This window comes from Streptopelia decaocto (assembly GCF_964273445.1).
Source record: "Streptopelia decaocto genome assembly, chromosome: 1".
Lineage (NCBI taxonomy): Eukaryota > Metazoa > Chordata > Aves > Columbiformes > Columbidae > Streptopelia > Streptopelia decaocto.
In genome coordinates this window covers 140,258,715-140,367,010 of record NC_138663.1, presented here as the reverse complement: position 1 = coordinate 140,367,010, position 108,296 = coordinate 140,258,715, and the positions used below count along the sequence as shown (strand labels likewise).

General features: G+C 42.4%; 2 protein-coding genes across 12 annotated transcripts; one reads left to right on the top strand and one right to left on the bottom strand.

The window, feature by feature from the left end:
* Window positions 1–1,046: 1,046 nt before the first annotated feature.
* On the bottom strand, window positions 1,047–48,650 carry ST3GAL6 (ST3 beta-galactoside alpha-2,3-sialyltransferase 6). Of its 11 annotated transcripts, none has more exons than XM_082049989.1 (11): window positions 48,420–48,650; window positions 28,391–28,490; window positions 27,492–27,560; window positions 26,177–26,254; window positions 23,253–23,356; window positions 22,478–22,541; window positions 15,066–15,161; window positions 12,545–12,731; window positions 10,988–11,125; window positions 7,307–7,459; window positions 1,047–5,820 (listed from the first exon to the last, which is right to left on the bottom strand). In XM_082049989.1, exons 2-11 carry the CDS (start codon window positions 28,477–28,479, stop codon window positions 5,740–5,742), a joined length of 1,059 nt encoding a protein of 352 aa, XP_081906115.1. In that variant the 5' UTR covers window positions 28,480–28,490; window positions 48,420–48,650; the 3' UTR covers window positions 1,047–5,739. The 11 variants fall into 11 exon arrangements, with proteins under 11 accessions (XP_081906115.1, XP_081906110.1, XP_081906111.1 ...); XM_082049984.1 differs by having other exon boundaries at window positions 1,047–1,800; XM_082049985.1 differs by lacking the exon at window positions 48,420–48,650 and adding an exon at window positions 47,584–47,732 and having other exon boundaries at window positions 1,047–1,800.
* Window positions 48,651–86,226: 37,576 nt separating this feature from the next.
* CPOX (coproporphyrinogen oxidase) lies at window positions 86,227–105,666 on the top strand. Its single transcript, XM_082049710.1, has 8 exons — window positions 86,227–86,690; window positions 86,777–86,920; window positions 87,881–87,991; window positions 88,535–88,676; window positions 91,567–91,785; window positions 93,479–93,583; window positions 95,598–99,966; window positions 102,566–105,666. The coding sequence occupies exons 1-7, from the start codon at window positions 86,249–86,251 to the stop codon at window positions 95,683–95,685; spliced, it is 1,251 nt and encodes a 416-aa protein (XP_081905836.1). The 5' UTR covers window positions 86,227–86,248; the 3' UTR covers window positions 95,686–99,966; window positions 102,566–105,666.
* The last annotated feature ends 2,630 nt before the right edge of the window (window positions 105,667–108,296 follow it).

The following is a 108,296-nucleotide window of genomic DNA, read 5'->3' as shown; positions in this document are numbered from 1 at the left end:
GAACTGTGGGGTTGTCACATGCAGGGACAGGAGTTGGACTCAATGATCCTTGTGGGTCCCTTCCAACTCAGGACTTTCAATGATTCTACAAAGGCAGAGAGGCAGAGAGGCAGAGTGTGGGAAGCCAAGAAACGGAGGTCATAGAGGTGCGTGGTTAAGGGTTTGTGCTTGCCTGAAAAGCCAGAGCTGGCTGCCCGGGCTGGGAGATGCACACCACAGCCCTGGCTCTCCATGGGATTTGAAAACAGCTTTTCACATTTCTCCCCTCCTCATTTTTCCACCTGCAGCAAAAACCTGGTGTGAAAGCAGCAACATACTTGTCACTGATCTACATCACTGTTCAACTGTAGTTCCAGTGCGGGGAGTGAATCATAACCTGTGATTTGGCTCCCTGCATCTCATCTCAGGGACAGGCATTTCCTCCAAGCTGGAGAACTCCTAAACTGTCACTACTAAAATGAATACATTGAAGGCCTACTTGTGTCAGGTAATTGTTTTCTAAACCTCCCTCAGACTACCTTACACTGCTGGCTAAGCAGCTCCCTGCTGCCCGGCATCTCATTTCTACTGCACCAGGGAAAACAAAACATGAGCAAAGTATCGCAATCAGTGTCTTTCACTTTCTATCTAAAGTCTTGTGTCACGTACCATCTTCTTAGATGAATGTTTATTACAGCATTCCTCCAAAAGGCCCCAATAAGACAGGCAAAATTAAAAAAAAAAAAAAAACAACAAAATGAAACACACAAAAAATTAAAATCAGGAGGATGCTGCTCTTGGATCTTACCCACAAAAACTATGTTGCAGCATTGCTGTTAACTCAGCCTGGAGTGAGATATCCACCCACAGTCCAGCTCAGCCTAATGAGCTTCAAAAATTTTCAGTTCTGTTTGCTCTCCTAAGCACCAAAGTTTGTTCTGAAACTCAATATTGTATCTGACACCACTGCGTGTACTTTATGCACCATTAATAATGTTGCTGGGTGTGTGTGCACATACACAGACACACACACACACACTCTGACTTTGCAAAAATAAGCCTGAGGGCACCATCTTTAACACAGTTTATTCACAGGAAAATAGTATCTTTCCATTTGTAGCATTCAAAATTTCACTTGAAACAACCTTAAGAATGTCTTCAAAATACAGCTGGCACTTTAAAGGCATATAAAACTTAAGACAAATAGCAAATAAAATAAGTATTTACCGATACCAAAAATGATGTTGAGGTTCTTAAAAATCAGACTCCACTTAAAAGTTTACACTACCTCCCAGGGCATTGTTATAAAGGGAAGTGTGACACAGAAACAAGAGGTACCACAGACTAATTATTAAACACTGAAGTTGTGATTCTGTTTTATTATCACCAACACAGTTACTGGAAATGTCATTTAGTAATATCTTTTAGGCACTCTCAGATTTGTATTTAGTGCAATAGCTGGTGACCTTTCTTGTTAAGTAGTATCTCAGTGCTTCCCTTAATTATTACAGCAGAGGGAAAAGTGGAAAAAAAAAAAACCAACCACAAACAAAACCAAAACCACCCACAAACAAAAAAACACCACCACAACAACAAAAAAAAACAACCCCACAACACTTTTCTGGCAGAAAACAAACAAAAAAAACCCATTTAAAAGTCTGAGCCAAGGAGAGCTTTCAGCTGACACATCATCCTGCCTGTTTCTGTGTGTGCTTTGGTACCTCAGAGCTGGGTCTTTCTGATGGTGCAGCATTTTGAGGGAGGTGGCAGCCAGCCGGAACACCTTTGCTCTAAGATGCTACTGCTTGGAAATTCAGCAAGCTGCAGGAGAACAGGCCAGAAGGGATAAGACTGACTTTGCAATCGATACAGGAAGAAAATTGATGGGAGACACTGGGTACCTACATAGTTACACCATTACCAGACATGGAAATAAAGCTGGCAGCATGCCCAGATTAAAAATTTGACAGCTTTGCTGCTGATGATATGAGGAAAAAATTGGTATCTTTTAAAGGGAGGTTTCAATGCAGAGACTTCACTTTCAGGAATGGCAAAAACGGAAAAATAAAATCTTAGTAGCAGGTTACTCTCAGAAAAGTTTTGAGTATTCAGAGTTTGCATTATTGCTTTTTTCAAAAAGTCCTAAGGGAAGTCTTTAGTAATGCAAAACACCTGTGAAAACATGCACCCAGGTAGAAAACACACTGTTATCTGTTGGCATTGCTGGGAAACACACTACATATAGGTATTCTTGCCTACAAAAAGTTAAGTATGAAATTGACACTTGTTCTCTAGGCAGAGGAACAGAAATGACCACATGAAGCAGGTGATGGTGATGAAGGAGGGCAGGTATACACAGAATTCTACCAAAACATCTTGCATCAGGGGAAATGATGCAGTTGCCTCTGTTTATAATTGAAGCTAAAAGTCACTGGCCTCTAAGCTGTGCTTTCAAAAAAGAAAAAAGGCCTGGGCTCTAAATGTTCCTCAGCCACCTTGTGAGGGCAACCTTGGCACATAGGGACTCAACACCAATGCAGCAGCACAGAAGTGGGAGAAAAAGTATCCCTGGGAGTACTGCTTAAAATTTCAAAAACAAGTAATACAAATAGGCAGGCTTATTAGAAGAAATAAAAAGGGGCAGCTGATATGCATAAATGCTTGTAGACAGCATATTAAATGCACCAAGAATAGCAGATACATTATTAAAAAAAAAATCTTAGGCCAAAAAAACCCTGATGTGGTAAAAAAAAAAAAATACTAAATAAATAAAGGAGTCTTTTAAATAAAACGAGTTTGGGAGACATCATTTGTTTGCCATGAAGCCTTTTTTCCAATTATTTTATTTGGATTCTAATCACAGCAGAACCAACCCCACCGCCCAAAAACCAACTCCCAGAAAAGCTGGGAGAAGGCATCAGTTCGTATTAGTGGAAAGAGTATCTCTGGAGAGGAAATAAAGCAGAGACAATAACCACCTCCTCAAAAGTAGAGCTCCCTACCCACCTCCTGCCACCAGAGACAGGTGGCAGCCTGCACCATCACAAGTACCAGGCACTGTGAGGAGAGGACAAACTCAACAGCTCTCCTGGAAAAAAATCTACATGGTCAGCATACTGAGATGTTACATGGATGTGACTGGATCTGTGGCAGCATCCCATGGGAGAGGTGGGGGCCTCTGAGAGCAACTGTGGGTTTTGATGGGGAACAGGCCTCCTCCACTTCTGCCTGGCTCCGCTCTCAACAAAGTCCAAGATCTACCAAGGACTTCTGTGCAAGAGGGAGCTCAGACAACACTGTGGCCTTCGTTAAAAGCCTTACTTCAGCATTTTTTTCATGTGGAATTGCTATTGTCAGGAGCCTAAATCACTGCAGGTCTGGGGCTGCAGAGTCACATACAACCTTTATAGTTAACTGAAATAATCATAAGAAACAAATGTTGCTAGAGACAAAGACAGTACTGTCACTGTTTTCTGATGCATCCAGAATTTTAAGCAAAGATCTCCTCAAAGTCTGAGAAATGTACATGTTTTAGGCAAAGAAAAAACAAGGAAACACAAATAACTAAGTGCCCTTCTGGCACCTGGTGAAGAAGTTCAGACGTCCTCCATTTCCACCACCACAGTCACCTCCTCCAGTGCCCCAGGAGCTCCCATGCTCCCCTTTCCCCACACTCTCACCTGCCACCCTGCACACAGATGGACAAGGGGCCACCCCCCACAGCATCCCCTGGGCCCAAGGGACACATATCGAGACAGCAGGACACAACGGCACAGCCTGTCCCTTGCTGGGACACGCCTGGGCCCTTCCCTGCCCCCGCCACACATTTTCATGACATTCAGAGTTATTTCAAATACGTCCAATTAGGTGAAAGACCCTTTGGCCATGGGTCCCCTCCGAATCACACTGCCCTCAGCAATTCCCAAGCAGCAGAGCCAAGGAGCTAAAGATAGAGATGACAACCACAGGGAAGTATTGTGTTTGTTGGGTTTGTTTGGGGTTTTTTTAATACCTATTGCACTCTGTAAGAGGAAAAAAGAAAAATGACTCTTTGGTCACTTGAACACTTATTTCTCTACACTGCTGCAGCAAAGTAGCTACAGTCAGTACTTTTGTCATCCTTGGCTTCTGAGAATACAAATACCGTGCTCTTGACCTGCTAGAGTTTTGTATTCATATTGCAATTGTTTACACTGCTCCTAGACATACTAAAGCTCTCAGTATCATTTTATTTAAAAAGCACCAAGGGTTTTTCTGCCCGCTTTAAAGACACTTTTTTTGTGGTGGATTTCTTTGTGCTTTCTTTAGGCATGACTGATCAATAAAACCACAAGATCCTCAAGCAAATCTGCCACAATTAAATACATACACATATACACACACACACACACACACACACACACACACACACACACACACACACACACACACACACACACCTCCCCCCTATGAGAGAACTGGAACAGTATATTACTTGTTGTTCTTTAACAGTTGTCAAGGGCATCCCCAGGCAGATTTATTCATTCTGCAGGCTTGTCCAAGGCAAACCAATACAGGAACCAAACATCCCACTAAATGTTTCAATTAAAATCCTGAGTAAGTTCCCACCACTAAATGATTCAGTTCAGCCACATCTTTTAAACCTAAATGTCAAGACAGGAGAGATAAACAGAAGCCAAATGATAATTCAGTTGAAGTACATCTTGGATGTTCCCTAGCACACACTACTGCCAAAAACTGAAACATTCATTGCTTATATTGATGCATTTCAAAGGTGGAAATGCATTACAGCATCTGAGAAAGGAGATTGTGCTGGCTTGGAAAATATATCTTGATTCTTGGGGAATGAACAGAAAGATACATAAGATTCTGTCCTGGAGGTCTAGGAGTTCAGCACATGTTGCCTGTAAAATTAAACTCTGGCATGAACATCTCTGTCCCAGCTCTTCTTGTGGTCTTGAGGAAGCAGCTGACACACAGGTAGGCAGGACAACTCTTCAGCCTTTGTACTCCCTCTTTTCTCAGTGCGGTCATCAATAGTACAATTTACTGGACACACAGCCCGGGGAAGATGATTTCCCATAAACCAGGTACAAGACGAGCACTGTTGATACCAACATCTCCACAAATCAGACCAAAGAGCCTTCACCTTTGGCAAAAGCAGGCAGCAATCCAGGGTCGATGGCCAGTGCCAAAGCTGTGGCTTCTTTGCTGAAGATGGATGTTCCCTCCTCAGGAGCAGGGCAGAGCAAAACCTGTACTCTGTATGTTCCCCCTTCTTCCCAACTTACAGTAATGACTCCCAGGCATCGTTTTAAAGCCATTTGCATACTTCAAGATAGACATTCAAGATTTTACATCCATCTACTAATTAAACGCTGGTCACCTTAGACTCTTGACAGCGTAACTTTTTTGGAGGACAACACCAGAAACAAAAGTATTCCAGAGAAGTAATCATTTGGAAAGAGTTCTTGCTGATAAATAAGTAACTTGCATCACATTTTTATATATCCCTGATACTTTCAGCTGAAAGCTTCATGGTTTTTCCATTATTAAATAGTTTCACAGAAATTCAGTTTATTCTGTTTGCAACAGCCCATTACCCCCAAGCTTAGAAGCTTCTGCCTTGGTGAGGTTTCTGGGTTCCTTTTAAACAGTAAACAGTTATGCCGCACTTAAAATATAAAAATGTCATACAAAAAATAAAAACTTTTGAAATAATGAAAATAGTGATTGTTCTTCATATTTTCCATTCAGCTGTCACGTCAAATTGACTACAAAGTTCTTGTCTATAAGTTTCTTCAAAAATTTCTGCTCAGCATTGATGTTGTGGTATTCATTCTAAAGAGATGTGAGGGAATAATAAAAAAAAAGACAAAAACCAAATTATTACCAGAAGCAACACTTCAGATTTTTTTTCCTTTCAATTACCTGTGATACTTGGAAGATGCTAATAGCAGGAAAGCTCTGGGGACAAGACTTCTTAGAGAAGGCTGTAAGCACAGTCTCCCAAGAAGACAGGTGAGTGACTCTATTGCTCAAAACTAGGATAGATTTTCCATTAGGACACAAAGCAAAAGGGATGAGCCTTAAGAGGCCAGAATGGGTGAGACACGATCTCACAGAAGTCCTCCCTGTGCTTAGTGGCAACAGCTGCATAACCACATTTACAGCACAAGCCGTCAGAAAATGACTAATTCTCAAAGGTCAACACAGGTTCCTGAAAAGCACACATCAAGCATTTGTAAATAGGATGAGTCCTGCCAATCAGTTTTGAGAAGTAAAAACTATGTTCTGTGCTGTATCCATATCCCAGATACATGGAAGATCACTGAGGTTAGTGGGACAGCAGAAGGGAACTCAGTCTACTGACAATCCTGGACACTGAATCCAGTAAATTGAAATTAATACTGCATAAGAGATTGTACATATATAGCAAAATGTTTACAACAGTACTAAAGAATTAATGATAAGCTTTTTGTTTAATTGTTTGGGTTTTAAAGTTTCAAGATTTTATAATATTTATGTCTACTCAACTAGTCATCAACCTTACCCTAGCTTCATACACATTGCAAAAAAGCACCTGCAGAAAGGAACCTCAAAATAAAGGTAAGTTCAGTGTCAGAGGAAAATTATGTCAGAGCAGCAGGCACCTAGGAGTCCTCAGAGAGACATGATAGACTCTTATGGACATCACCCTCCTCCTTCAGGAAAGGGAGGAGGAGTAAAAATAGTCCCCACATGGACTGGGCATGCACATGGAAAACTGTTCACATTGAGGTAAAGGGGTGAGATGGAGTTGCTCAGACTACAGAGCTGAAGACAAGAGCAGAGACAAAAGAAAGCAAAGCCATGACTGCAGCAAAGCAAGAGGCCCTTCTCTGCAGGACAGTAGAAGGTATCCCTGATGCCTGCCAGCCTCCAGCTGCTTGCCTACCCCTAGCAAGTTGTGGCTTCCTACTCCTGTAAGCAGTTCCTTCTCTTCCTAACTGTCTCTAAGACCTACTTTTCTGCTTTCCATTTCTGAAATTCAGCTATAGGTCTTTAACTCCTTCCTTTCCACTTCACTTTTTTTTTTGTAAGAAATCTGGCAACTATGACAAATTGTGCAAGTAGCTGCCAACGAAAAAAAAATGCAAACACAAGCACAGAAGCAACACTACTCACGTTCTGACAGTGCTAGCAAATACGTCTCTATGAACAAGAGCTGCATACCCTAAGGATAGTGGCAGTAAAACAGAACATACAAATGGATGTATCTCATGCAGACATTGCAGAAAATGGTGTAGCACAAGGGACACAAATATCACTATCTGCATCATTGTACCTGCATCATCTGAGACATCGTGTCATTGCCGTAGTAGTGCAAAGAACTGTTTCTGTCAGTGAAGTCGTACTTGAAGCCTGCCAGGTGAACTTCATGGCATATGTGAAATGCTAGCGTAATGGCAATGAGCCCCGTTGTTGGATGCTTGGGTTTCTAAAACAGAACAGAAAGAGCACAACATCCATAAATACCTGGCAGCTTGATGGGAATAGCAAGCCTAAGAGCCAAGGAAATCAAACTGGCTTTTTTACAGACACTGGGTTTTGTGGTTCGATCCCCTCATGTCTCATAATGGTGCTGCCTGCAGGTTTTCCATGACTGGGATATCTGCTGTGTTGGCTTTCCCTGGGATTCTCTGGTTTCCAGTGAGGACCACACTGTAGTCCTCCACCCAGCAGATGCATCCAGGAAAGTCTCCCCATACCTCTCTTCAGCAACCTAATTTCATGAAACTGGTCAGGCTTCAATATGTTGGAAGCCATTTCGCCCCATCGAATTTGACTGAATCAGCAGACGTGTTCAGAAGTTTCTAGATCATGGAGATCCAGACAAAAAGAAAATCTGATGCCTCAAACATTCATAACACTAAGCTAAAAACACACAAGTGCTACTACTGCATTAATTTGGCTGCATTTGAACTTTTTCAGAGCAGGGAAATTCCATAAAAACACTGCTTTAGACCTTCCCCCACTATTTCCATTAGAAGACAAACTGCAAAATTGCTTATTTCTCCCTACAGTGAGATAGCTAAGAAGTAAATGCAATGTAAAATATCAAGAGCAGGTCATAAATAGGTTTTAACTGTGCAAAATTAAAAGCACCTAACCAAAAATCAGCGTTTCTTACAAGAGCAGAGAACACCTCATTGCAACTACCTGTCCTATCTATGATCAAGTACATGACTCTTTAACAGCAACAGTGGTGGCTAAAATTATCTAAGGAAGTAAAAGAGACAAGGTTTGTACAAAGAGGTGAACGCTGTCATTAGTCTAAGTGACAAAGCTGAGGGGAAAAAGTGGCCTCAGAAATAGACAAAACTTGCAAGCAGTAATGTCCTTCATAGCTAAAATAACAATTTTAGCAGAGACCAAATGAGCTCAAAACTTTCAGTAGCTACAATCAAACCTCACCTGAGCACAAAATCGTATGCTTTTTTTGATCTCTTACCCAAGGCTCAGTTCATTTGCCCCTGAAAACAAAGTTGGCAAAACAGTGCTGGACAACTCTACACATAAGGCAGCAGATGCACTCAATGATACAGGAAAATATTTCTTTGTATTGTATGATATAAGAAAAAATTCCCAGGAAAAATTACTAACATCAGCACTTTAAGCATAATTGAAGTCACAGAATTAACTATCACCTTTTATGTAGATTTTTTTTTTTTTTGAACCTTTATACAGTGTTTGGAATATTCCAAAAATGACATCAACTTAAAACATGCTGTTGCTCAGGGCTCTTGCCAGTTAGCAAAATAACCTTCCACTTGGGGGCCCAATAGCATAAACTTAATAGTGACTCTGTCACAATATCCATACCAAGCATGACTCAAAAATTACAGCAGGAATGCTACATGTCAGGATTAGTGCTATTTGGAATATCAGAGGTTGCAACTAGCTATGTTTACCTTTGGTGATCATAAAGTTCACCTATAAAGAATATACTAAAAAAAAAAAAGCAACGCTAGTTATTTTAAAACGTATTGTCACACTAGTGCCCTAGCAATATTCAGATATCCTCTGCTTGTAATGACATTTGTTCAGCCAGTCTTGTTTAATGCGAAGAGGCGCAGCCCTGGAATGACTCTGCAACACTTTCTGACTTCAGTGCTGTTGGGGTAGCAGATCCTATTTTACAGTTATTTTTTCCCGCTCTGCTAACACTTAGTGACTAACAAAGAAACAGAAATGCTTGTGGGACTACGCAGAAACGTGCACACAGGGAACACAAGCCTGGTGTAATGGAAAATGCAGAGACAGCCAGGAAAGCAACACTGGTCTTCTGCATCTCCTGCAGGCAGAGGGAGCTGAAGTGCAAGAGAGCAAAGGCAGCACTAGCCCTCCCCAGGGATGCACTACAGGGACAGAGGGCTCCAAAGCTGGTCCTGCAAAAGGCTACCCTGCCAACAGGAACCCCTGAGGCACAAGCTAGAGCTTCACCAGACCCCTACGCATCAGTTTTGCCAGAGCAACTGCAGACATGCGGGCTCCCAGCCAGGGAACACCTCTGAGATGGGGGAAAGGCAAAGACAAGGGCACCTGAGCTTGACCATCGCTGCCACCTGGGACGAGGGGCTGCAAAACCCCTGGGATGGAGCAAGTGGGAGGTGGAGGTGGCAGAAAGGGGCTCCAAGCATGGATGGACTCTGCTCCAGCTCTGGGCAGGGGCGCCCAGGGAGCAGGAGGGGAGCAGAAGGCACCTTACCCAAAGTGACAGAGGGGCCTGTGGTACCACCTCCAGGACACCACTGGTCTTACTTTTACCTCCACTGAGAGGGGAGCAGAAGAAGAGACAGAAGGGATTTCTGGAGCCATGGATGTTCCATGGCCCTTTAGGAGACCATGAGGTGCCCAACTACTATACTGCTTTCTCCTCCTCATGCTCAGCTCAAGAGCTGAAATGCCACAGAGCCCTGGCAAGCACACAGCCAAACTGGGTATTCTAGTTTGAGAGTTAATGGGAGGGAAAATCTACTAGCAGTCTCAAAAAAAAGTGCACAAAACCCCCCAAAAGCTAAAAAAAAAAAAAAAAAAAAAAAATCTCAAACCCCTCCAATATTAGAAAGATTAAACCAGAAAAAAGTTGTGGCAGATACTGCACAGTGACAGCCTGTCAAACGTTTCCACACATGCTGGTTGGCTGATCCAAATGAAGCAGCTCCATGCAATGAGGTGACCCCAGGGAATCATATTTGTGCTGAATAGCACGTGGTCAGCCTTGACTGCACAAGGGAGGTCTCCAGCTTGAAGCCTTACCTTTCATCAGAAATATTCTTCAGTCATAAACCAACAGTTAAAATGTATTTTTACATCCAAATTGATGGTTAACTCATTACAATGCTTGGCATTGAATCAGTAAGCACAAGAATGCTGCTAGACATATGTCATTAGTGCTGGGCTGGAATATCCTGTATGCTCCCAAGCCCCCACCCACCCTCAGCAGAGTGCAATTGCAGCAGTGTTGGGTTTTTAGGGGGTTTTGTTTGTTTGGTGTGGAGTTTTTTTTTTAGTGTTTTCTTTCTGTTGGGGATTTTTGCTGGTTTTTTTTTTTTTTTTTTGGTTTATTAATTCATGGTTTGGTTTTTTTTTTTTTTTTAAGTAAAAACTATAAAACAGTACTTTTAATAATTCAAGACTCCTTAGCATTTCTAAAGGCTCTTCAGATCTGCATCTTCTAATGCCTGTCTACTTTTCCCAATTTTGTAAAAGGAATTGTCTGCCCACAAAAGGCGTTCTCATTTCATACTAATTACGGAATCCATAAAAAGAGATTTTTGGCATACAAGGCTATCCACTCTCTGGATTTCATTTTCCCATCATTTTTTAGGATCACCTGAATGCAAACTAACACAATGTGAATGTAAAAGTTGTTCCAACATAGTCCACTATAATGAAGAGATAATTACCTCTAAGTACACATTTGGTTGCATGAAACTGAAAGGTACAGAAGAAAAAAGCCTACCTCCTTTTTGGGAAACCTTGTTGGGAAACGAAGCCATTCATATGCTGTTTTTCTGGTGATACTGGGATCAAGAATTCTGATTTGACTGGATTTGTATATCATGTTCAGGGCTGGTTTCTTCCAAAAGCCTTTAGCACTCTGTAACCAGCAAGAAAATAGACATTTTTTTTAACAATTATAAACAGTTGGGTTTGTAGCAACTCTAACCAGAGTAAAATCCAAGAGCAGGAGGGTTGAGGAAGGAACGTTAAACCTCCCAAAGTTCAAATGAACATGTGCCAAATTGTGCTCCTGCAAGAGGATAACCCACTGCAGCAGCAGAGGTTGGGGCTGGCTGGCTGGCAAGCAGCTTTGCAGAAATATTCCTGATGGACAACACAGACCAGCAGTGGGCCCTGAAGGCAGTAAACACTCACTGTGTGCTTGGCCACAACAATAACAGCATAGAGAACAGGTAGGCAGAAGTTACTCTGTCAAGTCACAAAATCACAGACTGGTTGGGTTTGGAAGGGACCTCTGGAGATCACCTAGTCCAACACACCTGCTAAAGCAGGTTCACCCACAGCAGATCGCCCAGGAATGTGTCCAGGCAGGTTCTGAATGTCTGCAGAGAAGGAGACTCCACAGCCTCTCTGGGCAGCCTGTTCCAGTGCTCTGGCACCCTCAAAGTAAAGAGGTTTCTCGTATTCTGATGGATCCTCCTCATATTTAGATGGATCCTCCTGTGCTTCAGTCTGTGCTCATTGCCCCTCATCCTATCATCGTTGGGCACCAGTGAAAAGAGTCTGGTCCCATCCCCTTGATGGGACATTCTTAAGTACTTTGTACCTTTCTGCGACCTCACAAATGCTGTTTTGGGCTACCATCTGTGCAAGAGAGAGCGATGAACTGGGGCAAGCTCAGCAGGCAGCCACTAAAACATCTGAGGGACCACAGCACAGAGCAAACAAGAAGGGTCTGAAGAGGCTGGATTTGTTCAGCCCATCTACAAGTATCTAGTAGGGGGTTACAAAAAGTGACAGGATGACACCTTTCTCAGAAATACACAGTGAAAGGATAAGGAGAAATTTTTCGTGTGAGGGTGCTGCAGCACTGAAACAGAGCTTGTAGAAATATCCTGGGAAATACTCAGAACTTACCTGGATGATGCCCTAAGAACCTGGCATGGCTTTGAACTTGGTCATACTTTCCTTCAACAAGGTATTGGACTAAAGACCTCCAGAGAGAGGCCCCTTCCAACATTATTCTGCAATTCCACCAAGTGGTCAGGATAAAATAATGTGGGAAATGGCTGGAGCATGCATGTCAGAATATGAAACAGCACTAGGAAGAGGATAAAATGGTATTTCCAAGAGGAAAACTGCTTTGGGGCAAGGAACTGATCAATTGTGTGAGAAAGAGGACAAAAGCACTTATGGGAAATGGATATTGAGCAGACTGACTAGGAGATACAGTGCTCCCCCCAGCTAGGACGACTAAGGTTAAAAGCAAACCAGGAATTTTCACTTAAGTGGTGTGTGGTGAGCTGAGCCAAAGTGCATGAATAATTAAACTCACTATTTTCTGACCACTTAGTATCTCCCAAAGCCACTTCAAGTCACGTGGTTTGAAGACGATGAGAACAACAGTCGTATTAGGGTCATAGTGGATCGGATCCGAAAAGATGGATTCCGGGTAAGAAAGGCGGAAAGTCGTCCTCCTTCCAACATCATCTTCGTACCCTATAACAGGGCCATTATTCATTCTACAGAGGACAGAGACACAGAGACAGCCATGACCACTCCACCCATGTCCTTCCTGTGCGGCAGCTGGCACACACACCAACCTGTCTGTGGGACAGAGAGTGCATCCAGGAACAGGAGTGTTTAGTGGCCCAGCATTTACTTATCACATTACATGGTAGACGAGCAATTATCATGTGCACTCACCCTCTAACTCCGAGGGATCAAGCGCATATGGGACACTGGCCAAGGTGGTTTAGAATACAATCACACGATTGCTAATCGCGAGTCACTTGAGCAGAAGGCCTTTTGATTTGGCTCAAACACAGAAACTGGAGAAGACCGAAGAGAATAACCATCTTGGAGAATTACCCATTGCTCCATTCATGCTACTAGATGATCCAAGTCACACAAGAGCCAATTCAAGAATGTTACAATATTCTTTACTGTCTAGAGCATACAGGAACAGGCATTATGACTGTGTACCTGATACTGATACATCTTCGCTTTTATTTGTTTGTAGTTTTTTGGATGTTGAGTTTTTTGTGGGTTTGTTTGGTTTTGTTTGGTTGGTTTCCTTTTTAAAAAAATTACTTCCACAGCTGGTGGGTCAGGTCTCTCTGCTCTAAGGTGCTACGGGGGCTGTGTTTAAGTCTCCATCTTGCAGTTTTTGCTTGGTGAACGTGTTGCATATTCTTTGGAGAATTCAGGCAGTCTCTGTATGCTCCATTCCTGCCAGTGAGACTGACCAGAATAGGAGGCACACTACTAAGCAGCAAGTGTTTGCAAAACAAGGTAGGCAGAGATAGAAATATTTCGAAGTTTTGCCAGAAGTCATCATTAAATACAAATGCAACCACCAACTCTTCGTTCATTCACAGTAAACAACTGTGCACTATATTTCTGAAACAGTTCTGAATTTAGAGCTGTTTTTAAATGTGGGACACCAGTCAACATAAAAAGTTCATTTTAAGAGGAGTAAATAGATCTACATGGAGCCCAAATACTTGAAATAGCTTAAAAATAAACCATGGAACTTCCTTGAGTCATTATCCTACAATGAAAATAAGTGCAAGGTGGGTTTTTTTGTAAAGCACAAGTTGACAGGCAAGTAAAGTTTCCTAAGAACATAAATATTATCTGGATCACTCTCTATAGTTTTAAGCTTATAAGAGGAGCTACAACTGAAGAATTGCATGTATTCATTTCCACCTTATCAGTATTTTTGCAAATGCATATCAAACTCCAGGTTTTGCATACACCTTCTTATGGTAGTGCTTGAAGACTTAAAAACTATTACTAAAACGAGCATTAGGACTGATAGCAAAGTAACAAAAATTAGACTTTGTTCAATGTTCAACACAATGTTCAGCAAAGGGCACACTCATGGCTCCAAGATGTCACAGGCTTTGACCCATCCCCAACGGCAGCATCTTGCACACGTGTTACCTGTACACAAGGCAGGTGGACCACCCAGATCCTTCCTCTCCCAGATCAGTCTGATCCATTTTTTCCTAAATTTTTTAAATGAAGACTATGACAGAGTAACTAAGTTTGGAAGAGGCTGCCCAGGGAAGTGGTGGAGTCACCATCCCTGGAGGTGTTTAAAAGACACGTTGAATCATAGAATCGCTTCTGTTGGAAGAGACCCTCAGGATCATTGAGTACAACCATAACCTAACCTAACTCTGCCACTAAACCATATCCCTAAGAACCTCATCTAAACGCCTTTTAAGCACGTCCAGGGATGGTGACTCCAACACTTTGCTGGGCAGCCTGTTCCAATGCCTGACAACATCTCCTGTGAAGAATTTGTTCCTAATTTTTTCCTAATATCCAATCTGAACCTCCCCTGGCACCACTTGAGGCCATTTCCTCTTGTCCTGTCACTTGCTACTTGGGAGAAGAGACCAACACCCTCCATGCTACAACCTCCTGTCAGGTAGTTGTAGGCAGCAATAAGGTCTCCCCTCAGCCTCCTTTTCTCCAGGCTAAACAGCCCCAGTTCCCTCAGCCGCGCCTCATCAGACTTGTGCTCCAGACCCCTCACCAGCTTCGTCACCCTCCTCTGAACTCTCTCCAGCACCTCAATGTCCTTCTTATGATGTGGGGCCCAAAACTGAACACAGTGTAGATGAGGTACTTAGGGACATGGCTTAGTGCTAGATTTAGGTTGTGGTTCGACTCGATCTTAAGGGTCTCTTCCAAGCAAAACAATTCTATGATTCTATAGGTAAAACAGGGAGATTTATACATTTTCATTTGCAGAATAACTGCACTCTAAAGCTACTGGCTGACAGCAAAAATTTGTTAATTCTTTGCACGTACACAAAATAAAAAAAGGAGATACCATTTACCTTATTATCACATCATATGAGTCAATTTTCTCCCCTAATGTCTTATTTCGAAGTACTCCTCCATTACCGACCACAACACACCGTCGACAGGCAACTCTGTGGAAAAAACAGAACTTTTAATATGCATGACTTTTCTTGTTTCCTGTTGTTATTAATGATATATTTGCATTTGGCTGGCTTATTTACTGGGGTCCTGTATCTTTTGCAATCCTTGGCCTCTACAGAGACATCCCAATCCTGTATCACACAGTAAGGCTGCTTTCAAAAAATGCATCTGTGTTATTTCAGGGACTGTCCAAATCAGGAAATGGCTTCTCTCATGTAAAATTGTTTCTATACATTTTCTTTTTCTAGTGTTTATCTGTTTAAGATCATCTAACCAGTTAATGATATGGGTGCCATTGGACAAATTATCTTCCACAATTCTTCAAAGTTGTCCCAGGCTAGGCATACACCAACCAGCATAGAATATGTCTGGAAAAACTAGCTCTAATGAAGGTGTTTCTGCAGTATTGTACAACTTCACAACTCTACAGATCTCCAACATAAGCTAAAGCAGCAAGATTTATGTTCACAATTTACTTTACAGACCTCTGAATTGTACATGTGAAAAACCTCAACCAAATGACACATGTGATGGCTCTTCAAGTTATTATAATCATGATTTTGCTCCCTCTACTTTGAAAGTGCTGTCTAAACACGTTTAAACATGTGCTGAAGTGCATACTGTCATGACATAAGAGAGGTACACTTGATTAAAAGTTGCGTTCTCATATGACTAGATTCAAATTAGACAGGATTACTAAGCACATAAAACACTGTGAGCTATAAATTAGATTTTCTACTATAGTCAATCAAAATAGTAATTCCTTTTGAATTTAGGATATATTCAGAGTTAAAAAGCAACCAAAAAAGCCATTACGCAAATGTTGGGCTTACAAAAGTAAATTCTAACGTTAAGATTTTCCATGTTATCCCAGGTTTTCTAAGTGTATCTTTTGCCCTCCACTGTCTTGTTTCAATGCTAATAAGATGTGTGCTTTGCTAAAGAAAAAGACACACAGACAGACTTGCTGGCTTTTACTCAAGAAATTTTGCCTCAATTAGGGAATGTTTACATCCAATGCATAAGACTGCAAACTTCTCCTTACGGAACAACCACATGCTTTTTTTTTTGTGTTATAAAAGTGCTTCTTTATTCCCAGCAAAAGCTGTATAACTCAGCCATGGCAGGAGCAGTGGCAAAATAAAAACACTGGTATTTTCTTCAGATACAAACAGGCTGTCAGCTTCCTGAGGATGAGCCACCTCCCACGGTTCTTCAAACAAGAAAAAGGCTCCACGCCATTTCTTACTGGAGTGGACCCCAGGACTGTGGCCCAAGGAATACTTTTATCTGTCTTAAATGCCCAGTGTGACACTCTTTGCAGACTAATTAACACCTTTCGCCTTAGACAGTCCAACCTGCTTTTTCAGCTGAAGGGAGTATTATTCAACATCAATGAAAACAACCTGTTTGAGACAAGACTGTCCGACATCTCAGTGTACAAAGCAGTTCCCTATATTTCCTACAGATTTGTTAGTTAATGCAGTTATGTTGTACCATACGTGGGCTAGGGAAACAGTAACTGGGCTTCAAAGCAATGCTGAAAACCCAAAGCTTACAGAAAAGGTGAAATGAGAAAAAATGCCAACTGCAATAAGCACTTAATGTCAAAAGAAATGCTGGGATGGCACCTCCTCACCTGCTGCTCTACCACATCTGCAGAGGGAGTTGCCTTTAAAATTGGTGTGTGTGTGTATATAGATATATATATATACACACACGCGCACACATACACACATATATATACACGCACACACACACACACATATATATATATATATAAAATATATACACACACACACATATATATATAGTGCTACTAAATGCAGCTCTCAGGGCAAGGTGACACGAAAAAAGCTGGCACACCTTTCTCTAGTGTTTCCTGAACAGCTTCATAGAAGCCAAACATTCATAAAAAGATTTCCAGCTAATGCAAAAGTCCGTGTGACTCAGTACCTTGGAAATCAGAGGTGTTAAAATCTGTGACACCATCTGTTCACAGTACAGCCACTCCCTCTACACCCACAAAACCCCTTCCTCGCCAGGACTGCTTGAGCTCATTCATTTTTCCAATAAGATATTCAGCTTGATTTAAGATATCCTGAGAAAGCAGGCTGACGAACATATGCCTCTTGCAAAGTTTACAGTGGGAGGAAAGTAGCAGAAGTTACCTTTTTCCTGAATGACACCCTGTTATTTGCAGCTGTATCACAGAGCTCAAAGAAAGATCATGCGCTACAGAGAAGCAACAGCGAGGAGACACAGGAACGAAAAAGGACAACTGGACAAAACCCCACAATCAGTAAGTGATGAAGGCAGAATGAGAGAAGCGGGGGGAAAAAGCACAGAATCATTGTATCACCTTTTCCCATCATCTACAGCATGCCTCTGTAAATCACTGGAAGTTTCAATCATCTGGTGACACTGAATTCAGAGATTTGAGAAGTTACATGGCTGCAGCTGAGAAACTCAAGTATGAACCTCATCACCACAATGCAAAATCCTGAACAGCTACTCCCGTCTCCTGGTGGTACCTCCTGGCTAGACAACCACCCCATGCATGAACTCATCTTCAAGTCTCAACAAAAAACTAAAAAAATTGCTCCTAATCTTGTTGAATATTTTTTTATACTCTCTGACTATTTGGTGTGAATTTACAGGAACTATGTCAACTCCATCACAAATTATAAGGAGCCAAAAGTTACTTTGAAGAAGCCCTGCTTATTCTCTCCCTTGTAGATAAACTTTATGTGATTCCTTGCTACAGACCTTCCAGTTTTTGGCACGGGCTATGATTTAAGCAGCTTCCTAACTATGCCAATCCCTAGCTATTGAAATAACACCTTCCACTCTGGCCCCTCAGTTCCAGAAGGACAGGGAACTGCTGGAGAGAGTCCAGCACAGGGCAACAAAGATGATTAAGGGAGTGGAGCATCTCCCTTATGAGGAAAGGCTGAGGGAGCTGGGTCTCTTTAGCTTGGAGAAGAGGAGACTGAGGGGTGACCTTATAAAGGAAAGGGTGAGTCTCAGAAGGATGGAGCCAGGCTCTTCTCAGTGACAACCAACAGTAGGACAATGAGGTAATGGGTTCAAACTGGAACACAAGAGGTTCCACTTAAATTTGAGAAGAAACTTCTTCACGGTGAGGGCGAGAGTGCCAGAACACTGGAACAGGCTGCCCAGGGGGCTTGTGGAGTCTCCTTCTCTGGAGACATTCAAAACCCGCCTGGACACCTTTCTGTGTAACCTCATCTAGGTGTTCCTGCTACGGCAGGGGCATTGGACTAGATGATCTTTTGAGGTCCCTTCCAATCTCTAACATTCTGTGATTCTGTGATAAAACTGAAGACCTCTTTGGTTTCTCCTCTCTGCACTGTGTAGTTGTGATATAGCAAGAAACCCTCAGGGCAGGGAGGTTAAAACAGAACGTGATTTCAGAGCTGGGCAACTGAGGTTCACGCAGCTACAGAAGCTGGGTAGCTGCTCTCGAGTCAAATCTGAACTCTCTTCCCTCTTACTGACAGATGCAAACCAGATCTTGTTCATGGCTAAGAGCTGACTAATACTACTTAGATGGAAAACAGAGTGAAATTTGAAGTTTGATTAAGCTTTCAAACTCCAGTGCCCTTAACTTTATTTTTGAGTCTGCATGTTATCAGCTGTCTTCAGAAAGCCAACAATGGCATTTAACACTGATATGTGAATTTTGAAAATGGATAAAGCCAACAAGCAGATCAAATACTCCTGACAAACTGTAGATGAATACAGCAATAAATCCAGTCAAAACAATTAGGAAGACCAACTTTTAATCTCTGCCAAGCTCAGGAAGTCAAAGCGGGCCAACTCAAACAGGAAGTCTGGCACAAACGTGCTATTTTCAAATTGTCTCCTCCCCTTAGCCTCCCCCCAGTATTCAAGTGTCTCCAGTTATGATCATAGGTATGTTATGATCATAGTTCTATGTCCATAGTAGCATATATTCCACTGACAATGATAAGCATGGAGAGAAATGGTTTATGCTAGAGAGGACAAAAAAAACAAAACAAAAGTCATGGGAAGCTTATACATGAAATGAAGATAAAGATTATTTAAGCAAGGCTGGACTGTATTCAAAGATATTAAAGTTAAATAAATTGACCTGTACTTAGTGCAGACCACAGAAATCAACACAGATTTTCAGCAGACTGTTACTCCCTGATATTTTACCAACCCCACTTCTTAAAGTTGCCTATGTCACAATGTTTTCATACTAAAAAAAAAAACAAACCAAAAACAAAAACAAACAACCAAACACTCATCCCAAAGGGGGACTTTCTCAAAGTCAATAAATTGGTGAGGAGACAAATAAATTCAGATGTCATTAAAAACAAATATAACAGACTGAAGTGTCTGGAGGTCCAGCTTACAACCACCAGCACAATATTGATTAAAGTGAAAAATGTTAAGACATCAACTGTAACAATTGCTATAGCGATGGTTTGAGTGACTAAAGGATTGCACTTAGGTGTTAGTGGTCTGCTTAGGAGTATCAGTGGTTCCTGATGCATATCGCATGGCAACTGATCTCCAACATCTAAACGCAATTCCTTCAGTCACTCAAACTACTGCTCTATTCACAGTGTGTACAAGAGCCTCTTAATCTCAAGGCCAAGCATTGGCTTACATATTTTGTTTATATGGTGAAATACTAAAACAAACATTTTCCTAGTTTATAACAGAAAAATATTGTTAAGTGCAAATGCAGCCTTTAAAGGTCAAAAGGCTTTACATCCTCCACATTCCACTGAAATACTGTTTCTCTGAAAAAGGAAAAAGATCTCAATCTCAACTCCTTCAACACTCACCCCCATAAGTCAGTTGAGGAATGCAAATTATTTCCTTTGAGGTTATTTCGTAAAAGGAGGATGCACGGGTCACATTTTGTCGACTCCGGATTGCGAAAACGCATTTGTAAGAATTTATTGCTGTTGAGCTTAGAGTCCTGCGAGTGTCCAGTGAGTAACTATGAGGACAGCATAGGAACATTGCCGTGACAAAGAATGCCACGTGGGCAGAGCAGTTCAGTGGAAGCTGAGTGTCAGCATCAGCAAAGCTGCTGTTGTAGATACACACCCTCTTGCAGTAAGTTTGTTTCCCAGGTGAGTCTGAAACAAGCAGTCTTCAGAGAGCCCGTGAGGCCACCTTAGTACACTAGTTACTGGGGGGTCTCTGAAAGGCCAGTGAAACTCCAGAACACGGCTGTTCAGAGGTTACTCTGGATATACCCCTAGCCTGGAAAACCCTTTCTCCTACAGACTATTCTACTGAAGTCAGTGACACTATTCAACTCCAGTTTTGGAGAACTAGACCTTTATACAGTGAGAATTCCACCTACGTTTGGAAAAGAAATCCCTTGCAGCTGACTATGTGCAGTTTTACTTAAGTCACACACAAACACAGCTATATGAGCACCGTAGATTTGGTGCTCAGGTAGCCTAATGTTTGTTAAAATACTTCATAGCAGGTTCCCCCACTCCACTCCAATAGTATTTTATATGGAAATTCCCTTTGCATTCTGCCAAGAAGGCTGAACTGGGCAATAGCAATACAGAGCTGTCTAATAATTCTATATTACAAGATAATGTCATTAGGACTGATTTCCAAAGCATTTCACATTTAAAAGCCTCTGTATCTTGGTTAAATGTATATAAAAAAGGCCCTTCCTTACTACAGTGTTATACACTAAACCTGATGGATCTAAAAAGAATACATTGTATGAAGTCATTGTACACTTGATTGTTTATATCACTGCCTACTAAATGGTAATAGTTCTCATTTTGCTTCAGTACTACTGAAGTATATTGCTTTTATTAAAATGAAGCATACTTCCCAGAACCACTAAACATATCTGTATCTCAGAGAACCTACATTCAAAGGATAAGTACCAACTACCTTACTTTAGATGTGTATGACAGACACTCCCATTTAGAAAGTGCTATGCTGTACTGCAAATGCCTCTGCTTTACAGCCAAAACTATTACAGTGCTGAACTTGTGGAAACTTCCAATGCAACATTTGGCATTTTCCTCCAAACTCCAGACAAAAAACTAGCCTCTGGCAGCCAATTCTGTCAAAAATTCCCCAGTTATCACACTCCTGATAGAAAAGTGTTTTTTCCTTTTTTTATTTCCTGAACATCCTAGAAATAGATAATAAACAGAAGGAAAGGAAGGAGTACAGTAGGTGAAAAAAAGAACTGGGTATTAAAACCAAGATAATTCTTAGGCTCAAACTCCAATTATTTTGTTCATATTCCACTCAAGTTTAATTAAAATGTGATCCTGGCATTTGCCTTGAAGCAACAGTCTTCTGTTTGATCTCCTCAATTAAAAACCAAAACCAAGTACAGCCAACCTTAGCATTATCTGCATTCAACTCTATTAAGAAGTCTGCATATTAACACGACATATTGCAGGTTGTCAGCCCATTTTCTAGGCTGTAAACCTAAGCAGTTATTTGCACTACTTGGTAAACACTGGAATTTAATATACTAGCCAAACCTACTACACCACCTCAAGAAAATAAAAAAAAACACATGCAAAAAAAAAAAACACCCAAAACACACCCCAACAAGTCACGCACACAGCAAGACCCTCCAAAACCAAATAAAAACTCCTGGCAGAAGTGGCTTCTAACCAAGAGATTGAAACAGGGCAATCTAATGCACGGGAAGCGAGTTATCTAAGGCATGCTCCGCTCCGTGCCGCACCCCAGTTCCCCCGAAATGCCAGGAACAGCCTTTCCTGGCTGCCAACGTCTCCCTCATTCATGGGAAAAGGAAGCTGAGTGTACATGTGAACAAGGGGGCACGGGCATATGCGTAAGATTTTATTTGCATAGAAACAGTCATTGGTTTGCATCTCTTTACCTCAAACATTTTCCAGCTTACACTAATAATGGCTTTAAAAGAGGGGATGACGTTCAATTTTTAAGGGGTGGTTTCACTTTCCTTGAGTATAAAAAAAGATACTACAGGAAGGTGGGACTGCATTCAGCTAACAAATTCATAACGCACTTATAAAAGGAAATCTAAGTTTAAGCTCCCTAACAGAAAAATTATTCTGAAATGCTGGTGCTATTTACGTTTAAAACCAAACTGATTTATGTCTTGGTATGAGTTACATATTGCTTGAATACTGTCACAGTCAGATCTGCATCTTGGCTAACTTGAGCAATTTCAGGATAACGCCACTGACATTCTTTTTCAGATAAATATTAAATATTGAAAATGCAATGAACAGGGACAGTAGCAAATAAACCATCTCACCTGTCATCTTCATTGGAAAGTCCGCAGTTCTGCAGTCTTGAAAGAGCTAAATGAAAAAATTGTTCTAGAAAGCAAATATAAAGGCAGTTAATCAAAGTGTTCAGTGCTTTCCAATATAAAAATAATCATGCCACCCTGACCACAGCATTTTCAAACACAGTAGTTCTTACACACTGGGTATAAGAAACTCAAAATAAGAATGGTTGTAATTTAGTGCCACAGATCAACCAATGATGTCAAATTTGGATTTATCAGAGCTACTCTCTGGGAAGATTTTCTCACCCAAACACTCTCTTGTTGGAAAATGGTATGGGATTTGTATTAAAAAAAAAAATAAATAAAAATTCTAGATACATTAAATAAGTATTGGAAGAGTTTCCAAGACATGTATCCTAATTCCCTTTGTTTTTTTCCTCTAGACACCTTCAAACTAAACAGAAGCAGCCTTGACCCAGAAGGTGGGGCTGCACAGCCAGGGACAGTATCATATCTTAGATATCTTTAGCACTCCAGCCTGCTGAATAAGCTCCACTTTTTCTCACTCTCATCTTTTTGGAGCTCCTCCGCTAAGAGAGGCAACCCCAATACGGTGTTCTATTTGTTAAAATAGGAGAGGGAGGTCAGAGGGACTAAAGGAAGCCATTAAGTCACTGCTAGATACCCCCAAAAGGATTGGCATCGATGAACAGGAAAGACCAGGACCAGAGATTCAGGTGGCTTTACATGACATTTATGTATTTCTGTTAAAAAAATAAGGTACATGGGGAACACAAACCTGCTCTCTTTATTCCATAAGGCAGTTCAAACTTATCGCTCCCGTGGAACTCCGCCACTCTGATAAAATCATTAGCACACAGGAACGGGTATATTTTGTCAACACTAATGAAGGAAAAAAGAAAGAAGTTTCAAAAATCCACGTGACATATTTGAATAAGCTAATAGTTCATACAACTGCTTTTAAAAAAAGCTTTCTTTATCCTACTTCAAGTATTATCAGTTTTTAAAAGGAAAAAACTCATGGACACAGGGAAAGAATGCAGGTGACAGAAAAGGAGAAGACTTTATCATGGAAAATATAAGTAGAGAGTGAGATAAATGATTTCTCTGCTTCTGTAACTTATATAGAGACACTAAAATTATACGACTGAAAGCTTACACCATGAAACAGCATATTTAAGAGAATCCATAACCCAAGAAGACAATAACTTCAGGTTTGAAAAGTACATAACAGAGGCAGCAAGGAAAATTAAGAGTTATTATTATATATGGCAATTTAATAAATAAGAATGGGATTTGAAACAAGGTGTTTTGACCTGGAAATACCATCCCCTGAAAACATTAGCTTGAGATGTGCTCCTACTCCAAACAAGTGGCACTTCATGGCTGTGTTGACATCAAGTAGTTCGGGGCAATAGGAGTACAGCTATACAGCAAAAAGGTATCGAGTTCTCACATCCCCATTACACACATCTCATTGGTTTTTAACTCTACACTAACTCCAGTAGGGTCCCACAGACTGAACACTGCAGCATATCAGGTATGCTCCGGCACAGCATCTTCAGGTGTCTGAAAGGGCCCAGGTCAATGTGCCAGGGCTGCCCTGCAATGAGAAGGATGGCACATGGGGATCACAAGGAGGTCTGCCTCCAAAGCCCATTCCTCCTGCAAACTAGGGCATGACAGTATCATATCTTATAAACATCAAGATAGAAATGGGTCACTCCTTTCTTCAAAAGACAGTAACCGTAGACAAGGGTTATTTCAGAGGAGAGAAGGGACTCTAATTACCTTTATCTGCTAAGTCAAGCCAAAAGAATGAACAGGAGACCAAATCCTGTCACATGCTACTGTGCCCCTGGCTTCACCTTGGAGTTAAGCGGACATGCACTCACTGAACTGGCTGACTTTGTAGCAGTCCTAAATACTAGGTTTTGTATTAAAATGTTAATGCAGAAGCATACAGTCACAATGAGAAAAAAATAGTGTTGATCACAAATACCCACAGCCAGCACGTAACTTGTTTTTCCTGTAAGAATATTAACAGCTGTTAAAAAAATCCCCTCCCTCTCAGCTTCATAAATATCTCTCTCTTTAAACTCTACATATTCAGAAGATATTAACAGTAAAAAAAAAAAAAAAAAAAAAAAAGACACACCCCCATACAGTAAGAACTGGGACATTGGTTAAGCAAGACCAGCCAACTTTGAGATATCATGCACTAAGCACCTATATTAAGTTTAATAACTTGCCTTGCTGTTCAGAAACAGCTGGTAAGCTTTGACATAAATAATTCACCTAGTGCAAAGAGATCCTTAATTCTAACTCCTCCAGCTCTGGTTGCTTTCCAATAAATAATTCTGCCAGGTTAGAAATCCTTTCAACCTCCCCAGGCAATTGCCAAAGTGCACAGACCAGATCTTCAGCTCACGCAAACTATCCCTGTGAAGGAGCAATGGAAATACGCCAGAGGCTCTTGTTCTAGCTCTGCACCTGCCGCCTTCTTGCTGTGCATCCCCAAGTCCATCCTTGCACCCTCACACAGCACCAGGGCTGCTCTGACACAGTGACAGCCTGGGGGACATTGGGTGGGTGAGGGACCCGGGACCACTGCTCTAGGCCAGGCAGCTAACCAACACACAAAGACTACAGGACTGCTTCAGGGGAGAAGAACCCGAGATCCTTCGGTGTTCTTTAGAACTATAACAGCATTGAAATAAAGCCATGCTTTCTCATACACTAAAAGGACAAAAAAAAGAAAGCAGCAATGGTGTGTTTGCTTAGAGCTTTAAGACTTCTTCAGACAGGACTTGGTCTAAACATCTTCCCAGGCTTTCTCAAGGACATTGTTTGCTCAGGTAAAAGACAAAGCCAATAATACAGCTTCTGGTCCTGTAGCACTTCATTGATCTCATTTAAGACTTGTGCTTCCTCACAAACATCTTGGATGCACTGTTGTGACTGGACACCTCCTTTGTTTTGGGTTGAAGCTCTTGCTTTTTCCATCTGACTGCTGCTTTACAAAGGAATCTTCCTATAAATACTTCAAAGTGGAGGACACCTACACACAATTCAACAATACTATCAAAAGAGTAAAACCATGAATAATCCCAAATTTCTCTAAAATTAAATTCCATTAAAATTAAAACTCCATTGAAGGGGAAGAATCTTATATCATTAAGGATGGGGTGAATTTTTGCACATTTCATACTCTTCTTTCGAAATAAAATCAAGATATTTTCAAAACTTCTCTGATCCCCGGCTGCTACAGAAATACTTCACTACCAAAAAAAGTCTTAAAGTCCAGGTTCTTAATAGCAGCATGCCTGAGTTTCAGTCTTGGACATGACAGCTTCTTTTACAGGGAATGTAAAAATGGGTAAAAAAAAAAAAAAAGGCTTGTATTTCAATCATTAAAATTGTTTCACTGTTATTAGCTACAATATCTGAAGAGGAAGTCTTTATTTATTTATTCAGTACATCATCGCATTGAACTGGTTGTGTGGCATTGTTCAGATGCTGAACAATGGCAAATTAAACAACTTGTGTTGCCACAACCAGAAAAATCAACAATAAACCCCAGCCCAAAAGTTATACCTTCCAGAGGTGAATCAAAATGTAAAATAGTCCAGAATATGTAAACAGTCCATTTTTACCTCAATGAGCACAGCCTTTCCCCTCCACCTCCCACAGAAGACTCACCCCAATAAAGATTCAAATGCTGGTTTCAGGAGACAAGTGTCCAGTGCATTCCTTCTCTCCACATCTGCAGGTGGCAGCCTGCAAAACAATTTAAAATAAATAGCAAGAACAGGAACGGGCAGCAGCAATAAGGAAGGGAAGCTTGGACAAGCCAAATTAGTAAGCTGATTACCAGGTTAACACCACACCAGATTTTCATTATTGCCTTTATCTGTATTCTAAAAGATCGATTTTACTAGTATTACTGGTAAAGGCTTTTATCTCACACCTCCCTTGCTCACCAGCTATCAAAGCAGCCATAACCAGAGGTGGGATCTCATGCCCACCTGCAGAGAAGCAGGACACCTGGGCTGAACCACCCCCTGCAGCCATACCAGATAGCATCACCAGCACTCCTCAGGGGAGTCTTGTTTGGAGAAGGGAATAGACAGCACCACATAGGGTACTTCAAGGAAAATGAGATTCTTTAGGGATAGGTCATTCCTCTCATAATAAGGCTAAGACTTACACTTCTAAGCAGATTCCTGCCTTGGCAATTTAGCCCAATTAATAACAAATATGAAGCCCAGAAAGGAGGGTAAAGTTCATTTTGAGCAACGCATGCATCTGGGCTGTATTAAGAACAGAAGGATGAAACCACCACATCAGAGTCACAAGCCAAACAGACCATTAAGGTTAATTGCTTTCAGTCACTTCAAGTTGTCATGTGAATACTGACACTGAGGAAGCATTCTGTGAAATCTATCAGCTGGCCAGCTGGTTGCTTTCCACCATCAGCCTCACAGACGGCATTTTGCAATACGGTCTTCAGAGAGAACAGAGCCTGCTTTTAAGTTTCAGCATAGGCACTCATTAGTCCCACCACCCTAGTTGCAGGAACATACTAGCACGAGGTCTGCTTCTACACATACTTGCACATCACAAGCGAACAACATCTCTGACTTACTAAATTTTACGCACAAAAGTTGCCCTCGTAGCTCTGTTAATTTTATTCAGGTATAACTCAAAATTGCAGAAATTATGATGTTGTAAACAAATGTCTTTCAAACAATTGCTTTTTACAGACAGTCACTGTAAGTGGCCATAAATATTAAACAAACACTGGAAACATGACGTGGATAAATTCCTTTCTGCCAGACATGTTATAATTGTGTTCATAACAGAAACAGCCAATGGACACAGCTGTACAATAACAAGTTGAACAGGGAGCCTACAAACAAAGGCTATGGATTTTAGTCTCAATACCTCCCACCTGCCCAAAACCCAACCAACCAAACAAAATCCCATCACAAAAATGCTCAACTGCTGAACTTACTGGGTAACTCCACTAGTCTCATAGGAAGGAGGGGCCCTCACAGAGGAAGACTGTCCATAAAAGCTAATCCTGCAAAAAGGGAAATGTCACAACACTGTGGTTTGCTAGAAACAAACCACAACAAAAAGCCACTCTTATCGATTGTATGCTATAAACAAGACAAACAGAGGCACATCAATCACTACTTTTGAAAGCCATCACTATTATCTTCATAACACAAACAATCTGGTCAGTCCTGGTCACAGTTGTGCAAAGGCCAATGGAAACTCAAGTTCTTTGACAAGCACCCTGAATTTTAGGTCTCAAGCCACTTGTCCCGTGCAGCCTGGAGACAATGAAGGCTCGCTTCCCACACATTTGCCACTGAGACTTGGCAAATCACAGCATCTCAAAAGGTGCCCACTATACCTGCAGTTATTCCTATGTTTGGAGCAGGTCTTCCCCACATCATTTATCAGACATCTAAAGGAACAAGCTAAAACTAAACACACATCGGGTTGGGGGAGACATGGACACACAACATACACAAGTAAGATTCCTCTCCTCACCTGAGCACCTATTTTCACAAAACTCAGAGGGGCTCACCGTCTCTGAGGTCCTGACCTTTCCAACCAACCAGGCGCAAATTGACTACTAGGTTTAACAGTGACACAAGAGAAGTTGGGGACAGGACAGAACAATCACATTCACTCCCTCAGCACAACGGAACAAAAAAAACCACAAAAACCCAACAAACAAACAAACTCACAACAACCCCACAACCTCAAAACAAACACAGAGAGTAGTAATGCCTTCTGTTGATGACTAGCAAACAGCTGTTCAGTGACACAGCAGCTCACAGCCACATTTCTCACATAGCCATGAGGGTGTCTGCACAAGTGAACAAAGCATCACCATACCAGTAGAGGTTATTTCTCCACAGATTTCCATGCAGTATGCCATACATAACAGCAGCAGCCAGGATAAAAAAGAGAAGAATTCGTTTCATGACTGGTAGACCTGAAATGTAAGAAAAACAACAAAAACAAAAAATATCAAGTTATGGTATTAAAATGAACTTTTATAAAGCATCTTGAAACCCACAAATGGAAATCATCGTCATTACAGCCATCCTCTATCACCACAAATTTGACAGGGGATCACTCCAGCTTGATTTCTCACACCAAGTGCCAATGACAGGAGCTCAATGCTGCTCTACACTTATCACACATGCATACTCCTCCACAGAAACATTAAGAGTGGCTCACTCTAGGCTCTCTCTGAAGACACAGGAGGAATACAGGCTCTTCCAGAAGCATGTCAGAGTAGCAACTCCTTTCTGTACACTGGCAGCCCCCTTGGTTCAGAAGTTGGCCTTTACAGGTACCTGCACTTCCCCTCTTTATTGCATCACCCACTATCGGTTTCCATAACTACACACTTAAACAAGCACTGGCACTTTACAGGAGGCAGACAAGCTGATGCTGATGAAGCAGAATAGCGTATGAACTGCCACAAATTGCTACCGGCTTTGTTAGGATCACTGAATATCCTTAAAACTCTGGTTTTGGACATTTAAAACTGCACTGAAGCTTATGCCCTCATACCCTGTACAGTCTCCAGCTCTTGACTCAGACCAGACTTCATTGCTTAAGTGACAGAAAAATGCTGTTTTCACGCATCACAAAGCAGGGAAACAACGTTAGGACCCAATTTGTCGAACTTGATAAGTTATGGAGAAACAGCAGGGAAAGTATTCATTTTTCAAACAGAGTTTTCACCTCATTGCACAGGCTGGTAAAAGAAAACCAGAGAAATATCAGAAACTCATCTATCTGGCAAGATACACAGGGCAAAAAAGCAAGTTCTGCATTGCTCACGTCTAACACTGAGCTGCCCTTTCAGTAGATATGGATTAACTATTGTTGCTTAATATTCTGAAAGTCCAAAATAGCCAGAAATTACTTCGAAAATTTACTCGAGAGCTATATCCCTCTATTATTTTCACTTCTCCCCCTATCATGGTAAGCAGGTTCAGTGCACTCCAATGCATAAACACCTCCTTGCACATCTATATTTTCAAGTGAAGGTAATAAACAACCGTCTAGCGAAAACAAGCCATACCCAAACACACTGCTGCATTTTCCAAGAGCAGAGCCTTTAGCATTGTGGTTTGTTGTGTTTGTTGTTGTTTTGGTTTTTTGTTTGTGGGTCTTTTTTTTGTTAATAATTCTAAAAAGCAAAATGGAATTAAAGTTGCTGTTATTTTAAACCTGCGTTAAACAACTCTAAGGCAATAAAACTCGAGGCAGATATGGTCCAACTAATTCACAGCAATATGTTTTATGCTAATAACATCTTAACATCACACCTTATTTTAAAGGTCAAGAAACTACTAGGAAAAGCTGTATTTTCCTAATAGAAATTGAGAAGCAAACTACCGCCACTCAGCTTCGCTCCTGAAGAAACACTTAACAGTGAACTATTTGTTACCATTACTTGAGTGCAACAAGCCACCACTTGCTTATTTATCTTCCACCCCCATCCCAGTATCTTTCACAGGAGTTTAAGTGTAGGGTGAGAGATGGGGTTTTATAACAGCATGTACCAGTAACAAAGCCATACAATGAACAAGCTATAATCTATCAACCTTAAGTATATCCTCCAGGCTGTGCTGGATGAAATACTCATAGGCTGCAGCTGTTGCTATTTCAACCTTTCATTCCCCATTAGGAAGGCAGGCTGCCTCCCCAACAACTCCAACTCCATTGACTCTTCATGAAGAGTCCCTGCAATTTTTCTTCTTTTTTTTGCAGTCATTGTCAACTTCTAGACCAAACCCTGAGCTTTTGCAATAATTTTGTGTTTCCCCAAAACTGCAAGAATATTACAAGAAAACTCACCTATTGGGTTTAGTCAAGTGTCATTAACAACAATTGGTTCATTTACTTGAAAAAAAATCATACTGCAGTCTTTGTGTTGGGTTTTTTTTTGTTTTCCTTTCATTGTCAGTATTTTTACCCCCTCCCACTTTGCAAAAGTTTGCTAAAACTAAAGGGGAAAGCAACTGTTCACTTTTTACTCACTAATTAAATCAACCCACACTTCAGTTAAACAAAGAACATAATGAACAAGCTCTTCAGATAAACTTGCTAAGTTAACAACTGATCAAACTGCTGATTTTGCTGACTGAAATGTAAAAGAGAACCTTGCTGAAGAGTCGACCAAGCTACAAAACAGAGAAAAGACATGGAAAGCTGCCTATAAAAGGTCCTTTAAAATCAAAATATTATGCATAACAGTAATGTTCGCAGAAAAAAATGTTCTGTTTGTAAAGTATTTACAAAGATATTTGTACAGCCTGCAAAAAAATCATTAGAACAAGAAAACAGACGTCAACATTGTTCTTCAAACGGGATCATAAGGAATCTGTAACAACTTCCAGCACCTTACACAGGACATTCAGCCTATTACACACATGAGAATGCAACATCATTAAGCATGTACCTAACTCAGCTTTTAGGAATGTAAAATGGTCTTTAATTTTACAAGTGTCTTCTCACCATCCCATACCCCAGTGCCTGACTTCATTCCCCGTTTTGAAGAGAAAGTTCTGTAGTCAAAAAAAGCTGTATTTTTAGTGAAGACTTTCTTAACCTGATTTAGTAAACAGAACCATTGCCTTGTTTACAGAAGAAATTATTTTGTGTGTATTTTTAATGAGGACAGCATTTTCCAGCTCTCCCTTCCTATTTGAAATAGCTGAGTGTTATAGAAAGTTAATGAAAGGAAAACAAACTCCTGTGATGAAAATATTGCACTAGAAAATCCTCATAGTCAGAGATGCAAGAAAAGAGGCAATTGAGAAGACACACTTCAGATGTAAAATGGCAGTGACGATCCTGTTTATTTATCACCACACAGACATGGCATCTTGATTTAAGCTCATCAACCTGACTGACAGAGGTCATAGTACCCTTAGGTCAAGGTCGGCCAGGGCTAAGCAAAACAAGGAGTACAAAGCTGCAAACTCCACCATTCAATTCCCTCCTCTTTCTGAAAAGCCTACAGTGAGGGGCAATGAAAGCGGAGAGAAACCCAAGGGGCCAATGCCCAACATTCACGGTGTTAGCTGGTCCATTTTCTGAAAGCAAGCAACAGGATACATAAGTGTTGTAAAAAGATTCGCAAGCACTTTTTAATAGTAACGTAAGCTAACTTCCGCTGTTCAACTTCCCAGCCCTGCCAAGGCAGAGCTGCAATTACAGCATTAGCCAAGACAGCCTGTAATGGTATTAAGAGAGCTCAGAGATCAGCCTGCATCTCGTATGGGCAGAGGGGTCCACCCCAGCTCTGACCAGCCCACCACAGAAACACATTTGGTGTGTGACAAGTCAGCTACATAAAGCCCAGAGGCTAATTTTTTCTTCCTTTGGTGGAAGTGGAGAACCAACATCCTTCTCAGAGATGCATCTTTACTTACTATTCATCTTTATTCTGCTACTTTAGTAAGTGTGGTATCTGATATGGGCCATGATCTTGTAGCCTCTGTTTATCTTCCCACTTACATATGAGTTGATGCAGCCACAGAATTAAAAAAAAAAAGAAGTATATCACACAGGAAACTACAGCTGTTGGACTGGGAAATTATATAATCATACTATGATCACCTTTATTCTTAACGTTTGCAAGCCTTCCTTTTGCTTTCTTGCTTAAAATTAGGTTGTTAATAATACAATGCAGGAGGCTTTTCCATCTGTCCCACTTATTTGTAAATCACCACTATTACTAAAATAAAGTTAATAAACATTTAACTAAAAAGTGGTTACTGCTAAATCAAGTACTACTCATCTCAAAGCATTCTTAGCTCCATACCCAGTCCTGTGACAGTTCAGCTTCTTCCTGCTGCAGTTAACTGACAGCATGAAAATTTCAGCTCGCTCAGACCTCACATTCCTGGCCCTTGTAGCTATGGGGGAGGAAGGGAAGTGAGCTTGAAAAATGTGCTTTGAGTTAACCCTGAAATTCAAAGGGACAGGGGAAAAAGCACATAAAAACCCTACTAAAAGTTTTAAAAAGGAACATCAGGGGTTTTTTATGATGTAGGCAGTATTTTGTGGGCTTGCTTGTGATCACCAGTCCTGCAGCACTACTGCCTTTTGGCCAGGATGTATCCCATGCCTGGCGGAAGGACGACCAAGGAGTTCTCTCATGCTATCATTTGTCTCAAGCTGTCAAAACTTAAGCACATTATGGCATGCACCTCCATATTTCTTCTGCCAAATGTATACACGACTCAGCATTAACTCTTCCACTTCTTGCTCTAAGTATGAGCATAGTTCATTAACTCTCCCCCTCTTGAGGAAGGAAACACTGCAGCAGACAATACAATAGTCTTAAAGCTACTGATGTGGCTGAGTTAGTCTAGTGCCTTAATAAACTAAAATCAAAAGGACCATTGAAAAAATTTAAGAAACAGAAGACCTCTGAAATATTGTTTAAATGAGGAAGGCAGACATATTGGGTTATCCTAGCAAAGTGGCCCTGAATTAAGACTACATTTCTAACCCTCCCACAACAGTGATTTGAAGTTAGAAGTTTAACAGCATCTTAATTGGAAAAGATTCTTATTAAACTGCCCCACCCCACACAAAAATAAAGCAGTTATTCCTGCTCCTGGAGGCCTGTGCAAAACTTGACACCAAAAAAATAAGGTTTTACTGTGTCAAAATGTCATTTGGGACTTACACCATCACAACACATGTACCATCTTTATCAGCAGCTAAAGATTTCTCCTGCACTGGAAGATAAGACTTTTCAGGCTCTTTCTGCCCTATTTTTTTCAACAAGGGGATAAGCAGCAGTATTTACTGACTATGAAAACTGGAGCCTTCTTCCCTTCCAACAACATACCGAACTAGGCATTTACTTCCATGAAATCCTAATAACTGTGAAAACAGAGATGTCCTTCCTTCAGAGACAGCTTCTCTTTGTTAAGGCAGGTTTCCAATGCTTCTCCTAAGATTTACCCTTTCTCCAACTACTGCAGAAGACCTAAAAAGAAATAGCAAGATAGTCTTTTCTCCAAGTACTCAACAGCAAGCAGTGATGTTCAAGAAGACTTACTATTAGAGTAGTAGTGATGTTTAGTATATTTAGTTAGCTCTTGTTCTTTATCAGCTACTACAGCTAGAAACGTAGCCTCTGCTGACATTAATCTTATGGAGCAGATCATCCTGAATGGAATCACCCAGCACCTTCAGGATGGACAAGGGATCAGACCCAGCCAGCATGGGTTTAGGAGAGGCAGGTCCTGTCTGACCAACCTGATCTCCTTTTATGATCAGGTAACTCACCTGGTGGATGAGGGGAAAGCTGTGGATGTGGTCTATCTGGACTTCAGCAAGGCCTTTGACACTGTCTCCCATAATATACTCCTGCAAAAGCTGGTAGCCCATGGCTTGGACAAGTGTACTCTACACTGGGTTAAGAACTGGCTGGAGGGCCGGGCCCAGAGAGTGCTGGTGAATGGGGCTGCGTCTAGCTGGCGGCCAGTCACTAGTGGTGTTCCCCAGGGGTCGGTGTTGGGTCCAGTCCTATTTAACATCTTTATTGACGATTTAGATGAAGGGATTGAGACCATCATCAGCAAATTTGCTGATGACACCAAGTTGGGAGGGAGTGTCGACCTGCTGGAAGGCAGGAGGGCTCTGCAGAGGGATCTGGACAGACTGGAAGAATGGGCTGATTCCAATGGGATGAAGTTCAATAAGGCCAAGTGCCGGGTGCTGCACTTTGGTCACAACAACCCCCTGCAGCGCTACAGGCTGGGCGCAGAGTGGCTGGAGAGCAGTCAGACAGAAAGGGACCTGGGGGTACTAATTGACAGGAAGCTCAACATGAGCCATCAGTGTGCCCGGGTGGCCAAGAAGGCCAATGGTATCCTGTCCTGTATCAAAAATAGCGTGGTCAGCAGGACAAGGGAAGTGATCCTTCCCCTGTACTCTGCATTGGTGAGGCCACACCTGGAGTATTGTGTTCAGTTCTGGGCCCCTCAGTTCAGGAAAGACATTGAAGTGCTGGAGCGGGTCCAGAGAAGAGCAACAAGACTGGTGAAGGGACTTGAGCATAAGACCTATGGGGAGAGGCTGAGGGAGCTGGGGTTGTTTAGTCTGGAGAAGAGGAGGCTTAGAGGTGACCTCATCACTCTCTGTAACTACCTGAAGGGAAGTTATAGCCAGGTGGGGATTGGTCTCTTCTCCCAGGCAGTCAGCAATAGGACAAGGGGGCATGGGCTTAAACTCTGCCAGGGGAAATTTAGGCTGGATATTAGAAAGAAATTCTTTACAGAGAGAGTGGTCAGGCATTGGAATGGCCTGCCCAGGGAGGTGGTGGACTCGCCGTGCCTGGAGGTTTTTAAACTGAGATTGGACATGGCACTTAGTGCCATGATCTAATAAACGGACTAGAGTTGGACCAAGGGTTGGACTCGATGATCTCTGAGGTCTTTTCCAACCCAGTCGATTCTGTGATTCTGTGATTCCTGGGGAGAGATGCAGACTAGAGCTGTGTCCACTTTTGACCTTTTGTGTGGCTATTCACTAAGACTGCAAGATTTAATAGATTTGGTTTAGGGCCTAAGTGCTTGCCTCCCTCCCTTTCATCATCCTGCTAATGGTGAAACCTATTCTGTACCACAAGAGACAACAACACATTTATCATTTTGTGGACAATTCATTATGATTTTATCCCATTTTTGTGCTTCAACTAGAGACAATAGTATCTTGCTCCTCATCAGAACATGCCCGCCAGCTGGGTAAAACAAAGCTAAACAACAACTTAATCAGTATTTTTCATTTATAATCACCATTTCAGTTTGCTCCTGTCCAAAATCTTCTAAGATCTCTGCCATCACATTCCCTCCTGCCATCACATTCCCTCCTGTGTGACTTATAAGCTCAGGAACTCTTCTCACGCAGGCACATCCTTCAGCAAAAAGATATTGATAAAGAATCTGAGTGAAGTTAAATCTATTTTATTTTCACGCCCTGCAATCCTAATTTACCTAGACAGGATGACTGGTAGAAGAGGGATATTAACGCCCTTCCAGAAGGCTGCAGGCAGGCCTGAAAGCGAGCGCAGTTTCTCTCGTCTTGGGCATAACAGGCAATGCAGCACCCACACCCCTCCAAACCTTCACGTCCAGCCCCAGGCTCTCAGCTCTTTCCCATTATCACTTTTAAATGCAAGAAATCACATAGGGTGGCTTGTTCTAGTCAAATAGCCCTTCAATATTTCAGGCAAGATCTATGAAACAATGGTTTGCAGCCTGCTACTCACAGGAAACACCAGGAAGACACACTAGCAATTGGGAGTTTGGCAAAAGCTGCAAAGGGCCTGCAAGTCTTGACTTAAACTCTTATCACCACACTCTCTTGTTCTTCCCTCCTTTTTATCTAGTGCAATATCATCTGTTCAGTTGTGTAACTCCTTTTCCACTCCTCTTCCCTCCCTTTGTCTGAACACCCAGCAGCTTTTCATGTGCGCCACAGTGGGGGCAGGAACAAAAAAAAAAAGCAAAGACCAAAGAGAAGTTGCACGCACTCAGACTGTTTCTTGGACAGCAAGAAGACATGTACAAGCCTAGGTCAAGTTACTAAAAACTTCTCAAAGCTTAATGAAACAGTCCCCCTTTTGGCTGCTAAAGACTGCTGTGATCCTGTTCTCAGAGGTAACACAATCGATGATGTGTGTTGATTCACAGGGATATCACTTTTAGCAAAATTTAATGTCACTTATACTGACACCAATTACTAGCTCCAGGGATGAAAAACAGGAATACAAAGCATCAGCCAGTGCATCCTGCCAGAAAACCCTGATGAGCACAATACAATGGAGTATAGATATTAAGTATCACTGAAATGGTCCTCAAACACAGGCAGTATTTGGTGCAACTGTGTGGTGTGGAGTTAACTGGCCCAACTGAGAACATGTTACCTCCAGGCTGGGGCTACGACAGTGTTGCTATGCCACCCTTGAGAGCCGAGCTAATATTTTGGCTCAGATTATCTCAGTGCGATGTGGATCACTGGCACCAGCTCAAGGTAACACCATGTTCCATTGCATGGTGTAGACACACAACCAAAACTGCAAGTGCAAAAAAAGAGCTGGTTTTATATTTCCCAGCTGGTCAATGTCGGTTTTAAATTCTTTTTGCCCTCCAAGTTAGAAAACAATATTCCCTAATGTTCTAAAATGGCTTAGGGCTCATTCCAGCAATGGACACACTTTTTGTAGTACAGTTAAACACTGCTAACCTGAGTTTAAAAGTCAGCCTTGAGTAGATCTAAATCCCACTTGTAGCTTTGAGGGGAAGCAGAAAAATAACAATTACTACATTCTCATCTAACTGGTGCTTTCTAATCATCACAGATTTCCAGAAACCTTGCCTGTAATTACAAAAAAGAATACTATCAAGTCCACAGCCTCAGCTTCTTGCCCACTTTCATGCCTTGAGATGAGGACTAGAAGGAAGTGGCCAATTTATGCAAAGGTGCACCGATGTAAAGAAACATTTCCATATGCTTTCCCTGTCCTGTCTCTCCACAGGCCTCCCCTCAACATCATTTGCCATTTTTCTCCCCCCTTCTTTCTTCTTCCAGTGCATTTGAACACAGACCAGCAGCTATTGCCATGCCCAGCCGCCACAGAGCTGCAGTGCAGTACAAAAAACAAGTATTTTGGATTCAGTCAAAAGCTAGTCTATGCATGCAAATCCAAAAGAATGTATGAGCTGAGCACAGATAGCTCTCCTTCCCCAAATCCCAAAGCTTTAATCCAGCTCTAACTACACCTGTGAAAAGAAATAATTTAAAAAAAACAAACCACACACCAAAACACAAATTCAGTAACACAGCCTTAGCTGAAAGATTTCTTCCAGTCCTGTTGTACTCTCCCAGATTAACCTTTAAAGCTTTAGCCAGTATAAGCTAGGCTGCTATTTATATATTACAGATCATAGGTTTCAGTATAATACATGATAGGACAAAATACAGAGAACAGGTGCTAAAATATCCATGCAGCTACTCCTGCATACTGTGGTGACTATACTGTGCCTTCTCAGCCTTCATTTCCTGACTCCCTTCAGCTCTTCTTCCAGAAAGACTGGAAGCCATGCAACATGTTCTAGGGGGCGGAGTTCAAGTCCTTTTCTCCTCATACCTTGATTTGCACAGCTAAGTTTTCTGTCAACTTGAGAGCTGCTCATCTGAAGGAACAGAGCATGTGGTTTTGAGTTGTTTTGCATCTTCACCCCCTTTTAAACAACAAAGACTACAGATGTACTACACAATGCTTGAGGAAAAAAAAAATTATTAATATAAAGATATACATGCCACTACAACATCAGTTACTCATTCACACCCACTGTCCTTTGCCCTGCAGACTCAGATGCTCTAAGTCAAATGAACAATCCTTCTTGGGTTTCCTAGAGAAAAGAGATGGGAAAAAGTGGAAGGAGAAAAGGCTGGAAATAGCCAAAGTAGTCAGGTTTCAAAACGGTTCAGTTACAAACCACAGCAGCTCACTAGTCCACCTGCCCCTCCCCTCCCCCCCAAAACTATGATCAATCTAAATAAAGGTCTATCATATCATTTCCTCTGTATTATACATGCACATTCACTACAGCATTAAGTTCACCGTAAAACAAGGCACACTTTGTCTTCTAATAATGCCTAGGATATCTGAAACACCTAGCTCTGTCTGATTTGGAGCTAGTGATTTAACCTCAGCTCTCACAAAAAAAAAAAAAAAAAAAAAAAGCTGAGAACTGCCAAACTACATCTACCAGTCAAGCTTGGAGAAAATAAATAATGTCAACCCTAGGCTAAAATAAATTAAAAAAACCAACCAATCAAACAAAAAACCACACTTTCTTCACTACCAGCACCTGGAGAATGAAATACTCTCCATCAACGGTAAATCCCACATAAATCTGACTAACTTTTTCTTGCTTAGTCATAACAGTATAAATATTGATCTGTACCGGTGTCAGAATCTGTCCCTGAAGAGACACTGGTGCTTTTTGTATGACTAGTTTTCACAGTAGCATTTGCAAGCTCCCATCATGGTTTTAGTCCAAATATGCACAGACTGCCATCACCTCACCACGGCACAGCTCTTTTTACCGGAACTTCTAGTTTCCATATTTTTAAAAGTAACAAGTTATGTTTCACAAGTAAGAGGCCCAGCAAATAGGTATAAACATGCTCCTACCAGCACACAAAACTGAACAGTTTGCTTTTCAAGTAAATAACATGCAAAGCATGTCTGTAGTCAGAGCACCAAACATGTTTGCTGATCTTTGCTGTGTTGCTCCCTGTCCTCCCTTTGCTGCTAAAAAGAAAACAAACAAACAACAATACACACCCAAAAAACCCACCTACACCACACACCAAAAAAAACTAAACCCACCAATTGTTTGAGACAGAATTTACCCCAAGAGCAGATTCTGCAAGTCAATCTGCTGCAATGCACGTGTGCCAGTGGAGAGCTCTGGGATTCTCAGGAATGCAGCAAGACAAGTCAGTGAAAAGCGTAAAGCTAAATAAATTCAGTGAGGGAGGAAAACAGAGATAAGTGGTAGCACTTACCCCACACACTACTATCAAGTCTCAGAAGTTTCCCAGGGCAGCAATCCTGCCAGCTCAGAAGAAAGCTTCAGGACAACAACAGTCTGAGGAGCTTCTCTTGACATTAATGCCTTGCACCTCCAGTGCTCTCAATGCAGAGTGGCAATGAACACATTCACATTGCCTTTGGATTTTGAAAATTAATCAGAATACACACCTTAACTGCTAAGTACTATAAGAAAGCTAAACCCAAACTGACAGCGCCAGACTGGAAAAGCTCAAGTATTATAAATATTAATGCTGTTTTCAAAAGCCTTCTTTATATGCAGCTTTGTTTTCTTAGTATTAATGCTCAAAAAGTTTTATTTACGACAACAACAACACCACACAAAATAAAACGCTCTAATAAACAACTTTGTAACTAGAAGAATGTTTTGTGTACGTAATGAGTTTTTGAGCCAGCAAAGAACTGTTGTACAGGTTGCAGCAGAGCCTGTATCTGACCCCCTAAAGGCTTTTAGTGCTTTGTTTCATTTCTTAAATGTGAATAAAAGAAAACCTAACGCATACAGTATCCAAACAGTACTTATACTGAGGATTTTGAGAGTTACAAGATACATAGCATAATTGAAAAACATAATCCTAAAGAACACTTAATGCAGAACATGAAGTCATAACAAACATCTTTTCTGAATGGGAAAGGTTGCCAGTAAGTCAACATGTGTGGTTTGGGTTTTGATTTTTTGTTGTTTTGTTTGTTTGTTGTTGTTTGTTTTGTTTAGGTAAAACCAAAACAAAACAATGAAAACAACAACAGAAAACCCACCACACACATAAGAATTTATTTCTAAGGCAATGCTTTCCAAGGGGAACAAAGACCTAGGTGTACCCAACTTCAGCATTCAAAGCATCATTAATAGTGTGTTTCCTCAGACAAAGCTGAAACCAGATTTACAATAAAAACCCAAGACAAAGGAGCAGGCTAGAAGAAAAAACCAGAACTGGAATTCTTCACAGCAACTGTTAGTTGTTGTAAGTGAACTCAGGTCCTTATGAAAAAGTCTGCACAAGTTCATTTACATATTTCTGTGTTTACAGAGCTATAAAATGGTACTACAACAGCCCATACTGCAGTGCTATTCATCCTATAGCAGAGTTCCTAGCCCTGAATTATGCACCTTAGTTTCTTTACCTATACATGAGGAAAGCTAATTATCTCTGATGGTAATCTTCAATTGCCATCTGTCTGGAAGGAAAGCTGCCTAAATTAGTCAGTAGGGAATGCCGGGAAAGCTTATATGCTTTTCTCAGTGCTACACAGAGCTGTCCATTTACAACTTTCAGACCTCAGTTCCTGCTCAAGGTTAAACACAGCCCACTTCCTCCCCAAAACTGACGTATCACTCTTTTGGGGGGGTTTCTAGTTGAGGGTTTTTTGAGTGTGTTGTTTTGGGCTTTGTTTGGGTTTGGTTTTTTGGTTTTTTTTTGAAAAAAAAGGGACAGTGACCCCTAAAACTGGAGGGAGTGGCACATCATCAGCTCCCTCCATCAGTTCAACTTGTTACTTTCTCAGTCCAGTCTGGTTTGCTGTAGGTGAAACAGTGTCTGTTTGTGCTATTCAAACCTCAGACCTTAAATGCTGCAGCAGAACGAACAGGAGTTTCTTCAGGACTGTAGTATCTTTAGATAGCTCAGCTGTCCTCCCCTTCCTGATCTTTGCTGAGCGCTGGATTTGCCCAGGGTTGTATGTGTGAGCAGCTCCTCTGAGTAATGGGTGAGCCCTGAGACAACATGAGGCTCATCTCCCCATCAATCACAGCAGGGCGACTTCTTTTGTGGTTCAGATCTGCTTTTCCATTATCAAATTGCCCCACGCTGCAGCAGGATAAAACAAAGTCTGATATTTGCTTCAGTGTTAAGAGTGGAAGTCCTTTAGAGCAAGACACGCAGTAAGCAGGACTGGCTGGGTTGACTATTGACATCTTTTCCTTGCTACCCTGACCACAACAAATCCAGCTCAGCCTCCAGCAGCACTGTGTCCTTCCTATCAGACTGGTATTCCTGCCGCAGATGACGCTCATGTCCATGAGAGCGTGAAATGCAGTACGGTAAAAGGCTTTTTTGTTCTCTTATATCACGTGTTCTTAGCGTGAAATGAGATTTATGCACTCATACCCTGTATACATGCATGCATGTCCTTTCTTTCCTTCTCCATAGAACTTTTGAACCCCTTTGGCTAATTTCAGTCAAATTTGATACGAGATTAGGAACTTAATGCATTTGAGATCTCTACAAGTTCTGTGAAAATAAACAGACAGCTGTGTAGAACAAAGAAACTGTATAGGCTCATTTCATTAAAGATAAGGAAGTCTACCTGCAGTAATACATCAGAAACCTGGTTTCATTATATCTGCTTCTCACACAATTGTGTGGCAGAGATATTAGAAGAGCCTCTGGCCATTAAAAAAGCACTAAAATGTTGAAAAGCCTTGCCAAAACGTAAGTATCCAGATTTTCCAAAACAGTTGTCTGTAGTTAGACATTTTAAATATCCTTTATAGCCACTTAATAGATAAACTGTTAGCTGACTTCAGTCACTCAGCTTCAAAAAAAGTCACTCTGACACCAACCACTGAAATCTGAAGGAGATGCATATTGTATTTCACTTCATGGTTCTTTCCAAAAAGCTCTAAACAACATGCTCAATTTAGATTAGAAATCTTTAAAGTAACACAAAACCTAAGATTTGAGTCTAAGCCATCCAAGAACAGATGTTCCAAGTTCAAAACAAATTATGGCATGCACATAAGGAATTAAAATAGCTATTCCGTCGAAATTGCTCCAGTGAAAATTAAGTAACAGTATTTCCTTAACATGTTTTGCAAGAAAAGGCGGTCAACCTTGAGAAACTGTACAAACAGTATTTACACTGACCAGTATTTTAACCATCTGGCTACTCAAAACCCAGTTCACATGCCTGACCTGTGCTCCAGTGCACAAGGTGGGCAACACAGGCACAAGAAGAGCTATGCTATGTCAGATGTATGGCCATCTAGCCCACTAGTCCATCTCCAGCAGGGACAGAGCAAGATGCCATTGAGGGACAGCACATTACAGACACTTGTCCACACATTCCCCTTTAGCAGCACCTACAATTGTTTAGTACGGGAGCTGGAAGATGACATCCCTGCGTACTCCTTTTAGCATCCTTTTGTGGACCTGCCAACATCTACACTTGGGAATCAGGGCAGAAAAAAGGCCAGGAAACCCACCAGAGGAGACTGAAGTGGTCCTGCTACATCGGAGCTGCTGAACCACAGGGCACTTCAGTACACAGTCCTGAGGCCCTTGACTTTTTGAGAATGGTGAACTAAAACTGCCATGGGTGGTTATAAAACTGGGGGAGGGGAGCAGGGAGGGAAGGATACGCAGCCTTCCAAATTCTCAGTTGAGGCAAGTAACAGTCACCTTGTCTCATTAAATACTGCAAAACACTGCAAGCAGACCTAGCTGTAGCTTACCCTTAACTGTTTCCAGCAAAAAAAACACAGCCTTTTCCCAGCTAACCAAATTAGAAGGCAGTAACTTGTCTACACGAGGGGCATGAGCAAGACTAGCTACCACATGCCAGCAAGCCTTGTGCGCGTTCACCAACATGGACAAATCCTAACTTGCTTCAGTACTCCATTAAGTGGATTTAATCCTACGGCTCCACTTAATCTTGTGCAAATGTTATGTTCAAACAAACCCTACAGGGTATTTCCCATTTATACCACTAACCCTACACCTGGTCTCAGTCCCACACACTGCCTACCTCAAGCACTGTGGAGATCAAGGTAATAACGTTTCCAGGGTAGTCAGATGGGACACTGGTGGAGGACATCTACAAGTTGATTCAAGAACATTAGAGAAACAGGAGATATGTATTTTAACTGCCAAAAGATGAACAAGGTTGTGATTTCATTTAGCAACAGCTCTTAAGCAGCAAGCACTTTCTTTTCTCTTCCTTACAGGGAGGAAAATCCACAAGTTCCTTCCCCCGCACTGTCCCCTGTGTCACACTGGGAGGCTTGTATGCTTCCTTGCCTAAACAGATCATTTCGCCCACACAGGTCAACACGTAGCCAAAAAAACTCTGTCAGTGCAACACCTGCAAAAATTAGCTGCCCAGGAGGAAACTACGTAAACGAATAATCACATTGGAAGAAACATAATGACAAAACCACAACTTTAATTCCTTTCTTACCCTGGGAAAGTAGCAACTCCTCCCCCCATCCCACATGTGCTATCATTTGTATTTCATATGCCCACACACGTTTTCTACCGACTATTAAATGGCCATTACATATGCACATTTCCACTGCCTGTCTCTGCTAAGGCTCCAGGTGAGCCAGTGATGTGTCCCTCGCACTCTTGTCATTTCCCTGCTGGCCACTGGGCTCTGAAAAGCAGCAGGGAAAGAAACCAGCGGTTGGTTGCTGCTGTGCTGCACAAGCGTCCATCTGCAGATCCCATCTAACAAAGAGCTTTTCTGAGCTCTGCAGCAGCTGATGCTTACTTGAGCGTTTCCAACCTGTATCCACAAGGGCAAGAAACTGTTCTTTTATGAGCGAGTTGAAGAGTCTATGGAAATCTAAGACTGCTAGCCACCCACCTCACAAATAAAGTTTCCTACTGGCTAGAGGCCCAAAACCCAAGCAATATTCCTGCTAAGGGAATAGAAACTTGCACTGTAAATCAACAAACATTAAGAAGAGCTTCAATGATCAAGTCTGAGCTTCATTTCATTCCTGTCTGCTCTTAAAACCAGTTCCTTGATTACTCCATCCCTGCCCTTCTAACAGGAGGGAGGATCAGCTTTGTGGCTCCTCAAGTTTTCCAGCCTTCCCTTCCTAGCCAGGGCAAGTGGGGGGCTATTCAAGTTTTTGCCTTGCTCCTCCCAGCTCCCCATAGATGCTGGCATGTACAGAACAGCCCTAGCACAATGTACTCCAGCTTTACTGCTGCTGCCGGGGCTGGGAGAGAAGGCAACACAAAACAGTTACAGGCGAACTTTTAAGCGTCCACCAGATAATACCCAAATTTGCACACTCTGTGGGCAGCGCTGTAAAAAGTCTCCCTCTTAAGATAAAGGCTTTGCTTTTGCCTTCAAGACCAAAGAATGTCCAGTTTTGAATGCTGAAGAGCCACTCTGCCCAAACAAAATGAACTTTAAAAGGATGTGATGTTTGAAGATGACAGGCACAGAACGCAGCAAGAAGCACCTCCATGAAGTATTTTACCACATTCTGTACCTGCACTTGTTCGATGCATTTTTAACAAGGTAGTGATACTGCGGTCAAAGCACATGCTCCCTATTTTTGCTTCATAGCACATGCTAGCTAGCGCTGCTCATCACTTTCCAGCTTCCCAAGCTTTCTGCACAAATAGCAGCTACTGATATCAGTGGTTAATACACTGAAATGCAAAGAGAGAGCAGATTAATTTCCACACATTACTGAAAGGTGACTTGAAAATGAAACAACAGCTTGCATGTCACATTTTCTTCCCAATCTCAATACACATCAAGAAAACCTGAGGTTTAGGTTCTTCTGTAGCAGGACGATGAAAGAAAGATTTAACACTTCAAGAAGTTTGAACATCAAATAATAAAATAAGTAAATGAAGTTTTATTTTAATTTCCCTTGAAGACTATGAATACATACAGAATTAATCATACATAGCATAGCAAAAATGGAAGCAAAAGAAACTGGATTAATGGGGAAGCTCAGTGGCTTTTTATTCTGCTAGGAAGCTTTTAGTCTTTTGAGTAAACAGATGGTAGAAAATAGAGGCTCTGAAAAACAAAAAATCCTGTACAGTTACCCCATAAATTAATTTCCCAATATTATTTACTAGCTTCTCTATAAGGCCAGAGAAATTGATGAACAAGTTATTCAAATGAACGACAAATGAGTTGTCCTAAATTTGCTAAATTAAACTCCTCTTAAATGCACAGTGCACATTTAAACCAATTTAGCTAAAACAGTGCAAAGATCTGTAAGGAAAGATGTCTGTAAAAAGAGATATTTCAAGTAATCTTGAGTCCACGCCTAATATGCACTTAACTAGGGTGCCACAGCAGACTATCTCCCATCGTACACACAGTAAAAACAACCTTTCATGCTTAGAAGTAAAAAAGAGCCTTTCCGCACAAGCCCCTTTGAGTCCATGGTGTGGTCTTGCAAGTTGTATCTTCAAATGCCCATGAGATTGCAGCCTGTTCCAGATCAAAATACTTGAAGCAACCCTCAGCAGCATATGAGGCAACACGCAAGAAGCAGAAAACCACAAATCAGTGAAAGCAGGTTTATGAGAACTTTCCCAAGCCTGTCTTGGGTGGACAGATCAAACCTTTACTGAAAGGCATTAATCACAGTGTGCCCAGAAACTAACAATGAAAACAAGCCCAAGATAGCTTCTTCGTGCCATTAAAGCTATCATAAGAAAGACTATGCCTACTCCCTGCTGCTTTCTATCCAAAAACAACCACATAATGATTCAAAATCCTCTAAAACTGTCTCTGCTTGTAAGCTTTCAAAGGTCTGAGGCAGTGGTGAAGGAGAAGCACCCTCAAGCACTTGCCACTGTGAACGAGACCCATCACCACTCTGGCTGCTGTACTTCCTCCTCAGTGGGGCAACTCCCCTGGGTAATTGCTAAAGCAGCACACTGTACATATCAAAATAACATCTCGCCAATCACCTTGTCTAGCCAAAACACCATAACTCGCCTGTTTCCCCACTTCTTTACCACTTAGGACCGGGGCACTTGTGATCTTCCTGCCAGCTTTCAGGTTTTGCTCTCCTGCCTACACACTCCGCAGCTGCTCCCATGGGCATTCCCCCAACGAGTCGTTGCTTCCACAGAGAAACTTTCCTCCTGGTTTTGAACAGCGGGGTATTTGGTCACTGGGAGTCTCACTGGATGATTCATACATCCCACACGCAGGAGAGGTCTCCTACGGCCAAGATGACCCTCGGGGACACCATGGGACCCATCCACCTTTAACACTGCTGCTTTAATAAACAGCTCTTAGCTTAAAGAGTAACTTAATTGTCTCTTCTTCAGTTCAGCAGAGAGACAGACATATGCTAAACAAGCAGGTACTGCATCAAGCTGTAAGGAAGGATCTGTAGATTTCTTTCATGTAGGTGGGAAGAAAAACAAGGATATAGCTGGTGCAATCTTAGATATGGAAGGAAAGTTAATTTAGTTTCAGAAATATCACCTCTGTGAACTAACCAGAGAGGAGTATTTCCTATTCAGAACAGATGAGTAGGAAGCCTCACTCCATACGCTCCTTTTTCCTTTAAGCCCTCCCTGAATGTATTTTTTTAAGAGGGACCATGACATTATCCACAATAGAAGCTATATATTTTTATATACAAGAGTTTTACACAGTTCAGCCACAATAGAATTGCCAGGTTAAAACAAGTAATCTCATCCCATCACAAAATTTGTCTTTTCCAGTTTTGCATCAATATTGTACATAATAGCTCAGCATAAAGCAGGTGAAGAAGAGACAGACAAAAAGACAAAGAAATGTGGACACAAAGTTCCAGTTGGGTAAATGAGGCACAACAGCCACAAATCCCAATCGATCAGCTGTTCATCTCGTCAGAAATTTTAATTTGAGAAAGGACAGCAAGACTGATCTCACACCTTGCAATAACTAAAATAGAAACACCACTCCCACTGCCGAGTAGGACTTAAAAAAAAAAAAAAAAAAAAAAAAAAGCAAAAAAGCAGAGAACATAAAACTTCCAGGGTTTGTTTCTTCCCTAAACTACAAGTTATGGCTTTGCATAGCTTAAAGCAGAGACTACCCACAGAGCCATTGTTCCTTCCTCTAGGCCCTCGGCATTTCCAAGGGACAGCTTCTCTCTTTCGGTACCCCCGCTAAAAGCAATCTTTTATCGGAAACTGCCTGACCAGCAGCCATGGCAACACGGTGGGATTACCCAGCCCAAGCAGCTTAGCAGAAGCCACGCATCTCCCCTCCAATTTTATTTACGGACCGCTGCGGTCTCCGCTAGCTCTGCCGAGAAGCTCCCCGTGCGCGGGGCTGCCCTGCCCTCATGAGCCCGCTTTCCCCCCGCCTTGCCCGGCCCCGGAGCCTCCAGCCGGCGTCCCACTGCCGCCCACCCCTTATTTCCAACGCCAGCACCCTAGCAGGGCTCGCTGCCCGCAGCTGCGCCCGCCCGCCGCGACTCACCGCCCGCGGGGAGCCCCGAGGTGGCGGCAGCATGCGGCCCGGGGCAGCCCGGCGCGCCGGCTGGCTGCGGGAGGGCGCCGGCTCTCCCTGCAGCCCCAGCCCAAGAGCTGGGCTCCTCCGAAATGCCGGGGCGCAGCGAGCAGCTCCAGCGCCCGGCAGGCGCCGCCGGGAGAACGGGACGGCCCCTTCGCTTACCCCCACCCCCCGAAGCGCCTGGGCCGCCTACCTGGCTGGGCGGAGGTGCCTGGCAGGCCGCCGGACCCCCCCACAGCGCGGCGGGGGCGCTTCCTCCCGCTCCCCACGGTGGCGGCCGGAGAGAGGCCCCGCTCCCCACCGCTGCCCCCGCCGCCCGCTGGGGAGCGCCGCCCCGGGAGGCCCTTCTCCGGCCGGGGGCGAGATCCGGCCCCGGGCGGCGCCTCGGCCCGGCCCCTCCGGCGGCGCAGGCGGCCCCAAGCATCAGCCGCCCGTGTGCGGCATTCAAGCGCATCGAAATGCTTCTGTCAGGCTCATCCCCACCAGTAACGTGGTCCCTGCTACCCCGCGATGTTAATTTTTACCAGGAAATTCCCAGGAACCTCTGGGAAAGGTCCGGGACATTTCATCTCACCAGTTTTCAAGCCGATTAAAATTACATTCTCTTCAATGGAGTCTTGTAGAGACAGGTTCCATCCCTCTTGGGAGTTCAACTAATTCCCTGAACATTTTAAACGAGGAACACGCTGATGTATCGGAATAGCCAGCTCTGCCTTTGAACATGTGGTAATTTGCACTGAACAGCAATGTTGTCGACAGCTGCTGCCATCAGTACTTACCTGAAAGAGGTTTTAAAATTGGAAGCATGTATAAAGTTTACATAAGGTTAGCTAGAAGCTTTCTCACCTGAAATAACACAAGAGCGTGGTGAGAAAATGTCTCACAGAAGAAATGCTGTCAAATTCGGTAACAAGCACTTTCAGCATACCTAGTCATACGGGTTCAGACAGCATCCACCAGATCCTCCCAACCTATGCACACAGATTCACAGAGCTAGCTACACTTTGTAAAGCAGCGATATTCACTTACCAGCTGTCAGCCGTGCAGATATTTTATCTTCAAACCATCCGAGACCGGAGGACAGAACTTGTCGCTTTTCAGAGCCGTCCAGCCTGTTGTTGGCAGCCTCTCGGTAACTTCAGCTTTATTCCTGCCTGGTGGTGTTTATGATAACGATGAAGAGGAGGGCTTGTTTCAGCTTAGCCCCCTCTGCAAGATAAAACATAAAAAGGAAGAGCGTTGTATGTTTAGACACAGATGTTACTTGGCTCGAGTCTGCTGAAATTCCTCCTCAATTTATACCAGCGCCTTCCAGGGGGAGGAGAGAGTCCCGTGAAGAAAGCTAAAGCGTCTCCTTCCCCAGTAATGAGCGTATCTCCTCTGACTGACGTCCAGCTGGAGCCGCAGGCACTCACCCTCCTTTCCCGGGCCAGTGGCTCGCCAAGGGCCACAGCCTTCCCGCTGCGCGCCCGCCCCGACAGCCCGGAGGGTGGGAGACCCACAGAGCGGAGGACAGCAAGCCCCCCCCACCCCTCTAGCCACCTCCTCAGCCTCCACGAATTAACAGCTAGTTAGCAAACTGATTGTCACCTCGGGGGTGCAGGGAGGAAACCAAGTAAACAGCAGTTATTTCTGAGTATCCTGCCCCCTTCGAGCCAGCTCCGGCCATCAGAGGAGGAACTGCACCTCTTAAAAGCTGCTGCCAGGGGCAAACTGAAGCCTCACCCTGTATGACCAACCCAGGAGTCATGGGGCTCCTGGAAGATCTTCTCTCCACACTACAGCAACCAGCCACGCGGGACTGGGCTTTACTATTCGAAAATAAAGTTAATAAATAAATTTGCCGGTTATAAAGGGGATGAAAAAACCCAAGAGTTTATCTGGAATCGTGTGCTGTATCGAGTGTATCATGCTAGAAAAAATCTGAGGGGTTCTTACTAATTGAATTGTCCTCTCCTGTTTCAGACATTACAATTCTCATCACTTCTCATCCAAAACTTTTCTGTATGATACTTCTGGGAGCTTGAAGTACGTTTTTAGCATTGTGTCAGAACAAGATGCTTCCTTTATTAGAAGAATAGCTCCTGAGTTTTTTGGTGGCTGTCACGGGGAGAATGACCAGAGGTCAGTCCATTCTCAGAGGCAGTTTTATACAGTCTATTTCTACACGTAATAAAAATAACATTAAAAGCAGGGAAGTTTTGTCTATTCTTAAGGGACTATCCCCACTTTGTAGCCCACTGAGATGGCTTTCAATGTCTTCTGGGCTGGGAACCAAAGTTAAGTCTTCTATAATATGAGCTGAAAATACCTTTGTACTTTTGCTCGTTTTCTCCCACAGTGTTCCAAAGGTCTTCAACCTTCACATCCTGGCCTTTACAAAACCAAGGTACTTCAAAGTGTATTAGCTAAATTATCTGCCTTCTAAAATTAGTTTATTTAACTCTGCTATATCTTTTTCCTATTAGCTCTCATTTCTGCTGTCCTTACCCTTCAATTAACCTAAGTACTATAGGCACAAAACCAATTAAAAAAAAATCATTAAGGTTGCACGATGAAGGAGTCCAAAGTTAGGAGATACGAGAAGATGGGTTATGTGACTTCACTTTGGTCCCCTTGCTTGTACATTTCATGATAGTCTTAAATTACATAGTCCAGTATTATTTTGTTCTGGCCTTGCTTTATTTGGCAAGGCCTCGCCTTTGTTTAGGATACAGGATGAACGTGCTTTAGGGATGTGTCAGATTTTTACAGAACAAGATACTGGGACTTTTCACCACAGAGGAGTGTAGGAAACCTTAAGGAAATGGATGCTATTCCTGCCTCTGTTCCAGACAGGATGTGTGTGCTGCAGCTGTGTCTTTTGTGCATGAGTTCATGTGCATGAGCTTATTTCACACCAGCGAACCTGGGTGCTGCTAACAGTCTAGCATGGCTCTTTGGGCAGGCTGAAAAACACAGGACTGAATAAAATGACCGTGCTGTTAGTAGGACTGAGCCACTGTCTCAGAGAGGCCAACTCAAGTTACTGATGCACCTCTGAAGCTAGTTAGACATGCAATGTTCCTATGGTGATACTATGTGATGACTTAGAAGAAGTCATTTGACTTCACAGCTGGCTGTAAGTTATGTGCTTGTCAATTTTCTGGGAGTCTTGCCCAAGGCATCTAACTCTGGGAAGAGCTTAAGCATTCACATTTGCAGCCAAAGTCCGTAGGGGGTGTAATGTTGTGAACAGAGGACCTGTTGCTCACAGTTTTATTCCCTTGCATTAAAGGCAGTTTGTGTAACAAATAAAAGGAATTGTATCTAAGATACTTAAATACACCTCTATCTGGAATATCTACAAAATATCTGCAAAATTACAAATACTAACTTCAGTGGTCAAACAATGTAATCATCTAATCTGTAGTAATGTAATTTCACATCAGTTTCTTCTGTCAACTGTAACTGTCCAAGACCAGCAATACAATGAAACTGGTGTTTGTTGTCATCTAAATATTTCAAAGTAAATTCAAATATTGAAATTACAATTTGAATAGTTAATATAGTGAAAAAAATTAGTTCTTAGCTGTTTTCAAGATGATGTGTACAAGCAAGAAGTTAATAACTAATCTGCAACACCAATTAATTTATTTGGCAGAAAGTATACAGAATCACTTATCTGGGACATGTTCTGTTGCACACAAATAGTATCAGCAATGATTTCATAAAGTTTCTCTCAGTCCCCTTGCCCCAAATGCTAGGGGACTGCTCTCCACTGCACTGACCACTCAAGCTGTAGTAAACATCAGTCCCCTTGTATAGTTCATTTAGTCACTGATTTGTGGTCACGTTATATTTCTTCCAGAGACTCTTTGCTGGGACACAACTTGCTAAAGCCTGTCCCAGGAGCTTTAAAGAATCTGATTAGTTGCTGTAAGACAACCCACAGCATTTGTCTTGATTGTAGAGCACACAACCCCCACCTCCTTCAAGGTCATTTTTCCAAAACCTGGTAAACCAAAGAGCTACTTCAGGCTGCTTTTGTGGTCCCTAGTGACTGCTTTTTCTGGAGAGTGCACAGAGAGTTTTCTCCTGACCTGGGCTGTGCAGTGCTCCTGTACATTGTCTGGCAAACAAAACATGATGGCAAGAAATGTCATGGAGGTAACCCAGGTAGGCTGAGACGGCCTCCTTGCCAGCCAGTCCAATGCATTCTGAAGTGGTGAGCACATTAGGAAGTGCCATTTGCCAATGAAAATTAAGCCCTCAAAGCACAAATCTATATATAACAGCATCTGTAAACCTGTGAAGAAATACGTTATCCAATAGGCACTAAACATCTTTATGCTTACTAGGCATTTGCAGGGAAATAGGTGAAAGCACACCCACTTGAAGAGGATTGCTAGCAAAACAACAGGAAGGAGAAGGGGAAAGAGGTTGCAAAATTATGGAATAATGCATCCTGAGCATCTAAGGGGTTTTCACCAGGTCAAGAACAGCATTAAATCACAGCTTCCTCCTCGCCACTTGTTGTCTTATTTCCATTAAACTATACTGTCATGTGGAAGTTGTTTTTTTCTCTTGTCCCCTCCATCCTTCCCTATTGCCAGTATACTGGCATCACTGAACCTCCACATGCATCCAAAGGTAACCCAAAGTGAAGCCTAACAGCACCAAAAGCAGCCCTCCCCTCAGGCAAAGAGGGCAAGAGCTGATGCTTCCTCCCCTGACAGGAGACAAACCTCTCAAGACCCATCTCTCCCACCCATCTGAGAGGCACATGGCAGTCACCTTCCCACCCTGTACCTCAGGATACACAGGGAACTGCTGTTCGCAGAGGATGCTGGCTGTGGCACCTGCCACAGGGAAAGACTGGGAGAAGGAGAGAGGTGAAGTGGTGCATAGGAGGGACTAACCACCCAAGGGGTAGCAGGGTGGTGGGAGATTCTCATTTGCAGTTTGCTGCTGGGTCCCAGCCCCGGTGCCAAATGCAGACAGGCTCCGAGCTCAGAGAGAAGAAGAAATACTTGAGCCTGTGGCTCCATACCAACTCAACCTCGTCTGCTCAGCTGACTGACATACGCTGCTTTTGGAAGAGGAAACACCTGTCCTTTTATGACAGCTCTGTTATTCCTACAGTACCACCCCAGGACTCATGGCTCCCTGTCTCCTTCCCAAGGAGAAGCCAGCATGTGAGGTGCCTTTGCCATTTTAAGCCCAGCTTAATTCCCAGTTTCTTTCTCTGTGCGTTTTACCAAAAAGACCTCCCTGTTTTTCACTCTGGCTCCCCTTTGCACAGACTATCATTCTGGCCTCCAGATCCCCAAGTTTCTGTCCTGTGTCCTGCTGGCTTCACCTGTACAGTCAAGTCATTATTACAAGTGCTAAGGCAGCCGCTGCAGCTCTCAGATATCTAACTTTACAACTTCAAACTTTTGGCCCACTTCTTTAGCCAGTGTTAATTGGCCTGGATTCCTTTACTGGTTTGCAGCAGCCAAAAATCTGGGAACCCGTCCACAGTTTTTCTTCCAGGTACTCTTCAGATCAGATCTGTGGTTGAAAACATGACATACCAAGACCAGACACAAAACAGAGCTATAAAAGTGATAAAAATAGCTATGATTAGGCTACAAGAAGAAGGAGGGTGAGAAGACTAGGTGAGCCACTAGAAATCAGGAATGATATGATAGAAGCTGCTAGAAGCCTTGTCATACATGAACAGCAGGCTAATTTCAATGAGAGACAGACATGGACTGAGAAGGAGAAGAGGGCTTTGCATGTTTCTTACATTTAAGAATTCAAGCTGCACTCTAAGCCTTGGAGGTAGGTACAACAGCTGGGAAAATTTTAAATGCATTTCTTCCCTTGATTGACTTAATCTGCTTACAACTTCTGCCAAGTAATGACCGTTGCTATGAGCCAGATGGTCACTTGCAACAGGTTGGAAGACTCCAGTAGGTACCCACAGGAATTAGGGCTGGCAGTGCAGAAGAGGGAATCCTTCCTGCATGGCACTCCAGGCTGAAATGAGCAGCCCTGTAGCAGAAAAGGCTGCCTTGGTCTCCACAACCAGGCTTTTCTTTTTTACTGCTCTGTTCCTGTTCCAAATGGGAGCCAGACCTGACCCATGTCAATATGATCAACAGACCAATATCCAAGACATTTGTAATCTTAGTACAATACTCCCTCCATTTCAGTGTTTAGCTACTTCATCCAGACAAGTGGAAAACACCAAATGATTTTTGCAATTTATTAAAAAATAAGCCATCTGTCATTTAACGCATCCTCATTTAATTCATCATAAAATTCTCCACTGTATATGAACAGGAAGCTCCACTTACAGCAGCCCAGACCACCTGCTCACAGCCTTTGTTTTTTGGGGTGTGTATGGTTTTTATTTGGACACCTCACTGAAACTTGGCCTTTCTTGTCTGCAACTAAAACACCATGGTGCAAGAAGAGGTCTGTTACCGAAATATTATTATAGAAACACTACTGGGAATTGTGCCATGGTCAACTTTAACTTCCCAGATACTATTTGGGAAACAAAAGCTTCTAATCATAAACTTGGGCCCAGTGAACCGTGTGTATGATAGCTGCCAGATTTCTTCTCAGTAGTCCCTGAGACAAAAAGAGGTAACTCCAAATTAGTAAGTACTGAAGACCCTCAAAAAACCCCTGGTCATAGAAAACAGCATTGGGCTGAGTACTCAGCAACTGTTCAAAACTGACATTGAACAGAATAACAAACAGAAGCAGGTTGGCAATTAAATTTTTCAACTTCTGTCAAATTATGGAAATTCATTAGTGAATTTACGTGGACTGACGAGCTGGGAGATTTGAACATGGAGGGAGATTGGAATGTATCTAGATCAAAGGTATAAAAACTATCCCATGTATATATTCCAAGGAAGAGAAAAATCTTATTGGGAAGCACTCTAGGCCTGAATAAGTGGGGGGAGTAGGGAGGACATTAAAAAAAATTTCTAAAAAAATTTAAAAGCACACTATAGGGAAGTGCTTAGGAATCACAAATAACAAACAATCCTGGTCAGCAAAGATATCTATGATGTGAAGACAGAGGTGCATAGCATTAAGGTCAGATTTTTCAGAAGTTGAATGAGCTAAGATACACCAAAGATAATTGAAATAAGCAACAAATAAATCTTCAACTATCACAGGAAAGAAGAACATGCCTTGAGTAAGACACTATTTCTCTACTAGAAGTAGGGAAGTACTGATGCAGTTGTACAAAATTCTGGTGTTTCCCCCAGAACACAGTAGATGATCATGGCTCTCATACTTGAGAATAAAACAGTTCTGGAGAAGATGCAGAGAAGGGCTACACAGAGAACAGACAGCCTGTCTTGTGAGAGTAGCTAAACAATGCTGGCATGAGAACAAAGGGGTACAGACTGGCTGCAAATTTAACAAATTCCTTGCCATAGCAGAAACGTGGAGACTTGCTGGTGCTTGCTCTTCTTACTGCCCCTCTGTCTGTGACACATTACACTTGGGCTCCTTGGCCTTTTCCTACAAGACTCAAGTAAAGCATTAGAAAGGCCCTTGTGGCACAGCATAAATTGGTGGTGTATAAAGCAAATGTTTTATGGACATTTTTGAACACAAAACTTGTCATGCAAAGTCACAAGGCCATGCCTCACACCTTCTAAGTCCCTGAGTACTATGGCTCTGCTGGTGCAAAAGCTCTCCTGCTCTTCACATCCACTCCCATAAACAACTCCATCACCTGCAGGTCTGGCAACCATCACCTTTGGTCGTGCTAGAGAACACATCCCCTCTTTCTTGGGAACCCACTTTTTTTGGCAACTCACACTCCTAAAAGGGCACAGGCATATCACCTCTAGCCTTTTTCCCCTTTATGGGATAAAATCTACCAGCCAGGAATCAGAGCCTGCAGCTAATTTCCTTTCTTGCACCTACAAAAACCAAGACACCTGCCCTTCTGGGTACTTAAATGCCCACATGCCTGTTACATGTAGTTGCCTATGGCAGTAGGAGGACTGCATCTGATGAGACCAGTGGTCTTTTTGGTCCTGGTGAGCACTCATTAATGCAGTGAGAAATTACAGAGAGAAATTACAGGAAATCATAAGGATAAGTGATAAGGATATATGAGGTTTGGGTGACACCCCCCACCTTGCAGCAGAAGGGCTCTGGGAGTGCGGCAAGAAGCCCTGCTTATCTCCTATTAATTGGCATAAATAAGTGAAACAGATACCTGTGCTCTTGGAAGATTGGACTCAAGGTGCCTCTCCTCTTGTCTTTGCTTCTATGGTATTTTTGTCCATGCTCTGGATGTGTGTTGTAAGCAGGAAAATGATGGTGATCCACTTGAAATTAATAAAAGATTTTACAGCAGTTCAATATAAACAGGTGATGTTCTCAATCCAGACTCTCAGTGGTGCTTAGACAAATTGTGCTGTAGAGATGATTCAAACCAGCCTTTAGCTCAGCAGAGGATTCTTGCCTGTTCAGCCAGCTCTTGCAGGGTAAAGGCTAAAAGCACTGGAAGCAGCTTTTAGGCCGCTCAGGCAGCCCTCTGCACTGACCTGGGCACAGGCTTGAACTACACTCTACCAACTACAGGCTACTGCGGGCACACATTTAACCTTGATCCCTAAGTAAATGTGGGCTCTTCTGGCAGTAGGGGTGAATCCAGGGCACTTGGAGCTGGGATTCCAGTCTCCATGGAGCTACCAGTTTGGAACGCACAACAACGGTATCAGTGGCGAGACCTCTGTTACGTCATGAACAGTCATCTCCTTCAACTAACAGGGAGGTGCGGGGAGCAGCTCCCCTCCCCCACAGATGGCTCTGCAGGGAGCACAGGGTCAAGATACCTCTCTAGCGCCTGTTTTCGGAGCTGTCTTGGAAGCGGCCTCTCCAGCAGACATTTAGTATGGCTCCAGCACAGTGATGCCACTGAGGTTTCACACCTTTGCTACAGAAATGATTTGCTACCTCATTGTGTTTTGCTGTAGTGGTATGAAGGCTTTAGTAATCACTCACTTCGCAGGCATTTTAAATGGAAGAAAACCTGCTCAGAAAGCAGGCTGTGTTACCTACCAGACATACTGAAACACTGTGTATCTTCACAAGCAGACGAAGCAGTGGGTTAATCACTTTTGGAAGAACTGCCTCGGGTTAGAGTAGAAAATTGGAAACACTGGAAACAGTAAAGGCAAACAAGCTCAGTCTGGAAAAGGTAAAAGTCTTATGAGTCCTCTTCTTTCCGAAAATACTTCTTTGTGACTTGATGTGACTTCTGCAAAGACCACCTCTGCTCATGTTGAGAGATGAAGGGCATGTAACTACTGCAGCTGTTGGTGTCCTGTGCTGTGTGCTCCTTCTGAAAAGGTCACAGGATCCCTCTTTCTGATAAAGTGGACCTTCTGACTTGCAGTGTCAACGTTTCAGGTTCTGCTCTCAAATTTCTCTGTCATTGTTTCACTGTTGCTCTCATCACTGTGATTACTTGTCAGCAACAGTGTCATGGTAGCACTGGGGTAATTATCACATTTGTTCCACATGTTCATGACACCGCAACATCAAAGGAGTTATGAGAACATATCTACCTGCAGGATGTAGACTCTACTGCTGATTTCAGACCAATCTTCCTGTCACCTAAAGATAGCTGTTCACTTTATAAAGCATCCTCTGTGTTCTCGGTTCAGTATTTTAAGCAAAACTTACAGCCAACAGTCCATCAAGATTGTCTTTCTTTGCTCTGGGGATACCAGGCTACTTCCTAGCAGCTTCTACCAAGCACTGTACTGAGAAATCCTTAACAGAGCTATTTAAGTAGAATTATTTTGAAAAAAACTATTACATATGTACATTACAGTTGATTTGAATAGAGATGCCTGACTGTCCCAGATACTGTTACCCAAATTGCTCTAGCTCATGGGATAGCTGGTTAAACTGGCAGAGTGAGGCTGTGTTTCCCAGGTACTTTAATTCTGTAACTAGTTTTTCCCAATTCTATATACCTGCAGAGCAAGCATCGGTTCTGGTTCAGTTATATTCACAGGCAAGTGAAAAAAAGAGAATCCTCAGGGAAAAAATAAAAAATGTTTGTTTAAATAGGCAATGAGGTGGATTCTTCTCTTAGCTTTATTGATTTAAATAAGAGTTGTTTCAGTGACATGAAAATTAGATTTATATAAGAATAACTGAAGGGCTGCATCTGGTTCACCGCTTGTGTTGCAGTGACAGCTGGGCTTCAGGTGGGCTTGCTGGGGAAAACAGACACTTCCAGATGGTCATACTGACTTCAGTGACCAGCTCAATTGCACAAGAAACAATGCAAACATCAGTTGTGCCAGGGGAAGAGTAACACACTGCAAGTTACTTAATTCTGGTCATACTTCCGTAAGAGAAAGTGCAAGTTTGCAGCCCCTTCTCAGCTAGGTCACTACAAACACTGGCCAGTTACAAAAATCCTGTTGAAACATATTTTTGGACATAGCACAGATTTAGTTAATTTTTTCAACAAATGGTACCTGTTTCTTGATAGTAACTTCTGAAAAAAAAAAGAGAGTTTGAGCTAACACTGCAGTTTGGTTCAGATGCTTCATGGTCCAGATCTGTCTTTGACTGCTGGGTCCTGTGGACAACTGTCAGATGACTCTAAAAGCATTTCAGACCTCAGTAATAAGATCAGGGAAAGCTGTATCTATAAAACTGAGCAAGGAGATCAGTTTTGGTTTAAGCCAGTGCAGATCTGATGTCACCATGAGACATCAAAAGGCAGAAATTGTGAGAGAAGTTTTGTATGAGCTGCATCTCACTCTGCAGCTGGTCGCTGCTGGCAACATTCCCTGAGATGTTCAGCCGTCATTATGAAGACCGCTTGCTTTTCCTCACCTACAATTACAGTTGTTAGTGAACTTTTAAGGAATACATTTTAAATCAAAGACAAGAAGCACTTTTCCCTTAGGATCCTGCTTGAACTCTTGATGGTTTAGTCATTGAGCTCCTCAGAAATTCAGCAGACAGGCTTTAGGGAGTGCTTTTCATGTCTTGGCTTGCAGATAGCCTACTAAGCAATTTATTTTTTTCCCCAAAGTCAGGAATATCAGGAGCCCTACAGATCCTGGCAGCCCCCCTGGAAAGGAATGTCCAGGATTTTCAGATTCCTTGCCCCAGTAGTCTAGAAATCAGAGAATCACAGATGCTCCTTCCCTCTCCTGCCATCCCACTACCTGGGCTGAAAGGGAACAAACAAGCGCCGGCTTCCACAGCAAACCCAGGGGCTTTTGAAATCGGAAGCCTGCACTTTCTTAACCTTCCTCAGTCCTCATTTGTCAAAATTAGTAAAGCAACATTTTTCAGATTGCTGTTCTGTGGAGAGCTTAGTAGTTACCTTCCATTGCAGCTTGGAATGAAAACAGAATTGCTGATTTTCAAAGTAATCCACAATGTGAATTTACTGATTTCTCTTCCTGCCTGTGGTTTGGGAAGTGTCAGAATTCTGTCTTTGGAAAGACAGATAAGAAAACGCAAGTCTGAACAAGAGGTAATTAATAATTTCCTGCAGATATTACAGTGGCTAGTTTGAAGAGGAAAAGCCTCTGACAGATCTAAAAAAATGCATTTCCAAAAATGGCTCTGACCTTTGCCATGAGAATAGAAGAGATTTAAAGGAAAAAAACAATATTAAAGCTACAGGGAAAAAGTTAGATGTTAAGATTTGCCAAAGTATATCTAGTATGACCACTGTTACAGATGGATTTGCCCTACTGCTTTAGCCCTTCTTTAGGGATCAGTTTTATTGAAAAAGTTGACTATGCAATATGTTTGGCTGTTGAGCTGAATAAACTGAGCAAAACCAGCCTTCCCTAAACAACAGGAGAAAAATAGATGCCATATTTTTGACTAGGAAATGATTTCTTAAAGCTCAAATTCCATAAACCAGAATTCAGAGAGCCTGGATCAGATTATTTTATCTACCAGCCTCTTTAAAATGAAGTGTATCCATAGTCCTCTGAGGCAACAAAGAAACAGCCAAGCTGATTTAAATACTGGGCAAACAGAATGCAGATCTGACCATCCTGATATTTGTCTGTGGTCTAAAACGATTCTACTACCACATATGTGTTTAAATTCTATACTATGAACTTTAAACAATCTTTTCTTTTTCATCAAAGAAAAAAAAAACTATGAAAGATGCTTCACTTTGGAGTAAGTGTTCATTTGGTTAGTATGTTTGATAGTTATGTCTGCTCAAAATGCAATTGCCAATGTAAAAAAGAGAAATAAACGATTGGTCCATGGACCTTTCTTCCCCTGTAATTGAAAAACCAATTCTGATTGTTATTAGTTCTTATTTTCAGATAAAGAAGCTACTTTCTTTTGGCAAAATTGGTACAGGTTTCTTTGCAGGTTTCACCTACGCAGGATGGTCAGGCTCACATTTACTAATACTTGGACTGATGGGTGTGCTTTATCAGCTATGAGAATAAGGGTCCTTATACACTTCTGCTAAAAAACAAACAAAACTTATTCATACAATACAAATTTTCTGCTGTTTTTTTACATGCCTGGAGACTCAGCTACATCTAATGGTTTATCTTGCTATGTGTTTTATCCCTGAACACAATATGGTCAATCCTCATTATCAAATTTGATGATAATTTATTTTGCAGAAAGCAAAAGACCCAAACCTAATTATTAGAAATAATAGCAAATTTGTAGACTAATTAAATATGTTTGATAAGCTAATCAATTTGTTCTGTTCTTCAGTTGCCTACAAACAAATCTTGATACTAGAAGTTTCTTGATTTGTAATTACTGCTGTAATTTTGTAGCAAAAATTACAAGTAGATTTGTAGCATCTTGGTTCAAACTTTGTTTTAGTTGGCTTATACAAATGTAAACTCTAAAAAACTAACAAACAACAACAAAACCCTCCGAAACCACACGTGCTGGGGTGGGGAGGTGACAAGTATCAAGAGGGAGGTCACCAGTGAAACTTTGAATCAGGAAAGGACATGACTCAGATTTTCAAGAACTGCCAAACAATTGTAGAAATGTGTTCCTGGGGTGACCGAACAAATGTTTGTCATACTCGAAGTCCTGTTTACTCCCTGAGAAGGAAATAACTCAAATATATTGCTAATGTAAGTAGCTACAAAAACAGTAAAGTTTCCATTGCTTGAATCACTCTGTGAGTGTAAAGTTGGACTAATGACTCCCACAAATAAAAACGCCCTCAGGAAACATGAGCGGTCTGGTCTGTGCCACTTGACCCAGCTGGCTTCTGATACCAAAGGTGAGTGTCCATGAAGTTTTGAACACAGACTCCATAACACTAGCAACTTTTAGTTTGCTTCTTATCACATACCCCCCGATACACACCCCTCCTCAGGAAAGGAGGAACTGCAATGAACTGAAAAAAATGAGTTTGATTCTCTAACACAGCCTGAGCACACTGGCTGGCCAGCACAGCTTTACACCCCAGGTATTTCTGTTTGAACTTGGATCTCCCACTAACATCCACAGCAGATGACCGTTCAACACCACTGAATGGCCAAAGTTCAAAGGAATTGAGGCAAAACTGATCTTAAATCTGAAACTCAAGTTAATAGTCCTGAGTATTCACATTCACCCTCTGCTCATGGAGTGGAAGCTCTGAAAGTTTCTATACAGTAAGTGGCCATCTTTAAAAGACAGTTACAGCTGCCTGGAAAAGCCTTAAGCTCTTCTTGATCTGTTCTATCTACTGCATCATGCTTTAGGTTTCTGTAATAAAACCACAAGACACAATCCCAGGACACAGTCCACTATACATACTTAAGGAACCACACGCATACACCCACTATTCCCTCTCCTCCCTTCATTACAGCCATTTTGGGTTTTAAATCAGATCTCTTGATTAGGGTACAGCTGGTATGCCACAAATTTATTAGCAGTTGAAGATAAAACAAACAGAGGAGTCTAGTAAAGCTAATTTAGGCCAGCATTTCCACAAACGAAGAGCTATACTCGCTATGGCACCAATTTGTTCCAATTAGTGAAGACTGTATTTACTCATACATGAGCTGCAACCTACCTTTTATTCTGGGTGACTGTTTTCCATGTGGATGCCCTTTCAGTAGTCCTGTTCTCTTTCATATCCTCTCATCAAGCTCCGTCTTTTCTGTTCTGATCTAAAGCATGCCCATTCCCATACTTCAGTTCTTCTCCTCATGCATCTTTCAGTATATTTTTTATTTTCCTCCCTGTGAAAAAGAATAACACAGTCACTTCACCACTCACATCCCTGGTTTCTGTAGAGTTTTTCAGCCACTTGGAAAGAGACTTCCCTGACTCCAGGATCTGCTCACCTAAAAAAAGCCCCTTGAAAAGCCAATCCTGGTATTGTGCTAATACCCACTCCTCTCCCTTCTTAACCTGGTGCATCAGTTTGTTCAAAGTCTTCTGGCTCCAGTCTTGGAATATCTTTGAACAAAAACTTTCAACAAAACTCTTCTACTTCTATCAGTTGCATTTTTAAAAGATCTGTCTTACCTGAACTTTGCTATTCCTGTTTATGTGGTTCTGAATCTACAACACACTCATGATTGGTCTGTATTTAGGCTAAAAAGAAAGAGCATTGCTGGTGCAGTGGACACACCACTTGCAATGACAGTCAGTGGCAGTCCTACAGTGAAACATTTCAGCAACTGTAGCTCCAGCTCTGGTTATTTTCAAAACCAGTTTAACTGAATTATTTTTAAAACTAGTGAGGAGTTTTAGAAATCATTCATGTAGATGATCTACCTGTTCCTGAAACAATTGTCGGCACTTTATGCACTACAACTGTGCTATATATAACTAAATACTGTTCTGAAAGATGGTACGTATGCCTCCATCAAGAGGTATCACTGCTGTGGCAGCCAAAACAGTGTTCATACTGATGATTAGTGTTCATAAAAGATTTCTTGCACAGAATTTATTAAAGGACAAGTTTGCCACTTGGTTTACAGACAGGCATGAAACTGAAAATATCACCACTGCTACAAGCTGCTCCTTCAGCTTCAGTCAACAAGTTGTGGAACTGAGCCATTTTCTTCTGGTACCCTCATCAAAGTAGTTGGAAATGAATATGCAGTTTTCCACAAACAGTGCCAACATATTCCTTGAGTTCTGAGAACCCTTGATAATGACCCAACCTGTCATCCTAGGCAAGAAAAATGCCAACAGATACTTTTATACATGTAACAACCTCTCAAAGTCAAACAAGAAATACAAAAGAGGACACAAAAGAGAAAACATATTCTAAAGAATTCTGAAAATGCTTTTGCTGTGTGGTGTAGAACTTATGAGCCTGATCTAAACCTTCAAAAGCCTCACTACAAGAAAGACATTGAGGTGCTGGAGAGAGTTCAGAGAAGGGCAATGAAGCTGGTGGGGGGTCTGGAGCACAAGTCTGATGAGGCGCGGCTGAGGGAACTGGGGCTGTTTAGCCTGGAGAAAAGGAGACTGAGGGGAGACCTTATCACTGTCTACAACTACCTGACAGGAGGTTGTAGCATGGAGGCTGTTGGTCTCTTCTCCCAAGTAGCAATTGATAGAACAAGAGGAAATGGTCTGAATTTGCACCAGGGGAGGTTCAGATTGTATTTTAGGAAAAAATTATTCACAGAAAGGGTTGTCAGGCATTGGAACAGGCTGCCCAGGGAAGTTGTTGAATCACCATCCCTGGAAGTGTTTAAAAGATATAGAGATAAGGTTCTCAGGGACATGGTTTAGCGCCAGAGTTTGGTTAGGGTTGGACTTGATGATCCTGAGGGTCTCTTGCAACCAAAATGATTCTATGATTCTATGAAATTGTAAGTGGGCTAAGTGTTAGGCTTTACAAAGTGAAACAAAATAAGAAGATACAAAGGTACGAAGTATAAAGTCTTTAGTACATCTTTAAAGCATATTTCATCTGGGCTGAAAGATGAGAAAATGGATAACAGGGAAGCCCTTGACATTAATAACAAACAGGATTTTCACCCAACTCTCCTGTGATGATCTTGATGAAAGTGTCTTGTAATAAAACGAAAGCATCAATATTGCATTATGATTTTACTTCAGCACAGCTGGCTTTGTTGGAGGGTGTCTACACTAGCATTTGTGTTAAAATCAGGAAGGTGTTTTTCAGACAGTCTCTCAATAGCTCCCAGGTTCATCACTTGATTTCATGTCACAGAACAGCTTCAGAGCACAGGGGCTGGATTTCTTTCAGACAGAATTAAATTGGAAGATGTGCTTGATAAGCTCACCTTTGGTGCTCCTGCTGCTAAAGGGCAGTCAAGTACACAGGACCTGAATAAAGCCAGTCCAGACTAACAACCTTAGAAAAGCACTGGATCTTCAGCACTGTTTGGGTCCACAAATCAATTCATATTGCACTCTGCTATTCGCCAATGTAGACATAGTCATAGTTACCTTGAGACAAGATAGATCCGTATTTGCACAAGTACCGCAAGTACTGCCTCCACAACTCCCCCTTAGTGAACACTATTTCTTGTTTGGAGTTCTTCCAGTCTTTTATTAATTAATTCTTTAAGAACTGGTGATTCAATTAATTCGCTTTTACCTGGAAGGTAATTACCTGGAAGGTGATTTTCACTGAAACAGTATTTGAAGTTTGCAACCAGTAAGGCTTGCATGGACTAGCACTTCTGTGAGTGAGTAGAAAACTTGGGTTGCTGCACCTCTCTCTGTAAACAGGTTTTGCTGGAAGAAAAAAGTAGCATATTACTGTACCATGATCTTGTTTTTCTTACCAGCTAAAATTTCCTATTAATTTCATAAGCATCTCTCTCCTCTGCTTTGTAGGCTTTGTTTTAAAACTGTGGGAGCAAATGCCCTTTTCTGAGTTAATGTGCAAATAAAGAGCAGCATGAAAATACGTTTTTTAGTGTTCAAACATAATTATCACATGCAAGTTTGAGAAATATGATAAATCTCAACAATGATCCTTATGTTCCATGGATGAGGACAGCTGGCCAAGATTGAGTCTTCCCACTCACTTGACTCTTATTTGTAGTGATTAAGCTGAAGTAGTTATGTATGTAGACTGACAATCTGAAACTGATGATAAACTGAATCAGCTTCAGCTGTTTTTGACTTAGTAAAGAGCCCACAAAAGGTACGTGCACTGATTAAAGTAAATTGATTGAGTCAAACTGATGCAACTGTCTTGATCATCTTCCTCTCGGTTTTTCAATCCTACATTATTTAGGAGGGACCCTGACATAGGATTCTTCCTGGAAAGTGCAAATAAAACAATTATTTCATCTACTCAGAAGACTTTCTAATTAGAGTGCATGTGGTGATCATCTGGAAAAGATCACGACAAGGTGGCATCAACAGAAATAGAAGGCATAAAACCCAGTTATACTTAAAACCTAATACTGCTTGGGAAAGTCTGCTATTGTGTGATTTCATTAATTGAGGTTATGCACTTGCTGTACTATGCCAGCCAGACTGCTGGTGAAAATATTTAATGATGTTTCCTTCAGATCTAGGCACTTCCCAGTCTGTCTGGGTCAATAAAAACTGAATAGTGGCAGAGCTAGAAGAAGGACAGGTAGGTGAGTTCAACATGTCTGGGTTAAAGTAGTTTTCTACTTGAGATTTCATAGTATTATAACAAACATATATACAAGAAAAAATTAATGTACAGTTCTACACAGTTTCTCTACCGTACCATGTTGTTTCACCTATTGCCATATACTATGCTAGGATCATATATATGCAGTACATACCACCATACTAGGGTTAGAGTACACTAGTGAGAAAACTGATCTGGTAGGAGAGTAGAAAGAACAGAATGAACAGATGTGAGCTGGAAGAAAAAGACAGCAATAGGAAGAGATAAAGGAAGAAAAAGGTGGAAAAGAGGAGGAAAATGTGAATGAACTGAAGATGTATTAGAAGAATAAGACCAAATTAAGAGAAGACAACGGCAAGACACTCCAGAGTTTCTCTGATAATAATGCTTGCTCCCTGAATGCCTAGAAAAATAATAAACTCATCCCCCAAACGATTACTAGGGCCAGAACTGTCAGTCCAGTTTGCACATCTAAGCAACCACTTGTGAAAAATTTACCTGGGACACAGGCTGTTTTCTGCTGGCACTAGAAATAATAAGGGTCCCTGTTGCTTACTCTTCCCATTGCAGGGGGCAGATTATGCCACATGGGCTCAGCAGTCACTTCAGATTGCTTATGTGATCTAGCATTATGTATCAATTAATGGTCTGATATTAGGGTATGTCTAGGAGCATATATATATCCTCAGGTTTGGACCTGAATTCTGCTGACCAAAAGGGAGAACTGAGCCCTATATATCTGAAAACTTGCAGACACAGCCACAGGCTGGTTGTGAAATAGTCACACATGCTCAAGAATAAAACAGCCTCCTCTCTCTCTCTCTCTCACGTGTTTTTTCCTGAGTTACACAAACACGTAGACATGATTAAACCATGAAAAGTGGCCAGGAGATCTTGCGTTCTAATTCCTGCTTTGCTAGGGGCTCTGATGTGACCTCAAAAAAGTTATGTCACCCAGATTTTGCGTCTTCCCATCCATAAAACTGTAGCCTTCTCTATCTTGTTGGCAGCTTTTCTAATTACTATTTCTTTCCTTTTGTCCATAAAGAAATAAAGCAATCTAGACTCTTTAACATACCCTTCAAAAAAAACCCCAAAACCCCACACCCAAACCCCCAAATTAAGGGGGATCATAAGTCAGATTAAGACAGCCATCAGGCCAGTGTAACTTAGGCTGCCTGCAGTACTTAAAGTTTATATACAAGACCGTAGTTGAACAGAAGAGGCTTACCCCAAGTTCCACCTGGAATTGCTCCATTTTCATTGCTATTTTAGCTGAGTGCTAACATAAGTTCACCACAAGCCACTTTCTGGTGCATAAATGTATCTTGTATCTTTTGGGCAATGACAAGAAGTGGTACATGATATCAGCACAAAAATTGCGCTTCAATAAGGAGAAATAATGTAAGGTATATTAGTCTAATTAACCTAATACCATCTGATTTGGTTTAGCCTGCACACTGGGGAATGGAAATGAAATGTAGATACAGTCACGATCCTCCTTCCCTGTATAAGTAAGGCTCACATGCCTTCAAGTCCCAACCTTGAACTCAGATCTTCAGTGCTTTTGAGTATGTGGCCACTGGCATGAGAGGTTGTAGACCTGCCGTGAGATCCACATGCGCTGCCAGCTCCCTCTGCAAGGTCCAGTGGAAAGGCTGACAGAAGTTTTGCCTTTCCCTGTTTAGGAACATGCAGCTTTTAGGCTACACCAAGGCCACCAAAGAGATTCTGTAATCAATTTGCTCAGACTCCGTTTTAATGTCATGAATGTTGCTGCTTACAGAGGATGAGGCACCAAGATTAGATTAAAAAGAGGATGTTTACATACTATAGTTATTTATGGTTCTCAGCAACGTTCACTTTTATTCTTCCTGTATCATGAGAGTGCCTGAATCATGGCTGGTATTTTGCAAGCCCTGTTTTGACACACCTGTAGCCCCTCAAAGAAATGTGAGAGTTCCACTAAGGAAGCATTCATTTGCATGCAAGCATGCTGCTCTAATAAGTGTTTTTTCCTCACTGTAAAATGTGATCTCCCTATAGCTATAAAGAATATTTACTATCTGTCCTGGTTTTGTTAAAAATAAGTTTCTCTTGTAGTGAATTTGCCTGTCAGCTAAAGCCTTCATATGAGCTGCATTTTCCTGGAGAACCAGATACATGTTTTGGTAAACATAGCAATGGAATGTGAAGTTATTGATAAGCACGGATGCACCTCTTGCGAGAGGGGCAACGAGGAAACAGGTGACCAAGAAACTGACCAACTGAGTATAAAATCCCATTCATGTGAATACTTCATATAAAAGTGGGAGATCATGAGGATCTTGTCCCTTTTTCCCTTTTCCCTTTTTCCTTATGGCCGACATTAGGAGAGGACCTTGCTAGTCGTCCCTGCAAACTGAGGCCTAGTGACAGACTGAATCCAGCTCCGGTTGGCTGCAGAGTCCAATCCAGGACTTTGGGTGCTGGCTCTGCAGTTGCTGAGACTTTCAAGATTGGTTTTGTATACTTTGTATTATTTTCTCTATTCTTATTAGTAGCATTAGTAACACATTGTTAATTTTTCTGACTCTCTTCTCTCTGTCCTCCTTTCTCTCCTGATCGCCTGTCCTGAGTGGGAAGGGGGGAGAGGGAGAGGCTGAAGAGGAAAGGTGGGGGGAGAGGAGGTTAACAATACATCTGCCACGGTTTTATTGTCACCCCGCAATCAAAACCCTCGATACTATCATTTCTTGAGAATACAGCAACAAGAGGGTCTATTAATATTCTTCATAAGAATTACAAAAAATAACATATTCACCTGGTACAGAAAAGCAATTTAAAAGAAAAATAATGCTACTGCATGTTGCTAAATAATGTAATATCCGGTGTTTCTTTCTGAAGCTTAACTCATGCAATCACATGACTACACATGACATTCAGCTCCCTTGATAATAGTTAGTAGTCTTTCATCTGCCTGGTTAATGATCTGAAGCTGAAAAATAGAAACCCCTGGGCAAGATGGCAAATACAAAAGAACCCCAAGTTATTACGTATTTTAAACAAATCTTGTGACTTTGAGTCATCTTCAAACGGATGGCTTGGGCAATGTTGCATCTCCTAATGTTTCCTTATGCTTTGCTGATAATTTCAGTGTCCTGAGTAAAAATTTTACCTAACAGGCTATATCATTTTAAGAGAATTGTGTGGAAAAGATTGTACCTTCCAGCATGTTTGCATAGGACATGGCAGCAGGAGGTGTCATTTCCAATTGCCCAGTGTAGAGTTGTGAATGCCATTTGAGCAAATGAAACATCAGGCACCTCATCAGGTATCTTTCTTCCATCTAACTGTTTTTATTTTACTTCATGGGGAACTGCTGTGCATAGGACAGAATAGAACAATATAGAACAGAGTAACTACTGCAGTGGATGGCTGGCTGCTCAAATAATGAAGGGTGAGGTCTAGAGACTTTGGATTTCTACATTCAGCTCTGTGAGATTTGAAACGTGGCTCTCATGAGATCAGAAGCAGCCAAACTCCATCCCTTAGCAATGACTACTATTAATATGTAGTGTATTGAATAGCTCGCAAGACACTCAGATCCAGACCCCTATAATATTGCACCCTGCATAAATGCAGAAGAGGAAAACTGGCTGAGCCCTCAGACTGCTTACTACCTAATGACTCACACAGCCACTTTTGGGTCCTCAGCTTGAAACACATTATGCCAGTTTTCAGAAGTCCCAAGGGGAAGTAGCTCTCAGCAGTAAGAACTGGGGCTGCAAGTCCTCGGCATCCTTTAAGACGAGGCTGAAGAAGTGAACAAATTCTAAGACCCCGTGGCCAGCAGTTCTGGTTGGCAATGGTTTTTTAAAGGTGTACGGCAGGGGTGTCAAACTCATTTTCACCGGGGGCCACATCAGCCTCGTGGTTGCCTTCAAAGGGCCGAATGTAATTTGTAACTATTCCCACATTTACACAGTCCTAAGATTACATTCGGCCCTTTGAAGGCAACCACGAGGCTGATGTGGCCCCCGGTGAAAATGAGTTTGACACTCTTGGTCTATGGCCTGCTAACAGGAAACTAAGCTCTTTTAAGAGGGCCCAGCGCACAGCAAAGCTCCCAGATATTGAAGCTCACAGCATTAGCAAACATTCTGAAAATGCTGGTATAGTTGTCCTTCTGATAATCAGAATATGATGTGAAGCAGGACTCACCTGTGTTCTCCAAAGGGTTTGTTAGCTCAATGTCTTACAGTTAGTACAATTTCACCAGCACGCCTCAAGAACACAAATAAAAAAATATGAACAACCAATTTCTTCTCAGCTACAGCACCCCATATACTTACTCAGGCTGTTATAATTATACAACTGTAAACATGAACAACACAAAAATACTTAAAAAAAAAGGCAAAGTATCATGAGTCCCAAACTGATGCTATTTAATTTCATGCCAGCACTAAGCAAAGCAACAATATGCTAAAAGTGGGGGCGACGGCTTTTTACCAAATCTGCACAACATAATGTAAGAAGCAGAGAGCATCACTACAGAGTAACTTCCTAAGTGGAATACAGGTGATTACCATAATTTCTCAAGGGGCTATAAAGTACATCAGTGATCCTGAAGTCCTGAAATCCTATTCAGTGCCTTATACAGTTGTATTTTGGCAAAACTCCACTGAAGCCGATTATAACTTCTGTTTAGTTGAAAGTCAAGTTTAACATAAGCAAACCAGCTATGTTATCTCTCTCTTCCTTCAGTAAGGCTTGCCCCTTATCTGCAAAAGGAGGTTTGGGCTCCTCTCTCCCTGGATCCTCCTGTGCTGACTCTGGAATCTACTGAAGGCTTTGAATTAAGTTATTGAATTTGTGTCCTCCTTCTTTCTTTCCTTCTTTCTTTCATTTAGCTCTCCAAGCCTATCTGAGATTGTTCCAAGGCTTAATTTTGTTTCATTTTTCATCTTGTACACAGTACACAGAAAAGAGGCCAGCATTTCTTGTTTAAATGCTAGGTATTTTGCTTCTGCTTTCAGTGAAACTATTTATTCAGTATGTTTAGTGGGTCTACTTTAGCCTCAGATATCCCATGTACTCAACTATTCACATATTTTAATCACTAACATTACAATGACAACACTGTTTGCAGTACAGGCATGTACGTTTGCAGTCTATACTCCTTCACAGGTGCCCAGCAAACATGGCAACTGAAGAACTGGAGTTTACTTGAGGGTCTAAATGCCTTGCCAGAGAGTCTTTGAAAGGTATACTTTTTCAGCAAGTGTACATAACTACCTTTCATATACTTTCAGTTAAGAATCCAAGGTTTTGAAAACAAAGGTCACAAAGCTAAGTAACTGCTGTATGGAATTAGCTGACTAGGCTGTCACTCAGTCACATAATATTTTTCACACTAACAAGTAAGAAGCCTCCATTTTTTTGTCTTTGCCAATGCCACTGCTTTGCCACCTTTCCCTAACATCCTGACCAGTTGCCCTGGGTATCGTTTTAATAAAAGATTCTGCGCTCTTCACCACCACCAACAAGATATCATTAGTATACAGTTAACAAGAAAAATGTATCTTATGGATTCCTTTAATGAAAATAACTAGTGATTTACAATTACAAGGAAGAGGAGCTCATGTTTAGAAAGCAATGCTGTTATATTTTTAAGCAACTTTAATGTTGCCAGTGACATTTCCCTGAATACATGTCCAGCTTCCTCTGGAAAATGTGTGGTGGGTTTAATAAGTTTTGTACCTCCAAAGCTTTCTAGAATCTATATCTACCTCTTCACAAGATAGAGGCAGAGTGTGCATTCTCCTCCATATATTTGATCTGTCTATGACCTTCCCTCTAGTTCTGGTGTTCTTTCATCTGAACAGAGCTGCAAAAAGAATCAAGATAATGAGCTAGGTGCTGTCTCACATTTAGAATTATCAAAACTCAAGTAACCAGTGGAAAATGTGTCCCAATTTCTATTTGTGGCTGCAATTGCGTATGCGATACAGGATGTGGCTTCTAACATATCTGATGCAAATGCAACAGCACATATGGGTCTTTTAAGCATCCTAAAAAGTCAATCGGCTTTGCAAGGTAAAACATGCAGCCACAGGTGAGTCCCTGCTGTCAGACATAAAAACGGCCCAGAGCAAGAAAAAGCAAGAAAGATAAGCATGAAAGCAGCTGTGAGGTCAACGCTTCCTCTTCTCCACCCTTTCCTGCCACCACAGAAAAGCACAACTGTCTGATACAAAGGAGGAAAGTGTTTCTCAGCCACCCCTTTCTTCACAGAAAATAAGATACTGATTCTGTGATGTTTATGCCTGAATTAGGACACTTGTTGAGTGGAAGGCACCAAAATACAGCACCATCCATGAAGACTTTTTAGCATTGGTGCTAAACAGCATGGAAATAAAATACTGTTAAAAGCTCTGTGTAACTACATTATTTTTTGTTTGCATCACCATAGCATCAGTGGACCCGAATGCAGTAAGCATGGAAAAAATCCAGAGACTGAAGCTCAGACTCCTCTTTAAAACAATACCCAATAAAAAGACATCTATGTACCCTTGATATTCTATAGGATGTGTCTTTTGGATAAGGTACACCTGGAACTTCTAAATTAAATCTCCAGCTGATCTTAAGGACAGTTCTTCAACAAAGCATGAGGAAGAGGGTACAAATAGAGTGACAAAATTCAAATGTATTACTAAATAAATCATCAGTGTTTCTATCTCTTGCATAAGCAACCAAAGCATTGCCTCGAAGGGATGAGAGTGTCAGACACTCCTCTGCAGACCCTGGAAAAGCAGTCGTGTGGGACAGAGAGCAGGAAAGGAGAGAAAGAAGAAAATGTGTCAAAGTTAAATGTCTGATGTAAAATGAACTTTTTTCAATATCAACTAAATAAATAGTTTACAATTTATCCTTTTCTCTAGTGAAGAGCTTATGCCCATGAAAGCACAACAATTTCATCAGAAATGGCTAAAGAGTCACTCTCTAAAGACAAACAGGACTTTCACCTTGACAAATAAAGCAAGTACTGAGTTGCATGTAATTCTCAAAGGAGACATGACATACATAAAACAAGACCTTACAGTTCTCCAACTCCCTCTCCTTGGAACTCTTTAAATAGTCAAGGATTTATTTTACCTAGGTGTAAGTACCTTCTTATGGCAAATTCAACAAAACCAGCAGTCTTTGAAATCTGGCCTTAGCTGTATAAGAGCGGATCTGAAGCAACCCCACTGTGTTCTGCAAGTTCCTTCCAACACACAGACAAAACAAAATTCAGGCTCTGGAGATAGGGTCCCAGCCTGAGCTGGAAATGAGGCAGATAAGTACTTTTAGCTCCATAAAAGAAAAGCTCAATGCACTGACAAGATAGTCACCTTTACTTACCTCCTTGAGTTGTCATCAGGCACCAAACAGTGCATATTTTGGTAGCAGGAACTAGCTGGAATGGACTTCTCTAAGACACTTATGAGAAGTTGCCTTTTTTTTTTTCCTCAAAGTAGTCATTGATATTGACATGCCATTGTGGTCTTGCAGAAGCATAGTGCAGGGACACTGCTTTTACTGTGAACCTTCCTTTTTCTGTTTCTGGCAAGTATCCTAGATTTTGTAATTTGATATTCTTGCCAAAAGCACTGGAAACATTTGAGATGATCCTCATGAGATTAAGGACAAACTGTGGATTACACTCTTGGCATTGGACAACACTGGAAGCCTGCATTTTTCTTGCTGTTCCTGAATATTTGTGAGCTAAGCAAGTAAGACCACAGCAGAATTAAGAGCAACTTGATGTTGTTTTACTTTTTTTTCTCAAACCATCCCAGGATCTAATGCACTCCTGCTCTTAGTTTAGGAAATGTATTTAGGTTAAGCAGATGTGTTTATACTCAGTAACCTTGCATATTTACGAAGTGAAAACAGGTTATGGTGTGGCTGAGGACATGACTTTTACTTTTTTTTTTTTTTTTTCCTGCACACTAGAAAATGTGTAGTTGGCCATGAATTCTGCTCCTGTTTCACCGATGCAGGAGGTCAGTAACATAAAGACAGCCACAGTGAATCAGACCAAATCTATAAAAAGCCAGGCTCTGACAGTGGCCAATTATGGGTACTTTGGGAAAAAGTACAAAACACAGGGCAAGATTGACTCTCCAACATACCCTAGTGAGATCTGGTAATTTGCTCTTCAAGAACAGCCAGAGCCAGCGGCTGGTTTTGCATCCGTGCATTTAAAAGCTTTTCTATAATTTTGTTCAGTTCGTTTTTTGAGTTCATTTATATTCCTGGTCTCCATAACACCCCACACCCAGCAGTCTCATAGTTTATCTCTGCTGTGCTATGTAAAAATAACTTGCCTTTGTTTGATTTAAGTCTGCTGCCTGTTAATTTCAATAGGCACTCTAACTTCTTGTCCTGTGATGGAATAACCCACTCCCTAACCACCCACGGTACCAGGTCATCATCAGTAGAACCATTCTCTGTCCCACCACCCATCTAGTGGGGCAGGGGCTGGATTTAGAAGCACAGAAGGAAAACAGAGACAAAACAAAGAACATAAGTTTTGTCTTTTTGCCATCACCATACCCACATATTACACAGAAAACTTCCAGGGGAAAAAAAAAAAAAATGCATGTCAACAGTTTCTGAACTCACTAAACAATAACCAAAGCCCTCAGACCTACCTGGTAGGTCTCCCTTGCAGAATAAACCAAGGGCTTTGTACTTGAAACAAAGAAACTGCTCAAGCTAATGAAAGACAGCTGTTAGAGATCACCTCCCAGGACTTCCAGGAAGGGCTGGAAAACATGCTAGCTCAGACATTTTTCAAGATCCAAGGAGCTCAGCACTGAAAAAGTAAAATATACCAAACTGCCTGAATGCACACTGTAACTTGCTACCTGAGCTTATGGAGAGCTTGTCAAAAAGTTATACAGGAAATTGTACAGCACAATTTAAAACATATTGAAACATATACAACTTTTGAACTGTTTAAGTAATTTGTCTTTTACAAAAGTGCAATTGAAATAACTGAGCTACAGAGAGCACATCAAAAACATTGACTTCAAATTAGCAAGAAATCAGTCAGTTTAAAAATTGTAAGAACCTAAGAACTTTGGCTATTTCCCATTTGTGAGACTATTCTTCAAAAAAGTGTGTGTTCCCTAAAATGCTCTTATTTTCATGAAGCCCTCAGAATCAGCCAGTATATAATATTATTGCTGTAAACCTGTGACAAAGCTGCCCTGAAAACGTAACAGGAAGGAGTCAATAGAAGGGGGGTGGTTAGTAGGTCGAGAGAGGTTCTCCTTCCCCTCTACTCTGCCCTGGTGAGACCACATCTGGAATATTGTGTCCAGTTCTGCGCCCCTCAGTTCCAGAAGGACAGGGAACTGCTGGAGAGGGTCCAGCGCAGGGCAACAAAGATGATTAAGGGAGTGGAGCATCTCCCTTATGAGGAAAGGCTAAGGGAGCTGGGTCTCTTTAGCTTGGAGAAGAGGAGACTGAGGGGTGACCTTATTAATGTTTACAAATATATAAAGGGTGAGTGTCACGAGGATGGAGCCAGGCTCTTCTCGGTGACAACCAATGACAGGACAAGGGGTGATGGGTTCAAACTGGAACACAAGAGGTTCCACTTAAATTTGAGAAGAAACTTCTTCTCAGTGAGGGTAACAGAGCACTGGAACAGGCTGCCCATGGAGGTTGTGGAGTCTCCTTCTCTGGAGACATTCAAAACCCGCCTGGACACATTCCTGTGTAACCTCATCTAGGTGTTCCTGCTCCAGCAGGGGGATTGGACTAGATGATCTTTCGAGGTCCCTTCCAATCCCTAACATTCTGTGTTTCTGTGAATATGCTTTTAGTGCAGTATCTTCCTCAATTCCACAGAGCAATAGAGAGCATTAACACTGATAAATATTTTTGAATGATCTAGAGAAATGCTACGGCAGTATTAAAAATAACTCACTTTTCTGGATAGTTCAAATAATGCCTCACAAGTTTACAGGACTCGATGCACAAGTCTAGGACAGGTTAATATTGTATGTCCAATAGCCCTTCCTTTACTTCTTACAGCTAACTATATCATGAAAAACAAATGTAACACAACGATAGAGAAAGGTCACACTGATACAATGTTGAGGAAACGGAACCACTACTGAGCTAGGGCATCATGCCTGCATCCTCCACTTTCCCCAATTAACAGATGTAGCCCCTTATCTGTTTAAGATAGAGACTGTAAAAACACTAATGACTAAAGCCCAGTTTTTAAAATGCATTTTGGTACTATGCTACTCAACTTTCTAACCTAAGAGACAGCCTATCCTAAAAACCAATAAATTCAGGTGGGACCCTATGTCTCATGGTTTTCACATGGCCCCTTGTTTTAAAAATAAAAACCATCCTCTTACATCTTCCTTAGACAGGTGAAAACAAGATAACTTTTCCAAGGCCTCTTACTAAGAAATTTAGAGGGAGAAATTCTGTTTCTCCAGGCAGCAGGCACAGTGCTGCTGTGACTCATCAGTATCTCACATTAATGGAGAATGGGGAAGTCTGGAAGAGAGGAAAAGTTTTAAACCTATGGGAGAGAAAAATTTGTGGGAGTTTTCCACAAGTAAGAGCAGAAAACAGCTCTCCTGTGAAAAGTAGATAGGATAATAACCCTAAGGAGTTGTGTTTTCACAAGAAACAGGGCCCTTGGGGAAAACCAGTGATGAGCATGTGATAGTCTAGCCAGGGACTTTCAAGGCAGTTTTGAAAATGGGGGAAGGAAGGCATCAGGACAGGGCTCTAGGTTTTATTACACTGAAAGAGAATTAAACTGAAGAAGTACACAGAAGGAGAAGGTAATGTAGTCCTGAGATCCAGTATTGCTTGGGACACCATTTCAAAGTTGAAAAGACAGTGAAATCTGACACAACTCATGACAAGGCATGCTCTGGCAAGACGGCTGAGTTATATAAATAGACAAAAAAGGAAGTCTGATGCTGAGGTGGTGGTGCAGCTGCTCTACAACATCCTTTACCTTGTCAGCATTTTTGAGATGTCTGGGAAGGAGTCACATAGAGTAAGTTCTTGCCAGATAGTAGTGCTAATAAGAAATTGATTCTGTGGCTTTCAGTATGCTGGCTTTCTTCTCAAATTCATTTTAGTCCTTGCAAGCCACACCATACCCAACATGGCTCCCCTGAAGCAGTTCAGCCCACTTGGGAAAACTAACTTTTAAAAAACACTAGTGGTTTCCAAACTAACAGTCACAACCTGCCACCAGAAGCTGCTTTTCTCTGCCCTTGCTGTCCACTCTCCCTCAAAGTACAACACCTACGTTCATCTATACAGGGGCTCCTCCACTTCTCCACTCCAGCCCCGTCCCCAGAGTCCCTGCCCATAGACTTGCCTTTGCGGTCCCCAGCCTCGTCTACAGCGTGATTATTTCTGCTTGGGTGACATTGGTCCATCCACAGAGCTAAACCAATGTGAGATGAAAGATGAAGAAAGGCAACAAAGGAAGTGAAAGTTGTGATTCAACAGATGGTGATTCCTCTTAGAGAAGATGAAAATCGGAGTGCTGCCAAGACATTTATTGACTGGTCTTTTAAGGTGCACTTTTTCAAACCAGACACAAGAACAGGCATTAACAAAACACTGTCCTTTGTTTCTCAGAGTTTTGAGAGAAGAAAAAATTGCTCAAGACAGTGGGTTAATTTAGAAATCCAGTAACTTATTGATGAAGATCACAGTGTTTCACTTAAGCAACACATGATTTTCACAGGGAATGTGGTGACAGCGGTCACCATACAAGCGGCTAGTGGGCTACAATTCTTCACCTTTGGGAAGACTGACAGCATGGATAGGAACAACTCTTCACTGTCTCTTCAGATATTCAAGAATGGGGAGCCATCAACGAAGATAAAAGCTGAGTTCTAGACAAGCCCTACAGACCACAATGCTCCCTGCTGGAAGATTTTCTAGCTGCAGTAAGTTCTCAAGGGAGACTGAACGAACATTTAGGAGAGAGTTCTATTGATAGTCATTAACCAGATAAACTACAACAGCTTTGAGAAATCCCTAAAGTGAAAACACATGTACACTGGGAGGATATCCAGCAGAAGTATCAGGCTTCATTCTTCTGCTTCCCTGGTGTCTGCTTTGGGAGTTGGCTTGCTTTTAATCAGCCAGCTCAGTTTGTACTTGGTACAACACTACCAGTCTGTTCTTGTGCAATTTACAATGGCTGAACCTGTCCTCTCAGTACCATTCCTGCCCTGGGAGACATGGCAAGGCCCACTGGCCCACTCCTAACTATGCTTCTTGTGTGCTAGAAGTACTTGTACAAGAACCAGATCCTCTTGCTGAGTTTCTCACAATTCTGCTCTGAGAGGCTCTCCCACCATCTCTTCTTGCAGCTGCACCTCTGAAGCTCTTTCTCTTGGTAGCCCCATGACCATCCAGCAAGGTCCATAGGATAGGTGTGGACAATCACAGGTTAAGAGATTTCTAGACTGTCAAAGATCCTGAATGAGGCTTGCTTCTCCACACACTGACCACCTCCCCAGTGACAGTCACTCGTTCTCCTGGAAGAAACCCCATTTTTAACAATCCTCATGGCATGAGCAGGGGGAAGGCCACAGCTTAGTGAACTCTTCAGTGGCAGCCACCATGGAGCCACTGCAGCCACCTCCCTGTCCCCATAGAGCACGTGTGCTTCCTCACCTCCTGGCCTGGGTAGGTTAGGTAGGCAGGGCTTTTCAGAGCTTAGACCAGGTGCTTCCCAGAAAGCCCCCTTTCACATGCTAAGCTCCTGGGAAACCATTAGAGATAAGCTCAGGGCCATTGCTGGGGGTGGGGAGCAGGCAGATGCTTGGTCTGAATGAGGAAAGACAGGCCAGCCAGGCATGGTGGTAGAGTTGCTCTTTATGTAAGAGAGCAACTACAATGTATTGAGTACTGTCCAGGTGTGGATGAGGAGCGAGTTGAGAGTTTGTGGGTTAGAATTAAGGAGCAGGCTGGCAGGGGTGATACTATTGTGGGTGTCTATTACAGGCCACCACATCAGGGTGAGGAAGTTGACAAGGCCTTCTACGGTCAGCTGAGAGCAGCCTCACAGTGACAGGCCCTGGTTGTTTTGGGGGATTTTAACTTCTCTGATGTTTGCTGGAAGGACTACTCGGCCAGCCAGCCACAGTTCAGGAGGTTCTTCCAGTGCGTTGATGATAACTTCCTGATGCAAATGGTGGAGGAGCCAACTAGGAGAGGAGCACTGCTGGATCTCATCCTCACTAACAAGGAGAATCTGGCTGAAGCGGTAAAGGTTGAGGGCTGCCTTGGCTTCAGCGACCATGAGATGGTGAGTCAAATTATTTGTACATATGTTACTTTAAAGGCACAGCCCTCACTGACACACAGGGTTATGCATGTGGGGTGCTGATTGCATCAAAAAGTGCCTTTGGGTTCTTGAGAATTCTAATTGTTTCGAAAATGGAATAGATACTGATGAATTAGTTTACCATTTAACCAAGTTTCTGTGCTGAGGTATCAGACCTCATTCTACCCTTCCCTGTCCTGCATTTCATACCCATTCTACAGGAGAAGAATGACTGTAAAAGATTTAAACCACTGGAGACAATCAGACCTAGTAGTTATATCTAGTGATTGAATTGTGGCCATTGCAAAACCTGTAGTCATAAATTATGAATAAACAGTAAGAGGAAAGAGTACCTCTTACTTGACAGTAATTAATGTAAAAAACAGGCCTTGTCATTAGTTTTCTGGAGGCAACACAGGGAAACCAGTTTATCTTCTTTTCCATAGAAGTCCTGCCTGACCTTACCCCTGCAGTACAGTGTAAGGATTCAATTAAGATGGTGCATTAAGCATATGCTTCCACCAGATGGCAAATCAGCCCCCCAGCATGAGGTTAAAAATGTCATAGCCAGGAACCACCATGAGTCCTGAACTGCCACAACACCCCTCTTGTGTACAGTCTCTTGGTCATCTTGCTTGTCAGCAAGGATGAGCAGAGCACCTTTTCCCATGGAAACTACTTTCCTACCCTGAAGCTCTGTTGATTCTCCACACAGGCATTGCAACCCTCCCTGCCACTGGTCTTCCTGCTAGTGCTGTCTAAGGTGGTGGCACTGATACAGCTGCTACTTCCCCAAGTTTTCTATTCTAATAACTGTAACCATTAAAAAACCTGCTGAATACTATATGATGTTCACTTACATGTGCCTTACACAAGTCTGTTTAGGAAGTGCAGATTGTGAGATTCTCTGATTTAAAAATCTTGAAAATGGCAGCAAGTTGCACAAAACAGTTGTGAACAGTTACAAAGTTACTGGTGTAAATATGATTTAGTTCAGTTGATTGAAGATCAGCTGGAACCTAATGACATAGATTTCATTCTGTCACCATGCCTTACACCAGGAAAGGTTTGGACACACAAGATACTAAGACAGCAATGCAGCTCTTTTAACCCAATTTGCTGAATTTACCATACTCACAGAGAAAAATTCTAACATCTCTCTTGTGAGAAAGATCTTATTTTACACCGTAAAGAATGTGTAGTGCTTTCTCACACCCTTAGAATCAAGGCTTCTTGATGGGCACTACTGAACTTAAGGGAGCATAAGCTCACAATTTTAGATCTACAAGTTCAAAGTTCAGTTCTGTGGTTATACAGGAACATTTCAAAGATTGTAAATTGCTGGAGCTCTGTAGAGCTGCCCAGACAGTAGAGCAGTTTCAACCACACTATCACAGTGTACATCTGTTTTTCAGAAATAGCTGCAGACACAAGTCTCTTAAGACTTGTGAGCTAACTCAGCTGGTGCTTTAGCTTAACCATAAACAACGTACCAGTTATTCCAGGGAAGATGGAAGGGTGTGTATTTTGGCTTCTGGATTGCCTTTCGTAACAGCAAATGTTACATTTAGTCTGTATAAACAGCTACAGTGGCTGCAAGAAAAAAAAAATATTTATGACACTAGAGCAAGGGAGCAGGGTGTTTGACCTGGACCCCAGTACAATAAAAGAAATAGGGAATCCACTTCAACAGATCACTTCTGCTTGATCTTTTCTTTTCCTTGTGAGCCTGAGAGAGAGCTCATGCTTTGGCTTTTTAGCCTTGATGAAGCCACATATGCAATAGCTATGGTTTTGGAAAGTTCCTAATGTTTTATGAAGACTGTGTTATGTTAAAAGGCGTATAGACAAAGTTTGCAGGGACATGGTTTAGTGCCAGAGTTAGGTTATGGCTGGACTCGATGGTCCTGAGGGTCTCTTCCAACCAAAATGATTCTATGTAACAGCAAATCTGAAGGCAGAGCTGCAGGAAGGGTGCAGAGGAAGTGGGAAAACAACAGACAGACCTCACATTGTAGGAAAGATGGTACATAGTACCTGAGCTGGAGTACTAGCACATTTCCAGGAGAGGTTGTATGCAACACATTTTGGGGCCTGATTGTTAGTGCAAACCTCTCCAGGGGACTCACTCTCTTTGGGCAATGCTACATTTCACTTTTTCTCTTCTATTTTATTAACTCTGTAAAGGTCATCAAGCATTAGAGGAAGAAAGGCCTTCATAAAGCATTTCACAATTTCTTTTACCTTCCAGGAGATAGCCTGAAGCAATTTCAGCACAGCAGCTTCTTGTTCTATGGTTATCCTTTCCCTCCTTCATATACCTAGGAGAATAAATCCCACATTAAAAAAATATAAGAAAAAAGGGGGATTCCTATGAATCTGTCATCCAGACAAGTTATTGAGACAGATATAGATGTAAAGGTTTTTATCTTTCTCTTACAACCTTCACTTCACCTATGATTTCAGCTCCGTCCTCAAAGCCTTTCTTCTCTCTCTGGCCCATACTGAAATACTAATTTAATTCAACTTACACTGTCATGCAAAAAACTTTAAGCCAACCTTCGTTAAGAGTACTTGTCCAACTTTGGAAGCCCTCAGCCTCACTCTGAAGTCACAATCAAGGCTTTGTGTGATTGAGTAAACTGGATGAGATTGGCTCTTTTAACCTTCAGAAGTAACAGAAATCCCCCCTTGATAGAGAATTTTTCTGTTCTCAACTAATATTTTTTCTTCCAATTTTCTGATAAGCAACTGCATTAATTCAGTGCTTAAAACAAAAGTATCAAACAGCCTCAGTGGAAACATTGTGCCGCTCTGTCTGAATCAGACCTGATCATGCTTCACTACCTTAGAACACACAGTCTCTCTTGTTCTTTTGTTAATATTCTATTTGTACATAAATTCTCATAGAAAAGAACAACAAGGTAGATAGCACCTGAATACTTGCAGCAGAGAAACTTCAGAGCTCTTTTAAAAATACAGGTTAAAAAACCCAAACCTAAAACAAACACACACCCAGCAATATATATATAACACACACCCAGCAATATATATATATTTTTTTTAATCTTTTTTTTAATTGGAATTCACCTTACATAAAAATCTAGATAAGGGTCTAGTTCTTCAAATTCGTTTGAAATCACTGTAGCCCTACAACCTTTTCTAGAATCACAAAGGTTTGCACTGGTAGAGGTTTTGAGGTTCTGGCTACAAAGCAATTCCCATTGAAAACAAAAAAAACAGCTTCACTGTCATTGAAAACAAAATCCACTACAAGACTCTCACTGCCACACCACATACAGGTATGAAAATGGATAACCCAGTAAGTGATTCAATATTCAAAGTCATCTTGCCATGTAAAATTTCAGTCAGATTTTTAAATTGACATGGAGATTTCAAAAAGAAGTCAAGACCTTGGAACCTCAGATAGACCACTAAAAAAGGATAAGGTACATTTCTTCAGGTTCAATTCTTGTTCAAGAAAATACAAGAACCAATTCTAGGTTTCCCTTTCAGCTTTCATCTAAGCCCTGGGTGCTTTTTTCATCTTCCTTTTGTATTTCCAAAGAAACAGAAGAGCACAGAAATTAAACAGCACACACACAAGCTGAAAGCCCCGACCCTTCATACTAACAGAATTCACTGAAAATGCAGATCAAAATGTAAGCTGTCATCTTCTTGCCTCGTATCACTGTTGAGTTGCTGAGCATCTCACACACGTCAGTTCACGCTCCTGTTCTCAGTACTGTGGAGAAGTAAGCTGAAATAATGTGGTGAAGCACACTAGCTCAAGTACATTAAAAGGAAGCTTGAGCTACTCTCTACAATGCTATTTTTACTGGTAAGCACAATTTGATTGCATATATATATACAAAATAAAATATCTCCTGTGCAAGGTGCCATATTTAATGCCTAGTCTGCTAATTGTACCTGCAAAGGGACAGTATATGGCATTTGTCTGGCATTTCAACATTAAACTGCTGTTAGAGAAGAGGCCCTCAGAAAGAGTTAACATGAGGATTCAGCACAGAAACAGTAGAAGTCTCAATTTTACACTGTCACATCTCCTCACACCCACTAGAGAGTGCAGCCTGACTATACTCCAGTACCCAGCTGGAGAAATCCCAGTCTGTAAAGAAGTTTTGTTTCTAAGATTCAGCAGCAAGAGCAAGACATGGACCTGAAAATGTCGTCGCAATAAAGGAAATTCTCACTAGATACCAGAAAAAATTCTTCCTCATAGGGGTAATGCAGTGCTGGAACAGGAACTCGGGCATGATAACAAACTGTCTTCCCTGTGGGTTTTCCAAATGCAGCTGGACAAGGAATGTCCTGCACAACCACCTCCAGCCTGGGAACAGTAAGCTCCTGCTGTTGGACTAGAGACCTCGAAAGGTCCCGTTCAGCTAAGTTACCAGATGTTATGAAAGTTTGCACTCAGCACAGATCACAGATCACAGAATGTTAGGGATTGGAAGGTACCTCAGAAGATCATGTAGTCCAATCCCCCTGCCGGAGCAGGAACACCTAGATGAGGTTACACAGGAATGTGTCCAGGCGGGTTTTGAATGTCTCCAGAGTAGGAGACTCCACAAGCCCCCTGGGCAGCCTGGTCCAGTGCTGTTACCCTTACTGAGAAGAAGTTTGTTCTCAAATTTAAGTGGAACCTCTTGTGTTCCAGTTTGAACCCATTACCCCTTTGTCCTATCATCGGTTGTCACCGAGAAGAGCCTGGCTCCATCCTCCTGACACTCACCCTTTATATATTTGTAAACATTAATAAGGTCACCCCTCAGTCTCCTCTTCTCCAAGCTAAAGAGACACAGGTCTCTCAGCCTTTCCTCATAAGGGAGATGTTCCACTCCCTTAATCATCTTTGTTGCCCTGTGCTGGACTCTCTCCAGCAGTTCCCTGTCCTTCTGGAACTGAGGGGCCCAGAACTGGACACAATATTCCAGATGTGGTCTCACCAGGGCAGAGTAGAGCGGAAGGAGAACTTCTCTTGACCTACTGAACACTCCCCTTCTAATACACCCCAGGATGCCATTGGCCTTCTTGGCCACAAGGGCACAGTGCTGGCTCATGGTCATCCTGCTGTCCACCAGGACCCCCAGGTCCCTTTCCCCTACACTGCTCTCCAACAGGTCATTCCCCGACTTATACTGCAACCTGGGGTTATTCCTGCCCAGGTGCAAGACTCTACACTTGCCCTTGTTATATTTCATTAAATTTTTCCCCGCCCAACTCTCCAGCCTGTCCAGGTCCCACTGGATGGCAGCACAGCCTTCTGGTGTGTCAGCCACTCCTCCCAGCTTGGTGTCATCAGCAAACTTGCTAATAGTGCACTCTATTCCCTCGTCCAAATCGTTGATGAATATATTGAATAGTACTGGGACCAGTACTGACCCCTGAGGCACTCCACTAGATACAGGCCTCCAACTAGACTTTGCCCCATTGACCATGACTCTCTGGCTTCTTTCCTTCAGCCAGTTCACAGTCCACCTCACTACCCAATTGTCCAGACTGCACTTCCTCAGTTTAGCTGTAACGATGCTGTGAGAGACTCTGTCAAATGCTTTACTGAAGTCCAGGTAGACCACATCCACTGCTCTGCCATTATCCATCCATCTTGTTATGTTCTCATAAAAGTCAATGAGGTTGGTCAAGTACGACTTCCCCTTGGTGAAGCCATATTGACTGCCCCTAATGACCATCTTATCCCTGATATGCCTTGAGATGGCACCAAGGATAAGTTGTTCCATCAGTTTCCCAGGGATGGAGGTGAGGCTGACCGGTCTATAGTTAGCCGGGTCTTCCTTCTTGCCCTTTTTGAAGACTGGAGTGACATTTGCTTTCCTCCAGTCCTCAGGCATCTCTCCCATTTCCCAAGACTTGGCAAAGATGATGGAGAGCGGTCCAGCAATGACCTCAGCCAGCTCCCTCAGCACCCACGGGTGCATCCCATCTGGACCCATGGATTTATGGATGTCCAGATTGCCTAATTGCTCCCTAACAATATAGAAAAAAAATATGCAATGCTTATCAGCATGAATGCATTTATTTTTTCCATTATAGTAGTGTCTAAGAAACTCACTAAAATAGCAGAGCTTTCTATAGTGAGTAGCATTGAAGTGCACAACGCACACTGGTTATAATGAAAATATTTAGGTAAATCCAGTAGATGCAATTCAAGAAGAAACTGAGCTATCACAGCCAACCCTGGATAAAGAACTGTGGAAAGAGCTGCCTCGCGCAGCCAAATTAAGCAGACTTACCACAGCCACTAAGATGGTAGTGCCCTTCTCCCTCAGCCACAGATCTCTCCTGCAAACAATTACGTGCTCCTTCCCTCACTACTGTCACCAGTGACTCAGGTCTCCTGGCTCATCAGGGATCCTGTCCTCCAGCTGATGGCAGAAGAGAGTCCAGCTCAGAGGTTGCCTTCCCTTCTTAATTGCAGAGTTTTGGCAGCTTCACAGCATCCTCTGCTGCCAAAGAGCAGTATTAGAACAGAAATGAGGAAATGAACTAAACCTTTGAGAGAAAGTTACCGCTTTACACAGACCTCCCTTCCCCCAAATTACCCTACAATGACCAGAGACAGACAATGAAGCCCTGATCCATATTTGGGACAAATCTTGCCTTCCATGGAACCACCCTTGAAACTGATCTCCTCTTGGGTACTGCAGGTGCAAAACAGTCCTAAAATACCAGAAGCTCACTGTTCCCAAGGTACAGTCCCGTACCAAAGTACAAACCTTGCACGACTGGGCTTCAGAGGTAGCTGTTATTTTTATCAGCCTAATGCTCATACAGGCCCTTAACCAATGAGGGGTTTAATAAATGTCTTTACTTATTAGAAAATACGAACATGCTTATAAAAAAAAAAATCGTAAACCAGCTGTTTGATTTAAAAGCAAATTCTCATAGCTCGGTTCAGCACAGCACCATTATCAATGACTACAGGGTCATGTGTTTGCTCAGGGAAAATTATTGTTTTATTTGTTTGCTAAAGCCTTTTGTCATTGTGTTAGCTGGTTTGTTGTACTGTCCCGCTGTTGATACAGCTGATGTCGAGGCAGTTGAGGAAACAGATAATCAGTTTAACAGATCTGGTGCCAACACCAGCACCAAGAAAATCAAACTCTGAACTGTAAGTTGGTGCTATGCAGTACCTTTCAACATCTGGCTCTACATAACCCTTCTCCTTATTACTCTGAATTCTTATTTTACTAGGAAACAAACAAACAAATACACACAGTGCTTCAACTTTGGAAAGAGCAAAGAAGGCATAAGCATGTGCCCTCTCAAATCCATGGGAAATACTTCCATTGCACTAAACTGGCAGTACCACAAACTGGTCAGATTCTAAAAAAAATCATTACTGCAAGTATAAAACCAGCAGGTGAGCAATTTCACTTGGTTCACAGGACAGCTCAAGAAAATACACCCTTACTCCTACTTCAGCCATGTCTGGCCCTGTACAAGCCTTTTATTCACATGACTCCGCAGTCTCAAGCAGCTGCATTGACGAAACCGGGTTATTTGACACTAGTGCGCAGAAATGTTTTACGGGCGCAAGGACACCAGCCCCTTCTCCCAACGCCACACCGCCCGGGCTGCGACGCCCGAGCCTTCCCTGCGCCGCTGCCTCTCCCGGCCGCAGCATCCACAGGGGGCGGGCAGCCCGGTGCCACCCCAGCTCCGGGGACCGGCAGTCGGCCCCAGGACACCCAGCTGGGACAGCCCCTCCTGTACAGACACATATACATCGACGTACACATATTTATACACCGCGCGGACGGCATGGCCCCGCCTCGACCCGCCCCGGCCCCCGCTCCGCCCGGCCCGGGCGCGGCCCGCCCCGCCGGCAGTGCGGCGCTGGTGTCGGTCATGGCGGCAGCCGCTCAGCTGTTCCGCGGGGCCACCCGCGCCGCCTGCGGCTCGCCCGCCCTGGCCCTGGCCCTGGCCACCGCGGCGGGCCGGCGAGCGCTGGGCTCCGCACCTCCGGGGCTGGCGGCGGGCCAGGGCTGGCGGCGGGCGGCGCTGGCGGCGGCGGGGTCGCTGGGCGGGCTGGGGCTGGGACTGTGGCGGCGGCAGCAGGCCGCGATGGCGGCGTCCGAGAAGGACGAGGATGAGAAGGAGGAAGAAGAGCTGCGGCAAAGGTTCATGGCGCCGCCGGTGAGCGGGCTGCGGGAGCTGCGGCGGCGGCGGCGGGAGCTGCGGAGCCGGATGGAGCTGCTCATCATGGAGACGCAGGGGGAGATGTGCCGCGCCCTGGCCGCGCTGGACCCGGGCGCCTCCTTCGCCGTCGACACCTGGGAGAGGAAGGAAGGTACGGGGGGGCCGCGGGGGTCACCCCTGGCTCGGGCACCCCGGGGGGGCGGTAGCTCCGGCGCGGGGTGACCCTGGCGTTGGCAGGCGGAGGCGGCATCAGCTGCGTGCTGCAGGACGGCGAGGTCTTCGAGAAGGCGGGTGTGAACGTGTCCGTCGTGTTCGGGACCCTGTCCGAGGAGGCAGCGCGGCAGATGAGAAGCCGGGGGAAGTCGCTCAAGGCCAAAGACGGTAAGGGGTCCGGCGGGGAGGTGGGTGGGGGGCCAGGATGCATTCACCCAAGAGTGTTCCCCTGCGTGTACTTTGACATCAGAGTCTGCCCTTTGAGCAGAAGGTGAGGAATGGCAGCCTGATCAACGCTCAAGGGAAGATTTCATTTGTATCGTGGTGGTTTACAACCAGGCAGCTTGGCAGGTGGACTCTCATACCTCTAAAAATCTAGGTATCGGTGTTCTCCTGCTGTCTTGCTGCTTTAAGCAATGTCCTGTAGCCACAGGTTATTTCTCAATGACAGTTTGACTCAGCAGTGAAACAGCACAGGAGTTATATACCAAAAGGGTGGACAGAGAGAACCAGAAAGACCTGAAGGCCAAAGATGAGATTGGACTAGATAATCTTTCAAGGTCCCTCCAATCCCTAACATTCTGTGATTCTGTGACTATTCAAACCACATCTGTGTAGCAAAGGATAACTGTGAGGACTAGGGGTGGTGGGAAGCCTTAGCAATGCCTTGTGTTTTAAGCGATCATCATCTAATGGGTGCTCGTGTCAGGCTAGACATGAGAAAGAAATTTTTGACAATGAGGGTAGTGAAACACTGGCACAGGTTGCCCAGAGAGGCAGTGGATGCCCCATCCATGGAGACATTCTAGGCCAGGCTGGACAGGGCTCTGAGCAACCTGATGTAGTTGAAGATGTCCCTGCTCATTGCAGAGGGGTTGGACTAGATGAGCTCTGAAGGTCTCTTCCAACCCAAACTATTCTATGATTCTATATTGTTGCATTTTAGGACAAATACCAAAAAAAGCATTTAGTTAGGTGCAAAGAAGTGTGTGGATGAGAAGCAGATTGCAAATTGGTTAATAATTATGGTGACCCAACACGAGAAATTTTCTTGTAGCAGAACAGTAGCTTGGAACCTAAGGAAGTTATTCGAAAAACTGAAGGTTTTCTATGCATCTCTTTATCTAGGGAAACTGCCTTTTTGTGCCATGGGTGTGAGCTCTGTTATCCATCCAAAGAACCCTCATGTTCCAACCATGCACTTCAACTACAGATACTTTGAAATTGAAGAAGCAGACGGTAAGAATTTTAATCCAATGAAGTACATATGAAATGTGTGACTCCACGTGAAGGAAGCATGAATGTGTGGTGAGAGTAAGAGGTTAAGAACCAGTCCAGGCTTGTTCCCAGCAGTGCCAAGAGTCTGTTGCGTAGTCTTAACCTCTGGGCCTTCCATTGTCCATTTGTAAAGTCAGAGTGATGTGTGCATCTGGTACAGTAAAGCTGTTTGCAGTTGGTGTTTTGCAGCATACACTGGGTGTTTCAGACTGAAGTTAAAGCATAGCTCCTCAGAAGCTGGGAGGATGTAGTCAGAGTCAGTGGTCCAAAATAGCGAAAAAATGGTTTTCCCTGCTTGGAAATTTATTTCATGTTTTCCTGAAGTCACTGGTCATTGCACTGCTTTGAATTCAAATTTTTCCTTCTCAATGTTTAGGAACAACACTAAATGATTATTTTGTTTTGTATTATAAAAGTAGTTACTAGTTCTTGGTGAATGACTAGCAACGTATTTCTGTTTGGAAGTTTTAAAAAAAAATGTTGCTGCTTGCCTCTCTCCTATAGGAACTACACAGTGGTGGTTTGGTGGTGGGACTGACCTCACTCCAACTTACCTGAATGAAGAGGATGCTGTTCATTTTCACAAGACTCTGAAAGAAGCCTGTGACAAGCATGATCTGAAGCTGTATCCCAAGTACAAGAAATGGTATGTGGGGAGAGATGTGCTTTAGTTCTTTTTAAAGAGTACCAGCAGACCCTAGCGAAAATCAGCAAATGTGCACTGGGACAAAATGTAGTCTAAAACAATCTGTTATTTAGAGAGGCCTGCGTTTTTTTTCAAATCAGAGGGCTGACAACTAGGATCGTAAGTCTGCAGCCCGAATAAAAACCAAGCTGACTCTGCAAGGTTCTGTAAGCCACAGACTTCACTAGGCAATTTAAAAATTCCTTTTAGCCTCTGCTGTTAAACTAGGACAAGGCTTTCGCCCCATGGACTTGCACTAATTCTTCTTGCAGTGAACTCATGGTAAATGTGCATGATGTTAGTGTGAGCTCTGGAACCAGTGCTGCAGTTCTGAAAGTCCCATTCCAGTTTTTCTGCCTTCAGTTTGACCTTCATTACCCTTTTTTTTTCTTTTTTTTTGTCAGATAGGTAAAAGAGCTTGTCCTTAATGTAGAAGCTTCATAGATGGAGCTGTACTTTTTTTCCAGTGACACATTCACTGCAAGTTCAACAGCATATTCTCTAAAAATGCAAACTTTGAATGTTCCTCTTGAGCTAAGAGATACAGGTGACGAGATCCTTCACTGCTCAGAGGGTGGTTGCTGCTCTGTGTTCGATAATCCTATCTGCTACAAGCTGTGGTATCCAGAAAGGAGGAGTGACCCTTTTGTAAACTACTGACTCTTGTCTGAGGACAGGAGATAAAGTGGGTGTTGTAGCTTGGGTGTGAGCCACGTAGAGAAGCACATCTTATAACCTTAAGACTACAGTTGTGCTCTTTGAGGAGTTTTTGCATGGTAGTTCAGATTGTCAATGGTCAGGTTGTTTGCAGCATCAGAGGGAGTCAGAGAGAAGGACGCCTGTTCTTAGTCTGCGGACAGCTCATGGGAGGACTAATTGTATCCCATGAACAAAGGCGGTTTTCTCAGTCCCAGCACTAGTGTTTGCTGTAAGCAGCAGCTGTATAGAGGCATGTGGTTCTCAGTGTCGGTGTAGTGTGAGTCTCCTCTGAGCTTCTGCTAATGGGCATTGCCCCTTTTCCCAATGTAAAAACTCTTGTTATGTTACCAGGTCTTCCTGATCTAGCTTTAATACTTTTGTCAGGCTTGTTCTCTTTTGCATTTCTGACTAACCCTTTCTCCTAACTCTTCTTGCTGATATATATAAAAAATGAACAAACAAACAAAAAAAACACACACAAAAAAAGCGTCCCAGTGAATAGAATAGTATAGGATATCTGTTATATATCCACATCTCTCTCGCTATGGCCATGCCACTTATGTTGCTTGAGAACAGCAACTGTGGATGGATACATACATGAAACATGAGTCCTAAAGGAAGGCATGTTTTCCCTGCTGTTGATGGTTTCTGCTTGCTACATTCCTTCCATTTCTCTCCCATGGAAAGACTTGCAGAGCATGGTTGCCCAAGCAAGCAACTATAAGCAAGACAAGGTGTGGATCAGCTAATTTATAGTAATTGCACACCTAGACACTCTCAGTAAATGCAAGAGATTAATTGCCTCCCTGTTGTAGGATAAGCCACGCTTACTCCTTCATAAACTTGCACTTGAGTAATGAAAAACCACTGCTAGCATGACTCCAAGTTTAACTATTAAAAAGCCTTTTTCCAAGGAAGCCTGACTCAATTTTGATTTTTCCTTAAGTGACGGTGGCTTTCTTATCTGGTCTTTGGTTTATATATTATTTTAGTTTTGATGCAGAAAACCAATTATTTCACCAAATGGCAAGAAGAATCAAGGAATTATCTTCCAAGTTTATTTTGAATTAATCTGAAAGCTGTACCAAAAAAATGGGATCTATATATAATTCTGGGAATGAAATCTAGAAGAGCTCTTAGGGTAAAGTTTTGAAATCAGGTGTCCCTTCTCCTCGTAAGCAGAGGATATGGATTGGATCACTCCACATGGAACCATCTGCCATGGTATTTGAGTGTTACATGTTCAGTGACCGTGTGGTGATATATTGCTTTGCAGAGACTGTTTCATCAGAGCTTTTACCATAAGTGAAGGCTGGAGTGCTTTCCAGATGGTGCTGTACCGTGCTGGCTCTCTGCAGTCAGTGAAGCAGTGTGGCAGCCATGAGCCAACAGTGTCCCTGGCAGCCAAGAGGGCCACCCGCGTCCTGGGGTGCATCAAGCACAGCATTGCCAGCCGGGTGAGGGAGGTGATTGTCCCGCTCTGCTCTGCACTGGTGCGGCCTCACCTGGAGCACTGTGTGCAGCTCTGGGCGCCACAGGATAAAAAAGATATAAAGCTACTGGAGAGCATCCAGAGGAGGGCCATGCAGTTGGTGAAGGGTTTGGAGAGGAAGCCGTATGAGGAGTGGCTAGAGTCACTTGGTTTGTTCAGCCTGGAAAAGAGACTGAGGGGAGACCTCATGGCGGCTACAGCTTCCTCACAAAGGGAGGAGGAGGGGCAGATGCTGATCTCTTCTCTCTGGTGACCAATGACAGAACCCGAGGGAATGTCAGGAAGATGCGCCAGGGGAGGTTTAGGTTAGACATTAGGAAAAGGTTCTTCCCCCAGAGGGTGGTGGAGCACTGGAACAGGCTCCCCACAGAGGTGTCATGGCCCCAAGCCTGACAGTGTTCAAGAAGAGACTGGACAACACCCTCAGACACATGGTGTGAACTGTGGGGTTGTCATATGCAGGGACAGGAGTCGGACTCAATGATCCTTGTGGGTCCTTCCAACTCAGGACATTCTGTGATTCTATGAACTGGCACTGCAGGAACTGACTTGTCATCAATATTTCACTAGTGCCATGTTGTGCCATGTAACTGTTTGGAGTTCTGTTCATTTCTTTGAATATTGTGAACCATGTTAATAATTGTTTGCTATCTCTTCTAGGTGTGATGACTACTTCTATATCAAGCACCGTGGTGAGCGAAGAGGGATTGGTGGCATATTCTTTGATGATGTGGACTCTCCCTCCAAGGAGGAAGTATTCCAGTTTGTGAAGAGTTGTGCCAAAGCTGTTGTGCCTTGTTACATTCCCATTGTGAAAAGGCACTGCCACGACTCCTTCACACCAGAGGAAAAGCTATGGCAGCAGCTTCGGAGAGGACGGTGAGTACTGAAGAAGCAAAAGAATACACAGGAGGTGGATTATGCTGGTGACAAAAAAATGAGCTAGTTCTTCATGGCTGCAGGGTTTGTGTCCTGTTGCAGTGTGGGTAAGTTTGCCTAGGTGGCCTACAGCTTGCCAGACAATTTCAACATTTTTTGTGTAAAGAACTGTTTTTGAAATCAAATACCAGATTGTTGGGGAAGATGCGAAGAAGGTACTAGCACACCCTCATCTGTATCTGCCACTCTTCCATGACACAGCACAAACAACCCATACAAAATGCTAGAGTTTCTCCTCAAATCCTTCAAAAGCCAAGGAATGCTGCTGCTTTGTAACAGGCAAAGGGGTGCGTGGTGTCTTGAATCCCACCCTCTCCTGCAGCCCAGTGATGTGGGATACAGGACTGCACCAGGACATGGGGAGCATAAGGGTGAGAGAGTCATGCTTCCTATTTAGTAGTGAAGCTAAAACCCAGAAAGTCGTGGAATAACTGTACCCAAGAGTACTTTTGACTTCTTAAATATATATTTATTCTATCTGATCTTGACACTGAAATGAGGACACAGTGAACTCTTTGCGAAGGAATGAAGATACAGAGGGGTTTTGTTTTTCTGGCCTGGTCCAAAGTCACTGTAACTTAAGAGACTTTCGAGGATGCTTATTAATATGAAGAACTGTTAATGTTGCAAAAGCTTAAGTACATTGGTAGATACAGTTGTACTCCTTTATTTATGTCCTGTGATTGTGTAAGTGTATGGAGAAATGAGAATACATGTGCTTTGTGCAGAAGTCTTTAGTTTCTGCCTCTTTTGCAGAGAAATCTTTCTGATAGTGGCATAGAGAAGGCATAAACATTCAAGTTTAGATCACTGACCTGTAGCAATTATTCAAATAAGCACATATGCTTAATTTGGTGAGGCTATTCCTAGGAGTGTTGGCCTTTCAGATGCTCCTAAAGTTGTACAGGGGAGTAGCTTCTTTTGGTTGCAGCCTGGCGTGGTCATGAGGCCCACTTATTTCCCTGGATCTGTTTGCAGTTTACTGGGCTAGGCTAAGCTCTCCATTTCTGCAAACAGGTAAGTACTAATACCTCAGTACTGGTGACTAAGATAAACCCTGCCGAATTGTCACTGTTCTGTTCCTATGCTGGAGGCAGAAAACTGTCTATTCTGGCATTACAAGTCCCAGCCATCACTCTGAAGCTGTTGACTTCTGCTGCTTTTCAACGCTTCCCGAGAAAATCTTGTTTTGACCTTGCTGCTTATGCGTCTTTCAGCATGGAGGACTGCAAAGCAGAGATTTTTCTGTGGTCATTTCCAGTTCCTTTAAGGCTCCTCTTATGTCTGACACCACCACAAAAAGGAGTACTAGCATAACCAAGCCAAACTTGGTGTTGAGCTTGCCAGCAGCCTTGAGGACTAGAAGAAATAAGCTAGTATAGCACCATGCAGAATACTCTCCTTAAATAGCTGGTATGCCCTTGTCTGTTCCTTCCTATGCATTGTGGAGTGGCAAGGTCCCACTTGCATTCCTATGCAAAGGATGCTAAAGAACAGTTGGCTCCAAACCAGGGTTCATTCTGACACCTAGCACATCAGAAAGACAGGCTGGTTTTGTTTCATGTCTGCTGGCTGAAGAAAGCACAAGCAACTTCTGATAATAAACTTGTTTTTCTGTTGCGTCTCCCTGTAGGTACGTGGAGTTCAACTTGCTTTACGATAGAGGTACAAAGTTTGGCCTTCTGACACCAGGGTCAAGAATTGAAAGTATTCTCATGTCTCTGCCACTGACTGCAAGGTAAGGGCACAGATATGTGGAGCTGGCAGGTAGGCACTGTTCTTATTAAAATACTTCATAGGATTAAATCAAAGCTCTGTCCTGGTGTCCAGTCTCTTTAACAGTGGTTAGTTCGTGCTTCATACAAGAACTGGCCAAATAAGTGCAGATACTTCTCTGGTCTGCTACACTTACACAGTTGCCCGTAATGACAAAAATATCTAGAACATAGTGTAGATATTTTCTGACATGAAAAAGAAAAAAGGTATTTTTTGTGCTTAGTTCCGCCTGATAGATTTCCCCCTCTCGGTCCATGGGTTTTTGTTTAGTAGCTCTTTGAAACCATGCGAGCTTATTGCAGTCCTAACAAGCCTGTGGTAAGGAAGTTCCACAGTTTAACTGTTTGTTGTGTGAAAAAGTGCCTTTTTGTTTTCTACTTGCACCTAATGACTTCATTTGACTTTTCAGTGAGTAACCAGACTTTCTTCCTATTCATTTTCTCCATAATAGTCCTTATTTTACATGCTTCTGTTTTTTTCATTATTTTCCAGGCTGATAAGTCCCCTTCTTTTTAATCTTTGTGCAGTGGCTGTTCCATACTTAGATAACATTTGCCACTTTTCTCTTCACTTTTCTCTTCACTTTTCACTTTCTCTTCACTTTTCTCTTAAGTTTTCTATGCCCTTTTTGAACCAGGGATAAGGAACAGATGACATAAGCTATTAATGTGTATGTGTATCCAAGACGCAGGTGTGCTGTTGATTCATAATTATGTTTATTATTCCTTTCATAATGCTAATATGCTGTTTGCTGGTTTTGACTGCTGCTAAACACTGAGCTGGCTTTTTCACATAATTGTTATGATGCCAAGGTCTTTTCTGGGCAATAAAGGCTAACTCAGTCTCTCAGCATGTATGTAACTTTTTTCTGTGTACATCACTTTAGATCACTCCACAGTGACTTTCCCGTCACATTTTTTTGTTCAGTTGCTTGGCACGATATATTAACCATTTTCAACTGCCTTTTTAGGTTTTAACTGATCTTGCTTAATCTTGCAATATCACTGCCATTTGCTGCTTATGCCCCTTTTTAGGTTGCTTTTAGATATGCTGAGTAGCACAGGCCCAATCATGAATTTCTTCAGACTCCATTAGTGACCTCCCTCCACTAGGATAACTGACCTTTGCCTACTAGCCCTTGAAGCCCTTGCCTACAGCCCATGAAGGCAGTCCTGGTCATACCACAGAGCTTTATCCTACTCTCCACACCAGATGTATCCCACACCTGGTGGTGTAGCACAGTCCTACCTTTTTATTTCATTGATGGGATGATCTGGTTTTGCTTGTTTTCATCAACATAAATAGTTCTCTTAACAGCATGAATAGGTGCTTCCTGGGAAAAAAAAATGGAAAAAGGTTGTACCCATCCCTCTGTGATTGCTGACACTTTTCTTCTGCTGTCATGCTTCTTAGTTGCCTTTCTAATAACAAGTAGTCCCTCATCAACTTTGTTTTTAAAACCAAGATTTAAAAAGGACTTACAGTGCTTCCAGTCCAGGTTCTTGAAAAATTTGCCCTGGCTGGCTGGAAATATTGTGTCAGGATCAAATGATAAAATTTGAAGCTGGCTATTTCCCTTAGGACTTGTATCCTCTCTCTCTTTTGTCCGAGTTCTTTTTTGGCTCACCTTCCTCGTGACACTAGTGTGTCACAAGAAACTGCTAAAATATCTTTGCAAATAAACCTGCATGGATTGTGGGGTGGGGGGCATTGCTCTTTCTTTTTTCTTTTTTCTAGTCTTTCCAGAAGTTGGAAAGAAGATCAAGCTAACATTTCTCCTGTCTCTTCCAGTGTCATTATTTGTTTTTATTTAAATCAATGATTTGTAGCCATATCTGTCTATTTGACGCAAGAGTTATCAACTGTGTATGTAGCTTTGCTCCCTCAGAAAAGACAGCTCAAGTCCAAACACAGCCTGGCATGGGAGAGGTGGCAGCCAGCTGAGCAGTCTGAGTGAGTTTCCCCTCTCCCTGTAGGTGGGAGTACATGCACACCCCTCCAGAGAGCTCGAAAGAAGCAGAAATCCTGGAGGTTCTGCGCAATCCCAAAGACTGGGTGCACTGACACGCATCAAGAACAAGACGGACTGCTTACACTGAGCCATTATGAAAGAACAGGAACGCCTGCAAACCAGCTCCTTCAAACTGCTGTTGTGTGGTGTTTTTAGTATGTTTATACTCTTACCTGGTGCCTTAATAATGCTGTGTAATTGTTATAAATTGCAAATATGTGAACTCTCTATTTAAGATTGATCAGTTAATGTTGTCACTCCCTGTTGATATTGCCTTGTGAAGGACTGGTGGTACCCTCACAGGACTACTGTGCACGCTTAAGAACTTCCTCAGCTGATTTGTTTGACTGCAAAATGGTAAACTGTGTTCTCCTCATGGAATGAAAGCATTATGTGTGCCTACTCCTAGAATATGTTGGGATGTTTTAGATTTTTTTTCTTTTAAAGAATAAAGGGAATATTTGATATGCTTTTAAACCTTGAAGTCTGCTTCCAGGAAGCTGTGAGAAAGGTGGTACTTAACTGTGTGGGTTTTGAGGCTATATAAATTGACTCGAGAAAGGGAAAGTGTCTTAAAATGTGCTGTGAGATTCTGGGTTAGGGTCCCAGTGTCACCTGATGAGAGCAGAAGACTGGCTGTCCATTTTGAGGAGAAAATCTTTCAGCACTGTACCTCTTAGCTGTGATCAAGACAAACAGCCACCTGTTTTGCAACAGCCCCTTTGCCGGGAAGGTCAGGGACAGATCAGGAAGCTGTTTGGTGTTGCCCTGAGGTCCTGCAAATTGCTCCCAGACCCGAGCTGACTGTCCACATATTTTCCCCCGGCACGAACCTCGTCGAGGGCCCCATGGGGAAAGGTGGTCTCGTCCCGTCCCATTTTCCCCCATCCACCTGAGCAAAAGGCAGCGCCTCCTCCCCATCGGGGAATCGAACCCTGATTTTCCCCGTAAGAGGCGGGAATACTCACTACTACACTAACGAGGAACGACGTTATGGGCTTTCTTCCAGGACGTGGTGTGACGTCACCTCTAGCGAGTTTCTGACCCGCGGGTGGCCGCTGTCTCGATGCGTGTCTGAGGTGAGAGGCACCCGGCCAGGCCGGCTCGCATTTGCTGTATGCTCACCGAAGTCAAGCTTCCCCTTGGGTTACCGTGTTCGCTTCTGTGTTACACTTCCTCCTCAAAAAGAAGGAAAAATCGGAACATTCAGGAAAAGCCAGCGATTTTCTCCCGCCAGAGAGGAAGAAAAACTGAATGGCCCGTACGGGGATCGAACCCGCGACCTTGGCGTTATTAGCACCACGCTCTAACCAACTGAGCTAACCGGCCACTCTTGGGAGGTAGTTTCGCGTGCCAGAAGCTCAGGCGCTCACACGGGCACGCTGCGAGTGAAACCACCACCCAGAGCTGCTCCTGCGGGCGCCGCGCCCGCTCTTTTTAAAGACGACTGCGGCGGGCCGCTTCAGGGACCGCGGGCAAAGCAGCACCGGCATTCACCGGAGTGAGGAGGATTGCTAAAACGGAGACTTCCAAAACTTTCATTCTTCTGTGCGCTCCGGCGCCACGGAGCGGCTCGGCAAGGACCCCAACCGAAACAACCCACAGCTCTCTCCCCTTCGACACCCCACGCATCTCCCCGCCGTGGGGCACGCACGCCACTGCTCCGGAACAGCTCCCCATCACCTTTACTTCCCTCACACCGCGAACAGGGCTCCGGGACTGGAGGAAGAGCAGGAGCGCTCCCGAGTGTTAAAAACAGCGCCTCCTCCCCGTCGGGGAATCGAACCCCGGTCTCCCGCGTGACAGGCGGGGATACTTACCACTATACTAACGAGGAATGAGATATAAACAGACTTCACCCCGCCGAGCCCCAACAGTCACTTACGGGGCGGCCCCTCCCCTCTCGCCCGTGCAGGGGGGCGACACAAAGCGTTTGTTCGGGTCCCAGCACCCCAGTGAGAGGTAAAGGCGACGCGAGGGCAGTGGGGTGTCCCTCTGCAAAACCAGCTGTTCCGACGTGGCCTGGGAGCCGCTGAAGGACGGGCCATGAGCCAGCGGAGTAGCTTTGGCAGGGTGTATGTGCAGGTAGGGGTGTCTGCGCACATGCTGGGGTGTGAACCCCCGAAACAGCAACAGCCAGTCTGAAGGAAAAGGCAGCACAGAGTGCAGACAAGCTCATTTCTTAAAAGCTGTATGATGATGAGCCCTGTTTTCTACTGTGGTGAAACCATCAGCTGCCGAAGGAAACTGTGAATCCTTCCCGGGCTGGAAAGCCAATTAGATCACTTGTAAAATCAAAGCATTATGTAAAAAAAAAAAAAAAAAAAGCAAATCATAGATAAGAGTTAAATACCTCTGAGCTTGTTAAAAAGTTGTAAAAAAGGAGGACATCATCAAATTCCAAGAGCTTTGCTTCACAGTCTGTGTGAGTGCTGAGCTCCTCGGTTGTCTTCGCATTTGGCATTTCATTTGCCACTAACATTATCTACTATAATATACTTTAATAAAAAGAAGAATGAAGAATAAAAAGGAAGCAAAAAATAGGTAACAGCTGCACAGAGCAAGCATACAAATGTGTCATGATAATGCAAGAGGTTCCTCAAAACCAGTCAACGTTTAACACATTTCAGCAAAACGGGTTGCAAAGCTGCACTAGAAGACTGACAAATGCGTAGTATGAGCAGACGGTCATAGATCTGATGTAGGAACATCTGGAGTTAGAAAGGAAGAGGACAGGAGGCAACTGATGCAACAAAGAGCAGAAAGCTCCAGACATGGATTAAGAAGAAAGAAATAGTAACTTACACAATAAAGGCTTCTAAGTTGAAAAAGCATATTTTATCAGTGAGACACAGGGGCTTAAAAGAAAAATAATTGTGGGCACTCCACATAAAATAATTATTTAGTTAGCTATGGACCTGGAAGAATCTGCAAAAAGCCATATACCTAAGAAAAGCAAACCTGACATGCTCCAAATTCAACAGGTGGTGTGTTCTTTTTGTGGCTGCCCAGCAGCATTGCGAGGTCACTAATACTGCGAGTCCCCAGGACTGTAGGTTTTCATCCATCGAAGAGACCCCAGTCCTCAGGAAGCTGATCAAAAGATTCTGGGAAATAGTACTGAGGCAATACAGGCACTCCAGATGCCAGATGAAGAGCACCTGTCATAAGCAGAATACAGGTTTTAAACTCCAGTCTGTCTCACGCTCTCTTGCAAACACACTTTAAAAGGATTTTGTTAGAATTTTGAGATCAAGAAACATCATAACAAAATTAACACTAGTCAGAGAAGAGAGAAGCTGTAAAGTCTACTTTAGGTTTCTGCTCTTGTGAGCAGACCTAATCTCGCTGTAATTTCAGAATAATGAACTACTTAAATTCAAAGCACAGAACAGTGCAATTCCTCACTTTCACATCCTTTTGTCCTGATGCTCACAGCCAAATAAGTTTGAAGACTGGAATTCATCACACTGAGTATTTGTGCACATTCTGGGGGTTCTTGAGCACAAAATACAATGGTAAAAATAAGTGAAAAAACATTGTTCCAGTAATATCACCTGCAGAAGCAGGGAAGCGAAGGAAGGGTAAGAGAGAGCAAAAATTGTATGTTAGCATCAAACTTTTTTTTTAAGTTCTGTGGAGAAATGGGAAGTGTAATAGATTGTGCAACTAAGAAAATTTGCTAATCAAACCAAGATTAGCTTGAAAGTTAACAATTTACCGAGTTGTGTAAAAGTTAAACTGCAATGTTCTATCACCATAGTTTACTACATCCTGTTCTGCAAGTTTTAGCTGCAGAGATGTTGTGTGCTTATGGGGGGGGGAATGTGCTTCGCTGTACAAGAAGATTGTATGCGCATGCCTGAGAGGCGGGGAAGACTGATGAACCGCATAGCAACCCATCTAACCAACCAGGAAGAAGATCTGGGGGCGTGTACTTACAGACTGTATATAAACACTTATTTGCTGTAGCTCAATTTGCATGCCTTGGGTGGAGCAGTGGCTGCCCGGCCATCCAGTGCTGGTTTGCTCATTTATCTTTAATAAAAAATATTTTTCAATTTCTTTGAGTCAGATTTGACTATAAGAATTTGGTGCCGTGACTCGGATCCAGACCTCTGTGCTGCGGGATCCCGTCTCCAGGAAGAGTGCCCCCATCTACGGATGGTCCTGGGGCTGGAGTCCTGTGCCATAGACCCTGGATATCCGAACCAAAGATAAGTGAGCAAAAGAATAAAACTGCAGTTCCCCATAATTTTTGTGCACGAAGAGCTGAATGAAGACTTGGAAGAGAGTAAGTGATACTGTTCCATCAGTGAACGAGGATAAAGTAGGTAAGTGATGTCATTCGGTCGGGGATTGGGAGTACCCGAAGTGTGACTGGCTGCGACATCCGTCAGGACGAAGCGAGTGTGGACCTTCCAGTAGTGCGGTTCTCATTACCTGTGAGGGCGTGAGCCACAACCGAATGGAAGCGAGTGTGTTTGTGAAAGAAGGCACTTTTGGAAGATGGGGCAGAAAAAAAAAGAAGTAACTCTTCAGACCCCATAAAGGATCCAAGTGTTAAGTTACCTGAGATTCTCCCAGATAGTCCTTTAGGTATCATGATAAAATTCTGGGATGATTATCCATCTAGAAAAGGAAAATTGAGGGAAAAGATGGTCCACTATTGTATAGAGGTTTGGAAAACAAATCAGGAGGGACCATTTATATTGGCCAGTGTTAGGGGCATTTGAGGACTGGATTTGCCAAGCCTTAAATACCTATGTGAATAGTAAAGAACCCTTTTGTTTGGAGGAAAGTGAATATGCTAGTTTATGGATTAGATCAGACACCCGAATTCATCTATTTACATTTAAAAGAGAAAACAGAAGGAAAAGGGCTGAGAAATAGACGATTCACAATTATCACCCCCGCCCTATATCTCACCTCCGGCTGCATCAGCTCCTATTCCCCCTTCAAATTTTGATCCTCCTACCCCTTCAGCTCCTGAATCAATATACCCTAGCCTTGAGCGCCCTCCCATCCACTCCGTCAGCAAGTGGAAATAAGAGAGTGACCAGGAGCCAAAACAGAGGAAGACCACAGAATGTGTTATATCCCTTAAGGGAAATTGCTATGGGAGGACTGCAGCCAAGGGTAGGGTTTGTATCAGTCCCCCTGAATTCAGGAGATGTAAGAGAATTGAAAAAGGTTAATGTGACTGAGGAATGTAACTATTGCTGAGCTAATTGGAATTGCATATGAAGTGTATTATGACTGGAATTAAATGGAAAAACAAGAAAGCGAAATATCCCAGGCCTGTGTTGTAATATAAATTACAAGCCTGTGCCAAGCTGTAAGATAAATTCAACCTCCCCCATCCACGTGGCCTTGCCTGTGTCTAAACTGCAGCAAAGAGAGAAAGGAAACACTGCTAGAAGCAGCGGAGGGGGAAGGAGGCGGGGAGGACAAGCCATATGCCTCTCAGGGTAGCCTGACACTCAAAACAGTGTGAGCTGCCCTAGAGAAGTTACAGAAACTGAGGGCAAAAGAAAGTAGAAATTTGGAAATGTTGTCAGATGAAGCTTAGAGAGTATTCAGTAACAGGGAAAAGGAAGATTGTTGAAAGGATAAGAAAGTAGGGAAGTAAAAAGGTTAGAAGGCTTTGAAGGACTTTAGAGAAAGATCAATGTATATTGGGAAAATGAATGTTGGGGAAGGTACAGAAGAAGTAGGCAGAGAGAGAAACGGACAGTAGCAAGTTTTGAAAAAGACTGATGGGAACCTGGAATGAACAGAAACAAGTGGAATTTTAGTGGATTGCCAATAAGTAACAATTACATAGTAGGTAAAGGGTAAACAAGTAGATATTGATAAACTTCTGTATATAGAACCAATTCCCCAAAACCTTTTTAGGAGAAATTTGTTGGCACAAATGGATGCAGTAACCAGATTTGAAAAAGGAGAAATTACGGTGGAGGTAAATGATCAGCAATATATGGAAATAATGGGCTTGCTTTTAGCAACTGTTCCCACAGGAGGCAGACAAGTGGCTAACTGACAGTAGGCTGTTAAAATATGAAGGTATTTTACTGCATTCACCTAAATTTGAGTTAGGAACCACTAGCTTGCAGAATCCCGCTCAGTTTCTTTATGGAGAACCTACAGGGGAACTCTTACATGACTGCATAAAACTAATTGAAACACAGACAAAGATCAGAAAAGATTTAGTAGGAGAAGAACTAAATGAAGGGGAAAAATTATACATAGATAGTTCCTCTCAAATAGTAAATGGACAACGAAAATCTGGATACACTATCATAGACGGCATTAGGTCTCAATTTAGGGAGTCGGGACCCTTTGATAAAACCTGGTCAGCCCAAGCGTGTGAGCTATATGCTTTAATGAGGGCTTTACAATTATTGAAAAATAAGAAAGGTACAATACATACCGACTCTAAATATGCATTTGGGATAGTACATACATTTGGAAAAATCTGGGAAGAGAGAGGATTAATTAATGCGTAAGGAAAAGGACTAATTCATGAAGTGTTAATAAAAGAAACCCTTAGTGCCTTGAGAGGACCTACAGAAATTGCACTGGTACATATAAAAGGGCACCAAAAGGGACCTAAATTGACAGTTAGAGGAAATAACTTAGCCGATGAAGAAGCAAAGAAGGCAGCATTGATGGTAGTGAAAAATTCCGAAGTAATAAACAAAACTCCTATAAAAAGTTTTATGGAACATCCGAAGGTAGAAGACACCCTATTGAGAGAATATATAATTGAATTAACAAAAAGAAGACAAGAATTAAGAAAGAAAGGGTTAGTGACACAGCGACCCCCCTTAGACATAGCTATACACAAATTCCAGCCAGGGGATCAAGTATTCATAAAAACTTGGAGGGAGAGCTGTTGGGAAGGACCTTTTGTTGTTCTTCTCATCACAGATACTGCGATTCGCACAGCAGAGCGAGGCTGGACTCATGCATCCTGAGTCAAAGGGCCAGTAGAATCGACCTCCGCCAGGTGGACTGTCATGTCTGAACCAGGAGATCTTCGAGTGAAAATAAAGAGAAGCGGTCTGGGGAGCGAATCACCCTGAGAAGGTCGTAAGAAAAATTTTAGGACTGAAGCTATAAAACGAACGTATGCAAAATATCAAGATAAAGTGATGTATTAGCAATTGTAATTGTTTCCCTTTTGTATGTAGTTGCTGTGCCTATTGTAAAGAAAAATAGTATTACCATTGTAGTTATGAGAAGTTTCCCCCAGGGATATGTCCTGAATGTGAACGAGAAGAGTTTAAGTTAACTCAAACTACTATCCGCATTGCTGGCAAGCTAGGGTTGTTTAAATTAGACTCTGACAACCAAAACTATTGGAACTCGACAAAGTTTTAAGGAGCTCTTCAAAAAGGGAGTGAGGGGAGAGTTACGAAGCAACGGCCAACCACTCTGAATAGTGTGTCAGAGAGTGGTCAAGATTCTTTGTAATCTATCCCCTATAAAAACTAAAGCGTGGGAATCTGTAGTTAAGAGATACGACAAACGAAAGTTCCTACCTGGGGCTCCCGAAGAATATCCTTGCTGCCAAAAAGATGGATTACCTCGCTGCTGGAAGCAACCCAGTAGGCAAAGGAGGCAGAAGGGTAAAACAGGGGAGCATACTAATCAAGTGGAATTCAATGTTGAGTTTACCACAAATGCTCAATGGAATTATGCATCCTTTTTTCAAGAACTCCCAAGGTGTGAAATCTGGCCATGAAAATGATCACCCCATAGCTCGACAGCAATATTGGACTATTCAACAAGTGCTCAAAATTAGCTTAGTTCTTTTTATAAGATTAAATGTAGTATGTGGGAGTAATCCTAGTAATCCTCATCAACCTTATGAGTGGATCCTTCAAAGAGGGAAAGATCAGACTGTGATTAAGCGAAATATCACCGCAGGATCCCCTAGTTTTTCTGTTTCCCTTTGTCAGTTAGCACCTATACAACCATGTTTAGATCAAAAAGCCTATTATTTTTGTCCCTCTTCTAATCCGGGGAAGAGTTATTGCAACTATCCTAATCAGTATTATTGTGCTTATTGGGGTTGTGAAACTATTGCCTCTGCTTGGGCACCTTCTATGCGAGATAAGTTTTTAACCACAACTTGGGGACCTTCGGGATGTAAACCTCCCCAACATGATTCGACAGGGGGAATAATAGGAAGTAGTAATTGTAAATATTTAACACTCACGGTTTTACAACCAGAAGATCAAGGATGGCTATTAGGAAAAACCTGGGGAGTTAGGTATTGGGAACCCGGAACGGATAGAGGGGGATTAATACGAATTAATAAACAAATAATTACCACACCGCCACAAGCTGTGGGGCCAAATATAAAAGAAGGTGAAAAGAAGAAAAGCAAGAATAGTACAGTTGCTCCTCTCCTTAATGAAACCTTGGCCCCGACTAAGAATCCTAATATAGATGAGAAAAAAAAAACCTCGTCTGTTCAAACTAGTGCAAGCAGCATACAACACCTTGAATAATACTGACTTCAACATGACCAAGTCCTGCTGGTTGTGTTATACTGTTAAACCTCCATTTTATGAAGGAATAGCCCTGAATGGTACACATAACCTATCTAATTCAAGAAACTACTGTAGGTGCGAACAAAAGAAGGTGGGAATCACTCTTCAAAACGTAAGGGGGCAGGGGACATGCCTAAGGAGAGTGCCACTCACAAGAGAAAAACTTTGCAGTTATAAAATAAACACAACAATGATAGCTTCACATAAATGGTAATACCAGAAACGGGTGGATGGTGGATATGTTCCAGAACAGGATTAACCCCATGTGTATCACAGAGAGTAGTTAATAGTAATACTGAATTTTGTATTCAAGTCTTAGTAGTCCCACGAATACTTTATCATTCTGAAGAAAGTATGTATATACACTGGAGTACTAAAAATCATAAGATCCAGAAAAGGGAACCTATAACAGCTATTACTATAGCCACGTTAATAGGCTTAGGAGTAACTGGGGCTGCAACAGGGATATCTGTAGTTCATCAACAACAAGGATTCGCCTCTCTCTGAGCAGCTGTCGATGAAGACCTAGAGAGGATTGAAAAATCTATTTCTTATCTTGAGAAATCTTTAACTTCTCTCTCTGAAGTGGTATTACAAAATCGGAGAGGGCTAGATCTATTATTTTTGCAGCAAGGAGGAGTATGTGCAGCTCTAGGAGAAGAATGTTGTTTTTATGCTGACCACACAGGAGTTGAACGAGACTCCTTAGCCAAAGTAAAAGAAGGATTAGCACAAAGGAAGCGAGAGAGATAAGCTCAACGAGGATGGTTCAAATCCTGGTTTAAACAATCACCCTGGTTAACGACCTTGATTTCCACCCTATTAGGGCCTTTGATAATGTTAATGTTAGTTTTAACGTTTGGACCATGTATTCTCAATAAGCTGTTAACCTTTATTAAAAGTAGGATCGATACAGTACAACTCATGGTAATGAGACAACAGTATTTGGAATTAAAAGATGAAAATGATCCAATCTTAAATACAGCACGAGAAGCTATAACCCGGTTTGATCAGCAAATTGAAGGGTGAAAAGAAAAAGGGGGGATTGTAATAGATTGTGCAACTAAGAAAATTTGCTAATCAAACCAAGATTAGCTTGAAAGTTAACAATTTACCGACTTGTGTAAAAGTTAAACTGCAATGTTCTATCACCATAGTTTACTACATCCTGTTTTGCAAGTTTTAGCTGCAGAGATGTTGTGTGCTTATGGGGGGGGGGAATGTGCTTCGCTGTACAAGAAGATTGTATGCGCATGCCTGAGAAGCGGGGAAGACTGGTGAACAGCATAGCAACCCATCTAACCAACCAGGAAGAAGATCTGGGGGCATGTACTTACAGACTGTATATAAACACTTATTTGCTGTAACTCAATTTGCGTGCCTTGGGTAGAGCAGTGACGCCCCGGCTGCCCAGCACTGTTTTGCTCATTTATCTTTAATAAAAATTATTTTCAATTTCTTTGAGTCAGATTTGACTATAACAGGAAGCCACTGTATCTTTCAAAGACAAGAGCAGCTTCAGAAACCCCTGAGCCATGTCTTCCTTCAATTAGTTTTTATGATGTGCTCCATTTTCAACCCTGCAGAAGAGGCTGAACTGTTGAATAATATCCAGGAGACAATCCATTTTCCCTTGCAAAACATACACTCTTTACCAGAGTACACTAGGCTGAAAACTGTTACAGCTCACAAGTTGATCTGCATGCTGATAGGACACTGCTGCCTCACAGTAAAACCATTGCTCAGGACTTTAAGGATGGATGACTAAGAACAGTAACATTTTCAGCATGCAATTTTAATCAGATGCCCTAAGCTTGTCTGAATCCTCACTGACATAAAATAATTTGTCCTCTTAAAAAAACAACAACAAAACCCATAAAAACCTCCACACAAACCAAAACAATATCCATAAACTTAAGAAATACTTGGATATCTGACAATTATGCCCTAACAAATGCCCTTAAATGAAAACTTAGAGACTTGGCCTGACTTTCCCAAAAACTGTGAGGAATTTAAGTACATCAAAGACCAAACAAAATAGCTTTGCCCCTCCTTTAGCACAGAGACAGACAAGGGTTGGTCACCTTTTTAGGGACCAGGACTAAACCCAGACTTTTATCTGTAAAGCAGTGGTTTGTCCTCCAACCTCTACTAGTTTTGAATGAAGCGCAGAAAACTATTGAGGGCTTGTGCACTGCAAATAAAACTCAGTCACAAAAGACATGCTGAGCTACCTGGAACACCAACCAAAGTGAGTCCCACCATAGGGGTATCGGCGTTAACAACCTGAGAACCGCTGGGATAAGACCTTCTCCACAGCAGGAGAGATCCCTCAGTAAAGAAAGAGCAGCTGGGAATTTGCATGCTGGGAGCCAGAAGATTGCAAGTGTAAGTGCAAGCGCAACGCAGTGCTTTCCAGTAATAATATATGATACATACACATGAAACCAGAAACTTAACCTAAAAGCTTTGCTGTTTGCTGAGTTTGATGTGCCTGTGCAGTCTTTTGATCCATCTCTGCCCATCCTCATCTTCATCCTCGTTTACTGGCACACAAGAAGAAATGGTTGTTATTTTGGCAATCACACTGGATACATTAGTTTCCAGAATGGAACATTATAAAAAACAGACAAGTCAGAATTCTTTAGAGAACTGACAAGCTATTATTGAAAAAAAGCACACTGGAAACCAGTTTATTACCTCAATTCAGGAAATTCCATGTTAGCACCAGGACAAGTAAGACTTGGGTCTTTTTGTAAGACAACAGGTCCTTTGCAAACTGACTAGGGATTTCACAAATAAATCACGGTCTTTTTAAAATGCACTTAAATGTTTACCCATACTTTAAGAGTGGAAATAGATTTTAACCCTCATGTTTGATTAGGAGAGGGTCTCTTGGCTTTAGTCTTGATAGTCTGCGCTGCTACTTTTTTCCCATACCACATGAAGAGATTCAAATTTTCCAATCAATACAGGTGTTTTTGCTGCATATTGCCATATAGATCAAAGAAATCTAAAACAAAGCTAAGGGAATACATGGAATTATGTGTTTATAAATAAATAACATGACTGAATTCAAGTGTCTTGTTTTGGCCACTGCATTTCCCTGTGAATGCTTTTAATGACAAAGTGCAATGATTTGATGTACCTTTGGCATCAGAAAAATTTTGAGCTGACAAGCTTTGTGGTCTGGCTTTTGTGTCATCTGACCTGCTCTGAGAAGATCTGAGGAAGTTTGATTCGTTATCTGTCTTAATGGGATCCGCTGTATTCAGCCAGCATGAGTTTAGGTATCTTCCAAAGGTGCACTTCACCTTCACTGACAGTCTGCAAAGCTTCACCTCTGTCTTTTCACACTGCCATATTATTATCACAGATACTTTTCTTTTTTAAGTTCTTCCTAATTTATTGTTCAATCAAATATAATTTTTCAATAAAATTATGAAACAATTGTTTATTTAAAAAAATGCAAGCAGCACATTTTGTATTGCTTCTATAATATACAGATATTGTGTGAATATAGTTCAAAATAAATTTCGTTGTCTTTCAAGATGACAAAGATGCCAAGGGAGAGGTATATATTCTTACTTTTCCCTTCTTAATTATGGTACCTTGCAGATAAGTGATTGTGTCCATATAACTACTTTTTGTATTTCAATTTAGCAAAGAACCCTTCTACCAGGTACTTTGGAGTCTTAGGGTTTTCTGTAACTATAATTTTATATTATATTCTACTAAAAGTTTTTTTTTTAATTTAAATTTTTAAATTATGATCATTTATAGTGAGTCTGTCTTTTCAGACAAATTTATAGTTTTATAGGTTCTTTTTTGTCAACTGAGTGATTTTTTTTCATTTCCTTTGCAGTAATATAATGTTGAAAACTCTCAAAAATTTTGTAGCTACTGCTGTAAATTGTAAATCTGCCTGCTAGTTATTAGTATCACTGCTGGCTATTCACCAAGGTTTGCTATTGCTCCTTGCATGAGGACAAAACATTAATTTTAACATACAATCCGTCAGAAAGACGCTGTAGAATGCCGGAGTCAATAAAACAACACATCTTTGCAGGATTGTGGACTGCACAGAATCGTATCAGAAC

Coding starts and splice junctions, on each gene's coding strand:
- ST3GAL6 (XM_082049984.1), bottom strand. CDS start 28,479: ATGAAACGAATTCTTCTCTTTTTTATCCTGGCTGCTGCTGTTATGTAT. Junction 22,542..23,252: donor TTATGGAATAAAGAGAGCAG/GTTTGTGTTCCC, acceptor TTTGCTTTCTAG/AACAATTTTTTCATTTAGCT. Junction 12,732..15,065: donor TCATATGATGTGATAATAAG/GTAAATGGTATC, acceptor TGTCCTCTGTAG/AATGAATAATGGCCCTGTTA.
- CPOX (XM_082049710.1), top strand. CDS start 86,249: ATGGCGGCAGCCGCTCAGCTGTTCCGCGGGGCCACCCGCGCCGCCTGC. Junction 91,786..93,478: donor CAGCAGCTTCGGAGAGGACG/GTGAGTACTGAA, acceptor GTCTCCCTGTAG/GTACGTGGAGTTCAACTTGC. Junction 93,584..95,597: donor TCTCTGCCACTGACTGCAAG/GTAAGGGCACAG, acceptor CTCTCCCTGTAG/GTGGGAGTACATGCACACCC.